Here is a 110,261-nt window from a genome sequence, read left to right on the forward strand (position 1 = left end):
TTTGAAGTCGCCTGTGTAAGCTCTGGAGCTCCAAGATGGTAAATTGGAATTGCTGCTGCAGTTGTTTGCAAATTGTGTTCAAGGCCCACATACTTTTTCTTGTAATACTTCCAGTGCTGTTCTGACGTTTGCCCTTGCATTTATTATGACATCCGTTTTGCATTGTTCCACGTTTGTTCAAGTTTCTGCTATTCCTGTAAGGTCAGTGCTGGTAGTTATTTTGTGTGTGTGTGTAAGTCTATGTTGACTGCAAAAGAGATGCTGGAAGCAAAGTTGAAGGGTAAGAAGCCAATACAAATGAGAAGGCCTATCCGTGAGATACAGGGAAGATAATTTTTACCAAGTTTCTGCCAGTGTTTTCCTGCTTTATTTCTCCACCAGATGGAAGCCAAGAGCCATGTCTAACCCAAAGTTTACCTTACTGGACAGCTTTTCCTTCAGAACTGTGGAGTCGGAGCTGTAGGTGATTCTACAAGCGACGTAGAGAAGCGTGCCAAGAGCAGTCAGCTCTCTTTCTTCTCACAGTCCAGCACCCCTTTCTTTTTCACCCGGTAACTACCTGTATCATTGCTAACACTACCATCCCAGGCCACTGTCAGTGGAAGGCTCAGTCTGGGTCTTTTTTTTTTTTTTTTAAAAGGACATGCTTGCACAAAAGACTTTATTTCCCTTGCTAAATTCTTGTCTCACATTTTGCCATTACCTTTTATAAGTTAATACATGTACCTATAGTGATTGATTCACTGATGATATTGAAATCATCTGCATACCACTCAAGGCATAGGAAGCAAAGGCTTCCTCTCTATTCATTCCCTCCTTTTAATGCAAACATAAGATGAGGAGGTGCCAAACATCTCTCCATAAAGATGTGTGTATTTTCAGCAGTGATTGCATGCAATGATTTTTTTAATTCAGAATAAACCCTGCAGCATTTCTGCCTCCAACAGTAGATTTCTCCAGGTATGCAATGTAGGGCAGATCAGAATTCCTAAGTATCTTTTTCACTTCTTCAGCATATTCCGTTGTGTAGTTTCTTGCTGCGCTATGCTGTAAAGAACAATTCTACCTGTCCTAGCTTGCTGGGACTGGAATACAGCTGTATTCTTCTTAAAGAAGAAAAAAATTTCATCTCATTTTACTGGAATACTTTAAGTGGACCACAATTACACTGGGTAGAAAAAGGGAAGAAGATAAAAAAAGCAAGTAAAACAAAAGAATCAAAATTTCATTTATTCTAAAGCCATTTTTTTCTTTTATTATCTAGTTGCTGAGCTGAAAAATCATTATTTGTACTGACGAGGGCTCCTGTACTCCCATTATCCCATCACAGCTCAAATTATCATTCCCTACTGTAGAAATTATTTCTTCTTGCAAGGTACACAAGTTTTCCTAAAACCCACTTCTGCTACAATTGAAACCCAACACTGCCTATTTATTGGTCAAAATAACCCTCCGCTTCACTCTGTTTTAAATCTTTATAGCGATTCTTGATTGCTGGACTCAAGGATCATTCTACTGTCAAAAAGGTCCAAGAAATTTGATCTACTTTAAGAGCACTAGAAAGACAGCTTATCCATCTGAAAGATTGGCTGAAGTTAGTAATACAGCTCATACAAGCTCTCTGGCCACATTCGGTGACTACATTTCTCTTTATTTTGCAGCTTCAGGGGTATAGATACAATAAGCACATTTCTAGCACTGCACAAATTTCATTTTCAGTACTAGATCATAAACACCCAAAATAGGTCACAGTAAAGACTTCCGAAAGCAACATACAAACAAACTCTGTTGCAAAGGGATCAATCTTTCAGCACAATGAATTCAAACTACATCAATGTGGTTGTATTCTTCTCTGGAATACTACGTTGTTGGTTTTTTTAGAACTATTCCACTTTGAGACATGACAGAACAAAATTACAAAAGCATTTGCGAATGTCATGATCCAGTAAATTATAGTGCAGTGGGCAGATACTTGACTCCACTTTCTGACATCAGAGTCTCCTCAGCCAGATGAGTTCACAGGCCTAAAGTAAAACCATAGAACTTTTCTCCAATTTGCACCTAAAGACAGCAGACTTCTCCCAATATCCACCTGATTTACGTTTACAGATGCATTTTGCAGTCGCTGTTTGGAGCTCGTACATGCAAACAACTGCGTGATCATAAACAAAGGCATGCAGGGCTAGGCAATTTCACGGACTGGCAAAAGCAGTTCCTCTGTGTATTTCAGAGGCTAACACACATAGACTTCTACACGCGCAACAGTACACAACAGCCTTAATTTGTATACAACAAATTTGTATACAACAGTCTTAATTTTAGAGATTTTGGAAGTGTGAGAGTATGTTACATGCTAAGTAGCAAAAATTGTCCCTCCCTGCAAAGAATCGTGCAACAAAACATCCGTTGCTTAACTCTGAAAGGATGTCCTTGCTCTTTTACTCATTTTTGCCATTTTTCACTTTAGTTTCATTAATCACATCTTCCCTCAACTTTTTTTTTAAAACTATACCTTGTGGCTGAATCCAAAACTAGAAGAATTATCATCATTACACGTTTCTCTCTGTGACTCAAAAGGGAGCAGTGGTAGAACACGCAGGCATAGCAGTAGGATGACCCCAGAAGGGATTCCCTGATCCATATTACTAAGGAACTTGGGAAGGCACACGGGAGGGATGACCTTCCCCTGGGACCAGCTGGGCATGGATTACCTGTGTTGTGGAACTTCCTGTGCATCAGAATGATTTTGATTCATATTAGGATGAACCAAAAGTATTTCAAAAAAAAGCAGATCAAACTCCCATTCCAGAAGAGCAGTTGACCCAGAAGTCAAAGCCCCAACTCCGCCTGACTCAAACAAGTGACTTAAGCTCTAGTCTAACATGCCTGAAACATCCTGCTGACTCTCCTCTACCTTGGATGAAATATTCAAATTATTAGAAAAGCTTCAGGCTGCATCCTCCCCATTTCAAGTGGGCACTGCCTGGGGGGCTTTTGAATCTGCTCCTCACTTTCTGTCTTTCCAGTGGATATTTAACTTGTTATATACAAAGAGCAGCAAGTCTCTGTCGCAATGAGGCCAAATAAGGCTTTGAACTTCCATGCCTTGCATGCTCACTCTTGGTCTTCCCCCTTGGGTTGGGGTCTCCTGTCTGTCTCCTCCTTCTTCCGTCTCCCCTCAATGTCCTAAGACGCAGGTACACTGCTGTCAAAAGTTTCTCAATTGACACACTGACATATTCCAACAACTGACCTCCCCAACCTGATCTATTAAAAAGAAAAAAAAAATAGTATCAATTTTGCACAGATTTCTGCTGAATTCCAAGTCTTAGTGACAAAAGGTGCCTTTCAACACATGCTGGCTCAAGCAGCTCTCCTGAAGGGGTGACACACAACAAGTTTTGCAAGAGAGCTTATACCCTTACGCTCTCCCATTGCACATCTTCCGCGGTTCCTTCTCCTGTCGTAACGGGCTTGTTCCTCTAGGTACTGTAGTGTGCTGCAGAAACATACTAAGCCTGACAATCAAATCAGTCATTTTCGTCCCTAGCAATAACCAAAAGTCCTTCCTGACTGAAACCATAAGGAGGTTTTTTTGGAGATGGATTTTTAATATTTGGCTAATTAGTTCTCTGGAAAAGAGCTATCTCTGTACAAACCTGGGCACAGTGAAGTCTGATCCTCCAAGAAGAAGCCTCTAAGGTGCTACTCTATGATAAAATGTTAAATAAAAAAGGTGTTATAACTGATAGTTCATCAGTGCTTTTGGCTGAGAGCGATAGTTTACTACTGCTCACGTTTTGGCTCCAGATATTTTGATCTGTCTGAGATACCGCTGTTCCAAGTTTTACAGGCAGATTTTGCCTCCAGTTAAGCATGTGACAGCCACTTCCTCATTTCCTTCATGCTGCAATATATCCACCATCAAGCAGCTGATCGGAGAGTGGCAGAGGGCAGGTCCAAACCTACAGAGGTAAAAACTGCAAGATACAGGGGAAAAGCTGCAGGATAGTCAGCGCTTGTGGCTCTAGAAACAAAGGATGAGGCATAGCAAGGTGCTGAACAGAGCAACACCCTTGTGTTTCTTGCTGTTGTTGAAGTAAAGCTCTTTCTGCAGTAAAAGAATTTATAATTAAAAATGCAACATTCTCTGTGGAAATAACATTTGCAACACTATACAATTCTTCAACATAATTCACATGTTAACACTAGGGACACTTACAATATTTATTCAGAATTTTGTTAAATTACTGGATGAGGAAATATATAATATTAAGCACTCTGGGACATTAAACAAACATACCAGTTTCCTATAACAGAGACTTCTGCCTTTGCACTACATGATAAAGCACCACCACAAATGAAAAGAGAAAATTTAATCAGGAAAGGAGAGGGACATTTCTCAAAGAGAAAGGTCACTAACAGGAGCAGTTCTGCTGCAAAGGGGCTGGGTTGTCTGTGAGTCGCATGCTCCTTCCAGAAGAGCCCCTGGAAGGGTCGGATTCTAAACTCTCCGACATCTTTTCACAGATTATATCCACAAGACGCTCAAACACCTGTCTTACATTGATGTTTTCTTTGGCACTGGCTTCAAAATAATCAAAACCTGTGAGAAAAAGAGCAAAAAGTCAATAAAAACTGATGATATGGAGATAATTTTTAAAATACCAATTTTTTCAAAATTCATCTTAAGAAAACCTTCCAAGGAAACAAGACATTAGACAATTCTTAAGCTCACTTGATTCCCACAGCCTCAGAATAGTGAGCAGAAATGCTTCTAAACTCTTTCAAGCCTCAGTAAGGGTCAAAGGCACAAATGAATCTTTACCATAACTTTGGTAAATACTTCTGTAGATGTTACAGATCTGAATAAACCCAGGACAAGGGCTCAAACTCTCCCACTTCTATCAGTGGGCAAAATGCTTTGCTTCTTTGGGTCTGTTTTTTCCCCACCCTTTCTTTGTTTAGATGGGAAGCTCTTCAATGATAACTACTTCTACAGCACATACCATGCCAGAGCACCAGTTCTGACAAGGGTCTTTCAGCACTGCTGAATTACAGATGTTTGTCTCCTACAGAGTGATTTCAGCATCCAGTACGACTGCAGCTAGGGGCTGTCTAAGGAGCATGGACACCCAAGCACTGACCCCTTTGACCAGAAAGCAGCAAGGCTGGCGTTACGCCGAGGTACGGATGACATACAGACTGCTGCCTGCTGCCTCCAGCTGACACCCAGCATTACACAGCAACCAGCCTCCCTCTCACAGCGGAGCCCGACTCCCTCCGAGAGGAGCTCTGCCTCAGCCAGCAGCGGTGCGCTCAGCTGTGAAGCGTTACCTGTGCTGCTTCGGCCCACACAGTTCTTTATCTTTCTGTCCCCAAGGGCCTCGAAGATCAACCATCATTTACAACTGCTGTTACTTCTGTTCTACCAGCTGTTTTATTGCCAACAGCAAGAACTCAAGTACCATACAGCGAGTTTATTTTGAAATAAGCTACATTCTGTTGTGATTCACTTTGGGAGCACTCTGCACACTGCATCAGTTCTCTTTGATTCTGACATAAACCAGGGAAAAGAGAAGTATTCTTAACCGATTAGTCTATCATTGCTAGACGTTAGACACTGCTAGACATTAGACATTGCTAGACATTAGACATTGCTAGACATTGTTAGACGTAATCATTGCCATATGTGAGAAAACAAATAGGCATCTACCCTATTCTATCACTTTTTAAATATCATGGGATAACGAATAAAATGATAAGGCAAATGTTTGCCTTATTACTGAATAAGAACTGCTGTCATGTACCAGACAAGTGTCTAGCCCGTTTGCTAATCTTTGATGGTGATTAGGAGTGTGTGTAAAAAGCACAGGAAGTCAGAGAGCAGAACTAGGATATGTGTCAGTCCAGCATCCATTTAGCTTTTGCTGTGACTGAAGTGGTTTTGGTTTAGTTCACATTCAGGCCAATAACAATTTTTTAACCAGATGGGAAACTTAGCATTTAAAAATGGAAAGGAGTCATGTGATGGGGTATATTCTTCAGGATTTCCTAGAAGGTTCATAGTCACGTATTCCTACTGTCGGACCAAAATTGTTGTCCTAAAAACATTAAAAGGCCTGACCCTGAATTCTCTGCATACCTAAAAACGGAGATAACTTCAGTAGATTAAGCAATGTAAATGCTTCCTTTCGAGCAAACACTGATCAGGTACATCATATCCCCAACGATTTTAATGCCACTACACAAAGTCAGAGAAACATGCTAAAGGATAACCTTTATGTGAAACGCTATGCCGAAAGGGAACAGTTTAGGCAGACAATCACTTAAAAGGATCCCTCCCACCTCATACACAATGTAATTTCAGATAATGCTGTACGCATGGTCACACTCAAAACACAGAAAAGCTGCCTGATAAAACCAGGTGCATTTTTTGACCCCTTTAAAAAGAGCATTTTGTATGTTGGGAGGCTACCAAAAAATGAGAATTGGACAGCACTTTCCAAAGGCGTAACTAGCTTTCATTTTCCTCTGCGCTGGGGATATAGTTCTCCACTGTGGGTTGGAAAAGCTCAAGGATCAGTCAGGTGGCAGAACGGGGAATCCTTCAGGAGAACAGTTTTATATTGATGGAGTCAGTTGCTACGTTAACTGCATGTTTGTGTGTGTGTGTGTGTGTGCACACGTGTGTGTGTTTTGAAGTGTCCCAAACATAAAAAATTCTGATTCTAGATGCTGGGCTCATATTTAAACAAGCAGATGAATGATTTTGGGAGGAAGAAAAACATTAGGAGTCCAGATAAGAGTAGCAGTTCCAGTAAAACTCTCTATTTGTTGCTATATGATTCTGGACAAATTTTCAGTCACTAACAGTGAAATTACTCCTGCAAAATATGTGGGTGTACATGCATTCACAACTGTTTTTTGAGAGTTTGCAAAACAGGAACCTAGTTTATCAATATTTTCAAGAGCAAATCAAATTCTGATATGTGAAAAATAGCCCCTAACAGACATGTCTTTGTTTACTTTACTAGTCTTATATGTAAAGGATTATTATTACAATAATAATAATGGCAAATGAGAGTTTTTAGTATCAGTATTTGCTCATTATTGGTTTATCATGACAGTGTCTCAAAGCCCCAGTCAGGAATGGGACCCTTTTGCTCTCATCTCTTTCAAACAGTGACCATCTTTTTGTTTATACCATAAAAGTCTAGCATAAAGCCATACTTTCTCCTGGTCTATAAGTAGAGTTTCTAAACCTTCCCTTAATAAAAATAACAAGTAGCGAATACTCATATTCTGTAGGGTTAACCGTAACGGGTGATTTGATCAAGGTCACACTTTAAACTATAACAATGTATATACAGTGTATACTGGGACTCTACAACTCCCATTTTAACAATACATTATGCTCCCTCCAATTACTGACTTAAGAATTGAAGACAGTATGGAATTTTATAAATTTGGGGATTACGGTGATTCCTCTAAGTCTGTTAAGAATCTCTGCTCTTACAAACTAAATAAATATTTACAGTATGCCCACTGTAAGGGTCTCCACTCTTAACTGAAGTCAGTTTTAACAGGACTTACTTGTAGCTGTGAATTCTTAAGAGAGATGGAGACAATATAGTTAAAACTTAATACAGAAGCCCTGATTTCATATTAAAAAGCTAACATATGCTTTGATACATAACAGAAGAGTGAAAAACAAATGAGAAATTGGGATGAGTATCCTACATCTTGCTGTTCATTCTAAAATCTTCACTGCAAACCCAATTTCCTCTCAATGAAAATGTTTTGCTCCTTCTATCCCATATCAATAAGGTAATGTAATTTCCCTACCCGGACAGGGAAGCCTAGTATATTTTTAATATATATTTTACTCAGCTCTACATATCCATTTATAAACTTTCTTTTTCACTACTTAGTTGCAATTTTTTTTTCTTCTATGAAAGCAACTTTTGCATTCTAAAAATGATGAAATGGTACTTAGAGACCTGCAGACAGGACTGTATTCATGAAACCTTTTTCTCTTTTCCTTCAGTTGAGCTAATAAAAGCTGTTCTCTTCAAACAAACTTTGTCTTTCTTATATCCTTAGACATTAGCATTACAGCTACAACAACGCTACAAGAAGGTGGTATTCAGCAATGAGCAATGTAAAATGTCTAGCTAGAATACATTAATCTTCTTAGTAGTGATGCCATTATTAAGCTATTACTGCCAAAAGGAGTTTTTGTTGTACAAATTAAAAGGAACACCTTATAAAGAAGAGAGGAGAAAAAAAAAAGAAAAAAGAAAAGCTTTTACATGTACCTAGCTGATCAGCCAGATGTTTCCCTTTCTCCAAAGGAACAATTCTTTCATCCTCCATGTCACATTTGTTTCCAACCAGGATCACTTGTGCATTGTCCCAAGAGTAAGTCTTGATTTGTGTGGCCCTACAGCAGGACAAGAAAGATGGTTACCTTCCATCAGTAGTGCCAAAAGACAATCATATATTAAGTATGAAAACAAATACCAATAAACACAACATCACATCCAAAGACTACATGTAGATTAAAAGACAAATGGCCAACTTTACACATAAAGCAAGAATGCCACCAGTGTAATGTATAGTGCCATTCTATCTCACTACTCCTTAACTTTGTGCGACAATAAAGTTCCTTGTCAGGACTTTTCAAATGTTTTAAAGATCTTAGGAACTAGACAAAAAGCTGAACTGAATTCTTTTTTAAGGTCTAGGGAAAAAGCATTCTTCTAAAGCTCATTCTCCTACAACCATAATCTGTCAGAGGCACTACAATCAATTATACCACTTAAGGGTATGGTCTTTACAGAGAAAGCCGTACAATACACACTTCATACTAGATTTACAATTTCTTGTAAAGCATATTACAACAACAATTCAGAGTAGGCAAAAAATGGTCATTTGCCGCAATAAATTTGCTGCAGAGTTTTACTACTGCTATAAAAAATTGTATTTTGGGAGTCAAACATAGATGGAAACATCAAATCATCTTTGCTTGAACAGGAAAACTGCCGTGGAGACTGAAAATTGCCTAGAAACATGGAAACAATTGCTAAAGAGAAACAGATTTACCAACTTGGGAAGAAACAGGCTCAAGGTAAGGTTTTGTGAGCTAACAGACACAGCTAGATCAAGTGATAACTACGGCAGAAAACACAAGATGCAACAACAGACAGCAAGTATCTGACAAATGCTAACACTGGTATCCGAGGTATCGAGTAGAGGTGGTTTAGGCAGGAGTACCGAGGAGGACCTCTACTGCTCCCGGTGACTCACGTGCTGTCACTGCAGTGGAGCTGGCTGCGGAGCCCAGGACACTCGGCCTCGTATTTGGCACCAGGCCTTTCTATAGATCTTCTATGACAAAATTGAGGAGTGTTTTGGTTTTTTTACATTTATCCTGAAGGGCCAGTCTCTTCCCACCAACCTCAGGGAGGTGTCGCACAGCCAGCAGTAGGAACAGTATTAGCTTGGTAGCAGTCGTTTTCATGCATTTTTCAGGCTGGCCCAACCTATTTTATCTTCAATTCTATCTTTCAAGACTCCCTCCTTCCCAAAGGCTGTTCTTCCAGAAGTGATCTACCCGGTCCTTCTCCACCCCTCCTCCAAACACTGCTCCGGTCCATTCTTTGTCCCTACAATGCACCCCTCCATACAGGACATCCTAGTTTCAGGGAAACCTAGCATTTTCCTGAAGAGCCAGGATTCCCCTCAGATTTTTACTTCTGTTTAGTTTGCTTGAACTCCCCTAAAAACATGGCACTTAATTCCTTCACTTTCGAATTAGCAGCAGACTCCAGCTCTGATCCACTAATGATAATTTTTAATTAGTTTTGAGCTGCTTACTCGCCTTTGCCACATAAAGCAGCTGGTCACATCACTCCACAGTTATCTGTGAAACAGGGGGTCATTTCACTGTGCAAATGCCTCGAAGAAGCACGTGTAGTTTGCAAAGGAGAACACAAGCCTAAACCAAGCCCACTGCACAAGCCCAGCCTCCCACTGCAAAATGCAAACGTAAAAAACTAAAACACTCACTCCAACTGCAGTTTTGGCCCTTCCACTTTCACCTTTCTGAGTGCCCCCATGTAGACTGATCTTATGAGAGCTAACATGAGTCAGTGACAAGTTTATATAGTATTCTGGGGTTTCTCAAGGCTCATCACAGAAGCAGGTGACCTTAGGAATCGACAGAAAGCCCAGGGAGATGAAATCTCCCCACTCTCCCTCTGTAGGCAATGGAAAGAAAGAAAGTCCCCCTAGGTTCAGTTCAAAGCACCTACAGTCAGGCTCCTGTTCGGACCCCCTTCCTCTCTTTGGGAAACAGCTTTTCAGCACCGAGGCGGGTCATACGAGGGCATGCTGCCAAATCTTAGCTATCTACACAGAATTACTTGGAAAAAGCACCAGGGATCTCCCACAGAACCTCATCCTTCTCCTCAGCTGCTTCGTACAAGCTAGTGAAAACCCTCCCTCCCAGAACACTTGCATTTACACTTACTATTGGGAATAGTAAAAAGTCCTTAATAAAGTAGAATGCCTAAAAGCTTATCCCTGTCCAAAAAGAATAGCAATACATTTCCAGGAGCTTTTGGAAAGACAAATGGAGGAAAAAAAAAAGGGGGGGGGGCTTGTGTAATTGAGATTTTTCAATAACTGTCAGAGTAGTATAATATGTACACTGGAAAAAATATCTGTATTTCTGTTACACGATAACAATGCCGTCCCCTATTTGTGCTGAATTCCACAAATTTATGATGAAGCACGTTATTATTGCTTCACGCTTGGGAGAAAAACAGTCTCAGGTTCACAGTTACATGGATATATCAACAACCTCATTTAGAGATCCACCTTAAAAATAAATACAACTAATTATTTGTGAACTCAGCTGTTACTTAAATCTAAGTTCAATTTAACCAATTTTTCTTTTCCTTCTATGAAATTGCCTAAATTGCCCAAAGCAGAATTTCCACAATGTTTCCTATTTACTTTACAGTATCAAATGCTGTGTTTATTTCAGTTTTATTTTACAATTTCAAATGAGGTGTAAAGCACTAATTTATCTATACAGAAAACTATCAAGCCAGGGTCATATATTAACAACCAAAGGAGCCTGCTAGAAAATCTAGAAACTGGCCTGAAAGCCATAAAGCTCATTTAACCCCCTCACTCACCTTACAGGGAAGGCATCTTATTACTCAACCAGAATAAGAAGTTTTTTCAAACACCAGGTAAAATCCACCTTTGCTTTTGCCCATTTATGCCTTTTCTTCCAAAATAACCTGAAGGTACTCTTGACACACTGGAGTAAGGAGAATATGTCAGACCTTCCCTTTTACACCTTCTCATACAGTCTGTTATACCTTTCCCAGTGAAAGAGCAAGAGAGCAGGCCACATCCTAAATATTCCCAAATGCATTAAACTTTCTCAGCTGCTTTAAGATAGTTGTCATGTATTGGGGTGATCCATGTGAATGAAGGAAAAGACTGTACCTCAGATTCACAGACTACCCAAGGAGCTTGTCTAAATTCCTGATTTACAGGTACTCATGAAAGAAGTCCCTTTAATTGGTTTAGCTTAAATATTTTCAGAGTGACGCAAAGCAAACTGGAATGCCTCTTTCAGGATGTCCACTCGTAAGAAGGGTTTGGTAGAAAGGTCACCCAAGGAAGGACCGGTACGGAAGATGTTCTCATTCCCCGAGTGGACACTGTGGCCAGAGCACAAGGCTGTTTAAACAGTCACATTTGCACGAGCCAGACATAAGAGTTAAAGTGCACCATACGCATTGGTGGCAGTTTTAGAGGGGACATTGGAGCTTGATGAAATGCTTGGAGAATAGCAAGGCCACTGAACACAGTCTGCTACGACAATTTCCGAGCTAGCCAGAGGATACAAGCTCTAAGATGGTAGAGAGGTCAGGAAGAAGAAGAACTCCCTCCACCGGCAGGGAGTCGACTTTGCGTGAGCTGCATTCCTGTAATTCCAGCATAATTATGAATTTTGAGATCTCTGTGCCCCCCTAGGAGCTCAACAGAAGAAAAGCATTTGTTATGGGCAAGAGCTTACTTGGAGTGCTAGGTCTCTGGTTCAGGAGTTTGTTCATGCTTTTGGCTTGTTTTCTGTAGGGAACTCTGCGGGAAGAGACGGTACAAGAGAAAGGAGTGAGATGGGCTGAGACTCACGTTGACAGGCTGCTTACGCAGCATCTTAAAAACCCGAATCACTAAACTGCCGTAGGCAGGGCACCACCAAGAAGGAACACGCTTTAGACCGGAGATGCCCTACTGTAAAACATGTAGATGACTGCTGTCCACTAACTTGAATCATAACGAGGTTTTGTGAATGGGTGCAATTTTAGGAGCTAGGAATTATGTTCACGTGGGAAATTCTTATCAGCCAAGGGGAAGGGACTGGGATGGCCAGCGGCCAAAAGTTAGTGGAAGGGGCACCACTTCGTATCTGACTGGCTGATGACTCTCTTGACACATGCTCCTAAGTTTGGCTGTATTTGCTTAATGATCCCAGTCCCCTGATCATATGTCAGGTGAGTTACGTGCAGAGGTTTATTTTAAACTTTTTGGTTTTAATAAATGTATGTTAAGACAAAACATGATGAAAACATGCTTACCCACTAACTTGCCCCCAGGTTAGCTTGGAAATACACTTAGTTAAATCAGCTTAAGATTGTGCATAAAGAAAACCTGAGGGAAGTTTAGAAAAGACCTACTAAAGTATCTGTTCCCTCTACCTGAGAACATAGCATTCTTTCTTTCATTCCATTCCAATTTCCATATAAATGCAGTTTCAACATATTAATTCCAACCTTTCTTACATCCACGCATGGATGTGGGCAGCCCAGTTAAAATTATCCTTTTTATATGTTTGTCCTGAAAATATTTGAAAGCAAAGATCCTTGAAAAGCAAGCTCTTTTTCCTTACAAAAGCTTAAATCTTTTATCCTCATTATTTCCAAATGTATTCATCAGATTCCATAGAAAGAAATTAACTTGAATCAGATGAAATTGTGTCACTTAATTTAAAATATTTAGCATTTGTTCAGGGGTTTGGGGGATTTACAGAAATATATTTTCATTTTTTAAGGACATTCAGTTGGCTTCACTCTGTAGCTCACTATATTGGTCCCATCAGTAGCTTATTGAAACTTTTCATGCCAGAAAAACACTGAAATTCACACATGCCATTTTTAAAATAACCAGAAATAACCAGGAAGATTAACAGGTTCTTTACTGGATTTAATTCATGTTAGCTGGTAAACAACTCTTGAGTACTTCTGCTTTATTCTCAATGTCTCAAATGAGAGCCAACCTGTTGCACCATGCTGCATTTATGATAAATGTTTAACTTAACGGTATTCTTTATTTACCTGTACCTGGACACTGAAAAACACATCACTAACCAGCTAGACTAACAAGACCCTTAAGAGAGAAAGGATGCATCACAACTGCTGCTGCTCCGTCCCGTCTCAAACACTGAACAGAAGCACTGCAGGAGCGCTAGGCCTCCCTGTTTATCACTAAATGCACTGGTATCCTCTCACACTTGACTTGAAGAAAGGATTAGGCTAATGGAGATAAAGGCTCTGAGCTAAAGGAGCTTTTGTTTGGCTCAAGTAGTAGACACTGTTATTTTCCAGGAGGGTGCATTTCTTGACCGAAGACCAGATCTATTACAATGTTTTTTGCAACATAACTGTACACACAGAATGGTCAAAAAGACAGAAGTCGTACATAGCTGCTATGCTTGCAAATGCCCGGGGCTGATATAGCTGCATCAACAAAAGACAAAAGCTTTTGTTCGCATTTCTTGTCCCTTCAGAAGTTTAGAAAATAGCTTTGCAGAGTGGGAAAAAAAAGCATCTCTCAGGTGCATCACCACTAGAGGACTCTGCTGACACAGTCATACTGGCTTAGCCAGACTCATCATCTCCCCTCCTGTAGATGAGCTTCAGAAAGGCAGGAAAAGGGCTACCATAGACCCATTATATCTGCCCCGCTAGGTTATTTGGGCTCAGAATCTTAAAACTGATGGTTGAAAAGATTCATGACATATCAAGTAAAAATCAACAGTCATGGTTCACCTCTGTCCTTTGGCTGACAAGTTCCTCTTAGCAGAGATGTTCATGCAGCTCCCGTGGCAAAGGAAGACATGAAGTTAAATACACAAAGCTGACCTTTCCTTATTCCTACACCCTTGCACCCCTGCCTGTGGTGGAACAGATGTTAGACCATTTCAGGTTAAATGTCACCAGCAAAAACTTTAAAACAAAGTAGCTCATAGACTGAAATTTGGTATATTTAACTGAAATGTTGCATGTGTATAAAAAGATTGACTTTTGTCTGAGCTTTTCTAAAAGATCTGAAGAAATACCACATTAATCTTTTATGCCTATATACACTTCAGAATAATCAGTGTGACTCATATTATCTTCATTTTATTAGATTTCAGAAAACATGGCAAAGCACGTAGAACAAAAACAGTTTGAAAGTTAGAGGCACATAAGATAAATCTGTATTAAATTTAGATTTGATAAAATTCCAAGCCAAAAATCCCCTACAAGTTGACAGATTGTTAAAGATAACGGGCACCAAAGCCAATAGCCCCGAGTTGTCTCTGGCCTCTATATTGCACATTCATTTCTGAAGATGGGTAAAGTCAACTGCTTTTAAGAGCAGTAGTTACAAATGACACAAAATTTAGGGGAAAAAAAAAACACTTGAAAGGAGCTCTTCCCTGATGTAGACAGCATGTTAATGATTTTAATTTGTAAAACTCATCAGCAAGACTTTTATAATTAAGCCAGAATCCTCCTCCCCCCAAAATTTCCATGAACCGCCTCTCTCCCAAGCCCTTCATCATTCCTTGTTTTGATACCACTGCAGCCCCGTGTGTTTGCTGACTGCCTGGCCAGCAGGCATACGGTGACTGCTCAGCTGGCCACTGTCAGCCACCCAGGTAACAGCTGAATTTTCTTTACTTTTCTCTCCGCAAGAGTGCTCCTTTTAGGACATTTCCTCCCCCCAGTCACAAATTTTCACCAAATGTGTTTGAAGCTATCTCTGAGACTTTCAGCACTTTTCTAAATTTTGTTAGACTGGTAAACCAAAGTTATCAGAGAGGAACCAATAGCCAGGCAGACAGCTAGATGAACCGTGTGATCTTATATATCTTGTCTGCTCATGAAACCAAGCTAAAAATATTTATCGTTTAATGAAAGAGATTGCCCTAGCTCACATGCTTGCACTCTTAGGGAAAAATCCTTTTGCAGGCACATGCACTTTAAAGAACAGTGACTCCCCTTGAGCTTGGAGGAGAGGGTGCCATGTGGAGGAACCAGGTTTTGGCAAAACCTTTGGGTCTGTATTTCTAGGAAGGAAAAATATATTCCTCTATCATTAGCTGTTGAAGGACAGCTCAAGGAGAGGAGTGTTGTGGTTCACCTTCTGCTGCATGGTAGCATGATGCTGGAGATGAGGTAAAAATGGAGACAACATCTTTAGATGTGATGATCATGATTCCCTGCTCGAATGGAGAGCTAGAACTAATAATGGGCAGCCTTGGGAGACGGCCAATAATAGACCATGTTGTTGTGTTTTTTGAGTTATAACCTATATCAGGATACATGGAAAAGGTATTGAATGTAAAAGTCAGACTGAGCTTGATTCTGAGAGTGAGTGCCATGACCAGCATGCTTTCCAGGAGAGGCTCCTTCTGATCTGAGTGAAGTAAAAGAATTTTAAAAGTCACCTACATGCTGCTGTCACATGCTCCAGGCAGGTCACTGAGATCACTGCAAATCAATCTATCAGACTTAGGAGATTCCATTAACCGCTGCATTGCCTTTCTTTGTGCGCTGATCAAACCTATCTGCAGTATAAAGCAACAGGGTAACGTTTGAGGGGGAGTCACTGAGGTACTTCTTTGGAGGATAAACATAGCCTTTCCCCTGCCTCCCCAAGCCCTGTGTCTCCTGCATGAAGTCTCCTAAGTCTACCTTAACAAAATAGTAGCCGTAACAAGGACCATTGTTCCAATGCCAGAGGGTGTTCCAGACCTGCACAGAAAAGTCAGAGACAAATGATCCAGTTTCTTTGACAGTTCTTTATGCCAGGGCCCTCGTATAAATAAAGTGGCATTTTCTGGCCCAGAAAGAGATTCTGTTCAGAGGTGGAGTGATGGGTGGTAGGAGTCCAGTGACCCTTCGAGAGGATGCCACGGTAGGACCAGGTCCAGCTTTCTGTTTACCGGTGCTGTGCCAGCAGCTCAGACATTTCCACCCTGGGCACCGCACAGAGTCCCGCTGAGAGAATACCTCACATCAGCTACCCGCATGGGGACTGCCGGCACTGCCAGTGGCTACAGGGATGATGCACGCTCTGGCTCCTCTGGAAAGACCTCTATTCTTCCTGCTCTGTACACACACTTTTCCAGAAGGCAGGGAGAGTAGGAAGAAGGTCTGGCCCCAGCTCTGCTTCCAAAATCAGATCAGAGAATGGAGTAAGACGGGATGTTTCTTCTGGAGGAAGGACAAGTGGCATGAGCTCTAAGGGGAGCCTCCAGGTGAGGAAGAGAAAGAGCACACCAAAACGTGGGGGAAACAAGCCTCGGTACCAATGCCTTGTCACAGCTTTGATACAGCTATTGAGCTGTTAAAGTGACTGATCTGGTCCCATTCTTTTCTCACTCTAAATCAAAATATTTCCTGGCTTTTTGTCATCAGGAAGTCCAGAGATCATTTTCTGGTTTCTGTATTTGTACTGAAGTTAGTGGAGCCAGAGGAGCTTAGAATAGCTGAGAATCTGTCTGTCTCACAGGCTAGTTTTGGGGATAAGTCCTCACCATTCCCATATAATAGCTCTTTCTCATCCCACATCCCATCATTTCACACTGAGCACTTAGGTGTTTAGGCTCTCTCTATAGTCAGTGATAACAGATAGGCCCCTTCCAAGGGGCATGCTTGCTTTCTGTCCTAGATATTGCTCTTCTTCCTCTTATTATAACTAAAACTGTTTTAAACTACACAAGTTGTAAATGGCTACGTTTAGGTTTTATAATTGGCTGAAGCTAGGTGAGATGAATACTGTTCCATGTGTCTATACTTTTAAGCGCCAGAAATCAATTCTGAATACAGGAAAGGCACTTTGGAAAGATTTATCCCTATCAAATTTTAAATGAGGTTTGACTTAAACAAAAAAAGAACTGGCTAGTGAAACTGCACAACTTTTTCTAAGGAAAACTTAAAAAACAAATTATTTAACCCGGAGTTTAGGTGAAGATGAATATGGTGATGCATAGGAGTGCAAAGGGTGGAATGTGAAATGTTCTCAACAAGCAACTGTGAAGAGACAATTGACCAAAAACCAAACAAACCTAAGAACAACAGCAACTTATTTCCTACCAGTCCTGCACTGCATTGAACGAGTCCTCACTGGTGATGTCGTACATGAGGATGAAGCCCATGGCTCCGCGGTAGTAGGCTGTAGTGATGGTCCTGTATCTCTCTTGTCCAGCTGTATCCTGGAACAAACAGGAATATTTAGGCTTTGAGACCCCAGTTCTCAGAAAGAGGAGCTGTAGTTAGGTCCTACACCTGAAATTAGGCAACCACCTTTTTATTATTATATATTTAAAATTTTTCATTTACTCCCACTGAAGTGAGCTCTACTTACATCTTAGCATTAATTGGGCTTTTGCACCAACTATGCTCTGTTAAATGTGCTTTGACACATGTACAATTAAAAACTTAATCAAAGATGTCAGCCCTTTAATTGCTCTTTTCTGCCTCAGTCTCAATGTAATAATAAAATGTTAGTAGAGTTCACTGAGGGCTGACACTTCCAAGCAGAGGCAATGGAAAACAGTCCAGGACTGTACCAGGCAAAAGACATTTGTGTGTTGCAGTTGAGTGCCAGGGACAGGGAATTGATCCTTGACATGGATGCTGCAGATGACTCAGTTCTTACCTGAAGTTAGAGACAACAATTCATGACTTGATGCAATGAAAATTATCCTAGAATATGAATTTAAAGTGGATGAACAGCCCTCTAACCAATCCATTCCTTCCAGACCTGCCCTGTGAACCAGGGACATAAGTCACATGCTTAAAATATCTCTCATTTTGGAGATAGCTATCATTTCAACAAATATATTTCATCCACCTTTCAGCAAATAGCAACTATGTGAAATAGTTATGGGGAAGCAAAGAGCCTTATCTTCAAAGCGCACACTCAGCACAAGGTATTGATTGCTACAGTTGCTCTTACAGGTGAGCAGTTCTGAGATGAACGGTGGTTAGACCTCCAAAACCTACATTTTAGAAATATCTTCTGCTGCTGGTTTAAAATGGGCTTAACAAACTTCCTTTTCTCTAAAAGGAAAGTCCTCTAAAAGGACTTATCACTCACATAGCTTCAGTAAACAACTGAGAGAGAGTATTTAGAGCATCTTTCAGAGCTGTAGGGTCAGGTTCTGATCTGACGCAGCAGATCACCACAGTGCAGGGGAAAAGCAAACAGTGCAACAGGTGGGAGACTGCACTCGGCTTTAAAATTCTACTTTCCTTAGTTCCCATACCTGCAGCCTTGTTTTTGCTGCATGCAAAAGACTTCCCTGGCCCTTCCAGAGCACAGGCAAGCCAGCCCACGAAAGGGGAAACATTAATGATCACCAGTTGCTCTCCTCTCCAGCAGCATATCACAGAGGCTCTCTGCAGGAGGGAAGCGCTTGTAAATAAGCTCCCTGCAGCTTGCTTAAAGGGCTCCTGCCTAGTACACGGCCCTGAGAATCTCCACAGCTGTAACACCAAGCGAATTTCCCAGGGGAGACATTACGCAGGGGGGATTTTTCTGTTTCTCTGCAACACATCTGGAAAGAGAAGGGATTTTCCCCTGAAACCTATGCATTTATTGCAAGACAGGGTGGTCCACTGGCTGAGCAATGGCTCCCCCTTTCCCCTCCTCCGCCTGACTAGAAGTGCCAGAGCGAGGAGGACTGTCCCCGGAGCCTGAGCACCCATCACCCGTCCCACCTGGGTGACAAACTAATCCAAGGACTGTCCCTTACTCAGGGACACACAACCTCACTTAACCACTAAACAACTAAACCAACCGCGCCACGAAGGTCCTGACCGTATTTCTTAAAGCGGGGTACGTGTCAGCAACAACCTTATGGGTCTGTTTATTCAGAGAGACATGACAGTTGCTTTATTATAGCCTGATTTCCTGAGGAAATGAGGCTTATCATTTGTCTCCACATGTGCACGTGTGCGTGTGCCCATTATAACTTTTGAACCTACTAACGACTTTTGATCAAGTTTGACTAAGGGGAGATGATCTCAAAGGTACCACTCTTACATATTTCATGAAAATAGTTGGCAAAGTGGAGAAGAGAGACCTTAGGAATACCCTAGCTGGGTAAAAAAGTTTAAGCGCTTATCTTTTTTTAGACACCAAAAAATCCACAGGAGAGAGGCTTTCTTCATGCCTCATTAGCAGAAAGACCTAAATCAGTATTAATATCTTGTCAGATACTGCAACCACTGAAAAGGCACAAATCCAAACAAAGTCAGGCTTCTTCAGTTCTCCTGCTCACAGAACTATTGTTTCACACCTGCATGCCCATGCCATCCTACCTCCCAAATCTCATTTCCTTGTCCTGTTCTGCATTCGAGACTGATCAGACATTAAGCACCTGCAAGAAACATTGTCTAGCTACACGCAGAATAATTTGGAAAGAAAACCAAGTCAGCAAAAGCTCAGAGCAAGGTGTTAGCTCTGAGGATGTACATCTGAGCTGTCCTGGAAAGCCTGAATGGACCCGTGTCCCCAAGGGGATCTCAGGATGGTTGCCAATGCCTGGGCTGGTACAGTCTCAGTGCCCAGGCTCAGGCAGGAACCGGATTCAGTCCGCACTGTTCCTCTGTGTCAAAGGAAACTTTGGTAATTTGTATTTCCTGAAAATTGTGAAATTCAGTAACTCCAGTTTGTTATTTTTTACACACTGGTTGTGAACCCCCTGCAAACGGGTGGTACAAGGCGACCACTACAAGTGGTACAAATGAGGTCCGAGGGGCTGCACATGTTCGCTGCCCATAGCTTGTTCTCTCGTTGGCCAAACGCACTCCCCCGGAGAGGAAGGCAACTTGCACATTTATTCATGTATGCTTGCATGCCTGCCTTCTCAGGGTTAAAAAAAAAAAGGGGGGGGGGGGCAAAAGCAAGACATCCCGTATTTCATGGTATGTGATGTTTCTTCATAACCTTGCGCTTGCAGTAGTGCGGTCCAGTGCAGAGATACATGATTCATCTCCCTGTGAGACACTGATAGATTCCTAGCTTTGTTTACTGTACGGATACAAAGCATGTCATCTCCCCTTAAAGGTTTTTAATCACATTTCTCCAAATCCATTTGAATCTTTGTAATAATCACTTTGAAACCATTTTTTTCCCTCAGGTTATATTAGCTTCTTAGACAGTGATAACATGGCTTAATTTTCCTCTGACTCATACCAAGTTTTATGCTAGCTTCTATGAAAATCCCCCCCCACGCAGCTTTTTTCAGCATAAATGAGAGAAAATAAACTGCCAAATCTGAGCTTTATTTCTTCATCATTTACAATAACTGCCCTTACATCAGTTTAAAACACCACAAACTTTCAGGTAACTAGGCATTTAAGCTTGATGTGTAGGACAATTATCTAATGAAGGAGGTAATTGATGCAGATTGTTTTTTTTTTCCCCCTCCAAGTTGTTTGCAAGATTTCCAGGTAGAACACAAACTCATTAAAAGACAAGAGAAGCCATAGATGAGGGGCAGGCGAGGATCAGCACAAACCCACTGTAGCTCTAATTAACAGTCTAGTCAACCGTCTAGGAAGAACAGCCTGAGCCTGCAGCATCCAGAAGCCTGTTTGGCCGTCCCTGACGAGGAATTAGCTAGCTTGGTTATAACCGAGTGCAGAAGGGTCTCTGTGAGGTATCCTTATTATGCTAGCCAGTCTGTCCTTTTTTAGCTCATATATGTGCCCGTCCTTGATACAAACAATATAAAAAAAAAAAAAGACTGTTGGTTGGTTGAAACAAAAATTGGGCAGTTTAGCATTCAGTGGTCATTAGAAGGAAAGAGCAAAGACCTAAATGCTTTAGCGTGGTGTGCAGGTGCCCTCTACTCACAACATCCATCACCTAAACACTGATATTAGCACAACCAGCTTCTTGTTATTGCTTATTTCTCTGTCTCAACAAAAACAGCAAGGTACTTGCACAGGAAACCTACTGGAGTTTTTAAATCACACTGGATGCTCTTTGCTGCAGGTCTGAAAATCAGAATTCCTACTGACTTTTTTCCAGTAAACCTTTCCAGACACAAATTCTTTGCTTAAGATAAAGCATCACCAAAACTTCTCATCTGTACCAGGCTTAATTCCCTCAGTACCATGACTTCTCTAGCAGTGTATATAACAAACAGCCTCAGAAATAAACCTTTTATTTTTTTAAAGGATTATGTTTTTTGTTTTTTGTTTTAAGAAGGATAATATATAAGAGAGTCACCTGCTGCCCAGGTGGTTGGCAATAATTACAATATATATGATATGCATCAATCCACTGCTGCCATGTATCTAATCTACGCAAGGAAGATGCTAAGAGCCTCAGCAGAGAGGCTATGTCAGCCCAATACCCAGGCACAACCACAATTTCTGGGCTTCACCAGTTGTGGTGAAGGAGAGACCTTTTCCCCTTTCCTGATGTTCAACATCACGTTGTGACGTCTGAGCTAGAGCTTTTTGCACCTTGTTCCGAGTTTGGTCACCCTTGGCGACAGGATAATGGACTTCACGGCCCACCAGTCATAGGGGCATCAAGTTGTCAGACATCAAAGCGTCAGGAAACATCTGACTGCCTGCAACTACAGCTCAGTTCTCAGCAAAACAGGCCACCTCAGCCCCTTTTCTCTACAAGAGAGAAAACCTGAATGAGCAAGAAATAAAGGTACACCCTGAAAGCAGAGGGTTGTTTGTCCTGCTTTAGGCCTCTTGCCAGTCCTGGGCTCAGTTATACTTGATTCCTTTGCATCCAGGACCCCTTTACTTTCCCATCTGCGTGGATGAAGAAAGTCGTGCTTGCGTGAAGCCTTCTCAGTTGCACGCTGGCATCGCTGCCTTGAACAGTGGGAGCGTTGTTTATCCCCCATAACCACTCTGCTGTCTTCCCACCTTCATGCAGCGCTCTCAAACCGCACATGCAGCCTTTTCTGCTGCTGCTGCTGCCTGCTGTGCCATCCCCACTGTACCTAGGCAGCCCCTCAAAGTTGGGGAAGTAACTAGGATTTCCTTACCTTTCTGGACTGGTGTAATCCAAAGGGTTAAATTTCTCATGCCCTCTTGCAATTCTAGCTGTTTTCTTAACTTTTTTGAGAGTCAATATTATTGATGTCTGCTGCCAGATGGCCAATATCTTCCAGCCCAAATGCCTGCATTTCAGCAGCTGCATTTCAGACTGCAAGCTTTCTGTGGCTGAGGGTGTTTCTTAGCTTTATAAACATAAAGCTAAGCCTAGTACTCAGCACAGAGGGGCCCTGCTCTTTGATCAGAGCTCCTGGATGTTACATGAACACACATGCACGTTTCCTTTGCAAAAGTAGACTTCTGAGTGGAAGCCACCAAGAATCAGCCAAACAAAAGTCACTTTGAGAAAGGAGGAGGAGGAGGAAAAAAGCACTGAGAACCACAATGGTCGGTGAAGAGAGTGACCTCGAGCAGACGGGGATGTGACATTAATAAGAAAATGCTAACTTTGAGCTTACTGTTCCTGCTGGCAGCTAGAAATAGGAATGAACAGGCTAGCAAGATGAGTCACTGGTTGAGCCATGGAAAAGATGTGATGTCATGAAAAGCCTGTGAAGTTTCAATTGCTGCCAGGAGCAAAATAACACCTGGTTCCTTCAGAGCTTAGCTCTGATTAAAATGCTCCAGTTCAACAGATCATATTAAGCATGCTTTTTTCCTCTCTCTCATTTTTGAGTACTCCCATCGCCCAAGAGTCACTAGAACCTACTCAGACGCATTTAGACACCTAGAGAGCCGGTTTCATTTGAGCAATACTAGCAATATGCAGCAAAACATTTCTGTTGGAAAAAACATCTTTTATATAAAGGCACTATCCTTTTGCTGCCTTCACTTCAGCTCTTCCAGCAGTAGTAAAACCAGCACCCCTTGGATAAATTCAGTACCATTAGTTGCAAATCCTTCACTTTGCCCACCCTGTTTCGGTTACCCTGTACAGAAGCAGCTACCACCCTGTTGTCTCTAACGTTCCCACGCTAACTGCTGCCACCATGAAGATGGAAATTTTATCATAAAAGACTTTTAATCCATGAATACCCTGTCAGGGCTCACCAATATCTGACCAGTCAAAGGCCTCAGTGGTTTTACCCCCCACTTTTGAAGCTGCCCCCTTGTAACCAAGGGGCTGAGTGTCCCTTCAGGGGAGGCACTGCACTTACTGACTGCTTTTCTTTTTAAAGTACTTTTGCATTCTAAGCTGACGGACGAGGAGAAAAAGTTAGTACAGGTTAACCTTACCTGTTATTACAGCATTTCTGGGGGTTGAAAAACACCAGCTGTTTAACTTTGCTCAGCAACTCCACACCATTCAGGACAACAAGTGAATCACTGAAAACGCAACAGAGTGCATTTTCGCAGCAGAATGTAATTTCCAAACTGGAATCAGGCCAAGATACTGTGATAAACACTCCTGCTTTTGACCCACTAAGATTGTTAAAATAAATTATTTTCATTTTTCTAGGTGCCTCGAGATTGTACTAAAGATTAGCAGCAGCTGCCCTTCTTGAGCTGTCAAGCAGTGAAGAGGGTCGAAATAGGGCCGCTTGCTTATGAACATTATCTGCTCTTCTTATCCTTTTGTAGGCTGAGTTTCTCTATTAGAAGATTTAAAAAACAGTGGCTGCAAAGAAGAAAAACAAACTGCACAAAGTTGTACTTGTAAAAAAAAAGATTTGCTTCACTGTGCACATTTCTTAACCCTGATAGAGCTGAAAAGTCTTCATTTTTCAGCAGAGGATTAATATGATGATAAGTTTGATATTTTTTTCTTCTTCCTGATCTAGTTACATTGAAAGAAAAACAAAGAAATGCCAGGAATAAAGATATGTATCATCAGCACCACATATCTGCTCACAACTTCTCTAGCTGCAAATAAACAGTGGAAGGTAGCAGCAAAAGAAGTTCATGAGAGATGATGCATTTTAAGGCCCATCCACTGAAGGCAATTGACAAAACCATTACTGCTATGATAAAAAAGATTTAATAAAATGTTAAGAGCCTGAAATCCTAGAATAAGAAGCATTTTAGCCACCCAATGCATTTTTATATAAAAATATGTTGCCAGTTTTGCAAGACCTTTTTAGTTGCTCCACATATATCCTTTAACTCTGTTCATCCACCACGGTAAGCACAGCTGTACGATGCAGAGATGCCTGAGCCATGTTAGCCACTACAAGTGGTGTTAATTAACTAGGCTTGTCGAGAAGCTAAGTTAATCACAGCTAGAGTACCTCAGAAGCAGCACTACACTTCTGTGAATAACCAAGCCTGGACATCCTAGATGGTGCTGCAGTGCGCTGGACGGACATGCGCTACCACTGTGTGGGTCATAGCAGCAGTCTGCTAACCCATAGAGGCATACAACAGAAAGGAAAATCTCAATCTATCGTAAATCGACTGCCAGAAAAACAAATGTAAAATTTGGGAGAGGGAGAAGGTTAAGTGATCTGCTGTACAAATCCGGCTAAATTCAGTAGCCTGGCTCTTTGATCCAGAAAGTAGCAAGCACAGGTGAAAGGAATCAGCATTACAGTGCTATCAGCCTCCCTCCCCCTCAGACACATGCGAGCAAAAGCTGAGCAAATCCCAGCTATGAGAGCAGCAGAACAAGAACCAGACTTCCTGGAGCCTATTTCTAGGTGATCAAATGTCATGGTAACCAGCAAGAGAGAGAGGCAGCTAACGGGGCTGCTCAGAGCTCGCTCTGTGCAAACACGGGCAGCAGCTCCCCGGCTCTGCCCTCCGCGGCATCGCCCAGGTGCTCCCAGCCCCGACAGAGGCCCGTGGCAGCTTCTGGTCCTGGCTCGGTGATGCTAGGCAAGTCCTTTAGCAAACTCATTTACAAAGCAAACATTTATGTATGAAGCTTAACTACTTTGCACCTGGAAGACCTGTTAGTACCTCTAATTGTTAAAAAACCCGACAGCCTCTAGTGTTCTGCTGGGAGTCTCACTCCTATGGCCTGTTCTTATCAAGGGAAGATTTCAGCATATTTAGCAGCGAATTAAGGCTAAATCTGGGCCTCATACTTCAAGGAAAAAACCTATAGACACTATGTCAAGGGGGTCAATTCTGAGACAAAGTGCTTGGAAATTCCAGGAAAGTCACTTAATTTGGCATTTTAACCTTAGAAATATCATAAAGTGACCACCAGAAGGCAAGAACTGTGTGTTTTAAATGGAAGGGCAGCAGCAAAATAAAAGAAAGATAACCAGCCATAGTTTATATATCATTAAATATCTAATGAGAACAAACACTACAAAAAAAAATATTCTTTTAAGAATATTCTTTACATGTAATGACATGTATTATTCTCTACCTGTCATTTTTCGAGATTTGGTGGAAATTAAGAGTTGATCAGGCAAATTCCAATTTATTATCTTTTAAATTAGAAAAAAAAACATATTAATCATAGCTCAAAGTTTTTGTGTGAGTGTGAGAGTTTCACTTAAAATTGTGCTGAGAAATAGTTCTTGGTCAAAGGTGGGACATCTGGTCCAGACGAGGCACTGCAGACCCACCTCTCCATCCCAGAGCAGCAAACGCGTGAAGTCCAGATTCAAGCCTCTTTCCCGCCTCATCTAATAAAAGTCTCCCGCGCTCTAGAGGAGCTTCTCCATTTTTCATACAACCTACGACACCTTCCCTTCTCACACCCAACACGTGGCCCTCCTGGCCCCCCTGTACTACCTACATTCCCCCAAAGCTGCATGCTTTGCTGTAGCAATGCACACAAGCTGGAAAAAACTCTGCTGCAAGCTCGGGATAGAGCTGCGGTAAAAACCCCAGTGCCAGGACCATGCTGAAGGAGCAGAGAGCATCCCCCTGGCCTTCCCTGTTGCAGGGATTTGGACCGGACCAGACCAGACGTTTGCTGCCCCTCAAGCAGACCGGAACCCCAAAGTCCCCAGGGTGACTTATAGCCACCATCACCGTCATTTCCTTGGGGATACGCCACTGTGTAAGGTGCCACGAGACAGCACACTGCCCACCTCAAGCACTTGAGGGAACCCATTCCCACTTCCTTGAACACTATTCTCCAAGGTGTTTGTATTAAGAATGGGGCAGCGCTGCCAAAGCTTATGATCTTGTCTATGCTTTTGTGTCCTTTCTGAAGCCTCAACTGCTGAATTCAGGAAGACATTAAACAAATACAGAGACACTTAACGTTCTAACACTCAAGAAGGTGGTGTAAACCTTAAAGATGACAAAACTCAAGCACAACCTGAAGCTCAAAAAACAGAAGGTAAATAAAGAGGAACAAAAAAAAAGTATGCATCTCACTTCAGTGGAGCTTGAAGTAGGATTTCTGAATGTTCGAATTAGCAATAACATAGGTACATATCCTTCCAGCTCATAAGTTTATATTTGATAGAAATGTGCATACACTTTAAAAAGCAATACAATAAATTAATGATACAGTTCTTCATTGGCGAAATGAAGGGGTTTTTGTTTAACTTAACAAAGATCTCAAAAAACAATCAAATGGAATTTCAAACTTTCCAAGTAAACCCACGCCTCTGCTGAGAATAAAAAGGAAGAGTTGCAACTGAAGGGCAGCTATTTGGGGGTAGTTACAAGCATCTTAAAATACAGGCTTAGAATTCAAGTGCCTTGTCAACCACAACAGTATGCAAGTGGTGATGCTCAGTAATAACACAAGACAAAGATAATCTGCTGCCATTTACCATAGTGTTTTCTATTACAACCACACAATCCAGATGTTAAACTAGGAATTTCATTGTGTAGCAGTGCAGATGGCTCTACTGCACTCCTGAGGCAGCTCAGGAAGCAGCTGGGAGGTTCCTTTTGGGACTGTCACGTGGTTACAGTGCCTATGGCTTTCTCTGCACGATGTCCTTCTGCATGCTATTTTAAGTTCATCCACCTCTGTGCTGATGCTATCTGTCTTTTTCTTTCCATTGCAAAGGGGGTCACAAGCAAACACTTCTAGACATGGATGTGAGATTTTGTTGCTGTTTGGTATTTTCACTGTGTAGTATTTTCCCATGCACATATTTTCTGTAGAAAATTACATTTGTGCCTTTGAGCCAAATGGCGCTGGCACAAGCCCTGTCCTCGGCAGAACCAGTCCAGAGTACTCTCTTTGAACCAAGAGTGACAATGTTTGCCTCTCAGTTTAATTCATCACCTCGCAAACAAAAGACATTTTCAGCATGCTGTCCATCCCGCTACCTGCGGCACATTTATCTTTAGCCTAAACATTTGGAGGAACAGGCTTAACAATTAAGGGCTAAATTCTGTTGCCCTGAGCTTTAAGAGGGTTTGACCTAGTAGCACTAGTGTGGTTCTACTACAAAAATAAGCCTTGCTCTCCCTTAGTGTTTTCCTGTACAATTAATCCTGCTGCCTGAGAAGCAGAATTGTATCTTCAGGAATGAGACAGTCACTCTTTGAGCTCCCACAGCTGCTGCAACAACTTTGGCACAGCCAACTATTGCTCAGTACTAATCACTTTATCACCTTTAAAGTGCTCCTATGGGTGTCAATCACAACACCTGCCGACTATCTAGGCTTTGCAGTGCTTCCTAGCCTTTGGCCAGTGAACATGAACGGACTAAATCTTACTGATGAAAAAGACACCTTCATATTTACCTTTTGAGAAAGATGGAGGAAAACCACAAGTTTCCCAACTGAATAAAATGTGTTGTTGACCTTATAAAAAAGGAAGGACATAAGACTAATTTATCTAGCATTCAAGCAAACTTCTAATCCAGTTCCAATCCTTGCCCAGCCAACCCCTACATCACAAGAAATGTTCCTCCCTGCTCTAAGATCCTATGGGACTACAATCAGATCTTCCATGCTATTATTACCTACTTGAGATGTTTCAATTATTCCTCTTCATCAACTGTTTAGAAAACTGACTTTTAGCAGCACTTCTTGGCAGGAATCATTTGCAGTTCTTCTAAATTTAAGATATGTGCCTAAACCCATCTCAGGAGATAGCAAAGCCAAAATCCATTCCTCTAGTCCCCTTTTCAAGGGGAAAAGTTTTGCTAAGCAATCCAGCAAACAGAGGAAATGAAGCCCTATAAAAAAGAAAAGAAAAAAAAAAGAAAAAGAATAATCAAAAAACCTTTGAAGACCTGGCTCACTGAAAAAGACCCCAAGAAGCCAGAGTACATCTCAAACAGATTTAGCAAGCAGGCAACAGCTGGGTCAATCAGAGCATGTTCTGCAGGCAGCCCACAACTCTGATACTAACGTGAGGTCAAATTCAGCACCTCGGATGATCAGGATTTCAGTTAAAAATCCTGGCCCAAAATGAGATTGGACAGATCCTGCTAAAGGACAGGACTGGGGCCTCCTTACATTGCACCTTTGAGTATAAACAGCCTGAAAACAAGCACTAATGGTTGCTTGCTCCAGTATGAATTTCATGCAGCCAACCAGTACAGAATGAATATTAACAAGAAAAATACCAGTGCAGAACTTTATTGCATTTCTAATGATTTACTAAGCATTGCGAGGAATAAAAGCACCAGGCCACTTCAAACCCAGCTTGCTGCTAGGCTCATGTGTGCACATGTACACATGTGGTAAAGGTCAAAGAACTATCATCTTAGCAGGAAAAATAGTAGCTACAGGGAAGAATTTTTGTTTGCTACAGCGACATTATTTACACCTTGTACAGGATCTGAGCTAGCGTCTAGTGAACGCAATAGAAATCCTTTTATCGTGGGCAGATCTACTGGGCAGAGAAGAGTGCTACAAGGACTGCAGGAGCACCACCTGGTGTCCTTACCTGCTTTTCTGATGGAGAGCTGTGCACCTCCAGTTTCATCTACCCTCATCCATTCACCCCAGCGGGACCTCGGTCAGGCTTGGAGAGATGCTGTTTGGTGACTGAACTCTGGTATAAAACAATCCCTGAAGAATTTGAAGGTCCTGCCTGTATCCAGTGACCTCAGTGAAGAATCCTGTGTTTGCAGAGGTCCTGACTCTGCTCTCCCACATGACTATGTATATAGGTAAGAAGGAAAACAAGATTCAGCATTTTCTATGCGATCTGTTTCTCAAAACGCATAGCAAGCCCCAGCCCAAGGAAAGAAACCTGTAAAAAGAGATGTTAGTGACAGTTCCAAACTGTCTTATTTAAAGTGAGTAAAGCTCCTACGCACAGCAAGGACTGCAAGAGAACTTACTCGTACAGAACACTAAATGTGTGTGAAGCTTTACAGATCAATAAAAATACCGCTGAGCCATTCTTCATTACATTCTACCAATTTTATCCTAACATAACTTCATAAACCAGGGAAACCTGCACAGCATCACCCCAAGCAACGGAAGGTCTATCAGCCTGTAACTATCAACTGTAATTGAAGTGATCATAGTGTCAGGCATGATATAAGGAGAAGCACGCAGATAAGCATCATGCTACTTCCTAAATCACCCCGACTGTCTGCTGGCAGAAAATTGACACCAGACTCTCTGGACCAGCGGCTCGGTTCAGCACAGGCAATTCTACATTCCATTTCCTTCGCGCTTTTAGAAACACTTTCCAGCTTAGGAATTTGTCCTGTTATGTTTGGGAAAACATATACTGAAATATTTATCAACTGAAAGCCAACTTCCTTAGCAAGAACTAACCTCTGAATAGTGAGAACTCCCCTGCTTTCATGCGTAGGCACGTGCTCTGTCTGGAGAATGTGCGGTAAGTTGATTTTTACAGGAATTATTTATTATGAGAGAGAAGAAAAGTAGACTCTTGGGCTTGTTCTTTGTCCCACTCCCGTCCACAAAAATCACACCCCTTAACTGAAATGGTGCAGAAAAACTTCAGGGCAAAGCATAAGGTGTAAGTGAGCAGAATTAGATCTGGCAATGAGCTAAAGTTGTTTTAACACAGTGAAGACATGACTTAAGCGACGACAAAACTGCTTCAAAACATCATGAAACTAAATTGAACTGCACTCATTGTTTCCCCTGCTTTACCTACCCACCCTTGAGGACAAAGACTTATAACTTGACCTGATTTTGGAGGTTGTTCAGCAGCAGTGAAAAACTTGGTGTTGGCTATCTGGATCTGATCCTAATGATTTATACCAAGGCTCAGGTAGTGACAGTATTTGGCTTTTTCACAGAGCAGAACGATGCCTGGTTGTTCAGGAAACAGATTATTAGTTTCCATTTCACTGATATATTCATACCACAAACACCATTCTCAGAAGAAAAGAAATGATGAAAATCATACAAAATGAATCCCCATTTGAAGCATTAATAAAATTAATGCAAAGAATATTAGATGGTAAAGAATATATACCTCAGCGCTAATCTAAAAACATCCTTCCACCTCATTAATGATATTGCATCAAATCAGCCCTGCATTGATTAGGTCAGTTATATCAGCCGATAACAATTGTTGTATAAGATGTCTTAGATAAGAACAGGCAACATTCTGGCACATATTTACTTCATTTTAATTAATGAACAGACTAGTTGCAATAAAACCTTTTTTATCTCACAGAATGAGATGTAAACATGAACTACTTCCACATCTGCCCTAACTTTCAAAACGGCTTAATGACAGCAGTTATAGGAACAGCCTCATCCACACTTGCTTCAGTGATATGCTCACTGCACGCACCTTTGAAACAAGAGGCTGCATTTTTGTATAGAAGGAAGTAAACCAGCGAGAATTAGAAGTGCATCTGGCAAACAGAGAAGTTCTTCATCTCTGTGCCCACAAAAAAATAAGGGAGGGATCGTACAGGAAATACACTGGGACTTCTTCAGAGGGAATGGGTTCTGCTGCAGAGACTGCATGGCTGGTAGAGGAAAGGGACAAACTGACATGAGCCCAAAGAACAGCAAAAGCTGATGGGAGAGCTAGTTTATGCAAAAGTATCATAAGGGTGAGATGTGTTTGGATGAGCTAAGTGCCAATGGGCCATCCCAGGATTTTACAGGGCTTGTTTCAGGCAGAGGCAAAACAGGCAGTTTCCCTCAGCAAGGGGCTGGCTTCTTCAGCTGGGCCAGAGATCAGCAGGGACCAGGTCCTCAGGCAATCTCTGCCTCCCAGCTGAATAACTTTCCGCTTCTGCAGCTCCCAAGGAGCGTTAGAAACTAACGATGGTGAAGTAATATTATCCTTGTCGTACAAAATAGGACAGAACTGCTATTGATTTCACTGGGTCCAGAACTTGCACCCATTTCATTACTCAAATTGTCAATGAAAGAGAAAAACATTTCAGTTACTTTATTTGGTAAACATAGCCCTCTGCTTCTGCTGATATCTTACCTTTAAATCTTCGTCTAGAGTTTCTTCTGTCAGTTCTGGGTTTGGCTTAACTCAGCTACAAAAGCATCCACAGAAATTGTGAAAAAATCTGGTAAAGCACAAGACATTCAAAGTTGAAGATAAACTCTGTTTGCATTCAAGGGACTCAGATGGGGATCTGATGCCTTGTGACACAGGCTTGCAGAATGCAGCAGTAGCCTCTCGGAGCTTTTCCGTTTTGCCAGCTTGTGACATAACCTGAATGTTGAGCAATTCCTTAGTATGGTAATGTAGGTTATGCACAGACTGCAGTAAGAATTGTTACCCCACTCTGGAGAAGCAGACTTGTCACCACCTCTGCATCTAAGTGGTTATTGAAAAGCCATTTTTCTGACATTATTCTCAGATTTGAGTAGCAAATGATGGAAGTACAATTCATGAAATTATCTAATGAAAACAGAAGCTCAATTACAGGCTTCACATTGTGCCTCAGTTAGACTGTGCTTAGGTCAGAATTACCAGGTGTTAATAGGACTCTTAAAACAAAGACGGAGAACAAGTGAAGAAAAAAAAATCAGCTAGGCACAGTAATAAGAAATGCTTATAATTAGCATCTTTGTTTTACTGAAGGTATCGGAAAGCTTCAATAGCAGTATAGCTGAACACCAGAGAGTTTTCAAACACATCATGATCCTAAAAGGGAAAACAAGAAATTCAAAAAGAATGTGCTATATTAACTTGATATTGCCATGGTAAACAGTTTTACAACCTTGTAAGAAAGATTAGAAAGAACACAAGTTACCATGGTACCATTGTTCCTTCCAGCTTCATGTTGTCAACACAAAGTGAACACATTAAAGGCAACGTGGATCTGTGCTTTCTGCACTGCAAACTCTTTCATTCTTTTCTGCGGGAAGCTGCAATAACCAGCACAGGATTTTTACAGTATTTCTTTGTTCACAGAAGTCACCAATTTGTTTTTCAAAAGTCATTATAGTTTCCACAATTTGAAAATGAAATCATTTCTACAGTATACGGGCACAGTCTTCCAAGGCAACTTCAGACAAAGCCTGTGAACCAGATTTTGCTCTCAGTTATGCTGCTGTAAAGCCTGGAGTTTTCTGGATTTGTATGATCCCAGCTGAGATTAGCAGCCGATTCATTTGCTGAAAAGTGACAAAAAATTGCCAATTACAAAGCACGTTTCTGCCACTCCAGACTGACAGCACTAGAGAGGGAGTTCAGAAAATAAGAAGAGAAAGCATGCTGTACAGTACTAAAGTAAGGGAGACAAGGACACACGACCAGATCCTTTAAGGACTCCCACTGAGTTTTTGTGAGGACCCTTCTCTCTTCACTGACCTTCTATTAGCAAGTGTATTTCTCCCATCTATTCAATTGGCTTCCTGCCTCCATTAATTACTTTTAGCTTTCTGGCTGCTTTTGCTGCCTTAGCACTATTTGTATCCCCAACTATCCTTGCAGTACAGAGAGGACCTGAATTTATTGAGTGTGCATGAGAAAAAAATATCTACAGATAAAGATATGACAACAACAACAACAAAGAGGACTACTTTTTGTACTTCCTAAAGTAAAATAGAATTATGGAAATGGAGCTTCAGTAACTGAGGATTTGATATATTAAAAGGGGGGAAAAAAACAAAACCAGCCTGGAGGTAGCTACTTACACAGAAATACAAGTTTTTGCTAAGGAGAAATGTTAGGTTTCATAGGTTCACAGAATGAGGACACCTCATTTGCCGTTAGTGTCCGTCTGCTCACCCGCCTGAATGAATACAGGTGTTAACTGTCAAGATATACTTTCCAAACACCATATACAAACTGTCTCATGGACATATCAAGACTGTCGTCTGCTACATCCAGGAGGCGATGCCATCCTGTTGCTTGACAGGACCAGACTAAATATCAGCAAGCCTTTTCTTACCTAAGCAACTGTGCTCACATCACGTGAGTGAATATCCTGCAGAACACACACCAAAAGCGGGAAAGTCACCTTGCTTCTTTCTGTGCGCGAGCAGAACGCCAAGCTCAGCTGGGAGCAAGCCCTCACGCAGCCGCGGGCTTTCTCCTGCGCAGGAATGCCACCTTCTCCTCTCGACATATCACAGCTGCCTAAAGGTGAGAAAACTCCACAAGTTTTAACTCAGTTGTCAGGTTGTTTTGCTGTCCATGCCCAGGCTCTTCCCCCAGAAAGACTGGGCTTTCTACCATTCAGAGCTGCAGACACTCATTATTCCAGTCCGGGCCAGCCCCCAAGCGAATGCCACTGCGGCGGCTGTGCTGCCGGGCATCCGGTACCCCCTGCCCTCCGCAGAGCTTCCTGGGGAGAAGGCCAACCAACGGCAGCTCTGCAGTCCCTCCAGGCGCTCACCGATTTCCCCAGCCTCTGCTTGTCTTCCCCAGTGGCCGTAGCTCCCTGCTCAAGCCGGCAAGCACAGAGGGACTTGCGGATAAAGCAGCAGAGCTGCCCTCTCCCTGCTCGGGCTGAATGCAGGAGACTCTTGTCTACCTGCAACCACACCTGGTTAATCCAGTGGCCCTATCCTAACAGATCCTTCAATAGATCCGATCGTTCCGGGGATGTTAGAAAGTATTTGCCTCTGGCCATTACAGACAAGGCTAAATTGTGTTTCAAGCCCCTTTACAAAGTCACTCTGGAAATGTGGAACCATAAATTTGGTGTCATGGCAAGATACAGTGGACACCATTTAGTCCTGCTCAGGTCCCGCATACGGTCCAACGCTTATATTTCCCAATCTTAGTTTATCCTAACATCTAACCTGAATCCCCTGTGTTGCAATCTGTCAATGTCAAAACTAAAAAGAAACTTGGGTTTAGGGATCTTTAGTTTAAACAAAAAATAATGCTGTAGTGCTGTTTTTCTTTTATTATTTATTTCCTTTGGAAAGCTCTTATTGTACACATTGATTTCAATGTTAAAAAACCCATCTATTTTATTGGCAGGACGGAAATTTGCAAGACTAAGATTTTGAAAAAATTAATTTCCAGCACTAAAATACAAAGAAAAAGTACTGAAGAACAACAAGGTGGGACCTTATGAGAGCTGGCCAATATAACCTCTTCATCTTTTACCTAAATTTACAATTGCTTGCTTTTTTCCAGGTATGTATTTGATCCCAATAGGCTTGCACCTTAGGCAGGCAAGCGGCGGGCATAAAAGAGGGAGACAAAAATGATACCTACATAGATGTGTACTCTTAATTACACTTCTGTAGAAAAGCTTTCATACAAGACAGAAAATTATGTATACATAATCAGATCTCCTTCGCCCAGTAGTCCGTAAATGTTATTTCCATTGCTTACTGTGGTAGCACAGGCAGTGTGATTGCTTAGGTGCGGCATCAGAAACAGTGCAGAGAGAGCTGTAAAACATCCCACTCTTTCTTCTCCTCCCGCAGCACCTGCGTCTATAGTGATTGTTTGCAAAATGGGCAGTAAATGAAGTGCTGTTGTGTCCCATTTTGAGAGGCTTTCATTTTTATTTCAATACCATATTCACACAGGTAAGAACAGTGGAGCTGGTTGCTCTAACTTGTGTATTTAAAGTTAAGCACATTCATTGTTTCCAGGATCACAGCATAGATAAGTACATGTGATTGCTTAGGAGCACATGAAGAAGAGCTACATCAAGTAGGGAGTCTTCACTTTTAGTGACTTTACAAACAACAGCACTTCATGCCTACTCTGATTTAAATCCATACAATACAACAGGAAGTCTTTCCACCTGTAAATGAATACTCACAAGAAAATGCATTTTTAGCTCCAGGTCTGAGATGCTGAGAATTTGGAAAGTCGAGTCCAAAAATCTGTTTTCTCTTAAAATTCTCCACTACAATATTACGCTTTTCCTCTCTAAGCAATACATGCACAAACATCTAAAAGGAACAGGCTCCAGTAAATTAAAAACCTCAAGAAAAAATTTCCAAGTCATTGGTCCGAGCTGGTGCCTATACGTCGTACACTGTTAGTGGGAGTTCAGCACAACATTTGAACAATCTCCCTCTGAACCTTTTTAAATACAAGGCATTATTTATTTTGGCACTTTGCCCAGGCAATACAGTCTCCTGACCTATAGTCACAGGTTTTGCTGAAAGAGAGTGTTGGGTTATCCTCTCCCTATAGGAGGTGGGGCAGCTGAAGGCCGTTATTATCCAGCAGCTAGCGGTTATCGCACACCTCCGCGGGAGGGTGGGAAGCAGGGATCCCCCAAACTGCGTACACGACTGCGAAACGGGCCAGATGAGCTGTTTCAGCGCACAGGAGTCCACTCCTCTAGCAGAGCTGTAAGGGGGGATGTCCCCAACAGAGGGGCAGCAGTAAGCTGCAGCCAACACAGCTGTTTGCAAGTCTGTACCTGACTGCAAAAATTAAAGAAAACAAGTAAATAAATCACACCACAAACTGACAAAACTATACCACAAAGACCTTAGAGAAATCCACTTTAGCTAAAGAAGCTGTATTTTGTGCAGAGAAGTATTTTACACCTGTGCTTCCTAAACACCCCAAATCATCAGACCGCTGCCAACTCAATTTCTCATGGAGTTTTATCCAATAAAAATAATCAGATTTTTTATTAAAGCCTTAATATTTTAGGGTCATGTGATCCTGCTTTAAGCTGAGAATTTAGTAAATACTGATTACTAATTCCTTCATCTGAAAAATGCAGCCTACAACTTTTGGTTCCTCTCTAATCAGCCAGAGACAACAAATTATAACTCAAGCATCTGTTGACACTTCTGGTAGTGCTGGAAAAGGTTATTGAAAACACATTTAATCTGGTCTGTGATTCATCTGGGATCCCATACTATGGTCTCACAGATCCAGTTTAGGAACCACTGCTGTCAGCTATGAAGAACTCATTTGTCAACATAGCCTTATTAACAAGCCACCTGATATCAATAGGAACACAATTTATACCAATAAAACCTTTCTAGTATAGGCAAAAATCTATAAAACTTCTTCTATCAAGTCCTCATGCCAAAACCTGAAGTGTGCTGAAGGAGTTAAACCGATGAGCTATTTCAAAGGGAGAAGAACAAATTCCAGTTGCAGATAGAGTAACCCAGGGAGGGGACTTGGAGGTGGAATTAAACAGAGCACCAGTCCCCACACTGCAGCTTATGGACAAGATGCTGCTAATCACAGGAAGTGGAAAAGTTGAAAAAAGAGCTCAACAACAAGAACAAAATGGGTCTTGCTCCCAGGACCTAACTTGCCCAAAGCCGAATCACTGAGGACTAGGAAACCACTGGAATAAACGTCAAATTTCTAACAGGAAAGTGAGTTCCTTGCAATGGAACTTTGCTTGATGCTGTTGTAAGGAATGAAAGTATCTGGCAAAAAAATGATGGGGGAAAATAAGAGGTGCCAAGTTCTTTGACTTTGCATTAGATACGCATATGTTCTGTATGCATTCTTCTGCTCCCTTATGGGGGGGAAAAACCCACAACCTTTAATAAAAGGAACAAACAGTACGAGCATTCAAAACAACACTTCAAACTCTCCCTTTGGATCTCTGTGCAGATACCATTCCTGCAGATAGCTATGCTATCAAAAGTACAAAAACGCTCCCTTCCCACATGGAATGGAAACCTGATCTGAAGTGAAAATTCTCCTCCCTCCCAACAAACCTTTCCTCCTTCCAATACCTGTGCCATAAAGAAATCAAAAAAATACGCACCATCACAACAACTACCAGTATTATCAATTTCCTGAGGTGCAGTATTTTCCTAGCTAGATGTATTTAATGTTTTTACTTGTACTGACACAGAAAAGTGTACCGATGCAGAAGAGCGCATTGTCAGGCTGCAAACAGACTAATGTTTCCTGCCGCTCATCAAGGAGTAACCACTGAGCAAAATTTCAAAACAGTCCAACACATTTTTTACTATAGTTTTCATGCATGTCATACTAACATTACATATCAGCTGTGCTAGGAACTGAAATTGTCTTTTAGACACGATGGATCGTTTCTCATTAGCATATCCTCATGTTAGTAATCTAAATCAATCAACTTAAATCAATTAATTCCCCATTTGTTGGGGATCTTTATATGTATACCATATGTTAGCTGAAATGTAAACCAAAGCAAGATTGTGCTGCTTGTACAAGATAAAGAAGCTTTCTAACAGCAACATTGGAAAAAAGAAAAAAAAAAAAGATTTTAAATCTTTTTTATATCTATTTTTAACCAGTTCTGTGGAGCTCCAAAGCATCAACTGACTTGCTAAAATGGGTCATTAGTGACCCACAGGAATACGTTCTGTCTTTTCTGGGAAAAAGCTACAGTTAAAGACAGGAATTTATCCTCTGATCAAATAAGACCTCCAAGAAATTGCAATTCATAAGGCATAGCTGAAGTCTCGGCTTCAATAGCGTTTGTGAGATTTATATCATGGTATTTAGATTCATCAGGGACTCCACCTAGTTAAACATCTGGCTGCTGTCAAATTTTCAAGATATGCCAAGTTGGAATGTGCCTGCTTACAATACCAACTATTTCTTAATGTCATTTATATTACGAGAACGCTTAGGACCCTTCAGCATAAACCCACTGCAAAAGGCAACTGAGGCTGCTGAGCAACATCCCCTCCGCCACCCCGAGCAGCTCAACGGCTGCCTGCTTCCCTGCTATGCTTGGAGGCGGCGACTTAAAAGACCACAGCTACGTTGCACTCCTGAAAGACGCTGGGCAGACAGACCTTCACAGATCTGTTTGTTTTTTAATCCTACAGTTTAGCTGCAGAATCAGTATCAAATGCAAGATTATGCACCAATTCGCTCACTCCTCCTGAGGGATGGGATGAGAGCTGAGCCACCCGAGCCCATTCAGTCCTCAGCCTCTCTACCAAAACTGCTACCAAAACCAGCCACAGTGGATTGCCTGAAGTTGAGTGGGAAGTGGACATGGAGCCCATTTTTATATTAAATCCATTTGAGATATTTTAATGGCCCTGCTCTAACTTGATTTCAAACAGCAGGAAACCTTCCCTTGCCTCTCTGCTCTCTTTACTAGAAGCTTCAATTTGTACTTGATTAGAAAACTTGTTTTTCTCCTCAACTGATCATTGTCATATCCCTGACTAAATGTGTCAAGCAAACAGCATTATAGGAGATTCATAAATGCTAAACCTTTAAGAAGCTTAGGAATGAGAAACATAATCAAGTGTCACTGCCTGAGGCAGAAGAGTTGTTTAGGAATTCTGATAGGCAACAATTCAGCATACATTCATTTTCATAGTGCTTAACCAGAAACAAGTAGCTTCAGGAAACCGAAAGCCTTCTTCTCTGCCTCTGTGCTCATCACCATGGGGTAGACACATCACCAAGCCATCTCAGATCAGCAGTTGAAGTAGTTCAGCATCTGGTCCTGAACTACAGAGGCTTCTGATCAAAGCAGCGATCAGAAATAGATGTTTCTGGAATAGATACAAAATGGCAGTGAAGTACAATTACAAAATGCCTTGTCAACAGGGGAAAATCTTCCTAATTTAGCAGCCAATCTTCAATAAATCAGCTTGTGGTGGGCCTCCCTGTGAGTACTCTGTTTTCATGTATAATTGAGATGCTGAAATCTCCCTCCTTCTCCCTTGCCTGTGCAGCCAGACACATGGAATCAGACATCTTCCAGGGAAACGTGTTGCAGACTCACTTTACAACAGGATGCTGTCAATTTAAAACTTTTTCTTAAATACATAACTTTTAAGGACCTGTCCCTCACAGGCCCCTGCCTCACTTGTAAAACTGTATACTGTGACTACAGGATGCTCCCTGACTGCTCTTGGTCGGAAGCCTAGAAATCCGTTATCATCACATACCTCAGGCAAGTTACCTCATATCCTGCTTGCTGATATTTTCATTCAAACTATCCATCATCGCAGCCTGCCTCTCCCTTTCAATAGTAACCACAGAGTTACAGCAAAAGAAGGACTATAAATTGATGGGAGTTTGGTGCCCTCCCATCAGGAATCTGGCTTCTGCCCCGGAGCCTGGGAACGATCCATTCTGTGGAATGGCCTCACCTCAGTCTCCTGCATCCCGTTCCTGGCAGCAGTTCCAGCTCTCTGGGCCGCTCTCCGTTTCCATTTCTGTTCACAGGATGCTATGTACAGTCTTCAAGAGCTAGAACCTCTTTCCTCGCACTCAGAAAGTATATTTTCTTCTCAGCTTCAAAGCAAAAGTACATTTTGCACTAGTAACCAACTAGACAGCCCCTTCTTCATTACCTTCCTGTTGAGCTTTTACTGGGTATCTGCATGTAAATCTAGGTTATATTTAATCTCTAAACTTTAAGCTATATTTCTTATTTTCTTAATGGCCTTGGCTGCAACACTTCATGCACAGGTACATGCTATGCCACCAGTCTCAAAAACTGGCTTCCTAGGGAAGTCTGTGGACAGATTTTATCACAGGATCAGAAAGGCACCTGAACACAACAGTACTGATGACCTGGTAGAGGCACTCACTTTGCTGTCCCAGTTTAGGTAACCAGCAATCATGTTACCTTCCTCCAGTTCCTCTGGGTTCACTTCAGGATGTCCTTTGGCATCTCTAAACTCGACACTATTGTATCTGCTGCTGTGTGATGCTCTCCAACATAGAGCTGGATTTTGCAAGGGGCAGAACTTCTTCAACTCCTCTTTCACCAGTGGAAGCATACCGGTAGTTGACACGCATCCAGACTCAGAGCGATCACTGCAGCGCTACTGACTGACGATTAGACACAGGCTTCCAATGAACTGTCTCAATGGACTTAGGATAAAGTATTCAACAAGTATGTTAATTATCTGTCAGCCTTGAACTGCCATATTCATCAATGCCAAAGCATACATGCACATAGAAAAGTTCTGTACTGATAAGCTGACAGTATATTACTTCTTTGTGGTTTCCGCAAGACATCCTTTTCCCTTAGTCCCTTAAGAAAAGACTACATTTTGCACTCTTCTCACTGAATCTACAGAGAGATAAATTCAATACCATCATCAAATCAATAAAAACATACAATCTGCATATATTTAGCTTCCAAAATGGCATTACTAACTGCTTTCTAAAAGTTAAATATTTCATGTTACCAAAATAATTCTTAAGACATGTCAACCTTCATGACTCCTTGCTACTTTCAAAATTCAGTTCTCTCCTGTACACAATCAAGAAAAATTTCTACGTAAGTTCAGCATCTGCTATTGATAAAAACCATGCTTTGCAATGCTACTTTGAAGGACACCCTTTGAGGAACCCTGCAAAAAGTAGAGCTAGAAAATTGAATTGTATCACAAGTTGAAAAAGTAGAAAGCATGCTGCCATTAATTTTAGTAACTTCCAAGCAATTTTGTTGGAATCTGCTGAAGGCAAATTTCAGTGTAAAATATGAAAGCTCAAGATCATCTAGTTATTAAGATGAATGTCTATTAGAGCTTCAGTTGGAACTATTGCCTTCATTTATAAAAACACAATTTCTGCTCCAACAACAGAATTAGCATAAGAGCCCTTAGAGTCTTGCCCACAAGATCTTTCAGCTACATCTTCTTTCTTATTTCAATCCGAGATTGACGTCAGCAGCATTCACAACCTTTTGAGAACTCATTCTCCAGTTTCTACTTAATTTGATGTCTCAGAACATTTATATGACTCACAAAACTTGGTGTTTGAAGCTTCAGGGCACAAAGATGGAGCGAAATCCAAAGGGAAAAAAAGATTACATTTAATATAGTAAAATAATAGTAAAGAAAAAGAGCCAGAGAAAATATAGTCAGGTGCTATTTTCAGCAAGGGCTGTGCTGTAAAATAAAGAAGCGCAATTTTCTCTTTCATTCATTATTCAATAAAATAAAGAAACACAATTTTCTGTTCCATTCATTACTCATGGTGAAAGAAGAGGTCAGCCAAAAGAGCGATGTTAAATGTATAGGATTTTGCAGCAAACTGCAAAAGATAGTTTGGGAACATCAAAGCAAAGAATGAGAGTATCAAGCATCTCAAAAGAGAACACTTTTTACATAAAACTCAAACATCTGATTCAAGGAGAAAGGGCTTCTAGAGTCAGAATTCACTGCTGGAAATAGCTCCAAATTGCAAGTATGAATTCAAAGTGCAATCTGTATTGTGCACAGATGTGAAACTGGAGAAGAGCTCATTTCTGAAGAGTGAGAAGTAGGAGATAAACACTGATGCCAATACAGATTTCATTCATGCAAACCCCTGTCCCTTCCTCCGCAGATAGGCAGACACTCTGCATCCTCTGGATGAAGGGGAGACCATGCCAATGGGGAAATGCTTTTTTTTTTTTTTTTGTACCTCATGGGGAGGCAATCTCCTGCAATATTTCTACTCTTTTCCGTAGTGGTCCCCAGTTACAAATCTGGATCTGTGCAAGTCCACCTCTACTGAAAACTGAGCTATTCTTCCTTCTCTGAAAAGACAGCACCAGTTACACAAATCCCTCAAGCCTCAACATGCTGTCAAATTGACACTCTCATAGTTATTAATCAAGAATTTAATAGATGAGATCTTAAAACTAACATGTCTTGGGAATTCTTTCATAAAAAAAAAAAAAAGATCCAGTGAGTCATGACTCTGAATAAATTGTTCAGCATCTCCTTTTGAGGGACTATTTTGAACAAATACTTTATTGAGCAGACAGACTTTGGCAGAATACTCATGACTCACCTGTGGTATGAGGGCAATTAAATCTTTATCAAATTTCTTCTATCCATAAAATAAGTAGACAAATTAGAAATGAAAATCCCCTGCTTCTCATATTTTCAGTAACAGTCCCAGAATAGTTAACAAATACAATAGCCTGCATTTATTCTCACTTTCCTTCATTAAAAAAAAAAAAAAATCAATGCTGCAAATATTCACAGATATGCAGACTATAGTTAAAGAATAATCAAAAAAGGGGCACATTTTACATATTCTGACATTATAACAAACAATACAAATACTGCCTTTTCTCTGCCTTCATAGTAGGTGATAGAGAGCTGTCCTTCTGAAAAACTCTTTTTATCACTAAACTGACTCCACCACGTCTCTCTCTCTCAGATAACATAATATTGTATTTGGAGGGTACATTCTCAGCTGAGAGAAACGGCTGCCATTCCAGGAGCTTTAAAACTTTGAAGGTCTTAGTTGGATTAAGAGAGTTGCGTAGGTTCAATACTTTCAGCACAGCACAGCACAAACATCTTGTAGGCAGTTAGTGGAAAATAAAGCTATTTGTTTCCTTCTTTTTAAGCACTCGGATCTTGTAAATGGTATGCCAGGTGACTACCTTGCCATCACTTAGCAACATCAGGTTTTGACACGCAACTGGAACAACTGTACTTCCTGGTCTCAGCCATTTAGAGAGCATTTCCACAGCAAGTGCTACAGACGGGAGACCTGCCAAAAGACTTTCAGCCTAAGATGCAGTGTTACAAAGATGTTGTTGTGTCCAAGTTACAGCCAGATGTTGTAAGTATTACTGATTCAGATGAAATTTCCTATTAAAAGAGTAAAGATCTGGAAAAGATCATTTCCACATTTAGGTGAAAGATTATTTAAATTACAGTTTTAACATGACAATGATATGAATGGGTTTTGCTGCATTTGTTCCCTTTAGATTTCTCGAAGTCTCTTAATAGAATATTAAGGTCATTCCTATGCATAATTAGTAGAAAATAATCTGAAGTCATTTCAAATGTATACAAGACATCAGAATGAGGGCCATAGCTTTTTCATAGCAGGACAAAAACTGCATATACAATTCAGAACATTGTAAGAAATATATCACAAAGACAGAACTTCCTGCAGGTTTTTCCTCTTTGAAGAGTTGGCTTTTTCCCTAAATAAATGGTTAATGAAGACAAACGAAAGGAAATGATTAATTTTACACTTCCGAACCCTGAAGCCTCAGGGCGAATTAAGCGGTTCTCGCAAATTTACATCATTTAATATCTTTGCAGTAATGACTTTTTCTGCATGCTATTTTCAAGATGAAAGGCATTCTAATAAAAAGGAGATCCATTTTAGCTAGGATAAGGAGCCTTAAACAGGTATGGACTTTCAGCTGTCATATAATTATAGCACAACAGCTGGAATGAGCATCAGGATAGAAATCCTGCTAAAATGGAGCACTGAGTTCCTACTATCAGCTACCACATCCAACACCCTTCTGTGCTTTACACCATATTTCACAACTAGCAAAACACCCTTGATCAGGAAGGGTATATAAAAAGAGGCTGAAGAGCTTTGCCAAATGCTGATGTTCCTCATCTCAGGAAGATCTGTGTCCAGACACCAACAACCTCCCAGGGACGCTGCAATCTCTACATCATTTTTACGCAGACTGACAATTCTGTGGTAGCAATTTCATCCCTGCAGAATCCAGCCCTCCTGAACTCACTGCTCTTGGCCACCCCTCATTGCTTGCAAGCCAACACCTACAGGCACAGCTTCTTTGGTGTTGCCTTCCATTTTAATTGATGCAATCATTAAAACAGCACTGTTTATTACTTATTATTTATTCACTTGTTACTTCTTTCTGGATCTCTTCATTAGGAATTCTGATACAAAAGATCAAGGTCCTGCTTTGGTTCTACTCTAGTTTTATGTTGTTTTCACTCCACCGACTTGCTGGCTTTAGGGCAGGTCAGCATTGTGCAATGGAGTACCATCTGGAGGCCCTCACTGAACTGAGACAGGGCTAACTCCAGAAGTGGAGATGCCACGGCTGTGCCAGCATGAAGCTGTGCTTAAGCTAAATTAGGCTTGCTGCAAGCCCCCTGCCATGTTGCACTAAGCGCAGCCATCCTGCTTTCAAACAAAGCATCTCCCCTCCATGATTTACTACACTGCTGAGCAGCTGAATGCACGAAGCCAGGTTATTGCAGCATTAAACCCTACACATGACATAAACCTGTCCTGCAGGCCCTCCAAATTCACATCAGTGTAAAAGATTAGAATCACATCTAAAGACCCTCTTTATTTTTCTGTTAACTGCTAGCACTGTGAATTTAGGCTCAGAGATGGGACAAAAAAAACACTGTAAATGTAAATGCTCAGTGGCATTTCAACTTCTGAACTTTAGCTTGTCACTTAAATTTCTCCCCATACCGCCTACACACAACCAGAGTTCACTCTCTGGCAATCACAAACAAGTTTCCTCCGCTCCTGCAAGCAGCGATTTCTGGAATAGCACAACATTCCCAACAGTGACAAGCCTTCGGCCTTGGGCACCTTAGAAATAAGAAGAGAATAAACTAGACACATGGAAAGAAAAAAGAAACTAGCACTTCGTGTTAGTCCAATTACTGACTGGAACAAAACCCACCACACTGTGTTCCAGTGGAGAGGCAGCTTGCAGCAGCTGGGGTAACTGCAAGGAAGTTTACGCACCCGTCCGCAACCCCTAAGCAGCTCTGTTCTTGCTTCCCGATTCTCTGTTGCCTTAGTCAGTTATGCCTGCAAAGAGAGCAGAGAGTGGCTGTAAATGGCTTCCAGCTGAAGAAGCTTCTATTTCACAACTGTGCCACACAAACAAAAGTGTTTACACCAGATGATAATGGAGACGTAACCCACTGAGGGCTGATGCTGTCCAATAGTTATGTCTGCCAAGTTATCCAGAAGTTGCATGATATTCCTACACACCCCAAATCACAGCTAGCCTCGGGTAGCCTTTGGGGGGCTGGCTCACCATGACCATAACTGAACTGAAGCTGATAATTACCACAGAAGTGACTAAGAGTCTCTGTTTAGAAAAAACAAACATATATACATAAGCACAGTAGGTCTGATTTTCTTCACATTTTTGCCAGTTTTACAATCCAGCTAAGTTAGACTTGCTGGTAAGAGAAGCATAAGGGTTAAGGTCTGTCATTCTACTCTTATGCAGGAGAGACTTAGAAAATGTAATTCTTAATTAGCATTGCCCCGGCTGAAAATTTCCAGTGTTACTATTCCATGCAATCAGCTGATGCACCAGCATGCTATCTTACAATCAGAATATTTCTTCCCAAAAAAGAAAACAAATGTATTGACTTCCTCTCTTTCCCCAGCTCTTCTTGGTCACTCTTACACACAACTCCATTATTCCAAATTCTGCTACAACTGTACTTTGCCAGAACTATCCTTACAGTTAATGCAAAAATGTTTACCAAGGTGTTATCTGATTTCACCGAGGAAGAGCCACCATCCCTCAGAGCTGAGTGAAAACTACAGGAAAAGTGGGACAGCCTTATAGAAACACATACAGCATGCGGCTGAGATGCGCAGTCAGGAAGCAATTCAGCATTTGGTGGTAATCCCAACAGGAAAGCATTTTTTTAGTGCTCCAATAATACAGGCCAATTTTAGACTGAGGGGAAAAAAAAGGATCCAAAACACATTTGACAGGACTTATTTATTTTTCTTTCCTCTTAAAAAAGGAAATCTGCAGACCCCTTTGTAAAGGACTTTTCATGGACTTATCAAAGCTGACTCACACCAGTCGACCACAATTTGGCACTGAAAGCACTTACTGCCTTTCAAAACTGGGAAGGGCTCTGTGCACCACTGGTAGTCGGCAGAGCCCGATACAGTTACCATGGCACTCGAACATTCAGTAACTTCCCAACAGCCACAGCTTTATCACTGATCTATAGACCAAAGGAGAGGAAGCAGCAGCCAGATTTTTGAATAAGGCCATACAAAAGCAGCGTTAGGGTGAATATGCTGCCTAGTAAGCATCCTATACACAGATCCCCTGTACATCCTCTTTTATTTATCACTCTGGCTGGAGCAATTGCGAGTAGACGGTATCACTTGATAGACATCAGTAGCACATGTGCACACACGTATCTACACACACCACTCTCCCTCCGTGACACTACAGCACTGGTACAAATGTCTGTATTGCTTGTCAGTGACTAGCCAGGCAGAAGCTAGCTGAGAAAATACACCACTATTGACCCTTCTTTAAATAATGCACAAAGTTCAATCACGTGGGCGTTACACAGTATGAAGTTTTTTCAATTAATAGAGCACAGCAGCTCATAATATAGTGCATTCAACTGCCTCACTTCTGCCTGCTCCCCCAAATTTTCAAACTCTCTTACCTCCTTTGCTTTGTTTCAGTTGCTAACATAAACAACTAATAGCAAAGCAATGAATATCTGATATATGATTAGCAAAGAAATGGATCTTAAGTAGAAGCAGCAAAGAAACGGAGGGCTTTTCAAACAAGATAAAAGTGCATGACAGACGTACAGGATGCCATGTGTGACCTAGGTAAAACACATGGGACCAGCAGCTCCATTTGGAAGGAGGAACATCTCAGCAACAAAGCAAAGCCCAGACAGTGACAGAAACAGAGAAGCCCTGAATATACTTTTGAGTTGCATCAACCCCGACTATAAAATGCAAGGTGCTAAATTGCTAGTGAATGACATATCTAGCCCCAAACACGGTTGCTGCTGCTGCCTTCGAACACAACTACACACAGTGACCAGGCAGTTCTCTCAGCACACTGCGGTTACACTGCAGCCTCAGCACAATTTAACTGCAATAATCAGGTAAGAGGTCAATTTGGGGACCTGTTTATTAAACAAAACAAAACATAGTTTTCTGTTGTGGATCGGGAGTAATGTCATGATTCCCCTTGTCCTGGAAGGATCATCCCTCACTCCCCATTCTAATAAATCAAAGGATGCTTTTGGGGATGGGATACTTGTACAACCTTCCCTCCACAAGACTGAAAACAGTCCTTGCTGACAGAAATACAGAAAATCAGTGTTCACTGAAGCAGGATGATGTTAAATAGCTAGACAACAGAAAATAAACGAAGAAGTCCCCACTGTTAAACACCAGGGTACTAAAGCACAATTTCTCACATCTGATAACCTGTTCTCATGGTCTCGGGTCACTAGTTTTGTTTCACAATTCAGTCATTCGGTTTACTCATAAGTATTTCATAAACATGATACAGTAGTAGACAACACACTGCATGAAAATTATAAGTGTGACTTGCATTACCTCCTTTGACCAGAAACATACAACACATGTACGTGCTCACTTCAGTCAAAGGCTATGAGAAGTCATAAATGCCACCCACTGTATTACCCTTAACTGATCACAGTGTAACCAAACACCTTTAAATATAGCATATACCTAGTCATAATGTAGAGGATGAAACTGTGAAAGAAAATCATATCAGGATGATTCTGATAAGACCACGGCAACAGGAAAACATTTTGAGGCACATCAGTCTAAGTCCTTATGGAAAACGGGAAAGAAAAAATAGAAAGTCTGTTCTACTGGAAAGTACCAAAATATCTGTTCTGGTTTCTGCTGTAAAAAGCAATACCTGCAAGAGGCCAGCTGTCCTTTCAAAAGCCTAACTGATTTACTACATCAAGAAGAATTTCACTTGAAATTTTCCAAGTAAAGCTTTTTCCTTACTGGACAACTAGTTGACATTAGCCCATTTTTCTTAGAATAGGTCCAGATCTTTGAGCTATCAGCAGCTCTTCATCAACTAAAAGAAACATACTGGACTCTGATTCTGGATACAACATGGTACCTCTGAATGCAGTCTGGTAACAATTTTGTCATTTTGCAAAGATGTAGCACAAAGAGATACTACACCTTGCAGTGAGAGTAAATCCAATACTGCAAACAGAAATGACTCCAGCAAAATCAGAGCCGAGACTGGAGTTGGATTTGGCCCCCGTCATAATGCAGAGTTATAAGGAGATAACAGTGGGATTGAGGTGATTAACTATAAACAGAAATAAAGCTCCCATGTCAACTGTTTAACTGCCAACATAGGAGTGCTCAGCAAGCTTAGGCTGTCAAACTCAACAGCCTCCCAAAACACAAGCAGAAGAATATTTAAGTTAGTGGGATAACTAAGCATCCAGGTTTTCCTACCACAAAGGCGCTAAGGAATCCATGTTTTGCACACATACCGACTTTTCTACTAGCTACAATTTTTTTTCAGGGTACACGAGTCAGCAGAGTGAAAAAACAATGTCACTTACATACAAGAGAACACACTGTATTTTATTAACTGGAATAACATGAGGAGATTTCTTTTTCTCAATTTTTCCAATGACAATTCTGTATTAAGCATTTATGTTTTAAACAGAGAAAAAAATTATAATTATGGCAATACTGAGCATGTACATACCACGACAGGACAAATCAGTGGTTGAGCCTGAGCTGAAGAGGGCTGGTTTTCAGTTCTAGTTCAGACATAAATCTGAGATTAAATGGAAGAGATTTTACAGGATCGGCTTGCTTTTTTTTAAATCCAGCCCTGAATCAATCTCAACCACCTCTTGATACCTATTCAGAACTGGAAGCCACCTTTTCTTCCATACTGACTCACACAACACTTTCAGTATTTCCAAAGCACTGGAGAATTATCTGAGGCAAAAAAACATGCTGTAATAATTGCTGACTCCCACAGGGTATAAAATATCTGCCTCCATCCTCCGTAAACCTTAAGCAAGGTTGCTGCCCCTTGCCTTTGCTTCCTTGCTTTGCGCACATTCATGGGTACCGTTTGCCTTCCTTTTGAAACAACAAAAAAACAAACACTGGCACAATCGATTCACTGTGTCCTTGCTGCATCCGCCTACGCTACAGGACAGGCCTTCAGCTGACCAGTCATCTGTGTTGGGGCCTTACTGGAGTGCAGGTTTCTGGTCTTGATGTAAACACTGTGTTTCTCAGTGTCCACCAGTTTTACTGCTGTCAATCCTGTTCTTAGTTATCAATACACGCCATTCTTTCAACCTTGTTCTTTTATTTCTTCTGGTGTTTTTACAAACATTTATTTCCAGTCATACTTTTTTCATACCAGTCTAACTTTTTCTGTTACAAATCTCTACACATAACTGGATTAAACTGCTTTATCATTAAGCTGTTATCAAAAGGAGCAACCTACGCAGCCCTGACTTCACACTTCTATCCCTTCCTTTGAGTCACTGTTAGGGAAGATGTAGAGGCACGGCAAGTCAGACCAGCCTGAAAACTAATCCTGGAGCAAAAGGATCAGGTTTTGGTCAGATGACTGAGCAGGCATGGCCCACCTTGCAACCAAATAATCATTACTGTTGACAAAAGAGAAAGAAGGGAAGGGAAATGTATGCCTAAGGGAGAGCGGCAGACCACTGCTTCCAGTGGCAACCAGCACTAAATTCAGCTTAAGCCAATGTCATATAATGCTGCATAAATAAGGGTAAAACAATAATTGTGTCTCTGCCATTACCTGTCCCTCAGGCCATACTTAACTATTTCACATGGAATGGCTGAATGAGCTGTAAAATATTCAGCATGCACTGGCTCACCTCCAAGGCAGAGTCCAACACCTACCTACTCAGTAACTGTAAGTTTTGTTCACAGGTAACATTTTGCTTGATGCTTTTTTCTTCTTTTCAAAGACTCATAGTTGGTTTTATTTCCCATTGCTCATCTTCCTTCCTCTTAAAACATAAGTTTTTATTTCTCTCCCTTTTATCGCTCTTACAAGTCTAATCTTACAGAACATTCAGAGTTGCATGACCACACAGTTCTTCCCAGAACAGAAGAATTATTACTTGAGATATAAACAAGACTTTGGCATTGAGTTACAGACATTGCTATTGCATCTCTTTTCTGATCAGATATTCTGCACTGTGTTTTAACAACAAGGTAGTGCTTTATGCCCATCCACCACTGATGACTTTCATTTTTGGGACCCAATAAGCCATCAGGGCAGTAAGTAGTAATCCTGGCCTCCCTTGCATGGATCAACCTGCTCTTTTCACTGTCATGACTTTGTCCATTTTAGTTGTTGGTCTAGATATCAAATCAGAGGATCTCACAATAGCTGCAAATCTACCGAGCAGAATCAGGCCTAATCTATCTTTAGAGACATCTATCACCATCGCATCCATTTATTAAATTACAGAACTCATATCTCTTTTTAGAAACAAATTTGAAGTCAGTGTTTATAAGGAACTTATCAAAAACATAGCGGGAACAAGATGCCAGGGGAATAGATGACTGTCTCATCTGAAATGCATAATTAGCTTTTGGTTAAGTGTGCAATTAACATCAAAATTTACAATCAAGTACGATGATGTTCTAATTTTACCTTCTTTAAATTAAAAAATGAATTTAGTTACCAGCGTTACTTCTTTGAATCTCCTCCCTATCAGGTGAGTTGCACGGTAGCATCCTGTCATTCAGGTGACAACTGACACAAAAAGCTCTTTAAAACACTGCATATTTGCCTTCTGGACAGCTGCAGCTTGGGGTCTTTCTTCGGTTTAGGCTTTTTAGTTTTTCAGTGGTAACTGCCACTCACCATAATTAGCAGTTGTCATATTTCTGTTTGTCATGGACCTTCCCACAAAAATAGAGTGATGTTGCTTTGCACCCTCTTCCCAGCTGTGCCTGAGAAGCAGGATGCGTGCTCCAAACACCCACTAGACCTAATCTTAGACCCCTACAGGTTTCAGCAGGTAAACCATAGCAATATCTTTTTTAATGGGGGGGGGGGGGGGAAGCTATACTCTTCCTGATCAGCAGTATCTTAAAAAACATACCGAAGTCTAAAGAGGCTATGTTCAGCTGAACATCATGTCCTTTTGCCTTTTAATCTGAAGTTCAATTTACATCTCTCTCTGCCTTAAGAAAGAAAAAAAGGATTGAAAGAAGTTTCAGCTGTCATATCAGCTGCCAAATCCTGTATTTAATAATTTATTGATCACATATATGTTCATAGTATGTAGAACAAAAATGAGACTCCATTGTATAGGGTGCTGCACAGAAGTACAATGAAAGCCAGCCTTTGCTTCAAAAAAGCTTACAAACAAAGAGATAAGGAATAAAAAGAAAACTTTTACTATTTTTGTGGTTTATTTCATTTGACAAGATAAAGCCTCATTGAAGACTTCACCTTACAACTGGGATGGGTTAAAAGCTCAAATGCAGTCAATTAAGAGGACCCAGCTAACCCATTAAACCATCACACCTTGAATGAATTTGACAGTGCGTCCCAAAGTATAGACACTAAGAGCTTCAATTCCCCATCTGCAAAACTGGAACAAAAATACATCCTATCCTATGGGGGAAAATGGAAACAAAACACATTCAAAAAAGTGTTACAGTTTTAATTCTGAGGTGCTCAGAACCCAGGGCAAGGCGGACAAGTAAAACACAGGACAGAGACTGGGAATCCCAATACCCTGCACCCTACCAACATGCAACACACTGCCAAAGGACGGGCTGCACGCCTCTCGGGGGCTGTCCAGAGAGGACTAAAACCTCCTCTTGCTTCTACCTGATGTTTTAGCTTGAACAAAAAAACCTGCCTCAGGCCTGTGAAAGTTGATGTGCAAAGTGTTGTGGCATGCAAGTATTTTGGGCTAAACACTGCCAGTGATTTTGCATCAGTCAGGCTGTGCTATTATCCAAAGAGCCCACAGAATTAACCTGGATTGGGCCTGCGGGAAGGCCCAGAATTTACCCCTCAGTATTTAATCTCACCAATACATTGCTCTAGAGATCTGCTCTAAGTATCCATTATTACTCACCACCAAGAGACACACAAATGCACAGAGGAAGGGAAAACAAAACATAACAAAACAAACAACAAACACCCTGCTTGCATCATTCTCACCTAAAACCAAAATCACTTTTTGTGATTCATTCTGCTTCTATTTGGATCTGGACCAGGTAGCCTTGTGTAGCTGCTAGGCAACCTGAACACTGTATTGAGTATTTATACCTGTATGCATTTGCTAAGAATATAACGTTACCTTTGAGATTTATTCATAATAAGAAAACACACCTACCTGAAAATATAATAGCTTTCCTTTCTGATCAGTAATAAAAGCATCTATGGGACTACAGAACTGTTGGTCAGGAAATAATCCACATGTACACCACACATACAGAGAGAGATTATAAATCAGCTCCTTATAAATTTATCATAAGAAAGTACTTTTAAAAATATGTTTTTATAGATGGCAGTGCTATAAAATTCTGATCTAAGAGTTACATATATGCAGACATTAGAATATCTACATAGTATTAATATGTATACATAAAATATTTTAAATGATAAAGGATAACTACCAAACCTCATCCAATTACAAAATGAATTTTCTCACTAGAAGTCATTTATTCAGTTTACATGCAGCCATCATTTCTAAACAAGACAGAAAAGCCTTAGAAGATTCAACATTAAGGATACTCCAGAATCTGTTGACTGCATGTTAACAAAAATGATAATAAAAAACAAAATGAAAAAAAACCAAAAACATTATTTCACTTAATGCCTCTCAGAACCATTTTACTGTTTTGTTCTCTAGCCAGCAGAACTGTATTCCTCCTTAAAAACATCATGAATATCTTTGATATGTCCTATTTCCCCATGCCCCCAAACTCTAGAGAAAAAATATTCTTTTCAAGTCTTTTCAAATGAGTAGATCATTTCCCAGACTGCTATGTGACTAGCACAACTGTCAGGAATCTTATTATAAATACCAATTTGGGTGCTTGAGGCTTTAATGTCAACAGAGCAAACAGGTTTTGATTACATCAAAGCTGAACAGAGCAGCACTCTGTTCTTGATCATTACATCTGACAGCTTATCATATCCTGATTCACGAAATAAGGCCTCCCTCAAACCCAACAAAAACAAAAACTAGATCTCTGTCTTAAAAACACTGATCGAATTCTACTAGAGATATAAACTGCAGGACAGGTCAGACAGGTTGTAACATTCACTGACATATCAACACACTGTTAAGAGTCTTCATACACAGCTGACTGGCACTTGAAGAGGTACGAATTTTGTTTAGTTAAAAAAAAAAAAAAATCAAAGGAGGTCCTTCTAGCTGAGGTCCTTCTAGCTAAGGTCCTCTACCCAGATATTCTACTCTTCTTATCAACACAGGCAAAAGCAAATTGATGTAAAAAGTCATTGCAATTCAGAAAGTTCAGTGGTAACTGTTTAGGGGATTTGGTTTATGTATTTTTTTTTCCTCCTTTGAAACTTATATGACACAAAACAAGGCTATTTGTACACAATCTCCAGCCTGCCAATTCTCATTTGCCACAGCTGCACACACTTAACAGAGCTCTGTAAGCATGGATGTGCTGAAAGAAATGCAGGTCTGTGGCGCAGAGAATATAACAGTGTTACTCTCTGGATTTTATATAGAAATTTCGAGTGGATAATTTAAGCACTTGCATCCCCTCCTTCCTCCCTTGGGGAAAAAAAAAAAAAAAAAGAGCTTCATATTAAACCCAATCCAGTTAGGACTTAAAATCAAGCTTAGGTGCTCATAATTAAAAAAAGGTCAACATAGCTGGAAAGTTGTAAGTAAAGGCGAAGTGTTAAATGTCAAGTGACAGTGTTAAAAAATGGAAGCACGGGGTCCCACGCTCACAGCAACTGCCACGCGAGGGCTGGCAGGTAATACGTGCTCGGCAGCAGGCAACGGGGAGCAACCGCGTCCTGGCAAACTCCCCTTGTCCTCCGCCTTCTTCCCTGATCTCTCTCACAGCCGCATCCTGCCTTGTCACCAGGTAGTTTCAGACTTAATTCTCTTCTGGTTTTATCCCTACTAGAGGCAGAAGCTGGTAACTTGAAACCCCTTCGTCTGCTCCCAACCCATTTTGTATGTCGCTGGAAGGAGCTTTACAGAGCAGCCACCACCAGTGCCATTACACTGCAGCTGCAGCTAGTTCCAGTGTCATTTTTGCTAGTAATAGATACTGAAATGTAGCAAGTTCCTTCCTATAGTTCTTTCAATCCAGTAACAGCTTCCCATTTATGAGCACATTATACTGCTAGGATAAAATAACAATTCATGAGCCCATTTCTCTGTCGCTATGCGGGGCTTTGCTTTTTACAGAAGTAGAAAGGGTTATTCAAGGCAGACTTGTAAGTTATGTTGCAAAATAAGTTTCCAGTACTTCCAGTATTCCAAAATACGCTTCTTATGTTATGTGGTACACAATAGCTTACAAAAATAAACATTCTTCCAGCTGTTCTCAAAGGTGGCTGTTTGCTTCTTATTTTTGCAAAAAGAATATTATAGCAGTCTGTTTTACTTTCGTTGAATGTCAGTCACAACATACACCATTTTTCATTAAATGCTGCAAATTTAGTCGCAACTTATTATCACTAAATAATCTCTTCCTCTGAATATGGTTCAGTTGAAATCGAGGCATTGCCTCCTTCCATTTGTAGGCAGAATGGAGCTCAACAGAGACTGTAAATCATTTTAAAAAGTAGTCAGAAGAGAGGTCAGTAAAAAAACAATTCCTTTCGTACACAGAGTTTTGGTGTGTTAACAGCCCCACTACTGCACGTAACCTGAGGCATACATTGACCTTATAGGTTTAGGCTTATGACAGGTAAGAGGTAAACAAGTTCAAATACTGTGTCTTTTTTTAAAGAGGTACACACCCAAAGTTTTTGTTAAGGTTCTTAAATCATGACACACATCAGGGATACCTGCAAGGAGCACAGAAATAAAGAGCACAAGTCACTCCAGGAACTGTCAAGCACTGACACGAACCTTTTATTGAAAATAAAGTTCAAATCAACAAAGTTGCTGATACTTCAGTATTACAGATCCTTTAGCTAGCGCTCTCTGAAGAATCAGCCTGACATACTATCTCTTTTCATGAAAAGTTTAAGGTTATTAAAGACTTTTTTCCCCAAAAAAGCCTTCAAAACAGATTTATGTAAAATTCTTGCTCAATTCATTTTAATTCCAGTACCTTTATAAAAAACATATATCTTTCATGGTTCTTTCTGCCTTGCTTTTACACAATTTATTACAGAATTTCATGTTCTGAGATTAAAAAAGTTAAACACAGGATGGAAGACATGTAATTTCTTAGTGAGCCTAAAGTCTGAATGTTCCCATAACTCAAACTCTAAATGAAAGCAAATAGTTCCATGCCAGGTTATCTACATTCGTTTCAAAGCCAGGATTTAGCAACACAGAGAGGATCTTTTGTTATGTCATTCGTTGTATCTGGCATCCAGCAACACAGAAACAAAAATGAATCATATACTTGCAGGAAATAAAAAAAGTTCCTCATTTGAGATTATCACTCTGAATTCACGTCAGTCACAGTAAGAAATAATGCGATTGCTATAATATTACATTGAAATCTGATAATTAAAGATTAATTATAAATCTACTGCATACAGATCAATTAGAAGACTGTGCTCTTGGCTGGGGCGGGGTTGGGTGGAAATGCTGTGCAGTTTCAACTTACCTTCAATACTGAACTTAAGCTTAACTTGTGGGAGAAACCACTAATAGACAGACACTCTGTGTTACTGAGCTAGCTCCTGGAAATTGTTAAAAGAGATCAGGCTAGCATTCTCTTAATCTGAGATCTTTTCTTTTTCTGCAAAACAGAAGAAGAGAATTTTGCTAAGGAATTCAGCTGAGGCTTTGTAGTACTTCAAAGCACAGCAATCTGAGCCCAGCTTCTTTAAACGCATTTAGTAATTCACTGGGACACAGAGGGTTAAGTGCTACCAGGATCAACCCTACAGCGCAAATGCAATTTAAGTCATTTGTCAACATCTATCATAAAAGAAATCACTTGCTTTTCGTAAAAATAAACATCATGAACTGTTCACAAAATTGCTTGCCTTTGGTCTTCCACTCTGCACTTCAGGAAACATCGGGGTTTTTGTTTGTTTTTTACTGGCCTCAGATGCTGTAACTCAAAAAGCCTGAGAAAGTCTCACGACTGGGTTTTTGAGCAGAGGGACCCTTCAGCTTACCTGTACAAGTCTGGCCACACAAAACACATGAGCAATAAGAATCTATACTAATCCAAGATCTATTTCAAAAGAAGCCATATTTTACCATCATACCTGTGTTAGGTCAAAGATAAAGCATTTTTGAAAATGCTGGCACTTACCCAAATCTGCAGCTTCACCCGCTTGTCATTCCTATAAACGGTTTTCACTTTGAAGTCAATTCCTACTGTGCTAACAAAGGCTGGTGTAAAGGTGTCATCCGCATATCTGAAGAGGAAGGACGTTTTACCCACGCTGCTGTTGCCAATGATCAGGAGTTTGAACATGTAATCGAAATTTTGATCTGAAGTATCTTTCTGCCTGTATCTGGCATCTGTTGCTGAAGCCATCTAAGAAAATGACAAAACATTGAAAAAGAACAAATTTAAGAGCAGTTAGTGTTTGTTAACTGCACACCCTGTGTTTAGCTTCTCTCTCTGCTTTTTAGCATTATATCTACTGAAGAAATAGGAATACACCTTGAAATCCTCTTTGTAAAGTCTGGCTTTTAATTTCTGTTATCCACTTGCACTGGTAAGATTTTCAAACCCAAGAAATGCACCTATTATGCTTCTTTGTATTTAAAAGAATAACAGATGGCTATTGCAAATTGTTCATATACTAGTGCAGAAACATTCTTTACTTCAATGGCAGGGTGCCAGTTCTGTTTCTCCAATAAACTGCAGTACTGCAACCAAAAAACAAAATCTTTGACAGTGCACCATATTACGCAATTTAGTAAGCAGCCACGGAGGCAGATAAAACTGAGTAATTCCTCTTATGACAATAAAAGGAAATCTGCATTACCATCTCATGCTCCACCACCATTCTATTCTTAGAAAAGTTCTTTCTTCAATATTTATAGAGAAAAAAACTTAGTGATGGGAGGAGACAAAACATCAGTGGGCAAAAGGAACTTCAGCTGACAACCTTGAATCCACCCAACATCTACCTACTCTCAAGACTGTGGTTAAAATAAACAGCATCTGCACAAAATGTGATGGCTCGGTGGGGTTGCAAGGAGCGTTTGGAAGGGATAGATTATCTCTTTTGGTTGTTGGCAAAGGTGAGAGTTGGGGACGTTGGGGGTAAAAGCAAAATAAAATAAAAAAAAGAGGTAGCCTCAAGGATCCCTCCTTCTCTGGTGACCTTGCACTGAATTCAGAAACCAAAAAGCAATCATGGAATCTGAAATACGCAGCTCAGACACGCTGTGCAAAAAGGCAGGCCTCTGTCTTTTCACCTCTATTCGTGTAGTTACCTTCTGCTGTGGTACCAACTGGATTTATCACAGAAAGGAGAAAAAGGAAGCTTGGAAGAATTTAGCTTGTAACAGACATGCCAGGTTTTCATCTTTAAAGCTCTGTTTCTATATCTAGCTCGAGTCAACCACTTGGCCTGGGCTCCTGAGAGCCAGTCAGGGGGTTGTGTGAACTGGGGCAATGACAGCAGCTACTCATCCACCAAACTAGGACACGCATTATTCATCTGCTATGTCAGAAAGCAAAGTCTGAGCGGAAACTGAAGTCTTTTTTCCCCCCAACATCCAAAGAAGTAAGTTAATATTTCCCTCAACTTGGACTCACAGGTATCTTCGGGAACAAAACTCCCACTAACATCTACTCTGAGCGTTTGCCCGAATACTTTCCTTTTTATCAAGTCTCACTCACACACAGGACTTCACCCACTTGCTGAAAAAAACAGTTTGAAACTTAGTATAGTTGAATGGCTATAAACCAAAATTCTGTCCAAAACCGATTTAAACTGGGATATCAATTTAACTTAAGTTGCCAACAAAGGGGAAACAAACCAAAACCATCTCAGTTTAAACTTAAGTAAAATATGTGTGACTGTTTATCTCTGCTTAAATACAAGCAGGTTTCTCACACAGACAAGGTCTGGTGCAGCAGACAGTTCGTTCATAGACTGTACATTAATGAGGACAGGTTCTGAAGAAATTTAGGAATAGCTGAGTACTCAATAGCTTCACTGAATGCAGCAATATCTTCCCACAAGCGAGTCTCTATAGGATACAGTAAAATTCTGATACATACAGGTCTTAACTTCAACTGCTATTAAACTAAGGTCCTTTGCAAGCACTCCAAAAAGCCCAAGTACAAATTTTCTTGACCAGTGTATCAGAGAAAATGTTCTTTTATTCACATCTTGTGGATCTTAATAGGAATTTTTAAAATGAAGAATTCAACACCAACTGACTTCCATGCACATGCTCAGGGAAATGCATACACTGCCAGTTTCAAACAGAAAACTCAGCTGCAAAAATAATGAATCCAAATGATTAGTTGATTTGTACCATCACCAAGCTGGAAGACAGAGACAAGTTCTATATTTGAGTAATTTATCTTCCTCATACCCATACGTGATTTCCACAAATGCCATTGAAATCACATGTGCACTTGCTAATGGGAAAAAAAATTCTTTACTTCTCCATTCCACTCACAGAGGCTTGAAAAAGTGACATGCCCTCATCACTTGAAACCTGGACATTTAAAGATTTACAGGTAGACCTTTAACAAAGTAGCATTCCACTAATCACATAGGAATCGATATCTTCTTTCTTCCACTACCTTCATGGAATCCATCCACGCACTCCAAGACAATCTTTTAAATGAAACACTGCTGCTTCCATTAACCCCCTAGATTGCTATAATCAAAAGTGTACCTGGCTACAAATGCTACTTTCAAATCTCAGTTAAAAAAGCAATTACAGAATGTGACCAGCTAGAGGAGCTATGTTAGAAGCACAATGTAGAAAATAAGATCAAATGATACTTGGACAGAAAGTGGTGCTGTTGTCATAGAAGCACAACACTCACTGCCTTGGGCTCGCAACTGCTACGCTGAAGACGCCACAGTTCGGTTCACAGAATCATTAGAGGCAGGGTCAGAGCACAAAATTTTCAAAGGCAAATTCCATCTCCTTGCTTAAATTTGACTTTTCCCTCTCCCTCCTCCGGTCAATAAAGTGAAACTGGAAGGACAGCCATACTAATGACTGCAGATTGTTAGTGAAGTTGTACTCAACAAGCATTTGGCCTGAAAGCGTTCACAAGGCTGCCCGAGAATATGTGCTTGAATCCTCAAGCTAGGAATGAGCAGACTTGTCTCCTAATTCTCATCCTTCTCTTTTGCTCACCCACTTGTTGTCACACCCCTGTTCCAAGTACTCCCTAGTTATGCCAGTGCTAAGAACTGCACAGTGAGCTGGTTCAGGGAACAGATCCCCGCTAAAAATAATTCCTCCTAACGCTTTTCCTATTTTGCAGGGCTATTTTTTTTTTAAGTTGGTTCAGTTCTCTGCTCCCAGGAACCAAGCCGAAGGGACTGAGCAGTGGGAAAGGATGGCAGTTGCTGTGCTACCGAGAGAAGGGCCCATGTAATCACACCTCCTGCTGGCCTCCTGCACTCAGCAGAGATTCAACCTCAGCAGCAGAGAGAAAAGCGAAGCAAACGTCGGACAGCTCCCAACAGACTTGTTGAAAGAGTGTAAAAGAGAAGCTTGTGATGGTTTCTATTTCCACTGGCTTGGACTAGTCCTCAAGAAAAATCCTCCACAATAAAGATTTAGCTTCATTACAAAAACCCCATCGTACACAAGAAGAAAAGCTGCCAGTTAGAACGTCACTGAGAAAACCTTAGTACGAGACCTTGCATCTTTTGGTTGTTTGCCTGGGTAGCCCATTTCTCTGCAGGTGAAAGCATACTAATATGGAGAACTTATCTCCCTATACGTTTTAGGAACAGGATCAAAGTCTCAAACATATCCAGTTCCTGCAAGTTTTGTGAGAATAAGCTGTTTTATAGATACAAGATACCTTATTATTCCCATACTGAGGAAGAAGTCTGCAGTGTGAGCCCATCTTTTATTAGACAGAGAATCCACAAAGGAGGAGGATGCTACAAATGCTCTAATAGCAATAAAAATCTTTAATCAGAGCTTATTAGACACCAAAGAATGCATTTCTCAGTCAAGACACCTCTCCAGCCTTAATTTTCTACTTTGGTCTAATGCAGTTTAAAAAGAAGCCTGTCACCCTGAGACACACCTCCACAGGAAATCAGCCTTCACTGCCTTCAGTGCTCAATGAAATATATCATATAGATGGTTCCTCCCAGCCGCGTTCTTTAAGTTTGTGACTAACACTGTAGTGAAGAATCAAACAGCTTTGCAGTGTAACATGAACCATCAAAATGTTACTGCTCTTACAAATCAGTAAGATCGGTCAACTGTTACCCCAGCTCTTCAATATTTACTGCCTACAGCCAGCTTCTGTGAAAAGCAATACATGAACCGTCTAAACTGATGGTGCTGGAAGAAGGGGGTAGAAATCAACTGGTATATCTTGCCATCCATTCACTTCCAGAAAAACAAATGTTGACTTCGAATGTTTCCAGTCATTATCATTCTGCCTAGAAACTAGTAGCTCTTCTAGATCTGCTCATAGACAACAAACAATAAATTGGAGCATTACCTGGGAAGTTTAGCCTTCTCTCTACTAGAAGCCACATGTGTCTGTTCAGACATGGATATTTTCATGTCCCACTATCTCTCACAATATAGCAAGGAAGAAGTCTGAATTGCCTTAGGCAAAGGGTCCTGCTGGCTGCTGTCAGCCACTTCAGTCAACAGTGAAAGGTGGTCATGCTGATGGAACTTATACTTAAAGCGACACATAAAGAAATATTTGCACTTCCAACATGTTATGAATCCATGTATTCTATATATTATGAATTCTGTGTATTTCTAAAAATAAAAATATCTTTCAGTATTTTTTACTGCTTTATTTTTAAAACCAAAACCGAAATTTACCACAAGTGTTTTGGGTTCTATACCAGTTGCAACTTAAACCTGAATGTTTTCAACTGTTTCATCATCATCTGTTAGCACATATCATTTTCTTTTGTTAGACAGATTAGAAGCTAGAGATGAAACTGCCACTATATATTTCTAAGAGTCAAAAATCTTAAGACAGCATGCTAGTCTGGGCTGGGTCCAGCCTAATTTTACTTATGTTCAGCAACTGAACCTCCACTGTTTGCCTGATGTACTATTTTACCGGCTAACAAAACTAGCAGGGATAGGAACCAGTCCTGTATTTCACAGTCAAAACTTCCTTTTCTTACTTTCATTTTACTATTCCGATGTTCCAGGGCTTAAGATTAGCCAACAGAAAATAAATAAATACATAATTAAATAAAACAGGATAAGAAGTTATGACCATCAGTTTAAGAGAAATCAGTGATAACAACAGGCAGCAAGAGAAGGGACACGGCTGTACCTTTTAGACTCCTGGCTATCCATAGCTACTGATGAATGTGGAAGGAAAACAGGAGATTAGATACAGTCACTTCATAAAAACAGAAATAATGAGGCTCAATAAAGGTAGAACTAGGAAAACCTGTATAGCTCTAAAGTCAAAAGATCATCAACCTGTCAAGGCTCTTCTGGAGACGTAGGAGAGGAGCATTGTAGACACTTCTGAAGATAGTACGAAAGACTATGGAAACTATTCTGTAAGTTAGGCAGTAGGGAAGGGGGAGGGAGGGAAGGGGCTAAACCAAAAGATTCCTTTCATCCCTAATATTTACCACTTAGCAGCAATCAATGAGAGGCGTTATTCACACACAGCATAACTTCTTTTCAAAAGACTTAATACCTTCTTCCCCCCCCCCCAATATATTAAGAAGTGCACCTATATTAAAAATAGTCTAGTTCACAAACTACACATTTAGGTCACTTCTCTGTTATAAAATCTCACTTCTTTATGTGCTCTGTCATCTGAAAAAAAATATTTTTGTTGTTCTTTTTTCTTTTTCAGGAATTAAATTAAATCCTGAATCAGATTTCTATCAAGTAATGGTATTTTTTACAGCCAATATATGTTGCCCTAAGAATAAAGCTCATAAAGGAAACACGGCCACGACCTTAAGGGGATTTATACAAATGCTAGAACTACAAGAGAGATTTAGCAGAAGCAGAAAATATATTACGAACAACTAACATAACTGCTAATAAGTATTGCAAGCAAAGATAGTTACCAATTTAGATCTATAATCCATGAGACAGATGGAGGCTTTGCTGTGAGTATATGAATCAAGAGTGGTCACACTGTTGAACCTGCGATGTAGAAGCAAAACGGATTACAATGTTTACGATAAAGATGGATAATGAGAATATTACATAAGAGACTAACGAGTAGACAGGTTAGATTGTGAAAACACTACTGTATAAGGGCCTGAACTTCCTTCACTGGGTGAAAGCCCCATAGTATACAATGAGAACAGAAACGCTGCTTGAGTTAGCAAGAGATATTAAGTTAATAGTAGATATTTGGAGTCATCGATTTTAAATTTATTAAAGGAAGATTATCTAGATTAATCTAAAATTTAATTTCCAGGTAAGTTCTAGAAGCGGACATAAAACCTCAGAAATGAATCATTACACATTTCCTGCAGAAAGGCAGCAAAGTAAATGGAACCAAGGAGCAGCTGAAATATCTGTATGTATTTTTGTTTTGCACAAAGCCTGGGTCAAAGTCTACTCAGTTACTGTGCTGCAAAGGCCAATTACAATAGGACATGTAAATAGCTGCAACTCCCCTTACAGCACATCTATATAAAAATAACTGCTTTAAAGTAATAGTTATTCCAGATTTAGAGCAGAAAAACATAACAGCATTTAGTCCTCTTTTTCATGGCTAATATAATCTAAAGGCTAACTTTGCCCCGGTGCTTTTTCTTCTCCAGAAAAAAAGGGCGAACAGCTGTTTTGTTGTCCCAACTTACATTATACTGCCTTATGGAGACTGCTGAAACACCCGGACAAATTCAGACCTTATGTAAATAATAAGCTGCAGCTACCTACCCTAGGCCAGAATTTGGACCAAACAAGGACAAATCCTTTTTCAAAATCCACACAACTGACAATCACCTCACTTGGCTCACAAACGGCTCCATGGGCTCTTGCCCAAACTATTCCACATTTTTCCATACTGATTACATTTCCCTGTGTCTTCACAACCCTATTCTCTGAAATGGTTCATTGGTTTTGTGACAATCTCTGCCTTCCACTTCAGCAGCATCCACCGTTTCAGCAAACTTGTTTCTGAAGCTTCAACCCTATAACTTAATTGCTAGATCGAGAACAAAAATAAGTCAATAGAAAGCAAAGAGCAAAAACAAAAAAAACCCTCACCTTTCTATTTTTTGTGATTTTAAAAATGGGAGCCCCTCATCTTGACATGGAAAACTAAAATTGATTTTGCTGTCCACAATTAAAAACTATCATCTATTAATGAGTACAGAAGTCTTAGCAACTAGACTCTTGTAGTGAATTTGCTCCGGAATTCACATGTTATACATGACTCCAATAGATACATGAAAGTTGCAGGATAAAAACCTTTACAAAAAATGAGTGGTGTTATTTATATTACCCTTTCAGATTTGGGAGCAGAGACTTTAAAGAGTCTCCTAATAATTTGCTGGACGTAGAACAAAAGAAGTCAAGAATCTTTGGATATCATCACTTTTCATCAGCTTTCCGACTTCACAATTACATTTTGGCACACAGCAGGCTGGGATTGTTGTTAGAAAGATTTCCTCGAATCAAATCGATCTTCCCGTGTCTGGAACCATGCCTCTCCCATTTCCTGCCTAAATGGGCAACATCCTTATACTCCATTTTAGGGTCATGACAAAACTCGCAGGAAGAAAGTCATAGTTACGCTAATTTTACAATGGTGAAAATGTAAAGAAATAAAAGTTTCCACATCTTTACTCTCATTTCTGAGTGATTTCATTGCAGCTGTTTTAGTATCACTTGGTTTAGTGCCTGTTGACAAACATGCTACACTCCCTTTCCAAAGGAGAACTGCTAACGGAGTCCAGCTCAGCTCCCTTCCAACAGATGCAGGGAATGAAAGAGATTTACATCCTCCTTTTGCCCGGGAGAGCAAATGCAGAGTAGATTTCCTCAACTGCCTTAATATTCCAGTGAGCCAGGAAACCACAGGAAACCAGCCATTTTCTGGAGTCACAGACCTCCTGCTAGCCAAGGCTGACCCTGAGCCTAGCCTTGTCTCCAGAGAACAGCAGGAGCCAAAAAGGTTGATCGCTGTTACAAAACGCACAGTCATTAAAGCACTTGCTTCCTGTTACAAACATTGCAGCGATGGTTGAGATAACGGATTTCAAACCCCGTTTCATCAGCTCTCCAGCTTTACACTTCTGCCTCAGTTTTCCCAAGTATAAAATGGAAATAATTTAATACTTTGAGTATTTCATTACCGAATACACTGAAGTACAAGGACGTACTTCAAGTAGCACGATGAAATAGAAATGCTCAGAGCAATATACAAGATGAATCCGCATCAGCTCTGCTGCAACACATTTAACTCTCTGCTGATCTTTCCCCTGCCAGGGGCAAGTAGTACCTAAATTCTGTGTTGGGAGAGAGCCCCTGCACAGAGGAAGCAGCGACCATGCTCTCCCAACGCAGTGGATGATGAAGCAAGTTCAGATACATGAGGAAATTCACACTATTTGGAGATACTGACTTAGGCCATATGCAGATTCAGGTAGACACTACCCCATCAGGATGCCTTGAGACATATTTACAGATTTTTCTGCATGACCAGGAGGTCTGAAACCTTTCATTTACAAGAGAAGCAAGCTGGTATCCTGACCTAATCAGGTGACTGGAGATTGGTATTGCCTTGTAATAACCATTTGTAAGTCAGAATCGCATGGAGACATGGCCACTCAGGATGCCTCTGCAGTGCGGGTGAAGTTGTATTTTGCTGCCTTTTCTCCTCATCCCCAAAGTAGAAAATTCATGGTGAGCAAGTTATGTAGTATCTCTATGCTACCACCTTCTCCATGCTGTGAAGCAAACCAGCTGCTAACTGGGATTAGGACACAAGTGCCCTGACAATTCTCACGTTTTAATTAGCTAATACCCCCAAACATAAACCTTAGTGCTTATGCCAAAGACCGAATACTATCACACCGCAATAAGCTAAGCACACATTTACAAGAGCTCACTAAGTACTGCAGAACTTTAGGCAGGAGATACATTTTTTACAGGATGGAGTGTAGTTGAAATTACCATTTCAGGACGTTTCTCAATGTTAGCCATTGAGAAGTGCCCGATAAAGAAATATTTCCTCAGCCTTAACTAGCAACAGGCACGGACATACTGGGGGAGGTTAGGAGGACACGAGTCCCCTTCCCTGGTGTTACCACCAGCCGGCGTGATGCAAGACCCCGCAACACGTCATGCTGTTAAGCAGCTCTCTGATCTATACATTTTGATTTTGGGCTGTGTCAGATCACAGGGAAAAAAAAAGTCAAAGTAGGAAAAGCTATTTGAAAAACACACACATCAACTAACATGAAATTTAAGGGACAATGACAACTCACATGCTGATAAATATATTGCACGCATTGCCTTGCTACCCCTAAGATGTATCAAGAAGGGTTATTGCTATTGAAAAATAAAAACATTGAAGACTTCTCAATTTATTACCTGAAAATGTAGCAGACCTGCAAAGAGGACAGTACAGTTCTGTCAAAGTTACAAAGGCAGTTTAATTTAAAGATTGTCTTATTTGCCTCTCGTCTGACTTCTATTGCAAATTGTCCCGACAAAACCGAGTCTTGAAGGCAGCGATCACACCAAGGCTTCAGTATGTATATATGACCTCTTCCGGGACAGCAAGCACAAATAATAAGAAAGAAAAGCTTTTAAATGACACACACATATGTGGCAGAATGCGGATTTATCTTGCACCCACTATAATCTAATGCCAGTGCCCCCATGATCAGACACAAAAGTTAACACTGCAGTTCCAGTGACGTTTCTTCCTTGTACAGACAAGGGGGGGAGGAGGGGGAGAGAAAAAAAAAGCAATTCAAACACAGAAGACGAGTGTTATTTTAACCCAGAGCTAATCCAGGCTACTCTGAAGCCCCACAAACAGTTTTATTAGCACAACTGAGGGAGAGTGCAGCACGGGCTCAGGAGTGAGTGATGGAGGGACAAACCAGAAGAGACGTGAACCAGGTTTTGCCACCAAAAAAGCATGCACAGAAACGTGAACTGGTGTCTCAGACCGAGGGAAAAATTCAGGTTAAAAAAAAAGGGGGGGAGGGGGGTAAGTTTTTTTGGGGGGGGTCAGGTTAGCAGTCTTAATTTAGGTGAGCTCTACCTGGCTCACTGCACAAGCACACCACCGCTCACGCCACGAGAAGGGAAGGACAGCACGGAGACAGAACGGGAGGCAAAAAAAGGTGCCGATACGGGTGTCGGTGAGGCCGCCTGCGACCCCCGAGCGCGACGCTACCGCCGGACAGCGCGGCGCCGCCGGCCGGCGCGCACGGAGAAAGCTTTAGGAGGAAAAGACGCCGCTCGCACCGCGTGAGCTGCAGAAACCGGAGGCTTCAGGCTTTTTATGAATGAGAGGAGAGCGATTAACCGGTTTGGCTTCACCGAACGGGCTCACGGCCAACGCGCGCGTCGCGGCGGGGAACGGGCGAAGCCTCCTCGCCCGGTCGTGGCAGCTCTCTCCCCCTCCAACAGCGGGAAAACCCAAGTCTCCCGTTTCCCAGCACTTCGTTTCACCGCCCTTCAGTCGTGTGGCGTCTGTTTTGGTTTGGGAGGTTTTTTTTAAGTGCTGCAATTCGGGGAGCAGCGAACAATCGCGCAGAGTGACAGGAACTGACCAAAACCACCCACCAGCTGGAAAGCAGCCCGGCAGTCTGCGGGTCCCCCTGGACACTCACGATATTTTACGCGTAAAACACCGTTATTTCACCTTTCACGCTTAATAAGTATTCCTTGGGGGAAAGGGGGGGGGTATGAACGCTCCCCAACGCGCTTTCTTCCCAGCTGTTCCTGAGGAACAGCCTTTCACACCGCACCCCGCGGGCAGCAGCCGGCCCCCTCTCGGCCCCGGCCGTCGCTACCGCCGGCCTCCTGGGGCGTTTTGCCGGCGGGAGACGCGGGAGTCGCGCCGGCCGCGGCGCCCCGGCCCGGCAGCTGCCCCGCACCCGCCGCTTCCCGCCGCGGCGCCCCGAGGGGAGGCGCGCGCCGGCCGCGCCCGCACCTGCCGCTTCCCGCCGCGGCGCCCTGAGGGGAGGCGCGCGCCGGCCGTTGCCCGCCCCGCCGCGCGCCCTGAGGGAGGCGCCGCCCGCCGCCACCCCGCTCCCGCCTCGCCGTTACCGCCGCCGCGGGCCGGCGGCTCTCACCTGGGACGCAGGCGGCAGCGCCGAGCCGAGCCGAGCCGAGCCGTGCGCCGGTCCCGCGGCCGCCGCTCGCGTGGCGGTTGCCGCCCCCCGCCGGCACCCGGGGCGGCCCGAGGGCGGGGCGGCGGGCGGCGGGGGCGGCGCGCAGGGCCGGGCCGAGCCCGCGGAGGGGCCCCCGCCGGCTCCGCCGCCCCCCGCCGGCTCCGCTCCCCGCGCTGCCGACGGGGCGCGCATCGCCTCCGCCGCTCCTGGCGCTCCGGTTGCGGGAAAGGTTGTTCCAGATGGGGCCGTTTTCGTCTCAGTTTCCACGCAGCCGGGAGCGGCCCGTTTCACGGCAGCAGCTCTGTTAACTCTGAAGCCTAGTGATGGCAGATCTAGCATCATGAGCTGCTACTCTGCCGTTGAGAAAAAAAGAGGTGGCGGCTGCCATCCCTCTAAACCGTTGGCCTGGAGGTCAGGTGAAGTCGCAGCTGATCCTCCCGGCTTTAAAATCCCACAAACAGGTCCCAAGCTCAAAATGAGGGACCTGAACCCCAATCTGGCCTATCAAAAGACCTGGGAACCCAAAACCATTTTCAGAGATGATCCCCTCGAGAAAGAGAACAAAATTAAACGTGTGTGTTTTAAAAGTCTCTCCAGTGTAACTGATCAGACACTCCCTAACGGTGACGGTGGGACATTTTCACACTGCCTGACTTTAAGCGAGTGCCTAAGCGCAAAGACACGGCTCTTCATCCGTCGCCGGAGAGGGGGAGTCAGCACAGGAGCCGGTGAAAGACATTGGGATTGCAGAGATTGTATTTTCTCTCCATCAACTGGATACGCCGCCTACATGGCCTGGCCTCCCAGCTCGGGGGTCTGGCAGTGTGGACACATCTGCGCCCGGCGCCCTCGGAGCACCGTCCTCTTCCCGCCCAGCCGCACCGTGGCCGGCCGTTGGGTTTGCCATGCGTCGCTGTGACTCGGTGGCACACGGACACCTTCTCTGCTTGTAAAGCTTTTTGCACAGCTAGAGCTTAAGTAACTGTCTTTGGAGCGTATTCAACCAGCTTTTGGACAAGCTTTCACTTTATAAAGGTTTAACGGCATTAAAACAGTCTGTAAACTACTTTTATTGCTACATTTTCCCCAGGGCAGTGGGCTAGTTGTGGCATTGTGAGTGTGTGGAAAGCGGGCAAGTGCAGCAGTTTGATTTAACTAGAATATATTCAACATCTGCGTCTCAGGAGCAGCCGCAGGAGAGTTGCAGCGAAGCTTCAGGGAACTCCTCCACCGTGGATCAGAGGTGGGACACGGCTGCTCATCTTGATTTAGGTCAGAGCCATCCACCAGCGGCCCTGGGGACACTTCTGTCCAGCTCCCAAATGATTTTCCACCTTCATCTAGAGTGACAATGTTTACTTGCCATCAAGACCCCAACTGAAATTACTGTTGTGTGGTCAAGAATTTAAACAGTCCTGATTTATGTCTTAAGCAAGATAGTAACTTTGTGTAGGCAACTTGACATAATCAATACTGGAACCAAGCCCCAGCTTCATTACAATAATTATTTCACAGACAGCCTAACAGGCTGACACCTACAAAAAGCTTTTCAGCTCTTTGCAATCCTTTCATTGCTCTGGGAAATATGTTTTTTGCCTTTTCCAAAAATTGGGTTCTGCTCCAGCCAACACGGGCGTCAGGCAGTGTCTTGGCAGTGATGGGGACAGTGCTCTGCGCATGTCACGTGGCTGTGGACAGATACCTGCATCTTTGATACCAGGAACACACTATGACTTAAGGTTACTTTTTTTTTTTTTAAACTTAGGTTTTATCTTCTTAGCTATCACCTGATTTAAAATCCCATGATCACAGCCAAAAGCACAGAGACACTGTACAGTTCAACTTCCGAAGGCATTTCCAGAATTCGTCCCATTTCTGAAATGCCAGTGTTTATATCCAGCCGCACACGAGAGCATTATAGAAGGCCTTTCTCAGTCAGGACTAAGTGAAAGGAGAAGGGATGTGTGTAGGTAATAAGGAAACAGGGGAATTTGTAGCGATTCTTTTCTAAGGCTGTTTCAGGAGCTGTCTATCATTTTGTTTCACCGTGTTTCTATAATTTATGGAGTGAATATCGTTTGCACTTCTACTGCGCTTTCCATCCAGAGTTTGACATTGTACAGCTGTCCGTTTCTGGCACAGCTTCCTCTGAGGGAGACCTGAGTTATTTTAGATTTATAGCTGGGCAAATGGAGATGTGGAGCAAGAGAGAGCTCCCGCGAGCACGCCGAGTGGGAAGGGAAGAGCAGATGTTATGCTTTATCTCGTTACCTGACATGTGGATCTGTCTGACTCTCACACAGCAGTCATGCAAGCACATTTATCAAGCATATGATACGCATAGTCTGCTGCTCTCACAATGTTTCTAGCTTAAGTTACAGCATCCTCACACAGTGCAATCGACCCAGTTAAACAATTTTAATCTTTTCAGTCCCCGCTTCTTTAAAAACAATATTTTATTTGTCGCTTTATTTATTACTACAGCAAGAACAGCACCAAGGCGGCTAAACCAAGGATGCGGGCCTGCTACATGTGATGCTGTAAATAATAATAACAATAATGACCCTGAGTTTAAAAGACTCGTTGTCTAAGCTTGTGGTAAGCTTTGGTCAAATGTAGATAAAACAATATCCCAAAGAAGCACAGTTTGCACACAGAGCAGTGGTTTCAGCTTATTGCCAGCTGTTGTCCAGGGAAGCTGGAATAAAATGTGCCAATTGCAAGGAAAAAACAAAATCCTCCTTATTCAAATAGGCAGCATACACCCAGGCACCTCTTCTTTTTAGCATGGAATAGTCAGCATATAAGCGCCATGCTGTCTCCCCAAAATGTGTGCAAATTTAATTCTTTTAACACGGCTAATGCACCAAAGTCCTTAAAAATGTAGTTTGCATACTGTTCCTAATATTAGAAGTGGCACAATAATAAGGCGACATCCAGGCTTGACTGTGCTGCTGGTGGGGCTTCCCTTATGCACAGCATGTTATGTCACCTCCTGAAAGACACTCAGAAAGCAGGGGGAACATCTGCTGTTCTTATCAATTAATGTTTTCGTGGCACTTCTGTCTTCCCCATGTTGTGCATGTGCAAAGCGGCCCCAAAAAATGGCCATAGACCAACAAGCGACCTCCCAGTTACTTACGGCCCTACCCAGAGTCCGTGTGGGCTGTGCTGGCCCCCCTGCTTTGTGCCTGCAGCCCTGCCCGGCTCCTCCTATCGCTCCGGTGGGCCCTCGCTCTTCCCTGGCTTGGAGGGGCAGCGATGGGATCGCTCCCTTTTTCGGAGGGGAAACCTTAGGAAGCGGTCTCCCCATCATGCCCCACATCACCATAGGGACAGAGGAAGCGGAGAAGAGGAGACATCTGTGAAGAGGAGTGACCTGTGTGGGCCAAAGAAAAGCCGAACGCAGGAGCGGCTCAGAAATGCTCTGCTGTTTTCCCAGCGCCCAGCCCTCGGTGAGCCCATGCCAGGACGTACCCTGCCTACGCCGCACCTCGCTTGAAGGGCTGCTCGTCCTGTCCCAGGACGTGTGCCAGCGAGGGTGGTGCGTGACGGCGTCTCTTGCTGTTCGGAGGCAGCACCTGGCATACTTTGAGCACAGGTCAGCCAGGCCCCGCTTCCAGGCTAGTTATGAACGGAGACCTTTGGCATCTCCCTCTCGCTCCTTTTGTCCTAATCTAAGGAACCTACTACCGATTTAGCCATCACAAATTTGGGCCATGACATCTGTCACAGGCTGGAGAGGATCCCACAAGCCTTGGAGGGCTTCAGAAACCAGTTGGCAGCACTGGGGGGCGATTCCTCCTCCTCGCGAACGCGCTGACGTGGTGGTATCCGGCTGGCGCAAGCGAATCACCACCTCTTTTAGGAGCGGTGCTCCCTGGACAATGGCAAGCCTGAGGGTTGTGTGCAGCCACTCCTAACGCTAGACAAACTCTGGAAGGAAAAGCAAACTGAGTTTATTTGACTAAGCTGCTTAACCAATCAGCGCCTATTTCTTGGAGGAAGAACAGGGGAATGAGTTAATACTATGCCAAATAGTTTTGGCACGAAACGGCTTTTACCATTTTGATAGATGTTCGTGATTGTTTCCAGGCTCCCTTCAGGCAGCAAGCTCCCCGGTCAAGTTAGCCCCCACACAACTTGCACAGCTCCCAGGAAGTGGGATGCAACCTTGTAGATGAGCCTCATCCTCTGGCTTTGCTTTCCTTGACACGGGCACTGATTTGCAGTGAAGTTTCCCTTTGTATCCTCCTCTCTTGATAGGGTTCTGCTCAGTGTAATTTCACCATTATTGCTTTCTGTATCTTCATCCTCAGATCTCAAGTTTTGATATACCTATAGCCACAGTTATGAAGCAATAGCCCTGAACTGCTCCGCCGTGCTGCGCAAACCCAACCAGGCATAATACTACAGCCATAAACAAATCTTACAACACAATGCAAATGCAAATGCCTCTCCTCTTGCCAAAAGTTTAGAAGAGTTTCATCATCTCCGAGGATATAGGACCTTGCACTCATAGAGATTTAATAACATTTCGCTGCAGAGCTATTCGGTATACAAGCTGTAAGTGAGGACAATGAATGAAGCTCATTATCAGTTTGATACAGGCTAGATATGACAGCAGACAAATCGACGTGGGGAGAAAAGTGCATTCAAAGGAGATGAGTCCTGAACTCCGCTCGCTCGAATGATGGACAGGACACTCTGGCGGTGCTGGTGTTCTTGCCTCTTGCACTTTCGTTCCCTGCTGCTTCGCAAGGCAGAGAGAAGGTTTCCAGAGCCTCTAGCTGACACTTCCTTAAAGCCTGCTCAGCCCCAGGTGCACAGAGCAACCTCTGTTCCCAGGCAGCCAGATGGCTAGCTGCAATCGAGTCACTCTTTAATTAACTTTCGTTTTTTTCCTCTATGGGTTGTTTCTGGGAGGAAGGGAGCTGACAGCATGTTTGTTTGTATGCAATTGATTTGGCCTGGGTCTACACTACAGATTTTGAAGTGTCTTTGGATTTTGTTCTCCTCATGAAAGGGGAAGAAGCTGAGAATCCAAGGGGATTTGGGGAATGGATGGAAGGAAGTTGTGTAAGTATACAGGTTTATTGCAAGTCATATGCAAATGCACGTGTGCAAGAAACAAGGCTGATAACAAGGCCTCCGTTACTGTGCACTGTTGAGCTGCTGTAGTGTGTAATTAACTCAAATACAAACAGTGACCTGTAAGAAGCTCCTCTAAACCCTGTGGAGTTGCTCATGTGCATGAAATTACACAATGTAATAAAGCCATTGCAGGAGGAAGGGTTCCCGAAGCATCCCTCTGTATGGGAGAACATGCCAGCCAGCATTCATCACCCAGTCTAGATCAGAAAGCAGAACGATGTAAAGAATCTGCATTAGGAATTAGTGACTAAAATATCAAGGTATAAAACAATAGATGCTGAGAGAAAAACATTTATATTTAAGTAACAGATCAAAAGTAAGTTTAACCTGCAATCCAGAGATGTGAACTGGCTTTTACACTTGTTAACTAGGTGCCTGTAGCAAGCAAGGCATGGCAGGACATACATCATATTCTGTCAGCCCAGCCAAACACCACCCCAGCCAGCAAGTGCCCAGCTCCACCTTGCTACCGAGAAGGATGAAAGCGTGGTCAAGAGTGGAGCAAGTACAAGGGATGACAGGGAGGCAGAAGCCGTACCAGCTCGCCCTGTCCAAAAAGGTAGGACGCAGTCATCACCTAAATGATGCCACAGAAAAAAAGGGTCATGGGGTAGTTTTTCCATTAGAAGTAGCAAAGTCTGGAAGGCAGAAAGTGCTGAGGGAGAGGAGATGCATCAGAGAAGAGATGAAGGAAAGTATTTTTGAATCAGGATGCTCTTAAGTCTAAAGGATGAAACACACTTCCCATATCTGTCATGGAAGAGAGATCTCTGTAGATGGAGAACTTTTTAAATATTACTCTGAGGCCACATTGCTTCTGAAATCAGAGCATTTTGCACAGCAAGGCTTTGAGACGAATGACGTGCGTGTCACAGACTATAATTTCATTGCAGAGATAAAACAAGGGCAGGGTTGCTGTGCAAGTGTGCCTGGTAAATCACAGAGTTGCACCCTGCTATTTTGCATCGGTAATTGCTTTTTCAATTGTATTTTTTGAATCATATCCCAGATGAACAAGCAGAGTCCTCCCCCTGGTGGCAAGTAGGAAAAACAGTGGCAATGGGTTTTTACAGTCACCTCGATCTAAGGGTATGAATGAAGTTAAGAAGTGTCAGAGAGGACCTATTTTTTTTTAGGTCAACTGATACAGCTAGAAAAATGACAATTTGTGCAGAACACAAATCCTTTTTCAGGAGTTGAATAGAATTAGTTACTTTGAAGACTGATACAACTTAAGAATAGTTGCTGAGCTCAATTTGATTGTTAATTTATTAGCCAATTTGCAAGTGAAGCAGAGGATAAAACCTGTAGAATAACTTTAGTAGCTGAGCAGGGTAACTGTAATGTGCAATAAACCCATTATGTCCACTGAGTCATTGTCTTTTAGTGTCCAGCTGAGTTTTAGTACCCAAAATTCCTTAAAGGAAGACTAGTCTGGAAACTAAAATTCATAACACTACTGAGCCATAAAAATGGACTCAGTAGACATGTTGGGTTTATGGTATACAACAATTTTCCCCAAATAATATCCTCAGCTAGCTCCTCAAAATTATCCATAGAAATTTATCTCTTTGTGTTTGTTACGGGTATCTTACTGCCTCTTTTCTTGGTTTTTGCTCTGCAAGTGTCCAAAGACGTTCTCCGTTCAGTTGTGCAACCGATTAATTTGATCACATTAAATCCAGAGCAATTGTTCTTGTCTTTTGTTTATCTTAAAAATGATTGCTTCGATTTCAGAACTGAAGGAGGGCTTCTGTGCTTGAGCAGCTGTCCTTCCCCCTCTCAATTGCATTAGTTAGTTTAATAAAGATGGCAAGACTGTGTTCTTTGAAGCTTCCCTTTTTGTTCTATTTATGAGTAAAATGCTTCTTTTCAGAACATATTAAAAATCCAATTCATATAATCTAAAAAACCTCCAAACCCCTTCATTTTTCAGGGAAAATCTTCCAGAAGGGAACGTGTAGGATTTAGCTGACTGGAGAAGTCCCAAAGATGAGTTCCTGGAGAACATGGAGAAAAAGGAAAACACAGCAGTGCATCTTTAGCATTTCTTGGGAACTGCGAAGAAGGATGAATGACACATGCAGGCATGTGCATGTGTCTGTGTGCAGGTACGTATGTATATACATATACACACCCATTTTTATACATACATACAGATGCTTGCAGGAAGGACTTGCAGGCTCCTGGCTGCACTCTCTCACTGCAGATGAGAACATGTACAACTGAATACGCCACCAGTGGCAAGGAAAAGGGCAATGGGGGGAATGCTGGGACAATCCTGCCGGGACTAACACGCATTAGAGGATGAGAAGTAAAGCAGGTCTATAACTCTGCTTTTGACTCTGACTTGTATTGCTAACTCCACAACATATCACGTAGATGAAGTATGACTTAATGGGAACATTCAAGTGAAAACAAGCCCTCACATGTCGAATGAGCCCTGCCTCCCACTAGTGAGTAAACAACATGCTGGAGTTTGTAACATGCAGAACTTACACAGGGATGATAAAAAGGTTTACTGGCAGAGGCGTACAACTCCAGAGGGTAATTCTCCTCTCTGTTCTCTAAAAAACCCAGCAGGCAGTCATGCCAACAGCAAATGGACAGAATATTGCAAAGCACAACTCCATAGCCCATGTACCTTCTATTTTCCATCTGCCTTTTGGACATGATTTTCCTTTAGATGACTAGCTCGGTGGGATGAGGGGAGAGCAGCAGATGTTGTTCACCTTGACTTTAGTAAGGCTTTCGACACTGTCTCCTATAACAGCCTCACAGACAAACTGATGAAGTGCAGTCTAGCTAAATGGACAGTGAGGTGGACTGAAAACGGGCAGAACTGCTGGGCTCAGAGGGTTGTGATCAGCAGCACAAAGTCCAGCAGGAGGCTGGTCACTAGTGGTGTCTCCTGTGAGTCACACTGGGGACAAGAATGTTTAACCTGTTCATGAATGACCTGGATGATGGGACCAAATGCACCCTCAGCAAGTTTGCAGATGATACAGACCTGGCAGGAGTGATTGACAGACCAGATGGTTGTGCTGCCACTCAGATGGACCTTGACAGGCTGGAGAAATGGGCAGAGAGAAACCTCTTGTCAACAAGGGAAGTGCAAAGTCCTGCACCTGGGGGAGGAATAACCCCATGCACTAGTACAGGCTGGGTGAGAAAAGCCTGGAAGGCAGCTTTGCAGAGAAGGACCTGGGGGTCCTGATGGACACCAAGTTGAGCATGGGCAAACAATGCGCCCTTGTGGCTGCACTGGGAAGAGCATCACCAGCAGGTCGAGGGAGGTGATCCTCCCCCTCTACTCAGCACTGGTGAGGCCACATCTGGAGTGCTGTGTCCAGCGCTGGGATCCCCGGTACGAAAAGGACACAGACATACTGGAGTGAGTCAAGCAAAGGGCCACAAAGATGATAATGGGACTGGAGCATCTCTCATATGGGGAGAGGCTGAGAGAGCTGAGAGTGGTTAGCCTGGAGAAGAGGTGATCCTCAGGGGGATCTTATCAATGTGTATAAATATCTGAGGGAGGGTTAAAGAAGATGGAGCAGGACTCTTCTCAGTCACACCTAGTGACAGGACATGAGGCAATATGCAAAATTTGACATACAGGAGATTCCACTTAAACATAAAAAAAAATCTTTACTGTGAGGGTGGCTGAACACTGGAACTGGTCACCCAGAGAGGTTGTGGAGTCTCTGTCCTTGGAGATATTCAATACCCGACTGGACACAGTCCTGAATAACCTGTCTAGGTGACTGCTTTGAGCAGGGGTGTTGGACTAGATAGTCCCCAGAGGGCCCTTCCAACCTCAACTATTCTGTGATTCTGTGATTTTTCTTTAGTGGCTTCTTTAGAGAACTCCTTCATCAGACAGCAACACTTGCTTCCTGTGTACCCTGTCACTGGTCAAGAGCCATTCTGACTTGTTCTAAAAATGTTTCTTAGTTAATGGATAAAATGCTATGCTATGTTTAAGAAACATTCAAGTCATTTTCCTTTCAGCTCCAGTAGATAAATGCTAGGTTTATTCTGCCCTCAACAGTATATATAGTACAAGAATGGCTGAATTATAAATACATGAAAAGCTACTGTTGTCTTTTAATTATAAAAAGGATAAACATTCTTCAGCTGTGATGTTCAGTATTAATAACCACTGCAACATAAACAAGAATATATTTTCCATTTCTTAAGAGTGGAAAGCTATGCCCTGTACCACAAAACACTGTCCACATGTTTGTGTTTAAAAATGTTTAATTTTTCACCCTGGTACAAAAATACAGTACAATGTGATGGCAAGGCATTCTCCAAAAACATTCAAAGAATAAAAGGGGAATCCCCGTAATGCTTCAGCATAACCCACCTTCACTTCATAAAACAATCAAAAGGTGAGTGCACAAGGAATAAGTTCAGTTTCTGCCCGCAGGCAAATAAAGATAAATCACCACACAGAGTTCTACATAAAAATATGTTTGCAGAGCTAATAATTTCACATGCTTCTTGGACATTCATGAAATTGATTCTACTTGGTTTAGTGGCAGAATTAATGGTTAGGAAATGTCTGAAAAACGTCTGGCCCAGGAACATGCCCCATTCATCTGAATATTGCCAGTAAAAACAATGGGATCGCATAATACCAGTGAGCAAAGAAGGATCAAACCCTGATTAAACATCAAAATGTTGGCTCCTTCCAATTATTCCAATCACACTGTTTGTCCTCAGATTAATGTTTTGCCCCGCACACCTCCCTTTTAACACAGAATACTAGTGGTCGCTGTCTTACAGGCAGCTACAGAATCTCCATTCTGGGATCAGTGCGTTTGCACATTACCTAGTTGCAAGTGACCATTACAGTACAACCTGCCAGGCAGAAGAGATAACACTGTAATTGATGCATGTGTGCGCATTTCAAACAGGGTTTAACCTAACATTGTTTACAGGAGAATTATGTCCCTTCAGTGTATCTACATTCTTGGTCTCTCTAATGGTTTAATAAAAAACAAAACAAAACCAGAATCATTTCATTTTAGAGTTTTGAAGTGATGGAAAAGCATCATTCGGTGTATTTATTATAGCTCGTCTCCCAGGTGTTTTTGTTTGAAAGCATCACCTGTTAGCTTCTCCTGGGCCTCCTTCATCCCTTGGACAACTGTAAGATTAGACAGAGATATCAACTGATTAATCTCAAGACCAAAACACCAAGGTCTCCTGGTAATGAAAGTGTTTTAAATCAACATAAATTTACAGAATGCACATCAACAAAGTAACCTGTGGAAAAAAAAAGAGTTGTGCTCTTCCCTCTCACAACTTTTTGTAGCTGGATCATGTGAATTGTGTGGTTTTCCGTGCCACAAATGCAGAGACAGCTTAGGTCCTGCAAGTTTTATCCTCTAAGGCGCATCCTAATTCTGAGCATGGTTCCTCAAGGCGCAAACGAGTCACTCATTCACCTTCTGTGTAACAGCTTCCAGTTACGCTGTGAAATATTATTTTTTTCCACACAAAACCAATCTTACTTTGTCCTTCACACTCCCCCACTAAAGATGCACTTCAAACTCCTTTGCACATACCTTGATCAGCATTGGTATAGAAATACTTGTAGCTGGGATTTCCCTTCTCATTTATGATCTCTGGGTGAACTTTTCCACTGGGATCTATGAAGCAAGAAATCAAACAGGATGTTTAGGTGGTAACAGTAAGAACACAGTCCTGTGGGTGGATACAACAGCTGTGGATGTCTTACCCATGAAAAGGATTCTGGGAATGTAACCTCCATCAGGGCTAAAAGCTTCATCCTTTGGCTCTTCATCATCCTACCAAAGCAAGATGGAAGAGAGGGGACATGTTAATGAGATATCTAACAAAACACAGCAATTATTTTAAAGAAACAAGCTATTTTCTTCAGATTCCAGTTACCCTGAGCAACTTATATTTTGAACAGAAGACAGCAAGCTGCACTATCTTCCACTTTCAAAGGAAATAAAGTTATTTTCACCCAAACAAGTATCATTTGTGAAAACAATTTCTTTTTTTTTTTGCTGTTTTTTCAATTTGCATTAAACGGACTTCACTTTGGTGTTGGAATGCTTGATATGTAATGAGAGAGCGAATATAAATTCCTGTGGAATGACACAAGGTACAAATTGTTAAAGAGACTACGAAAGAGAGTCAGGTTCATAACCACAATTAAAATAACAGTATTGAATATGATTTATTTTTAAAACAATCAGCTATATCAATCAATCCTGAATACCTATTCAGGAGTGCAAGATTAGGATGCAGCCAAGAAAGGATGCAACCAGTAAGAAGGATTCCAAATGCTTAATTACTTAGCAGTAACACCGATACAAACCAGAGGGCAGCCTACCTCAAGGTTGACCATAACAAAATTATGGGCAAGTTCAGAGATCTCCTTGGATTCAGCAAACTTTGGCTTTAAAGCTAATTAAGAAAAAGAAGAAAAAGGGTGAGGGAGGAGTTGAAGAAAAAAATGTATAAAGCAGGTAGAAAAGATTTCAGGTCAGCACCAAAATCTCTACTCCATTCCTCCCGCTGGAGAGCAGGTACTTTTCAATGAGCTTTGAGTAAATGGAGTATCTGTGTCAAACTGTTCAAGCTGCGGCTCAGCACAGCAGGTAACGGAAGCAATCCCTGCTGAGCAGTCATACAAAGAAACCTGCCCAACAGACATACGTGGTCATATTTGAGCCCATAGGAAAAAAAAAAAAGCGAAATGCTTGCTATAACCCTCTAGCTCGCACTCAACCATCCAGTCCATCCTTTAAGCTTAGCCATTATCCCCAGCTTGTACCTTTGTGGCACTGAAAAGGACAAAGCCTTACCTTCCAAGAAACACCACTTTAAAGTAATTTACTCTTAATTCATCCTTTCCTCCTTGAATATCATTCATTCTGCTCTATTTTTACAGCACAGTACAGAAGAAATTGCAGCCAACAGAAAAGTGCAATATTACAGCTGTTGGTTTGCTATTATTCAGACATGGCTGGCTTTCGGCAGCACTAACAGGTAAAGCAGTGCCACATGATACCATTCTAAGTGAAATAAAGCTAGCTACATTTTGAACGCGAAGTTCATGTTTCTCATGGTTACATAATTTGTATATGATTTAAACACAATTTGTACAGAAGAGTCAGTTAGAAATTTCAGCAGGGTGTGGTACTAAATATACCTACCTTTACAAGCTCCACACCAAGACTTGTGGATGATAACCATAAGAGGCAAACCACTTCAAAAAGAAAAAAAAAAAGTCAAAGAAAGCTTACAACTGAGCCTCTAAACCAAATTCTATTACATGCATGTTGTAACAGTCAAGACACCTACAAACGCTATATGTACTAGAAAATAACAGAAATGTAAATAGCTTCTGCTGTGGTCTAAGGTTTTGTTTTCTTGCAAAAGGTTTTCCCAATCTTAAACGTGTAAAAATAATTTATTATAAGTGCCAGCCAATAACTTATTATGTACTAGGAGACTTTCTCTTTGCAAGGTTTGCTCTTAGTTCAGATTTGCTTAGATGCACAACTGGAGATGTATTTTTTACCAGGTTGACAACAGTTAGTCACACCAGCTACTCTAGATATCTTAGGATGGATTTTCATGGTTGCTCAAGTCAATCCAGAGGACAACAGCCATACTTCCATCTCTTTCCCCATTCATGTCCAGGCATTTCAGCTGCTCCTTTTTACAGGCTCCCAGAGCTAAGACCCTCCATCGAGCAATAATAAGCACAGCAGCCAAGCAAACCCCTTGGTTGCCAGGCTAGTGTCCAACCTTGTGGTGTGCTGCAAGAAATCTCTGACGGTTGTGACAAGTGGCAGGACGAGCAAGGAAGGGCACTGTGTAAAACTGAAGCATAAATGAAGTGTAATGTAAAGGACCAAAGTTAAGAGCCTAAGTTCCCTGTACAACTAATAACGAGCAGTTACTTGTAAAGGATAATTTAGAATATTAAGTTCAGTGTATCAAGTGACCATATGAATATTATTCTCTCTTCCCAAAGAATTCACTTGACCTTCACTACCTACACATTCCTATAGGCTAAGTTTCCATTGCCTATATTTTATTTAACCATGTTCTTAAAAAAATCCCCCTAGCATTTCACCTTCTGACAAAGTCAGGCTTACCAAGTTCAAATTCTCTAAGCTCCTTTGTAATGTACTCAGGTTGCATTAAGTGATTAGACAAAGAGACCTTAAACTCCCTAGGAATTTCACGCATTGCCTCCTGTTAGTGGTGGTGATCCTATTAATCCATTACTTCCCTGCTCTGAGTAAAATGCCTTGACTATTTAACATCAAGTTTACCTTTCTAGCAAAAATAGTGACATACCTACAGATGACTTGCGTTGCTACACCATATAGCCCTGCTCTGAGCACATCTAAGCGGTACAACACTTAACCGCCAAACCTTCTGCATGTGGAAGTCTTTACTAACCTTTCATTGCTTCTACCATCCAGTAGTTGAACTAGTGAAACCTGACTGGTGCAATAAACTAAGACAAAGAATGAGGTATTGGGAATCTCATATTCTTTTGTCTTACTTAATCCTTTAAGCTATGGATAAGTATCCAAGGGGAGCTGGCGATAGTGCTGTAGCTTCTAGAACAGTAAAAACAAGCTAAAACTAGGTGAAAGGAGGAATCTAGAAAGATACACAGAGAACACGGCATATAGACACTTATTTTCGGGAATGCAAGGCAAAGCCAAGTTAAGCTTTTTGCTATCGTAAACTCTGAATATTACCATTTTAGGGTTAAGAACAAGGTAAGGCTCTCAGAGTTTTCACCCACAGAATTTGAACAGCTTTGCACGTGATGGCAAATACATTTATTACTAGCAGAACTGAAGGGCAAGTTCTTACTTAGCTGTAGATAGGTTTGAAGGGAAATCTCTATTCAGCAACATTCAGTTATGGCCTTCAGAACCAGGAAAGGGTGGAGAGGAAGGAATTAACATTTAGAGCAGTTCAAACAGAAGTCTGCCATTTCTAAATAGCCAATACATTAACATCATCTTTAGAGGACTCTGCAGTAAGGAGCAAGAATGCACACTTCCCTAGTGAAGCTAGTATTACATCTTCATCCTTTCCCTCTCCTCTCTTACATGTAATGATGAAAACACACTTTCTTCCTTGTATCCAAACAGCCCAACATGATTTTGCTCCTTTCTCCAGGAGAGGTTGATTTAAGTCTGGAAAATATGTGCTGCTTTTATTATCAAGGATCAGGGCTTCATGTCATAAGAGTTCAACCATCTAGTAACTGGTATAGAACTACTCTTTCTTTTTTCATGCTAAGAGAAATTTTCAAAGCAGATTTTAAATGGAGATGCTTGCAACCTTGAAATACAAGCTCTGAGCCAGTGAGAACTCACAGAAGTTTTACAGATACTGAATGCATTTTCTCCATTTTATTCTCTTTACTCTGATTAGGAAATGAGATTATATACATCAAAACATTTTTGTAATCATTTCTCAGTTCCACAACACAGAGGTCCATTTAGCAGCTGGTGTATCAGATAAACAGCCAATGCCAAGCAACTCTCTTTAACCCTTCCTGCTCCCTTCACCATTTCCTCTCAGGCAACACTACATGTACAGTTAAAACCAAAACCCAACAGTGTTTACAAAAAAGGGGGGATGAATCGTTCATCAGAAAGTAAGAGAGTAGAGAACTACATATAAGCTATACACCTCATATGGCAAAGACTGAAATAAGTTGAAAGTAAGGCCAAAAGTAAGCTATTCAGTCACAGCTGGTAAAGACTTATGGGAGAGTTTCAAGGTCAGACCCAGAGCAGACAATGTCATTTCAGGTCACCTGTGTTATGAGAGTGGTCATTCTTAAACAATTAATGTATTTAAATGTGTTTAATAATGATCTTGCAGAGAAAAGCCATAGCAAGTTATTTCAATAAAATAGTCCTGCAAGTAAATTAAGACTCCACTCCATTTAAGGCACACTGTTTCAGGTTTAATAATAAAATAAGAGAAGTTGGAGCTTGCTAAGCCAGCACCCTTCCATTGTGCAGCATTTGCAAATCTGTCTCTTGGGTTCGGCAGGATTTTTTGAAACAGCTGCATCCTAAAAATACCGCATGCTCCGGTCCTGTAACAGAAGCTTCTTCTGCAGCCTGACATATTTGGAGAGAGCCTCAGAAAACCAATCTTCTTATTCAAGACATATGCCAATGGGGAGGGGAGAAGGTTCCGCCACAGCCATCACCTTTGAGCTTTCAGGTCCACATGCTACGATTTGGGGGGTTAGGTCTCCACAGGAGACTGCTCACTTGCTTGAGGAGCTCTCCTCTTCAGAAGGTGGGGAGGACGGGGGGTGGCATCTCTGCTGCTCCCCTTCATGGCACAGCCTGTTCAGCTGCTGTGGGAACACAAGCCCCATCTTCCCACAGCTGCGGTTGCCGAAGCTTGTACGGGATGGGCAGGACACAAGCTCCTGGGGCTCAGCGCGTGGAAAGCAACAGCCAGAGCACAACCCCGCAGGCGCGGGGGGCCGCGGGCCTCACTGGGTGCTGCGGCTCAGGTACTGCAGGAACATGCTGGCCAGCTGCGGCAGGTTCTCGTCGCTGGGCTGCATCTTGGCGTAGCTGATGAACTGCCGCCGGAGGCGGCTCAGCTCGGCCATGCCGAGGGGCCGGCTCAGCTGCAGCCCCTCGGCGACGCCGGGCACGCGGACGAGCTGGCCGGGCTGGGCGCCGCCGCGCTGGGCGGCCAGGACGGCGGCCAGCACCTCCTGGGTGACGCGGTCGAGGCGGTGCAGGAAGTCGGCCGACTGCAGCGGCTGGGCGCGGGTGGCGCGGTGCGGCGGCGGCGGGCGGCTCTCGAAGAGGGCGGCGCGGATGGCGGCCAGCGGCAGCGGCTCCTCGGCGCCCACCGTGAAGAGCGGCCGGTCCCAGCGGTTGCGCGCGTCGGGGGCCTCGAAGGGCGGGTCGGCGGGGTCGGCGGCGCCGCCGGCGCAGTGCAGCAGGCAGCGCGCCGTGCCCGCCTGCCGCGCCGCGCAGTACAGCTCGTAGCGCACGCTGCGCAGCTCGTTGCCGGCGTCCACGATCACCACGTCCCGCCGCCCGAGCCGCCGCTCCACCTCGGCCAGCAGCGCCGCCCGCCCGCCCTCCGCCTCGGCCACGACGTGCGCCGGCCGCTCGGGCCCGCCTAGCGCCTCCCGCAGCTCGGCGGCCCGGCGGCTCTTGCCGCTGCCCCGCGTCCCGCACAGCACCACCAGCGGCATCGCCGGGACCCGGAAGCGCCCCGCGCTTCCGCTCGCGTCACGCCGTCGCCGGGCAACCGCCGCCGCCGACCCGGAAGCGCCACGGGGGGCTCGGAAAGGAGCCGCTGCCGGGCTCCCCCGAGCAGCGCGGCAGCAGGCGCGCAGGGGACGCGGGTCCCGAAACGCCGCTGCCGCTCGCTGCTCTCCGGATCCAGCCTCGCTGCTGCTGCTGCTTGTATTCACGCTGTTCGCGACGGGTTCGTAATTTTAATCACCGTAAAGAAGCTGCGAACGCGAGGGCCGTGGACAGGCGCCTATCAGCTTACTGCGACAAGCACTAGCCAAGATGAAGAGCAACCTTTGGCTCTACTGAACGCGACGAAGATCTATATTTATTGCTTCCTTCTCATGATCAAAGTAATCTTTATACACCGTATCACCAATAACTGCATCTGTTTTTATAATCCTCTATATGCAAGGTGATATATTAATCCTCCCTTTAAATAAGCTTTAAAGATAATTTTATATAATAATTTTTCATCTCCTGCCCCACAGGTCAGACTTCGAACAAAAATCTGCTTTTTTTGGTCTGCTAATCTTCTCTTTTTGTTGGTTTCTCCCAAGCCTTGCAACTTGCTAACACTCAAATGCTGCTGAACTCAAATAGGGGAGCAGGTCTGTGTTTCCAGCAATGAAGGAAGAGCGTGTGCGTTGTACAAATCACTTGCTCCAGGGGCATATCCTGAGTGGAAACCCCGGTGCTGCCCCTGCCTGACAGCGTATCCTCCCAGCAGCCTAATGGTCTAACTCATTTTAAGACTTTCTCTGTTTTGTGGCAAAGCAATGCCATGATTATTCCTGCAAATACTGAAATTGTCTGGTTTTTGTACAGGTCTATCAAATAAATGCTAAAATGTCCAGCTAAGCACTTGTTAAGACTTCTCAGCTCTACCATCTGTGTTAATTTGATGTCTGCGCTAGACATTGTATGGTGAGTGGAATGCACCAGATGGATCAGTTTGAGTGCAAAATTCAATTAACCATCCAACCCGGAAAGCATAATCAATTTGCACTGATGTCAGTATTGTGCGCCTGCACAGATATTGTCAGATCTAGCTTATAAATTAAAACATACATTTTTGCCCTTTTAATAGAGACGGTGTTGTTTTAGAGTTTAAGCATACCCCAAAAGGTACTATTTAAACAACTTACCAGTTCGCTGTAGTTTCCAACTTTCAGACTGCTTTTGCAGATGGCAACAAAATAACTGACGCATCTCACATTAAGGCATCAAATCTATATACGCACATTCAATTTTACAGAAGCTATTAGCAGGGGTGAATTCAGCGGGACTGAGTGAGTACTAGTAAGTATGTGCAAACCTTTGTGGGTTTGGGGTCCACATCTTTCTTTGCTATGATAAATAGTCAAAAACTATTTTCTTCTCATTTCAAAGACATGACAGAACTTTGATCATGTACTTAGACTGATGTGGTTAAATCGAGGTGATGCCTCAGCAAATCTGTATCTTCTCTCTGATAGACTAGAGGGCTCTGAACAGTTTCCTAAACCACCTTCATATCTTCTACCAATTACTACTTTCTGTGGTTAAATTTCAGATTGATACAGAATCTTTGTGACTTTCTTAGAGCCACTTTTCTGTATTTAGAACTATATAACATACCTGGCTGCTGCCTCTTTCTTCCCATCTTCTAGTGTTCTCCAATGAATATGATCTCCGAAACCTGCCAGAGAAAAAGGTTTATAAATGTTGCATAATAAAACATGTCAACTAACAGATGAAAACAGTCTAACCTCTAAGGATATTTTCAACTCATTTTATATTCTTTTTTAAAGCAAACTATAATCCCAGTCCTGGAAAAACTGGGAAAAAATGACTGGAAAGTCATAGACAAATACTTACAACCTACAGAGTCTTATGAGAAATCCCACTGAAATTAATTAAGAAAAGCAAACCACATACATATGAATATTTACACATATGCAAATGACAAAAAGATCTCCAAAGCAGAGATTAAAATAAAGTGCCTTCTGATTATTCCCCATTCCTTCTCAATCTGTGAACATTTATTAACTGATTAGGGACAAATTAAACATGTTCCTGTTTGGCTTCCTAAATCCTGCTGAACGTGAACTAATGTAAAACTTAAAATACCGAGGGCGATAAATGATTATTAATTGCTCTGGAAATACCACATTAAACATTACAGTTGTTGATAATTATCGTGAGAGAGTAAAAAAGAGCCCCATTACAGCTTTCTGTCTGTCACAGTGACTGAAAGACACAGGCAATATTTTATTCAGTAACTGGATAACAAGTCTCGTTAGGTCAGCTGGGGCTGAACAAACATACATTTAACACCGCTAAAGCACAGACTGCCACTTTTTTGATCCTATAACCAACACACCAGTAGCATCACATGGCCAAAAGCCACGCAGAAAACTGAGAGGAGACTTTGAGCGCTGCGCGTGGGCCAGGAGCTGAGGGGGGGAAAGCGGAGGACTCGTGTCCTCATACCAACTACCACGAGCATACGTGATGCAACACATCAAATATTTAGCGTTACCAGCAGTGAGGTGGGTATAGCCTGTTCCCGGCCGTCACTCTAGAAGCAAACCTACATTCGAACCCCCTGAGCATAGCAAGGCTAATAAAGGTCGGGTTATTGGCAGAAGTCGTATTTACCTAGAATATTGACGCATCAACTATTTCACTCAAAGGCCAACGTGTTAACACAGGGGAAACCTTACACCGGCCTAGACAGCAAAGGGTTTTTAGAAGTTATTCTTACAATGAAAAAAACCCCCACTTTGTAGTGAGCTTCGGCATGCTTTTAAAAGCGTTAAATAACATATTAGACAGTGCTTCTTTTTAATGATAGCGAACTTTGGAATGGAGCAGGAAATGACAGCTTGCCTCCCTCGCTGTTTGAGCATTTGGGCTTCACGCCCGCACGCTTCGCCCCCGCCAACGCCGGAGGCGAGGTTCGGCTCCGAGAAGGGACCCGCCACCGCTCCGGGCATCGCTTCGGACGAGGCCCAGGGACCCGACCGCAACCCCCGGTCCAGCAGGGAGTTATGAAATAGGGCGGTTAAATGAGGTTAAATAATAAAGACCCAACGCGGGGTGGGGAAGGAAAGGCAACGGTCTGCCTCCAAACCAGAATAAACCGGTCCGGTCCGGTCCGGCGCCCCCGCGCCGCGCTCCCCCGCCGCCCCGGCCCCGGCTCCCCCCTCCCCGGCCGCCCCCCGGTTGGCGGCAGCCCCCCGCCCGAGCAGGAGCCCGGCCTGACCCTTTCCGAGCCCGTCCGCCGCCGCCGCGATCACCAGCGCCAGGCACAGGCAGGACACGGAGGCGGCCGCCGCCGCCCGGGCCGCCATGGCGCCACGCGGGCCCCCGGCGCTCACGCAGTGCCGCCCCCGCTCGGGATCGCACCGGCCCCGCTGATTTTTCTCTTCTTTCTCCCCCTTTTCCTTTTTTTTTTTTTTTTTTTCTTTTTTAAGGGCAGGAAGTGATGTGCGGCGGATGTGGGCGGTGCAGCGCCGCCGCCTCCCGGCCGAAAGGCGGAGGAGGGTGGCGGCCCCCGCGGGAGGCTTTTTCTCTCCCGGCTTTCGGGGCTCCCGCTTGCGCCGCTTTCCTTCCGCTCTGGGCGGGCAGCCGAGGCCGCAGGCGGATCCTCGATCAAGCCGGGCCCCAAAAGCCCTTGTGTCCCGTCTCCCCCCCACCCCCCACAATTAAGACTTGGCGGGAATGGGCAGCGCTGGATTTCGACTTTTATTTGTTATGTTTTTTTATTATTCTCTGTCAAATAAACACTATTTCCCCGACTCTCAGAGTTGCCCCAGGTGCCTGAGAAGGTAAAACCGGCCGCAAACTTATTAAATGAGTGGGGACCTACGAAGGGGGAGAGGTTGCCGGCAAGTGCAGGACCGCGCGGTTGAAGCCGCTGCGCCCCGGGCGCTGTCCGAGGCCGGGGGAGACCCGGGCAGCCGGCGGCCGTACCGGTCCCGGGGCGCTGCCCCTGCCCCCGCCCCGGTGGGGTGCGGCGACTAGCACCTTCGCTGGAGACTTTGCGTTAACTTGCAAAACTCCCGTTTACTTTGCGGGCAGGAACTCTGCAGGCGCTCCCGCTTTGCGAAGCTTAGTATTTTCCCCGCCCCGTTTTAGATAAAGGAGATATAGCGAGCCGGTGTTGTGCTGCGCCGCTGTAACAGGCCAGGACCGTGCCGCACCGTACGCGAGCGGGCCGGGCTCGCTTTATGCTTGGGCGCCATGTCTGCTCCGGGGAGGACTACAACTCCCAGCAGGCACCGCGCGCGCCCCCGCCTCCCTCCGCGCCCGCGGCTACGCGAACGTGCCTCGGCGCCGCCGCCAATGGGCGGGCGGGCTGGCGCCGTCACGTGGCGCGAGGCTTCCTTTCTCTGTGCGCCCCTCTTTCCTTCCTCGGCCGCCATCTTGTTCTCACCGCGTGTTGGGCTGCGGAGGAGCCGCCGGACGCAGGTGAGAACTTCCCCGCGCCCGCCTGCCCGCCCCGCTCCGCCGCCCCCCTCTCCCGGGGCGCGCGGCGGCGGCGGTCGGCGCGGGGGGAGGGGCCGCGCCCGGCCCGGCCGTGAGGGAGCGGCGCTGGCGCCACGGGCAGCCCGGCTCCCTCCCCTCCCCTCCGCGCAGAGCAGCGCCGCGGAGCCGCGGCTGGGCGGTGCGGGGGCCTCCGCGGCTCGGCTCGGTCCTCTCCCCCCCTTCCCCCGGGGCTGCGCTGCCTCGCCGGCTGCCGAGGGACGGGGCCGCCCTCCGCGGGCCGTGCGGGGTGGCGGCGAGCGGGGCTGCGGGCTGGAGGCCTTTGTCCCGGCCGCTCCGTCGTGGTGACCCCCCCCCCCCCCCCGGCGGCGCTGGAGGTTCCCGGAATGCCGGTGGCCCCTGGGAGCCCCCTTCCCGCTCCGCTCCGCACGGTGCGAGTTCAGAGGGGGTTTCCCTTTATTCGGGGGGTCACCGATGACCTCCTCACTGTGCTGGAAGCCTTGAGGGGTTTCCCAGCCCTGCCAGCCGCGAAAGGTCCCGCTTGAAGGAGAATCCGCTTGACTAACTTCCCACTTACTGGAGCTGCTGGAGGTCCCTGAAAGAAATCTTTTTATACATGAACTCCAGCTAGTCTGGAGTTAGCTTATTAGTTAAAAGTATTAGAGATTCATTATTTGGAAATAATATTATAGAAGTAGGTTAGTGGTGACTCTTTTTTCTGAGCTCTGTTAAAGGTGTTTTTCTGTTTTTTCTAGAAGCAGTTGTGCTATACGTGCTGCTTTGGGTCAGTTCTGAGCAGTTTAGGCTGATCGAACTGTTCCAACAGTAAACTGACATACTTGTAAATTAACAGTTAATACTTCGTTATTAAAACTGCTGCAAAATTAAATTGCTTGTTAATCTGCTTCATAATAGTGCAGACATTTCAGCTAAACAAACTTGCGTAGGCATGTTTTTTATTAGTTAGGTGATATGGCTTTAAAGCTTTTTGTTTGCTGTGTGTTTGCACCATTTTGGAGAACTATCTATATGTTTAAAAAAACTCTGCAATTTTAATTGTACTTCTAGAACGGATTGTACAAGTTATTTTTCTTAATACTTTGACAGTTAACTTGTATTTATATTTCCTTCTTTAGAAACAGCACTATGAATCAAGAAAAACTTGCCAAACTTCAAGCTCAGGTCCGAATAGGAGGAAAGGTAAGAAAAACACAAAATCTCTTCAGAGATGCACTATTTCCTATAATTTATGGGTTGAAGGTGAAACTTCTCTGAAACTTGTTTTCCAAAACACAGACTTCAGTTCATAAAAAAATAAAAAATAAAACTTAACTTAGGTATACTTTAGAGGTCTAAAAAAATACCCTTTCCCTTGTGATCGGGATCATAGTACTGCTAGCTAAAATGCAATTTGCTCTCAATTCATGATCACTGGATAAGTAATTTTCAGTGTGTACGCTTTCTTTTTAATTTGGTGATCTGTTGTGATCTCTGGTAGCTCAGGGTGCGCTTACCTGTTGGTTACTGCAGTTTTTCCTTTCTCTTGTCCCTATTGGGTAGTTCTACTCCTTCCCTCCTTGCCAATTCCAGGGCTCATCTGACTGTACACTGAGCTGACTTTTCCTCTGATCCAGCAGGTAGCTAATAATGTGACACAAAAAATGTATAGGTAGTTCAGCGTGGGCATTTATCTCCTAACCATAGTTGGTTTTTTTTGTTTTTTTTTTTTTTTGTTTTTTTTTTGTTTTTTTGTGCAAAGCTGGTGAAGTAGAAATTCTGAAATTGCTGTCAGTAGAACAGTTTAAAAGTGTTAATTACTTGGTTATGAAAGCTTGAACTCTTTAAATCATTGCATTTGTGCTTCATCTTGGGGGGGAGGGGAAAGGAGTAAGAAATTCTGAGGATGTGCTCTTACACATTGCTTACTAGTATTAGTCTTATAATTTAGCTTGTGGGAAAGTACTGCAGTAGTTCAGTATTGTTTCTGTCTTTTACACTTAAAGAAAACTTGAGATTGGAACTGACTCCTAAACTGTAGATGACAGAAATAAGTAGAGAAGCATTTTTGACTGCAGAGCTTTCTCATACCTTAAAGAAATGTTGCATCGAGTGTGGTGTAACTTAAAATTGAAGTGTAGTGAGATCCTGAGCATTGCTGACTGTCATCTCTTGATTCTTTTTCAGGGAACAGCTCGCAGAAAGAAGAAGGTGGTGCACAGAACAGCAACAGCTGATGACAAAAAACTTCAGAGTTCCCTCAAAAAACTGGCAGTAAATAACATTGCTGGCATTGAAGAGGTATAGTGATAAAATAAATGTTTCTTGTGTGAAATTAAATTCACTGTTGTGGTGTTTTTTTGTTTTTGTTGTTCTAAACGATGCATTTCTCTTTCCCCTCCAAAACTCATAGGTCTGGTTACTGAAAGACTAAGAAATGTCTGAGTTTTATGCTGGTATGATTGTGTTGACCATAGTGAAGTTACTTGATCGACTGCTCTATCTCACTTACATCAATGCATACATATCTAGACAAAGAAGGGAGAAGTTTCTGCTGGCCAGATAGTGGTGATAGAAGCTAGTAAGCTGTTTATGATATGCGTATCTTGCATTAATCGCTGGACAAAACTTCTCATGTTTCTTGACTTCTTGAACTTGATTACTTAATAGAGGAGCTGCAAACGCTTATTTACTGTGCATTCACTTTTAAAGCAAGAATCATGTGGTACAAAATATATATTAAAAAAAAAAAAGGCATCAAAATGCCTGGAGTAGGCACTTGCTAATCTGTATTATCAAAGTTAAATGCTTCTCACTGCATGAAAATAAACCAGAATTGCTTGCAGTAGCCACAAGAGACTGTGACGATTTTACAGCACTGGAAAAGACTCTAAGGAAACGGCTCCTCTGTTACATAAAGAGAAATAGAAAGTTTTCAGATATTCCTTGAGTATCTTTTCAACTTTTTTAATGTGTATAAATATTTTAGTATAAAATATGAATTGGAACACTGACATTTTTCCATAATACCAGAGAGCATGTGAAACTAATATGTGGGTGGAGGAAATGTTCCTTCATCATGAACTAAATATTACTGTAGTATTCATTAAATGAGTACAATATTTAATCTGTGATTAATTGATTTAAGCAGGGTTGGAAGTTGCCTTCAGAGGTCACTTAGTGTATACCTCTCTTCCAAAGGCAAATACAAATTCAGAGTAGAAGCCTGGTTTGCCTGTAAGTTTTCATACCTCTGCTACAGAAACATTATTATTTGTCTATTTACTTGAGCATGATGATGTATATGCTGTGCTACACAAACCTAAAGAAGAACACAGTTCTTGTCTGTATTTTTTTCCCCCCCAGAGTGTAAGATCTTTATTCACAGAGCTATTAAGATATAAAATGTATTGGTGTGAAGAAAGATTATCTAAAAATGCTTCTACCTTGATAATTAGGTATATAATTCCAGTAATTCAGGTAGACCCAAGTTGACCCTGGTAAATTTTGTCTGAACAGAAGAACTTGAGGAGGTTAGTAATGTTGAGTCAAACATAAGTAGCTCATTTGTGGGTTGTTCCCCCCCCCCCTTTTTTTTTTGTTGTAGTTGTTGTCTTGTAAAGAGGCTTTTAAATAAGATGATAGTGCCTGAAGCCTTTACCATTTCCCCATGTGCAAGGGGAAGGGCCTCCTTTAGTTTTATAGGAGGACAACGCACCTGGTTTTCCAGTTTGAAACCTATTTTGAATTATACTGCTATGTGAAGATAGGTAACTTAAATATTTGCATATTTGAGATTTGTTTTTTAGTTCTCAAATTTGTTTTTTTTCCCTGTAACTTATACTAAAACAAAATTTGTCAGAAAACCCTAATTTTTTTAAATGTTATAGCCACTACTTGGTTGAAGGGGTTCTACTTGTCCTCTTTCTTATTTCAGTTAAAAGGATTTTTCTTCAGATAATTTTAACTTTCCTTTCTTTCTCCCTTTAACTTAAAAAATGGAAACTAACCCCCCCACAAGTATGCCGGTATAACCTTCAACAGTAGGAGCAAAACAGGCTGCTATCCTGGCTCTAACAGTCAATTCTTGTCGATTCGGAAGACCATGGAGGGGGAAAGGGAGCAGGGTCATTGTATGATATACTTAAGAGACATTATGGAATTATTAGGAGGCCGTGGGACCCTCTTCTAGTGCTAGTTGGTGTATAAATGTCCAGTTCTATGATGTGCGAGAGGAAAAATCCATGTGTTGGGCAGTTTCCAGCAAGTATGCCAGATTGTGAATCTTGCGCTTTTGCCAATTCTGCTGCAGAAGCAGTAACGTTTTGCTACTAGGTGACCCAGATAGCTGGGAATGGCAATGTCTTAAATTTACGTGGCAAGGTTTTTCTGTTAGAGCCTTAAGTCTGTAAACAGTTAACACAGAGTTGGATTTAAAATTTTTTTTTCCCTAGATGACCCTGATATTAATTAGTTTAGACTCTGGCGCCTAATAACTATGTATGTTGTTGTTCTTTGTCAAAAATATGCATGAACTGTATGATAACATAAAAGCCTTGTAAATTTATTGCTTAGTATTCAGATAAGTGTTTCATAAAGGAATTTTAGCTCTTAAATTCTGCCTTTTCATGATTGAGTCCTTCTATCATTAGCTCTTTATTTTACTTCCAATTCAGGTGGTGTTAGTTCTAGATATTTTTCTCACAGTTCTAATTATTTTCTAGGAGTACTAGTTCTGTAATTTCTTTATATTTTAATATTTGAATTATTTATTAAGCTTGTTCAACAAGGTGCTGCACCGTTTTGGTAAATGATATTAATATATATTAAAACAGGTGAACATGATAAAAGATGATGGAACAGTTATTCACTTCAACAACCCCAAGGTTCAAGCTTCCCTCTCTGCTAACACTTTTGCAATTACTGGGCATGCAGAGGCTAAACCGATCACAGAAATGCTTCCAGGCATCTTAAGCCAGCTTGGTGCTGACAGCTTAACAAGTCTCAGAAAGTTAGCTGAACAATTCCCAAGACAAGGTAGGTCTTTTTGGAATCCTTTGTTGTGAAAAGTTACTAAGTTTGGGTTAAAATTTTAATACAGCATATGTGATTTAGAAATCAAAAAGCAATCAAAAACATATTTGCTTTTATTTATTTGCCACTGTTGCAGAAATATAGTGGAAAACCTATTTCCCCTTGTTTTTTCAAGATTCCATATAGGCAGAGTATGATATTATATCAGATATTAAAATATTAAATACTTGTAGTAAGTTAGGCATGCTGTAATTCTGTATTTAGTGTATTCTAACACCCTGCATTTTTTGAATGTGTAGTTTATTGTTTGTTCAAAATGCAGGAAGAAAATTCTTTTAAGCGATCTTTATTAAGTTGACACGAATTTTGTAAGAAAAATAAAGGAATTTGTTAGGAACTACAAAAATGAAGTTCTAGTGCACAAAAAGATACTGCATGAAATTAATATAGAAATATTGGCCTCATGGAAAACAATTTCAGTATTGATCATTGTGAAGATATTTAAGGGAATGTTAATTAAAAGAAAAGTGCATATGACAAAATATTGAAGAAAGTAAGAGTAGTTCAAGTTTTACCTAGAGAGACTCATCAGGTTATTTTATCAGGAAGTTGATTTGTCATTCATACAAAATGGGTTTATGCTATGGATATAGAGGAAGAAACATGCTCTTTGTCTCCTAATCTGTAATTCCTTTGGAAGAAAAACAAGATTTTGAAAAAAAAATTTTTCAAAATCAAGTATGTTTTTAATATTCGTTATTTACTGCTCCTTGTAAAACCACAGCAGCAGTGATGTATTGGTATAACTATTACTATAATTTTTGTCACAATGTGATAAAGTATTGCAATTGAGTAATGGAGCCTGGGGGAGAATCACTGCTTGAATATCCTCTCCTTGGTGAACCACTGTAGCGTGATTTGTAGAGGTGTCAACTATTTTCCCGAAGCAACTTTGTCATTCCTGAATAGGTGGGGATTTATTCTTAGTGCTCTATGTTATGAAATGAGAACATGAGAAGGACTTTAAAGTATGCAAGTAATCTGTCAACTCTGATACTCATTTGTAAAAGCCTAGTGAGGGTGCGGAACAGGTAAAATTTCTTTACAAGTATTGGTATCAGAGTTCATCTTTTGTGTTGTATACTGCTGAAAACTAGTTCTTAATACCCAGCCCTGGTGAAATTGGGTAGTCCAAAAACTCCTTTGTTTTGCATATTTTTACTGTTTTTGTCCTCAGCAGTAACTGAAATGGCCATTGAAAGGACTGTAATTGGACAAGTTCCAATTGTCCATATTTGGAATTAGAAAATGCATGCTATCTGCTCTGATATTTCCAACAAATATAGTTATTTCTAAAACAAAAGTAATTTCTTCTGTATGTCAAATGTTCAGAGTTTAATTGAAAGCAGGGGTGCTATTTTTCTATCTTTATTACTGACATTTAACATGTAGTTTCTTTTACCTATTAAATCCAGATAGATGGATTGACATGAACCTGTTTATCAAAACCTCAGTACCAATTGATGTTTGTTATGCTTTCTTAGGATAATGCCAAAAAGCAAGTGTTAAATTAGGTGGACCAATGAGAAGAAATCTTTTTTTTTAAATAGTTCTTGCACTCCTTTGATTATCTGTAGCGTGTTTCAAGTTCTGTGAGGTACAGAAGAACAGGTTGATATGGAAATACTTCTTGCTATAGTTGTGGCCCCTAGGTAGTTGAGTCATATGGTGTGTTGGGCCTTGGTTGGCACCACGTTATCATTGTGTTGAAACACACTGCACTGTTTTTGTTAGAAGGTTTAGTAATATTGGGGTTATTCAGTATCATCTGACCTTTTGTTAGGTGGGGATTTGGTATCCCCATAATGTGGAAAAAGAGCAGTGCTAACATGTCTACTTTGGTCTAAGAACGTTCACAAATGGCCCTTCTGCTCATGCTGGTTACTGCGGATCGGTTGATACCTATCGTTTGTGTGTCTGCCACCATCAGAAAAACAAATGCTTTCTTTTCTAACGTACATTATGGCTCTTATTTCACTGTGTGGTTGTCCCTAATTCTGTATAACAAGGACTCAGCACCGGTTTTCTTTTATAGTTTTGGATAGTAAAGCACCAAAATCTGAAGACATTGATGAAGAAGACGATGATGTCCCAGGTAGGCACATATGCTTATATGGCTGTTTATTGTATAAATACTTCATGCAATTAAATTTTTGCTCTTTATGTACTTCTCACTTGCTAAAGGAAGCTTCATATACCGAATAGCATTAAAACAGCGACAATTTTGGATTCCAGGTTTTGAAAATAATTTGGCTTGGGCAAATTGTTTAACTTCTCGGTAAAAATACTTCCAGGGAGGTTGAGTAGGTGATCTAGATAATGTCTGTATAGGGATGTAGGTTACAAAGCAAAATATTTGTAAAATGACACTATTGACATAGTTATCAGGTTGTTCTTTTTAAATCGGAGTTTGGAATGGGGATGTTTATTTCTGTAATAAGAAAAAACCAGTATCAATGTTTGAAAGTTTATCAAGGCACAAATATATAGTAAACTGTTAATTTGCCAGCTGATACTGACGCATCCAGAAGAATGCGGTTATTATAGTGTATTAGCCAAAGCAACAAACTGATCATCTAGAGGCTCAGTTTCGCTTGTTCTAGAACTGACTTATTTCTTTATGATCTTGCATAAGAACATGCAGGTCTCTTCAAAGTTTTCTGTTTCTTGAAATGTAACGGCTAATGGGTGCCTAACTGATGGCTTGAATCTCAAGCTAGTAGAACACATCTGAAAATCGGATCTTAATTTTTTCATGTTAAAACTTCCACTCTTATGAGCATTGCTGCATTTCTAGTTCTTTCTGTATGTTCAGACAAACACACTTTTTTAAAGCCCCTTGAAATTCCCCAGAAGAAACTGTGTACATGAGTCTAGTTAAGAATGACTCGATCTTTCTAATAACGTGCATTTTCATTAAGCATATGAAGACATTGTTACTGGGCATTACTGTATTAAATATCTTTCATCTTTTTCAGATCTCGTAGAAAACTTTGATGAAGCATCAAAGAACGAAGCTAACTAAATCATTAATAGTTCTGGAAGCTGGCATGGACTAGATTTAAGAAATCAGCTATGTGGTTCCAAAGTTTTAAAGAAACGGAGAACATCATCTGTTAATAGTTCAGTAATATAAATATTTTGTATTTTTATGATGCTGTTTGTTCAGCATTTTCTGTCAGTTGATTTTGCATTTTGCACTTACTCCCAGGATCTACTCTTTTGGTCAAAAAGAAATGTCAGTGCAGTTTGAGGGGTGTGTGCATGTGCGTGTGTGTATGTGTGTGGGTGTACATATAGTGGAGAACAAATTGGAGAACAATTTTATTTAACCTTTTCCCTTTTTCCTTTGGAAGTAGAAATAAAATGAATCTTGAGCATTGTTACTTTTGATTTTCACCAAATAGTGCACAGGAAAGTAATGAAGAGGAAAGTCTTGTCCACATTTCCTAACCTGAAGGCTTACACCATTAAAACTTGGGTTTAATTTGCTGTTAACTATTGTACTTACAAATGTGTTTCTCATTCTTGTTGAAATGTACACATGCTGTTTGTTATCAACCTTATGTTGATCCCAGATGATAACGAAGACAAGCTGTTGTACCAGCTTGTTTGGTGCAGTAACTTTTTTTTTAAACCCACCCTTTGTTCTAGAAAAGTGTGCTTTTTTCTCCTTTCTAAATTTCTTTCTCCTCTAACCTTTTGAGTCAAGCTAATGTATTTGACTCCTACCACGTAGACTTAGCAGTTTGTTCTCCTGTTGATTATGCAGAGTATTTCCCATGTCAAAAGATTAAAAAAAAACCCAAACCCTTCAGTTCTCTACCATCAAGTCACTTCCTGAACTTGAAGGGATAACAGTTCAGTGCACTAGTTCTGCACCGTAACAGATTTTTGCTTGAATAACTTCAAGCTGTTCTCTTTGGCATGACTGCATTTACTAGCAGCTGATGATCCACTGTCGTTCTTTATGGCACTAGAAATTAAATGCACCATGTGAGCAATGTAAATTTAAGGTGGGAGGAGAGAGTTGTTGACGTTTTGCCTTGCTTCCTGCTGGGCAGTTTGCGCAACGACTAGCTCTAAAGGGATCTTTTTTGCCTGTATTTTACCTTTGCCTGTAACCTACCTCTAGGTTTGGTGTCATCTATGTAGTAGCTTACTAAAATCACAAATGCTCCTCAGGCATAAAGAGGATATTGGGAGGTACCATAGGTACAGTGCAGTATTTATGACCTTCCTTTAAAATGCTTAATGTGAATTCTTTTTTTCAGAGGCTCTTTCAAGGCTCTTGATGTAATGAGCATTATTACAGTATAGTTAGATATCATTGTAACCTGTGTCAGGGGCAGCTGTGGCTTAAGAAAGCCATTTTTTCCTCTACATCTGTCATCTAACTCGGGCTTAATTGAAGCATACCAGCTTTTTATGTAGGCTCATACGCTAGAGAACTGTAAAGTACAAGGTAAACAGTACGTGAGTTCTGGTAACATCAGAGAACCAGGACAGCAGAGCTGTAGTGGTTTGTCAGCTGGACAATTTATTTTCTAGGTTTTGTTCAGTTTTTCCTGTTATATTTTATATACTACATGGATCTTACTACAAAATAAAATAACAGTACAAAAGAGGAATTGCCTCCTCTTGTATGTTGTCCCCTCTTCCCATCAGCGCCAGCTGAGGAACAACAGGCGGCTGCTGCTGCTGTTTTAAACAGTAACGCAGCCTGGGTGACAGCTACCCTGCGAGATACGCGGGGTTGGGGAGGATCCTCAGAGCCGTAGGACTTGCACTCCTGTATACCCGCTCTCCTCTTCCCTGCGGCGCTGAGTGAAACCTCGGTCTGTTGTATGGCTAATCTTGAATCAGCTGCAGCTTCGCTTGTCCTGTTTGTGAGGAAGAGATGGTTCCTGGTTCATGTGCACACAGGCTGACTGAATTGCCTTCTGCTGCCTCTGCCAGCTCCTAGAAGCAGGTATCTGCAGCCTTCCCCCTGATTAAGGGGCATAAGCGAAGAGCATTTCACAGTGGCAAACTGTGCTGACCTTATGTATGGGACACCCTCCCCCCAGTACTAATCAGATACTGAAAAACCATTGGTTTCTGATGTAGGAAGTATGTTGAGAGTAATTTTGTGAGAGATTAAGCATTGGAAATAAAAGAATTCAGTAAGCTTATATAGTTGAAGTTCCTGATTCTTACAATGCATTCATTGCATTTTTGCTCTTGGTCATGACAATTTACATATTAAACCCTCACTCTTTCCTATGTTTGAAAACCAGTAACCTATCTAAATATGCTAGCTTATGTAGTTATATTATCTTCAGTTTTTCATTGTATCTGAAAACAGTCAACCACTTTTGATTTGCTGCTGAAATACTAGAGCTTATCAATCATTAAACTGATTTTAATTAAAAATAACCCATCAAGGCTCTTGTGGAAAAAGCAATTTTTTTCTTTGTATTTATTCATGGTGTAAGTGGATAAGTGTTTGCATGTGCTGATAGAGGTGCAGAATTATTAAGGGTAGTTACTGGGGAGTGCTCCTACAGTAAAAACTCCCCACATTGAGGCAGACAGGTAACATTAAAATATTCTTATCCTGGCTTAGAGCATGATATTTACTGTACTTTTGAAGCCCTTGAGCTTATTTGTTCCCTACTTAACACTGTTGATGTATTAAAGATACCAGACATATTCTTTGCAGTGCTTTGAAAAAGGTATCTGGTAAATAGAGCAGAACGTAGGTTGAAACATCACTTGGACTGCGTGTGAAAGAATCAAAATTGAACCAGGGATGATTGACAGAATGACTGAAAGAATCAAATTTGGCATGTGTGACTTGTGCATCTCCCTGATTTGTAGTTGGGATGCCTGGGGCAGGTTGGCTTTTTCAGGTACCAGAGCAAGTTTGTAAAATCCCGCAGTTGCGGTGCGCTTGTTCTGTGAAAAAGCGCTCGTGTATGACGGCGTGCAGAGGATACAATAGTCAGTAATGCTGATATGGGTATTGAGTGCTGCTAAGGGAGTCCCTGTGCCGCAGCCAGTTTAAAAAATAAAAAATACAATAAAAAATATAAAAAAAATTGCAGCTAAGAATGTAGGTAGGGTGGAAGGAGTTGATATAAACAGAACACAACATGAAAAGATGTTGCAAAATTAGGGTGCAGATAATTTTTTTTTAACTTTTGTCTTTTTGTTACTATGTAGGAATACTTGAAGATTGGACAAAAAAAAGATTAGGATGAAATATGAATTGCTGGTGAAGTTGTACCGAAATTTGTTGATAATTTGTTGATAATTTGCTACTATTTGCCAACTTTCCATGGGAACTAGTAGCTGCTATGAAATCCCTTCTGCCAGGGTTTTCACAAATAATCCGTCTTGGATTCAGTTTGTACAAAGTGAGAGCTGCAGGTCTTATGGCTGGTTGATTTACTGACTAGTGTATTGACCAGTGTATTGCTGTTAACAGGAAGGAACTGAGGAAGTTACTGCTACAACACAGTGCAGTAAACCTGTGGATTGATTCATGTAAGAGATGAATTCAAGTCTCTGCTGAGGAATCTCTTGGTGAGGATTTTCCGGTATTTCCCTGGAGTCGGACAGCACCACCCCAGATATGAGGGGCAGCTGGAGGGGCTGAGCAAACTAAGCCCTCTAGGTGAAGCTGGGTGAATGAGTTCTTCCGCTGGCCCTTAGGGTTAGCCTGCTCTTACCATTAGAAAATTACGTTGTTTTGCTTAGCAAAGGGAACGTACAGATTTTTCTGAAGATCAAAACTCATTCATGCTTTGTACTCAAGCAAATTCAGTGATGCAGAATGGAAGCACATTGCAATAGCCCTAGCAGCTTTATAGAGGTGACAGCAGAAGTAGAAGGAATGGTTGTTCAAGTTCAACTGTTTGCTTTCCCAGCAAATAATTTTTTGTTATTTTTCCCTCCCCCCTTTTCAAAGACGAGCTTGCAGACACTGAAGAACTTCATGGATTTATTCAGAAACATGGGGGCAGCAATGCTGATCAAGAAGTCAGATAACCAAGCAGAGCAAGTGAAGTAAACCTGGTCTTGCTGGTACGTTTGGGTGGAAGCATGGATTTATGTCTAGAGCAGGGTAGGGGGGGTTGGGAGTTGGACTTCTGTATCAGTTGCTGGCACTGCATATTTGGCAAGAAAAAACAACCTTCTACATCTTACAGTGCCTCGGCTTGCCTGTACTCCAGGGGTACCGCTCTGCATCATGTAAGTACGTGGCATGTGAGTTAATGAACGTGAAACCTGCATGGTTCCTGAGAGAAGAGCGCGACATCTGTGCAAATGTTATGAAAAGCTGGTTTACTTCCACACGATATTAAATGTGTCTTGTTTGGTGGGCTGTCAGTCCTGTTAAATATTTTCTCGCTGAATAACAGGCCCATAGCTCGCTCAGACACGATTTTCTCTTGGCAACCCGGTGTTTATCAGATTCTCGTGTATTAGGCAGCATTTCCTTGAACTTTGCATTGCAGATAAATTTCATAATTATGCTAAATTTGTTGCCTGCTTGGAGTAAAAGGAGATTATCTGTTCATTTGACTTCTTGAAGTTGCTTTGATTATTTATTTATTTTTTTGGGGGGGGGTAAGGTATCGATGCTAAGGCAAATGTTTAAAATATGTATGTGTATATGTATAGTGTGTGTGTATATATATATATACACACCAAGGCATTCTGAACTTTCAGTAGACATATCCCAACTAAATAGTAGTTACAAGACCTCTTCCCCTTTCTTGCAACATCCCTGTGGCAGCTATAACAACTGCTTATATCAAAAAGTAATACTAGAAAGTATTTAATGTATTTTTAGCTTCTGTTTAATGCAACTTAGCAGCCAAAGAAAAGAAGAGCAAGTTCCATGTGACCAGCTTTCTACAGACATTGGAAAATGTCGCACAAGCTGCATTTTAAGAACATCAGATCTGATTTTGAAAGCGTGTGTGGAGCTGGAAATTTCCAAGCAATACAAATTATTGACAAACATAGGTAAGTGAAGATTTGAAATGTCAACAGATTGCTGGTGGGATACCAAGCCTTTTAATGCTAAAGGTGAAGTTTCATGAGAGCCTAAAGGAATTTGAGGCTTCCCTGCCACCAAGAGAGATACCTTTCCTTGGCTCTCTTAAGCGCCAGCACTAGTACCTGAGCTGTAAGGTCAACTGGATTGCCTTGCTTATCTGGGTATAAATTACATTTTTTCAGTAAGGTTAGTTTTCAAACAGTTTCCAGCTCACCCCACTGTTAAGGCTGGTCACACAGCTGTGCATGGTAGTGCTGGCACATGCTGAAAGCTTGACCTTTCCTTTCCCTGCCAGCTTTGTGTGCTTGGCTTAACCACCTTGGGAAACTATATCCTGAGTCTCGGTAGTGACGTTTGAGCCTGTAGGTTCAGCAGTTGGTTCTGTGTGAGCAGGTGCCTCCAGAGGAAGCTGTAGGTTTGGGGACTCTGTCGGCTGTTGTCGCCTTCCCATTTGACAACGGGTTGGCTTTCACTGTAAAATGAATGGTAACTTGCCTTGGTGGGAAGTGTTCACACTGCAACTGATATTTTTGGGGGCACGCTTGGTAAAGATGACATCAAGCAAATGGGCCTTGCAGACCGACCTAGCCTTCAAACCCTGCTTTTACTGCTTGCTCTGCATCTGAGGCTTGTCTTGGCAAGATAGGATGTGGGAACTTGCAGTGCTGCTGCCAGGGTCATGCTGAGTTTGGGAAGACGGGAAGGATTTGCCATATTGATGCCTTGGGCAACCAATCTGGTCAGCTACAATAACTTGCAGTTTGTTTTTAAACCATGAAACGTGAAATAGGGGTTCGATACAGGCAAAGTTGTGAGGCGCGGGCATTGCCTGCAGCACGGGCTGATAAGCTGAACGCAGCCTGTAATCCGAGCGTGGCGTTACCTCTGACCCAGCCGTCCCGTTGCTTTGCGGTTGCGCAGCACCCGGACGCAGCCTTCCCCCTCTGCGGCCATTCTGCGTGCCTCTTTTCAGGCGGTCAGTGAGCGGTGGTGTTTTGTGTCAGGGACTAGGGTTTTGATTCATGCTGCAGGTTCTTGTTCCCTGAAAACATCAGTCACTAAATAACCTGTAAGGAGAATTTTCAGAAAAAATTACCATTGTTGTGAGAAAAATTTTGTTTTAGATGGTCTCTAACACATAGTGTTTAATTGGAAATAGCTTTAGTTTGCTTACAGCATTTTTACAGTCTCCAGGGAGTAATGATGCAACTGAAGCTTCTTTTCTGTTGGTTCTGAAGCATTTGCTCTATTGCTGGAGACTCTGCTGCGCTCTGTGTGAGTGATAGTTGTAATTAGTGATGGCTTGCCTTTTGCATGCTTCTGAAGGAAAGCAAATAGGACTTGCAATAATTTTTACTTTGAATAAGGGTTTCTCTCCCTGTCCATCTTAAGTTTCCCACAGCCTGCTTTCTCAGCTTGACTGAAAGACTCAAGAATCTGCTGCTGGATATTTGATTATTTTGCTGAGACTTCTATATTGACACAAAAACAATGCCAGTCTTCTGAAAAATGTTGCATTGAGCTCTTGTAGGTATTTGCTACAGGGAACGTATTACATTTTCTAGTCTTTTCTGCATCACCTTTCTCTCAGCACTATGGTTTTCTGTGTTGTTGCAAATGATTAACTTTGAACACGGGTATCCCATAACTTCTGTCCGTTCTCCTGCCTTTGGAGTTGCAGGGAAGAATCTTTCATTGGCAGTGTGCACTGCAAAATCCCGTTGTCCACTTCTATCCCTGAAGCTGTAATAGTTTATCCCATTACATGGTGATTTTTTCCAGCTCAGTTCTCCCAAAAACCTTGAAATGGATTTTCCATAAAAATAACCCACCCACTGTTTTTCTCTTAAAGGCTACAGTCAAGTTTTGAAGGGGTAATTTAGCTATTGTTTCTGATGGTATATGTCTTCTCTCTTGGTGTTTTTTTTGTTTTGTTTATTTATAGAGGATTTTTATATTGCAATCTGGGTCACTGAGAACTTGGTGAATCCTCTGAACAAGATTGCTTGTTCTTTGGGGCAGAGGTTCCTCAGCAGAGTTATATCCTTAACACCTTAACTGGTGGCAACTTTTCCATGCAAAATGCATACTCTTTTCCTGTTTGTACTCTGCACAAACACTCTATGAGTTTGCAGTAAGCTGTAATAAAAGGTTTAAATGTCTTCTACTGACATTTCCTCGATGGCTTTAGGGTGTCATCATCAGGAATGTATACCAAGTGCGTCTTCCTTGGTGACTGCTAATTTTGTCGTCTTCCTTTCTCTATAGCTGTTGTGAGTATTGTCTGAGAAACAGAGCTGTTGATTTTGGGCTGCCTGACATCACAGGATTTACTGATACTTTCAAACTGCTTGGACCCTTGGGTTCATTTTGATTCCAGATGGCCAGTATTTGTCAGGAAAGAGCAAATGAACTAGTATCTATTCAGAACCAGGCTTATCTTGCCTTGAATAAACATGACGAGAACTTCTCTATATTGTTAGTTTCTCTGCTGAGCCATTAATCTGTATTAAAATTTGTCTGAGATGCGCTTTGGTTCAATTTTTGCCCTTGTGTGTTAGCTCTTAGATAAGCCAAGATAAGAGAGAGCTGATTAAATACTCGTTCTTAATTAGGTTTACCCTCCTAAACAATCCCATGGAAAAATTGCTGTGGGAGGTATCACATGCGTTGTCTACCAGCACAATGAAAACAAGCTGTAATACTTGATACTGCTATAGTGAAGTAATCCTGTTAAAGCAAAATAATTGCAGTTTTTATACTTGGAACCTCTCTTTGATCTGGTAAAAGCAACGTAAAGGGCAGATGCCAAAGAAATCCCCCCCCCCCCAAGAAAGCAGCTTCCTGCTGTATTTACTATGCTTATTCTATTGGCTAGCATTGCACTTACCAGTCCTATGTCCTTGGCCATAAAATTTTGTCCAACATTGCTACCTAGTTTACAGCCACTTATGGTCAACAGAGAAATGTACAACAAGGTTACTTATTCTAATGACTCTTATATGATAGATACCACAAGATCTTTCTTATGTTACTGTAAACTTCTGTCCAAGGTCCAAGTACTTTTATGTCTACACATAGGTACTACCAAACTTGCAGCTAAAAAGTTTATCTAGTGTCTACTTACTTATCCATTATTGTGAAAAACTTAATCTCTCCAACATCAGTCCTGGCAAATATCATAGGCAAAATTCTTTTGCAAGGGTTCTGGCAGTTTGAAGTACAGTACCAACGTTTTTTAGCAAACTCAAAACATTGGGCTAGTTGTTAACTTTTGAATTACAAAGCTGAGCAACTTAGAGTTGGCTCAGGCTGTCTCCTAGCTGAGATGCCAAGGAAATAGCTGGGCAGGGCTTCCAAAGCGCTCTGACTCACAACACTCCCTAAAATCTCAATCATGTGATTTAGCAAGACATAAATAAGCCTGTTTTGTATAGGCTTAATTATACCTAGGGATCCCACATCCTAGAACAGGGAGTTGCTACACTGCTGTGAAGTCAAAACCTTGCTGTGCTCGGAGAACAAGAAAGTTCAAGCAGAGCCACCAAGTTCATAGGAAAAGCGGAAGGAGTGTGTGTAATTATGACCCTGTTCTCTCTACACATATGTGTACACTTGCATACAATTTAATTGTGGGTTTTTTCTATCACTGGTAAGATTGAATGATTCCCTGTTTGCTATCACTGCTGACTTAATAAATGACGTGATCAAAGCTAGCATGTGCCTGGCTTTTGTGTTCACATTTGCTAGCAGAATAGAAATGAACTCGTGGGGAAGAGAGCACAACCTGCCTGCAGCAATGAGTGCCTCTACTCAGAGAGGAGATCTTTACAGTGACACTAGTGACATTTTTTACTTCTTCCACTCAGTTTTTCTGTTACTTGATATCTGTATGCCCATGCATGCTGGATTCCCGACTTGTCCAGTCAGTAGAGTTCAACGTCCCTCCTGGCAAATGGGAATTTTGGTTATATTTCCATTAATAAGGAGGCTAGTGCAGGCTGATATCAAAGCACTTACTGAGCCACTGCAAGCACAATTTGTGTAACTAGTGATCCCCACTAGTAAGAAATTGGTGTAGACGATGCCTTTCCAGGCACTGTTGGCCTAATGCTTATATCTGAAGGAGTGCACCAGCGTCTGTTGAGTGCTGGAAGCAGTGGTCATGGGAGGATGCAATGTGCAAGTACGGTTGCATCATCACGTTGCATAAGGGGCCTTGTTGGATACTAAGTCCTTGTTACACTGTTTGCTGTAAAAGCACAGAATAAAAGATTATGCTTTCCCTGAAAAGCTTATAATTTAAGGTATAATCAAATTAATGACAGCTGGTTTTCCGTTATTGTAAATGGCAGTAAAGTCTATTTCTGGTCAGGGCTTTCTTCTTTGCAGAAATAGCAGTAGTGTTGTAGCGCGAGAGAGGATATGGATAACAGGATCCACCCGACACATGTTCAATGTGATACGGCCATAACATGGCAGAACAATCGCCTTTTTGTTAAAATTGCTTTGCAGTGTTTCTTGTCCTGGGTAAATGAACCCTTCTTGCTTTCTGTTCAGCTTTCATTTCCATGACTGTTACACAAAATGGAATTTTGCCAAACTCCAGTATTTTCATGCTCAAAGTCTTTATTAATAAAGAGCACTTTGAACTCGGATTAGGAAGCTCTCATTTCTTTTTAGTATTTGGAGTCCTTCACTTACTGCATAAGCTGCAGACCTCACCAGCTCGCTTTAGTTCCACCCTTAACTTATCTTAAAATTCAATCTTGTATCTTTTCCTCCAACACCTAATTAATCACCTGGACAGTCATGAAACCATGAGCGTGCCACAATTTCTGCTGAATTTTCAGATTGCTTTCTTTTGGCCTTATCCTTTATCATTCAAGCACTCACCCTGACGTATAAATTTCCGTGTTGCTGTAAGGTAGAAAGCTCTGGATCTGTTTTAACTTGCTTCCTTTATTCAGCCAAGAGACAGGGTTTTCACTATTAGCAAAGTGCTTGGCTCTTTGCAAACTACAGGGGGAGATGTTCACTCATCAGTTTTCTTCTAAGTGCTCATTTTTTCTTGGGAAAAAATTCTGAGCTTTTCTTTCTGGCTAGTTCTGGCTGTCCAAACAGAAGTATGAGCTTGTTACCAAAGAGCGAGTGAGTGAGAGAGAGGAGCTGCATTATTTTCATTTTGGTTTCAAGACTTTATTTTTCCCCCCACCCTTCACAGGACAGCTTAATTTTGTATTTGGACACTGTTCTTATCCTTTGACTGGTTCAAGCATGAGTTTTTTTGTTCAGCCCACTCTCCCTTCTCCACCTCCACTGTATTCTTCTTTTGCTTTGCTACAGTTTGTATAAAGCTATTATTTTATATAATTTATAATAAAATGTTTATTTAAGTTTTATTCAGTGCTATAATGAGAATAAGTGATTTGGTGCTAGGTGTGAGATTGCCATGCAGGGACTGGGGGAGCAGTGGCTTGTGGAGGAAAGCACGCGAGCTCCAAGGAGCAGAGGGCCGTATGAAACCAGAGCCAAGTGTGGCTGTGTGTTTTGGGGGGAGGTAGGCCTGCAACGCAACAGTAATAGTGACTGAGGGAAAAGGGGATCTGCAAAATAGATGTGAAGTGGCAGCAGCTGAAGGTGCCTGAGGGCGCAGCACCCAAGGTGGTGCCTCCTTGACAGTGTTGCATGGCAGGGCGTTAAGCCAGATGGCAGCCGAGAAGAAGGACTTAGGTGTGCTTCAAGGGAGGAGAACTCCCCTTTCTGCTGCTGCCTTCCCCGTCCCTGCTTTTATGTCTTGTTGGACAACGGGGGAAGCTCTTTGGACGCGGTGTGCCTGAAGGCTTGGCGTAGCTGGGCTCTGCTCTTGCCCCTTGCATGTGCTGCTAGCACGGGCTGTGTTTGTGGCGTGGGCGACGTGGTGATAAGGAGGCCAGGTCTTTCCTAGTGTCCAAAGGTCCTTTTCCACAAAGGGCCCTGGGACCACAGGCTCTCTCTTGTATTAATCGCTACCAGTCAATGTGTAAAATAATTCCATCATTTTCTAAGGTTATTCAAACCTCATTCCCTCTAAAGAGAGTTTTCTCCAGATTCGTGTATGTTACTCGAGAATCAGCGAAGGTGACGTTTCTGAAGAAAAATAAACCACCTTTCTCTAAGCCTTTTCCCCCTTTACCCTTGTCCACGTTGTAGCAGTCCGGAGAGAAGGCTCCAGGGCTGGAACGAGGCCACGTGTGCAGCTGCACAGGCCACAGTCACTTCAGTCTCCTTTTTAGTAATTCTCTTAAATTCATATCTCTTTCAGAAAAATAGTTTTGAATGCAAAAAAGAATTGTCATGTGAATATAATCTTCAGAGAGCAAATTAAATGAATTATAACTGTCTTTGCTAGTGAATTTATGGCATGGGGAATTTCATGTCAGTTCAGCTGACTGCCTCATTTTTTCAAAGCGTTTCACTATAGGTTTTACATTTTCAGTTAAGCTGTTGCTATTTAAAAAAAAAGACTTCCATGCCATTTGCAAAGCATGCATAAGCTGGAGGCAATTCAGCATTTTGACACTGTTAATTAACTGACGGCCTGTCATGAAAGTCAGTTGTAATTAAATGATATGGTAATTTTGGCCATGCTGCTTCTCAAACTATTTTTATATCTTGGCATAATAATTCATGTGGTGACATTGTGTCAGTATATGTCCTCCTCCTCCCTCACTGCCAGCTCGAGAATTGTTGTTCATAGTTCAAAATAAATGTAAGAAAATAAATTCCAGACAGTTCTTGGTGAAAAAGGAAATAGAAATTTTAAAAGTTTCCTGTTGCTGGCTGTGGCCTGTCATCCCGTCGGGGTCTGTGAAGGTGACCTGTAATATGTGACAAGGACAAACTGCACTTCCTGTAGGAAATACTCACGTACTCGGAGACTTGCATGGTTTCTAGGACAGTCCAGTAGGGTTTGTGCAAAACAACTGGAGAAAACTAAGGTAATCTTGATGGCTACAGAGTCTGTCTCATGTTTGCTCTGATGCTAATAATTTGAGTAGAATTGTGTCTGGATTTGGCCCACTATGGTTTTGATTAACGAAGGTTATGCTCCCTTCAACTAGAGGCAAGGTGTTGAAATGGGAGTGCGTTTACTGGGTGCGCAAACTAGTTTTACAGATATATTCCAGGATGGGCACATCCTCACATAGCCTGATAGTGTTACTGTTTCAGAGATGAGCGGGATTTGCCAGAAGCTGGTAATGCCCGCTGCGTTTTGAACCAGGTTCTTTAGATGTCCCTGTTCTGCTGTGTTGCCCTGGGGAAACGTGCGGCCCGTTCATCTCTTCAATCCTTTAGTAACATCCATTGTGCCAGGAGCATCGTAATGCTGAATGCTATGGCTGAGACGTTACTATGAATGTGCTGAAGATCCTTGCTTGGTGTGTAATGAAGTGGTCTTTGGGGAATAAGTGAAACAAAAGCGCATATAGGATATCCTCTAATTCAATGAAGAATGTGGGTGGAGAAGCAATTGAAATGAACAAGATGCTTTAGATTTTTGTTAATGCCTTGAATACTTAAGGGTGTGCTTAAATTCTTGTGTGTGTGAACAGTTTCACTGATCAAAGAACTAATGAAAACAGAAGCAACCCACCTTTTCTAACCATCTCCTTCTCTGCCTGCCCTCCATCTTGCCTCTCCCCTGAGAGATGTGCACCACATTCCCTGTGCCACTTCTGATGGAGGAGAAATAACCAGGCAAGGTTGTCTAGACCCACCTGCTGCTGACTGACAAGCCACTTGCCACTAGAAGGAATGGATAGTGGTGGCCTTCCCTCTGCTGTGCCCTCAGGTGGGGCAGGCGTTTGGGACTGTCTCTATAGCCAGTCACCAGTTGCTATGAAACTTGCTAGCCATCTTTTTCAGACTTTTATTTCTCTTTCAAACGTGGTTGAAATTGAGCAGCAAGTTCCTGAATTCAAGGGGAGAGAAGGATGTACCTGCAGCACAATTGTGTGAGCCTTCCTTCCTTAAGAAACTTAGCTTTAAAAAAAAAAAAAAAAGTACGCATAAAAGATGGTGGGTTTGATGCCCACTGCTGCCTCTGTCATTGTTCAGGCGATAATGAGAAGCAGGACGGAAAAGGTAAGCATGCCTACAGCACGTAATCCAAAATAGTGCCGCAAAAGTGGTGCCCGTCAGATTCCTTCAAGAATGAAATCCCTTTTCCTGGAGCTTTATTGTCTATTTAATGATTTAATTACAAGAAATCATGAACCAGAGTTTGAGAGTCATGTATGTCCATGCACAGCTGCTATTCATTTAACTCCAGCACAACAAAGAAGGAAAGTGATTAAGATAACAATGAACCAGCTACATCTACCACTTCCTTTCAAATCAGCTTCAGTTCTTTTCT

The 110,261-nt window shown here is 42.1% G+C and overlaps 4 protein-coding genes across 7 annotated transcripts; 1 reads left to right on the plus strand and 3 right to left on the minus strand.

Moving 5' to 3' along the window:
- Nucleotides 1-1,634: 1,634 nt before the first annotated feature.
- On the minus strand, nucleotides 1,635-67,801 carry RAB3B (RAB3B, member RAS oncogene family). 3 transcript variants are annotated; one of them, XM_067301241.1, is made up of 6 exons: nucleotides 67,742-67,773; nucleotides 62,534-62,612; nucleotides 56,596-56,823; nucleotides 17,457-17,575; nucleotides 8,322-8,446; nucleotides 1,635-4,606 (listed from the first exon to the last, which is right to left on the minus strand). In XM_067301241.1, the coding sequence occupies exons 2-6, from the start codon at nucleotides 62,552-62,554 to the stop codon at nucleotides 4,419-4,421; spliced, it is 681 nt and encodes a 226-aa protein (XP_067157342.1). In that variant the 5' UTR covers nucleotides 62,555-62,612; nucleotides 67,742-67,773; the 3' UTR covers nucleotides 1,635-4,418. The 3 variants fall into 3 exon arrangements, with proteins under 3 accessions (XP_067157342.1, XP_067157341.1, XP_067157343.1); XM_067301240.1 differs by lacking the exon at nucleotides 67,742-67,773 and adding an exon at nucleotides 67,309-67,364; XM_067301242.1 differs by lacking the exon at nucleotides 62,534-62,612 and having other exon boundaries at nucleotides 67,742-67,801.
- A 9,378-nt stretch (nucleotides 67,802-77,179) lies between these two features.
- On the minus strand, nucleotides 77,180-87,692 carry TXNDC12 (thioredoxin domain containing 12). Its single transcript, XM_067301245.1, has 7 exons — nucleotides 87,497-87,692; nucleotides 85,867-85,927; nucleotides 80,137-80,189; nucleotides 79,311-79,384; nucleotides 78,687-78,756; nucleotides 78,514-78,597; nucleotides 77,180-78,092 (listed from the first exon to the last, which is right to left on the minus strand). Exons 1-7 carry the CDS (start codon nucleotides 87,582-87,584, stop codon nucleotides 78,013-78,015), a joined length of 510 nt encoding a protein of 169 aa, XP_067157346.1. The 5' UTR covers nucleotides 87,585-87,692; the 3' UTR covers nucleotides 77,180-78,012.
- On the minus strand, nucleotides 82,913-85,858 carry KTI12 (KTI12 chromatin associated homolog). Its single transcript, XM_067301244.1, has one exon. The coding sequence runs from the start codon at nucleotides 84,201-84,203 to the stop codon at nucleotides 83,481-83,483; it is 723 nt and encodes a 240-aa protein (XP_067157345.1). The 5' UTR covers nucleotides 84,204-85,858; the 3' UTR covers nucleotides 82,913-83,480.
- Nucleotides 87,693-88,596: 904 nt separating the features above from the next.
- Nucleotides 88,597-101,382, plus strand: BTF3L4 (basic transcription factor 3 like 4). 2 transcript variants are annotated; one of them, XR_010884929.1, is made up of 7 exons: nucleotides 88,597-88,704; nucleotides 89,856-89,919; nucleotides 90,904-91,017; nucleotides 93,552-93,753; nucleotides 95,846-95,905; nucleotides 96,789-100,881; nucleotides 101,007-101,382. XR_010884929.1 is itself a non-coding variant. In XM_067301246.1 (6 exons), the coding sequence occupies exons 2-6, from the start codon at nucleotides 89,866-89,868 to the stop codon at nucleotides 96,833-96,835; spliced, it is 477 nt and encodes a 158-aa protein (XP_067157347.1). In that variant the 5' UTR covers nucleotides 88,597-88,704; nucleotides 89,856-89,865; the 3' UTR covers nucleotides 96,836-101,382. The 2 variants fall into 2 exon arrangements, 1 of the variants encoding a protein (XP_067157347.1); XM_067301246.1 differs by having other exon boundaries at nucleotides 96,789-101,382.
- Nucleotides 101,383-110,261: the final 8,879 nt, after the last annotated feature.

Source organism: Apteryx mantelli, chromosome 8 (genome assembly GCF_036417845.1).
Source record: "Apteryx mantelli isolate bAptMan1 chromosome 8, bAptMan1.hap1, whole genome shotgun sequence".
Classification (NCBI taxonomy): Eukaryota; Metazoa; Chordata; class Aves; order Apterygiformes; family Apterygidae; genus Apteryx; species Apteryx mantelli.

What these genes read in the sequence shown, in the direction of transcription:
- BTF3L4 (XM_067301246.1), top strand. Translation starts at nt 89,866, where the DNA reads ATGAATCAAGAAAAACTTGCCAAACTTCAAGCTCAGGTCCGAATAGGA. An exon ending in TGAACAATTCCCAAGACAAG is followed by an intron (nt 93,754 to 95,845) that starts GTAGGTCTTTTT and finishes TTTCTTTTATAG; the next exon opens with TTTTGGATAGTAAAGCACCA. An exon ending in AGAAGACGATGATGTCCCAG is followed by an intron (nt 95,906 to 96,788) that starts GTAGGCACATAT and finishes CATCTTTTTCAG; the next exon opens with ATCTCGTAGAAAACTTTGAT.
- TXNDC12 (XM_067301245.1), bottom strand. Translation starts at nt 87,584, where the DNA reads ATGGCGGCCCGGGCGGCGGCGGCCGCCTCCGTGTCCTGCCTGTGCCTG. An exon ending in AAGAAAGAGGCAGCAGCCAG is followed by an intron (nt 80,190 to 85,866) that starts GTATGTTATATA and finishes TTCTTTTTGAAG; the next exon opens with TGGTTTGCCTCTTATGGTTA. An exon ending in TCCCAGAATCCTTTTCATGG is followed by an intron (nt 78,598 to 78,686) that starts GTAAGACATCCA and finishes CTTGCTTCATAG; the next exon opens with ATCCCAGTGGAAAAGTTCAC.
- KTI12 (XM_067301244.1), bottom strand. Translation starts at nt 84,203, where the DNA reads ATGCCGCTGGTGGTGCTGTGCGGGACGCGGGGCAGCGGCAAGAGCCGC.
- RAB3B (XM_067301241.1), bottom strand. Translation starts at nt 62,554, where the DNA reads ATGGATTATAGATCTAAATTG. An exon ending in TGGATTATAGATCTAAATTG is followed by an intron (nt 56,824 to 62,533) that starts GTAACTATCTTT and finishes TCATTTTCTTAG; the next exon opens with ATGGCTTCAGCAACAGATGC. An exon ending in TTCAATGCAGTGCAGGACTG is followed by an intron (nt 8,447 to 17,456) that starts GTAGGAAATAAG and finishes GTCCTGCTGTAG; the next exon opens with GGCCACACAAATCAAGACTT.